This window comes from Petromyzon marinus, chromosome 23, assembly GCF_048934315.1.
Source record: "Petromyzon marinus isolate PM22_M1 ecotype Great Lakes invasive population chromosome 23, UKy_Petmar_22M1.pri1.0, whole genome shotgun sequence".
NCBI classification, from domain to species: Eukaryota; Metazoa; Chordata; class Hyperoartia; order Petromyzontiformes; family Petromyzontidae; genus Petromyzon; species Petromyzon marinus.
Genome location: NC_133689.1, coordinates 3175834 through 3315233, shown reverse-complemented (window position 1 = coordinate 3315233; position 139400 = coordinate 3175834). Strand labels below are relative to the sequence as shown.

At 50.4% G+C, this 139400-nt stretch overlaps 1 protein-coding gene across 5 annotated transcripts; it reads left to right on the top strand.

Annotated features, from left to right (window-relative positions):
• The first annotated feature begins 17826 nt into the window (after window positions 1–17826).
• DUSP23 (dual specificity phosphatase 23) lies at window positions 17827–105575 on the top strand. 5 transcript variants are annotated; one of them, XM_032959442.2, is made up of 5 exons: window positions 89361–89449; window positions 93139–93222; window positions 99686–99815; window positions 101690–102002; window positions 103210–105575. In XM_032959442.2, exons 4-5 carry the CDS (start codon window positions 101727–101729, stop codon window positions 103393–103395), a joined length of 462 nt encoding a protein of 153 aa, XP_032815333.2. In that variant the 5' UTR covers window positions 89361–89449; window positions 93139–93222; window positions 99686–99815; window positions 101690–101726; the 3' UTR covers window positions 103396–105575. The 5 variants fall into 5 exon arrangements, with proteins under 5 accessions (XP_075925075.1, XP_032815333.2, XP_032815331.2 ...); XM_076068960.1 differs by lacking the exons at window positions 89361–89449; window positions 99686–99815 and adding an exon at window positions 17827–17851; XM_032959440.2 differs by lacking the exon at window positions 99686–99815.
• Window positions 105576–139400: the final 33825 nt, after the last annotated feature.

The following is a 139400-nucleotide window of genomic DNA, read 5'->3' as shown; positions in this document are numbered from 1 at the left end:
CGAAGAGGGGGGGGGGGGGTCAAAAATCGTCCCAAATCGCGTGACGTCATTTATGGACGGCCCCTAACAGACGCTGTTGTCTTCCTGCCCGAATGGACGGACAAATACAATGAATGGGGCTGAACAATACGAGATACGGTAACGTCGGTAAACTACCCAGGAAGGCATCTTTGAGACCCAAGACTTCTTGTACAGCTAGGCCCTGTCTAATGCTCTGCTAAAGTTGGAGGTCTGGTTTTGTAGCTCGCATCACTGCTGGTGCAAAAGGCCTCCATGCTGGCCAGCCGTCTCGGAAATGAGTGCCAGACTATTCAGAGCAAAGACAAAGATCCCGCCGTCATAGCCTAAACAGGCTGTTGGAGCAAGTGCTGTTAGTGAGTACATATGAAGGCCGGAACGGCACACGAGGGGGTGGGTGGCCAGCACCACGTCCGGCCGCCTTTGTCTCCCGAGTAGCGATGTTTACGCACTGCGCCAGGTAATAATTTGTGGCTGAGTCGACCCAGGTGAGGCTCAGGACCGGTTCTAATAATCATCACTCGTGTTGGCCCTGAGTGGGAATCGAACTCGGGCGGCCGGTTTCGGAGATCAGCACGCTAACTGCTGCGTCACTGCTCCCCGCCAGTGCTCAGAGTGAAGACACACACGCACGCACATAAGGGGATACAGTGGGGGAAAAAAGTATTTCATCCCCTGCTGATTTTGTACGTTTGCCCACTGACAAAGAAATGATCAGTCTATAATTTTAATGGTAGGTTTATTTGAACAGTGAGAGACAGAATAACAACACAAAAATCCAGAAAAACGCATGTTAAAAATGTTATAAATTGATTTGCATTTTAATGAGGGATATAAGTATTTGACCATACTCTTTGGTTGTATTCGGTAAAGTCACGTAGGTAAAAAAATAAAACAACAAAAATCACGACGTTTCGGCCACAACACAAGTAGCCTTCATCAGGTGAAGAAACAGGACCGTCCAGAAGACAGCGGTCCTGTTTCTTCACCTGATGAAGGCTACTTGTGTTGTGGCCGAAACGTCGTGATTTTTGTTGTTTTATTTTTTACCTACGTGACTTTACCGAATAGAACCAAAGAGTATGGATCCTTGCAGTCACGAAAGCCTCAAATCTAGAATTAAGTATTTGACCCCCTCTCAATCAGAAAGATTTCTGACTCCCAGGTGTCTTTTATACAGGTAACGAGCTGAGATTAGGAGCACACTCTTAAAGGGAGTGCTCCGAATCTCAGCTTGTTACCTGTATAAAAGACACCTGTCCACAGAAGCAATCAATAAATCAGATTCCAAACTCTCCACCATGGCCAAGACCAAAGAGCTCTCCAAGGATGTCAGGGACAAGATTGTAGACCTACACAAGGCTGGAATGGGCTACAAGACCATTGCCAAGCAGCTTGGTGAGAAGGTGACAACAGTTGGTGCGATTATTCGCAAATGAAAGAAACACAAAAGAACTGTCAATCTCCTTCGGCCTGGGGCTCCATGCAAGATCTCACCTGGTGGAGTTGCAATAATCATGAGAACGGTGGGGAATCAGCCCAGAACTACACGGGAGGATCTTGTCAATGATCTCAAGGCAGCTGGGACCATAGTCACCAAGAAAATAATTGGTAACACACTACGCCGTGACGGACTGAAATCCTGCAGCGTCCGCAAGGTCCCATTGCTCAAGAAAGCACATATACATGCCCGTCTGAAGTTTGCCAATGAACATCTGAATGATTCAGAGGACTACTGGGTGAAATTGTTGTGGTCAGATGAGACCAAAATTTAGTTATTTGGCATCAACTCAACTCGCCGTGTTTGGAGGAGGAGGAATGCTGCCTATATAACCCAAAGGACACCATCCCCATCGTCAAGCATGGAGGTGGAAACATTATGCTTTGGGGGTGTTTTTTCTGCTAAGGGGACAGGACAACTTCACCGCATCAAAGGGACTATGGACGGGGCCATGTTCCGTCAAATCTTGGGTGAGAACCTCCTTCCCTCAGCCAGGGCATTGAAAATGAGTCGTGGATGAGTATTCCAGCATGACAATGACCCAAAACACACGGCCAAGGCAACAAAGGAGGGGCTCAAGAAGAAGCACATTAAGGTCCTGGAGTGGCCTAGCCAGTCTCCAGACCTTAATCCCATAGAAAAGCTGTGGAGGGAGCTGAAGGTTCGAGTTGCCAAACGTCAGCCTCGAAACCTTATTGACTTGGAGAAGATCTGCAAAGAGGAGTGGGACAAAATCCCTCCTGAGATGTGTGCACACCTGGTGGCCAACTACAAGAAACGTTTGACCTCTGTGATTGCCAACAAGGGTTTTGCAACCAAGTACTAAGTCATGTTTTGCAGAGGGGTCAAATACGTATTTCCCTTATTAAAATGCAAATCAACTTATAACATTTTTTACATGCGTTTTTCTGGATTTTGTTGTTGTTATTCTGTCTCTCACTGTTCAAATAAACCTACCGTTAAAATTATAGACTGATCATTTCTTTGTCAGTGGGCAAACGTACAAAATCAGCAGGGGATCAAATACTTTTTTCCCTCACTGTATAACACACTCAAAAGTTCCACACAGATGTGTTCATAGATCCGCTTGATGTGCTGCCAACTTGTGGCCACCTAGAAAGCGAGGCAGGTTTGGTTGGTTCACAAAACCGCGCGCTCCACCAACCCTTGCATCTGAAGCACCTCCGATGATTAGCATGGTTGGCTACGTACGGTGCGAAGGAAGTTCAACATACGTGCAACATACGTGGCTCGCAACATTGCCCAGACTCTGCTTGTAGGGCATTGAATCGATGCCGCTGACGAGGCCGTGCCGACGATGGGTTGTGTGAGAAATGAGCGTGGCGTGCAAGTCGTGACGCCCGCCTATTCTTTCGTTTGAGAGCAAATTGGCGACTACCCATGCCTGTGGTGGTGGTGGTGATGATGGTGGTGGTGACGAGCACGTGTGATCCAGCGGCATTGGAAGCGAAGGTTGGTGAATCACGAGGGGGATTTGTGAATCTCTCCAATTCTGCTGGGCTGCGAGGCGCTGGGAGTCGCATGCTTGTGGCAGGACACCCCAGTTTGGCTGTGCGGAACTGTGGTCAGTTGATGAATACGCGTTTATAATCTTAAGCGCGCGTGTTTGCTGTTTCTTGTGGTGTGCAGCTACACAAGATAAGAGACAATGCTCTGTCTATTATTTAGGTATTTCGGTAAAGTCACGTATAGATAGGTTAAAAGAAAAATAACAAACATAAAATTACGACGTTTCGATCGCAACGCAAGCGGTCATCCCCCCCCAACCCCCCCCCCTTTTCCTGATGACGTCACCCCCCAACCCCCCCCCCCCTTTTCCTGATGACGACCGCTTGTGTTACGATCGAAACGTCGTTGGTTTTTTTTGTTATTTTTCTTTCAACCGTATCTACGTGACTTTAACGAAAAAAAACAAAAAAAAATTACCGATTTTTACCGAGAGACCCAAAGAATATGAATTAATGCAGTGACGAAAGCCTTAAGTGCAACTGTAATGCTCTGTATGTGAGTGGCGGCATGTGCCACGCGGTGGCCAGGCGATTGATTGCCAGCGTCATCGTCGTCGCACGTCCCACACGCGGGGGGCCCCTTCACCGCACGCCGTGTCTGTCTCTCTCTCTCTCCTCGGTGGGGGGGGGGGCGGCTGGAGAGCCGCGATGCACAGGGACAATTGCAGCTCTATCCATGCCGAGCAAGCGTCGCCGGCAATGCGTCTCCCTGGGACGAAGGCTGTGATTTTCGGTTAAAAATAGACGAACCGGCAAAATGTGCGTTGGGAATTACATATTCACGGAATACTGTGGGGGCGGTCCTACCGTCCTCCCCAGCCCACCCCCCTCCTCACAACGTACATCGTTGTTGTTGTTGTCCTTCCTCGCACCTCCGATGAGCACCGTTAGCCACGTACAGTGCGAAAGAAGTTCAACATACATGCAGGGCTAAGGGCCGAACGCCCCGACGCCCACCGCGTAAAGCATGCTCGGGTTAATGGCATTGGCCAAATGTTCCAAATGCAGAACTCTCTGTTGAATATGAATCTCGAGGCCCGGTGAGGCTCTTGTGGTCACAATGGCACTACTTTGCTTCAATTATTATGATTATTATTGGAATATATAAGTACATTGCCACTCGAGCGCATGTGGGTGCAGTGCTCATTCGATGATTACAGCGCTGAGCCTGTGCGTGGAAACTCCGCATTTTGTGTGGAGTTTGTTTCCCCCCCCCCCACCTTCCATTAGTGCGGTTGCTACGTACGGTGCGAAAGAAGTTCAACATACGTACATTCCTATGGCATGGGCAACTCTATGTATCTATCAGCAAACAGCTGTTGAAATCCCACGAGCCACGGTTGTGAGATGTTAACTACCTCGCCCAGGTATACAGGAGGTCGTGGGTTACATCCCTACCCTGAAGCCTGCCGTATATTCGGAATTTGCAGCGTCTCTCTCCCCGTGGTCATGTGGATTTTTTTTCCGGGTCCTCCGGTTGTTACCCCCACATTTAGAAACACGCGTTCAAGATTATTTGGCTGCTATACATTTCCACACGATGATCAGCCACGTCGCTGAGCTTTCATTTGTGGCCAGGTCGCGTCTGATTAAGAGCTACATAGCTCATTGTGCCTTACTTGGTAAAATAAAATTTTAAAAAACATAGTTTATAGTTTTAAGTGATACTAAATTCATGGAATCCAAAGGAGAATGATGGGAATGTTTTAACTCACAACCTTGTGATTGCGAGTTTGACATTGTAGCAATCACGCAGTCGTGCAACATGACAGATAAAAAACATATATGTTTGCTTAATTAAAAAAAAGTATTTTTGTAATTTCGTGCCGTAAGAAGGTCGTTAACTTTTGGCTGCTGTATTGGCCCCTTGTCATTACGGGTTTCAATAAATCACCTCGTGCATTTGGTGATTGTAGCTCGGTGATTCATGTAAATTCTAAGGATCTTCCTTAAAAGGCCGCAAAGGATGACATTTAACGCACAGTAAAATTAATTCTTATCAATGTTAAAAAGGAAATCCACGACATTTTATTTTGTTTAAATTTAGGGCTCCTCAGCAATTTGATGCCCAGAGATTCATCGGTTTCAGTCATCGGGCAAGTTCAGAATGCGTTACAAATTTCTTTAAATCACGTACTAAACATTAACACGCGTGCGATTCTCATCATCACAATCATCTGTGGACCGAGTAACTTGCCTCCCACAGAGTGTGACGCTCAAGCCGAAAGAAAATAGAGAAGGTTTGGTGCCACAGAGACACGCAGTGGTGGTTGGCACGGGCCCTGGTGCAAGGAATACAATTACAGAGATATGTTTTTAGTTTATTTTATACGAATTCGCTTTATATATAATTAAAACAACTATTTAATAATAGAAACGAGAATATATAAATTTGAAAGGAGCGTTGTAATATTTTGCTATGCGATCCAAAAGTCTTACTTGTAAATTAATAATTACGCATATGAATAACAATATATTTCATATTCTTGGTTCATTCGGTAAAGTCACGTAGAAGGGAAACAATAAAATAATTTTAAAAAATATGAAACAATAACATTCTCACGACGTTTCGACTGCAACACAGAAAATTAGAAATTTTCTTGCTGTAGTTTTCACACCTGATGATGATTGCTTATGTTGCAGTCGAAACGTCGTGATAATTTTATTGTGTAATATTTTTATTATTTTATTGTTTCCCTTCTACGTGACTTTACCGATAGAACCAAGAATATGAATCCCTGCAGACAAGAAAGCTTTAAATCAAAACATATTTCATATTAACACATTTAAATCTCGGAAGTAAGAACGCTGCGATATGAAACCTGATGTAACAATACTTTTCAAATGTGCAATTATATGTAATAGTAATGCAGTATCATTGCTTGCTTGGTAATTAATATTAATTGTTACACCTGCAGTTTCAGTTGTGTAATGGTGATGGGGTTTTTTTTCTACACGCCCATGACGAAGTGATTGCAGACTTTGTCGGGGACACTGATGACCGGCTCTTAAATCTTTCAGCCGAAGTAATCGGGACACGGCTCTACCACGCGTCACGATTATTATGATGATTACGATCATCACGATGCATCTCAGAGCAGTTTACATCACACATCTCATATCAGCGCACTTGGAAGGGTTGTGTAGAAGGCTCAACTCTCGCCTCCGAGGGATATTCATGGCAAAGTCACAAGGCTTGTTAATCCACTTCAGGCCAGAGGGAACTGCTTGCTTGCGTTGTGACGTCTCGAGGCAGGGTTTCATATTAAATTAACAACGTCCAGCCTAACCTTTGACAACCAATATCTTCCACGTGTCACATACATCAATGTCGGGTCTCGTTTTTATCTGCTGAGCATTTGTTCTTATTATTAGTGTTGTATATGTTGATATAGCATTGCTTAGAATGAGCCACCATTCAGTAAAGATGCAAAAAGATTCCATACAAATTCATAAATGCAACGAAGGCAGGCGGTGAGATGCATAAATAAGACATCTCAGCATTGGTGTGGAGCGACACAGATGGGTCTGTGAGCACAGGCATTGAAACCGGCAACACGCGTCTTGCTCCACGCGTCTAAGCTTGCTCCACGTGTGCTGTGTGTGTCTCTTCTCTCTCTCTATGAGCTAGGGTTGCCACGTGTTCTGGGTTTTCCCCGGGATCAGCCTCTTTTTGAGGCAGCGTATGCTGTGCCGTGTAAAAAAAAACCCCCACAATTTTTGCCATGGGACTGTAAACAGTCCCAGATTTTTGTTTCTTTGTACCAGTTGCGTAATAATACGCCAATTGATGAAGTTACTTTACACGCTATTCGCCCAGCTGTCTGTACTTGTGAGATCTTCTCCTCCTCCTCCTCCTAATGTCCTGGTTTGTTTGGACCTCAGAGCTGGACATTGACTACAGGAGAGCCGGCACGGCGTGCAGCTGAGCTGTCACCCCCACGTCCCTGTCAGTGTTTAGTTTTCTGTCCTTCCCCGGCACCGCCGATTAGCGCGGTTGGCTACGTACGGTGCGAAAGAAGTTCGACGTACATTCATACATGCATACGTGCCGATGGCGCCTTTGTTTCCAGAGCAGGCTTAGGCCTCGTCACAACAACTCTAGTCTAGGCAGACCCCAACAACAAGGGGAGGACAAGGCTAGTAAGCAGAGGCTGCGTAAATTGATTCTCACGCGTATAATGCGACGTGTCGTATCGCGAGCCCAACAATCTATTCTAGATGGATTTAGGGATCTTGTGTCCTTGTATCACAGCTGCCGAGCCGGGAGATCGATTCTAACCGGCCACCTCTAGATTTGCAAGTCCAGTACACTCGCCATGACACGCCACGCAGCAGCAGCGTGTAGGAAACAATGCACAGACACAGTGGAAATATACCTCCAGTTATATATAGTGTACATATTACAAGAATATTACACGATTATAGCTCGGTTTGCATTGAGTATGCGATACGATTCAACTCAGCCGCATCAGCATCGGCCGACATTCCCACGACCGAGTTGAGCGAATTCACAATTTTCCCGAAACGCGAGGGGTGTTCTTTTGTTTTCCCACGAGCAGCCAACTTGGCATCGTGCGCCGCTGCTGTTTATTCGCTGTTGTTGACAGCAGCGTCCAGAGCGGGGGTGTCTGTGACTGAGCAGCGTGGGGGGCAGCCAGGCAGGCAGAGAGGTGCCTTGCCCTCCCCGCCCCTCCTCTCCTGGTGGTCAAAGCTCCGAGTCGAGCCTCCCCCACCCCCCCCCCCCTTGACAACTGCCATGGCATATTTTCAACAACAGTGTAAAATAACAACGCTTATTTAAAACGCGGTTTAAATTGTTTTATGGAAATGCTTTCATTTACGTCCCACGTTTGATTTTCTATTTCAATTCGAGCGGTAAAGTCTGGCTTCCGAAAACTGCGCACAACCTCACCTCGCCGATTGCCGGACCCCCCTCGACTGATGATGTAGTTATTACGGCACTGCTGTGATGGGATGGAATTCGCCATGTGATTATTATTACTATTGTTTGTTTACCCATGAAAACCTCACCCAGTCTCTCTTTTTTCACGACGTTCCTGCCAAGGCTAGAGCTGATTTAGATAGACACCTACAGATAAATAAAAACAATACTTCAAATCCATGTTTATTATTTTACCAGATAAGGCCCATTTCAGAAGCGACATCTCTACAAATGATAGCACAACAAAGTGGCTTATCATCATCACGTGGACATTTATAGCAGCCAAATACTCTAAACGTTTATTCTAAATGTGGAGGGGACAAAAGCGGAGGACCTGGAGAGAAGTACACGTGGCCATGGGGAGAAAGAGACATGCAAACTCCAAATATACAGCAGCAGGCGTCAGGGTTGGGATCGAACCCACGACCTCCTGCAGACCAGGCGAGGGAGTTAACATCTCCTAGCCACCCGTGGTGCCCAACAGATGAACGGGGAAGGCCACACAGAAGTAACGCGATTTAAGAGGAGGCTTGAGCTGATCTAGATAGATCGACGTTACAAGGTCGTGGTGCTATTCAAAGCCAGAACGGTTTATTTTCTCTCCGGAGAAAAGTTGTAATTCGTTGTGAGTTGGAATTGGCCCGCGGAGCGAAAACAAGAATAAGATTTTCGAAAACAGATTTTTTTTGTTGTATCACTGCATTGTCCAATTTCCCACGCGCCTTGTTATTAGTCGGAACGAAGCCTTAACCGTGATCTGGCCCGGCAAAAACAAAAATACTGGCGCTCGAGTTGAAGTGCACGGCTGCCACATCAGATGCCCATCGATTTAATCTTTACAACGGTTTTACCCCAAATTACCTCTGGAAAGTTTGGACGGCTGGCTCGCTTTGTTGTCTTTGTGCTCACTTTGTTGTCTTTGTGCTCACTTTGTTGTCTTTGTGCTCACTTTGTTGTCTTTGTGCTCACTTTGTTGTCTTTGTGCTCACTTTGTTGTCTTTGTGCTCACTTTGTTGTCTTTGTGCTCACTTTGTTGTCTTTGTGCTCACTTTGCTGTCTTTGTGCTCACTTTGTTGTCTTTGTGCTCACTTTGTTGTCTTTGTGCTCACTTTGTTGTCTTTGTGCTCACTTTGTTGTCTTTGTGCTCACTTTGTTGTCTTTGTGTTCACTTTGTTGTCTTTGTGCTCACTTTGTTGTCTTTGTGCTCGCTTTGTTGTCTTTGTGCTCGCTTTGTTGTCTTTGTGCTCACTTTGCTGTCTTTGTGCTCGCTGGCGTTGTTGTCTTTGTGCTCACTTTGTTGTCTTTGTGCTCACTTTGTTGTCTTTGTGCTCACTTTGTTGTCTTTGTGCTCACTTTGTTGTCTTTGTGCTCACTTTGTTGTCTTTGTGCTCACTTTGTTGTCTTTGTGTTCACTTTGTTGTCTTTGTGCTCACTTTGTTGTCTTTGTGCTCACTTTGTTGTCTTTGTGCACACTTTGTTGTCTTTGTGCTCGCTTTGTTGTCTTTGTGCTCACTTTGTTGTCTTTGTGCTCACTTTGTTGTCTTTGTGCTCACTTTGTTGTCTTTGTGCTCACTTTGTTGTCTTTGTGCTCACTTTGTTGTCTTTGTGCTCACTTTGTTGTCTTTGTACTCACTTTGTTGTCTTTGTGCTCACTTTGTTGTCTTTGTGCTCACTTTGTTGTCTTTGTGCTCACTTTGTTGTCTTTGTGCTCACTTTGTTGTCTTTGTGCTCACTTTGTTGTCTTTGTGCTCACTTTGTTGTCTTTGTGCTCACTTTGTTGTCTTTGTGTTCACTTTGTTGTCTTTGTGCTCACTTTGTTGTCTTTGTGCTCGCTTTGTTGTCTTTGTGCTCACTTTGTTGTCTTTGTGTTCACTTTGTTGTCTTTGTGCTCACTTTGTTGTCTTTGTGTTCACTTTGTTGTCTTTGTGCTCACTTTGTTGTCTTTGTGCTCACTTTGTTGTCTTTGTGCTCACTTTGTTGTCTTTGTGCTCACTTTGTTGTCTTTGTGCTCACTTTGTTGTCTTTGTGTTCACTTTGTTGTCTTTGTGCTCACTTTGTTGTCTTTGTGCTCACTTTGTTGTCTTTGTGTTCACTTTGTTGTCTTTGTGCTCGCTGGCTTTGTTGTATTTGTGCTCACTTTGTTGTCTTTGTGCTCACTTTGTTGTCTTTGTGCTCACTTTGTTGTCTTTGTGCTCGCTGGCTTTGTTGTCTTTGTGCTCACTTTGTTGTCTTTGTGCTCACTTTGTTGTCTTTGTGCTCACTTTGTTGTCTTTGTGCTCACTTTGCTGTCTTTGTGCTCACTTTGTTGTCTTTGTGTTCACTTTGTTGTCTTTGTGTTCACTTTGTTGTCTTTGTGCTCACTTTGTTGTCTTTGTGCTCACTTTGTTGTCTTTGTGCTCGCTGGCTTTGTTGTCTTTCTGCTCACTTTGTTGTCTTTGTGTTCACTTTGTTGTCTTTGTGCTCACTTTGTTGTCTTTGTGCTCACTTTGTTGTCTTTGTGCTCACTTTGTTGTCTTTGTGCTCACTTTGTTGTCTTTGTGCTCACTTTGTTGTCTTTGTGCTCACTTTGTTGTCTTTGTACTCACTTTGTTGTCTTTGTACTCACTTTGTTGTCTTTGTGCTCACTCTCAGCAACTTGCCAACTAAATGTCTTTTTTTTACCTGGGGGGGGGGGGGGATGATTTTAATCTTTGGTGTGTAAGTTTCAGTGGTCCACGCACTTGGATTATTCACCCAGCCACTTGAGCTCCATTGCCAGCCACGGGATACTATCGGCGGAAAATGGTTTCAGAACTTGTCGTGGCCATCCCCTAGGTCGACTCAGCCTTAAACTGCCGAAACAAATGTAGCTGGGCATTGTGCTGGTCGCAGCAGCCTCTTGTGCACGGATCAGCCCTTGGCGCTCGCATACAGCAGTCTCTATGGCTACACGTGGCAAGTGCAGATCATTGTGTGTGTGTGTGTTTTGACGTCATTTCAAACTCAATTTGAACCATTCTGTGTAATACAGTCGTAGTGCATTAACAGTCGTACCTGGCCAATGCTAACATCTTAAGCATTCAAAGAACCCCTTGGTTTCAGAATGCTGCATCGATACATGAATTGGGAAAACCTGAATACATTTGTAATCGATGCTGTCATTATCTGCTCATTGGCGCATTTGCCGCACAGAGTGCTCCGTTGTAAGCGACTAAACACAGGACGGTGGGGGTGGTGGGGGAGTTGAGAGCGCCGTTTTTTGGAAAGGAAATGTCAAGAAGACGTTTTAGGACACGGTCCGTTTGGACAAAATATTTATCTCGGGGGTTCGATTGGGGTGCCGCGTTGGCGAGATGTTAACTAGCTCGCGTAGTATACAGGATGTCCTGGGTTTAATCCCGACCCTGACGCCTGCTGTATATGTTGAGTTTGCGGTGTCTCTCTACCCGTGGTCACGTGGATTTTTCTCCAGGTGCTCCGATTTCCCCCCCCCCCCAACATTGAGATTTGGCTGTTATAAATGTCCACGTGATAAGCCACTTCGTTGAGCGATCATTTGTGGCCAGGTCGCTTCTGAAAAAGAGCTACATAGCTCAGTGGGCTTTACATGGTGAGATATACATTTTTAAATTTTTTAAAACGTTGTTTAAACATTTAAATTAACGTGATTATATTTCCATATCTATAGCATCCACCTACCATGCCGTAGCCATACAGAACAACACAACTGTTCAGCTTGAGAAGACGATTTGGCCACAAACAAGCCCGTGCTGGCGGTGAATTTTAGCACCAATCATAAGGGACCGTGATTTTTTTTGCGAAACTGACCTCTTAATCGGCCACGTGACGCAGCGGCCGAGCGAGCGGCTTCGCAAACGGAAGGGCGCGAGTTAAAATCCCGGTCGGCGGTTGAATTAGCCCATCATCACTTTGGGGCGGCGGCGGGGGGGGGGCAGGTCGATAAAACGAGTACCAATTTGCGGGGAAGACAACAGCAGTTGTTGTCCTATGGATGGACTCATCAAACCCACACCCGCCCCGCTCCCCGCCATAAGAATGTGGAATTTCCATCCACCGCTGTCTCCCACGGGGCTGGCTGTAAAGAGGAGACGAGCAACCGCTCAAAATGCTCAAACGAGCGGAAAATCACCATGACTTTGTTTTAACTCGTCGAGGGTAAACGTAGGGCGGCGGGCTTGCACCGTGGCGCTCGCCTGCTGCGCTCCTACAAGGCGCCACTGCTGTTGTTGCGTGGTAGCAGCCTTCGTGCTGTCGACGACGATGAGCGATGACGCTCCGGTGAAATATTCGATCCTTGTCCACTTCACCTCCAGGCAATTGGTTGCCGCTCGCCGCGTGACCAACGGATGTGCCGATTTAATCCATCGTAATAAATTGCAGCGCCACGTTCCTCAAAACCAAACCAAAAAAAAAAACGTGCGAAAGTTTTAAATCAATTTTTTTTCTTAATTAAAATCGTAATTATCTCCTCGGTAATTGCGTGGTTTTACGTGCGGCGACATTCACCGCAAAATCTCCCCGGAGCCCGTGACCGACGAGCGAAAATGTGCGCTGGAAATTACCTTCGTTAAACTCCTACTACCTTTCCATGAAATCTGCAAGATTCAAAAATATTCCACCCCCCCCCACCCCACTCTCGCTCTCGCCACCCCCCTCTCAGACGAGGAATTGCTAACTCCTTCGTTTTTAAAGTCAGGTGCACAGGATGTGGCCCACGCTTGTGATCTCACGTTGTCGGCAAGGAAACACGAAGATGATTGATGGATGATGATGATGCTTATTACCATTTTTGTTCCTCCACTTGATTACCTAGAAGAGGCTCACCGAGTATCAAGACCTTTTTTTCTCACGAGGGCCCTGCCAAGTGTCTGCAGTCGGGGCCCAATGTTGAGATGTGTAATGCTAAAGGCGGACAGACGCTGGCCCATGACACTTGGCATCAGCACGATTCACCTCTGGCTTAGACGACACTTTGAATGCATGCTGAAGGGACGAACAAATGCAACAAAATAAATATTTTTTTGCATTTACATTCCAGTTGCTTCTGAAGACGAATCCATGCGAATGGCCAAATAGCCAAGACCTTCCCAAACTGACCCGCACATCACACCTATATGTGTTTGCTTCCCGGTGTGTGCGTGTGTGTGCGTGTGTCAAATGTGTGTCTGTGTATGTGTCTGTGTGTCTGTGTGTGTGTCTGTGTGTGTACGTGTGTGTATCTGCATATTTACAGAGATGAGTTATACTATACTGAGCAATGTGTTAAAGTGGCGTAAAACACCAATGGTCGACATGAACAGTCTATGCAATCGTGGCTTGGGGAGCGGTAGCGAGCTGCGCTATGAACCTGGTGACCCGGGTTCGATTCCCGCTCACGGCCAACACCAGTGACGATTATCTGAACCGGTCCCCGGCCTCCCCTAGGTCGATCCAGCCTCAAATGAGTACCTGGTGTGATGTGTAAACATCGCCACTAGGGAGACAAAGGCGGCCGGGCGTGGTGTTGGCCACCCACCCGCTCGTGTGCCGTGCCGGCCTTCATAGGTGCTCGCTAACAGCACTTGCCTCTAGAGTCTGTTAAGGCTACACGGGGGGAACTTTGTCTTTGTGTGTGCGTGTAGTGTAGAGGCTAGCGTGCTGCGCTACGAACCCGGCCACCCGAGTTAGATTTCCGCTCACGCCAACACCAGTTTACGATTGTTTGAACCGGTCCTGGGCCTCCCCTAGAGAGGTGGGTGGCGGATCTTTGCCTCGTGTTGCTGTGAAACTCCCGCTGGACGTTGCAGTAATTTTTTTGCTGGAGAAACTGAAACGGCAGCATCGGGTCCTACTTTTCATTTAATATCTCGCGTCGTGCCTCTCGCTTGGTCAGATATTAATCGGCAGCCAGCACAGCTCAATATTACATCTCACTCGATGCACCAATCTGATAGGCTCCTTTTGCAATCTCACAAGGTTGCTATTGAGCGAATCGTAAAACTTAATTGTCTTTTTTTTTGGGCGGGCGGGCGGGATACTGATTCAGGATTCGAATTTGAGGGTGGCCGGGTGGCTCAGAGATGAGAGAGCTGTGGTGACACAGGGGAGATATCCTGGGTTCGAATCCAGGCTACAGCCGCCCGTGATTAAACCGAGGTACTCGATTCTAGTGAGTCGATGGTCTTTAGCCAGGCCAAAAGTGACTGTGCGCAACGCAAAAAACACCAACTCATCGCATTCATTCGGCGGTTTCAATTAATTTGGCGAAATTCCGGGTCTGAGAATTCAAAGTGTAAGTTTGAACGTCACGTCACGAACGTTACTCTTCGTTGCAGGTGAGGTTGGTGAACGTCAAGTGATGAACGTTAACTATCCGTATAAGTTTGAACGTCAAGTGACGAACATTATTCTTCGTTGCAGGTCAGGCTGGTGAACGTCAAGTGAAGAACGTTAACTCTCCCAACCATGTGAACCAAAGGTCACTCGGAGGGATCTCAGAAGTAGTTCTGTGACATATGCGTCCACCGGCCGGTCTCTAACACGATTGGATTATTCATCTCAACGTTACCGATAGAAACAAAAGTAATAACATAGACCATTGGGATACGTGTTATATTACATCTTTACATTTGACTTTGACAACACAAGTGCTTGAGATAAAATCACCTCGAATTGGCCCGATCTCATCGGATCTCGCAAGCCGAGCGGATCTCAGCCCGGTCGGCACTTGCACGGGGTGACCGCGAGGCAGCGCCAGCCAGGTGTGGTCAGCGTGGGGTTACGAGGTAGCGAGATGGTGGCGGTGCTGCCTGCAATCACCCAAGTGGCCGTGGTGGAGTATTCTCCGGGCCTCTCCGATTTTCCTGCCCACGTTCATCCAAACGCTCATCAGAGGACATGGCCACAGTGATAACGCAGCCCCCACCCGAGACGTCCTCCAAAGCTGGCACTTCGAATGTGCTCTTTCGAAATAAGTTGAGGCTGAGCGGGTCGAGTGGGCACGTCAGCCCTGGCTGTGTAGGGGTGATGCACGCGGCCCCCTCTGTGACGAGTGCGTCACTTTGCCGCGTGCTGCTGCCGGCATCGTCCTGAGACGCCGCGGCTGCGTTTGGTGACAAGCGCAGGGCACGCGCAAAGCGGACATCGTTCACGATGTCGCCCCCTTCATCCCTCTCCCCTCGCTCCCTGCCACCAGCCCTCCGTCCCCTTCATCTGTCCATCTCTCACCCCTCCCTCCGCCCATCCCCAACTCCTCACTTCCTCCCTGCCACCAGCCATCCCTCCCTGTACCCCTCTATGCCCCCCCCCAACCCACCCTTCCCTCACCCCCTCCCTCCCCCGTCTGCCTGCATCTCTTGACATTTGCACAGCACGCGCTTGGCGGCTGCTGGAACCAGCCGCCTTGCTCACTCTCGACGGGACGGTCACGAGCGCTGCCCGGACCGCCCCCCCCGCCCCCCGCAGGGAGCACGCAACGAGCCCCGCCCCGAGGGAACGTTCCCCCCGGCACATCCGATTCGCCTCGGTTGGCTACGTACGGCGCGAAAGAAGTTCAACGTACGGTTTGGTGCCCGCTCGCCAATGACTACGCAAAAAATCCGTCACGACGATAATGATAATAACGAAAATCATTTACATTTGCAAGTCGCACTTCGTCCTGCGGCCCTACAGCTTATTCGACTCAGTTTGCACATATGAACATGCGGAATGCTACACGCGTCACGTGACGAGCGCTACTGCCAGCGGCAAGGGGAGTGTTGTCAACTACTGTGGGGGGGGGGGGGCACCGTGGCGAGATGTTAACTACCTCGGCTGGTATACAGGAGGTCGTGGATTTGATCACAACCCTAACGCCTGCTGTATATTTGGAGTTGGCGTGTCTCTCTCCCCGTGGTCACGTGGCTATTCCTCCGGGTCCTCCGCTTTTTCCCTCCATTTAGAATCAACGTGTGCATGCGATTATTTTTCTGTTTTAAATTCCCATACGCGATAAGCCACTTCGTTGAGCTATCGTGTGTGGCCAGGCCGCTTCTGAAAAAGAGCTACATAGCTCCTACCTGATCTTACCTGGTTAAATAAAAAAAATAGTTGATAGTTTTTATAGTTTATTTATAGTCATCCGTGGAATGGGATCAAACTCAATCGTGCTAGCCGCAACCGCCACCAATCCTCGCCGCATCGCAGTTTTTAGTTTATGAAGACCGAAAGTCATTTCAGATGTAGCTCTGTGACATCCGCTTACTGTGGGTCGTTCTATGCACGCAAAAGGGGTCCTTTGCTTGGTCGGAGGTAGCTCAGTCAACTCTGCTTACTCCGCGGTTTGGAATTCTTATTCCCCCCCACCCCAGCCATCTCTGCTCTAGATTCCCTGCCTCTGCCCAAGGCCAGGTTCGAGACGTATTTGCTACATCCAACTTCATGGCTCTCTCTTGGCCACGTAAAGTAAATACAAACACGTCCTCTTTCGCCAGGGTGCCCATACTGTACCGTCGTTTATGGCGCTCTCAGATGTGGTTTGCAATTCTCCGCGGTATTAAATCCTCTGCGTTACGCAACCAGATGAGAACCCAACTGGGTCAGGAATAAGTGCAGCACACACACACACACACACGAATGTTTTTTTTCTCTCTAAAAGTACAAAGCACGAAACAAAGTGAAGCGGCGAAGAAGTGAGGCACAGCTTCAACATTGGTAGCCCAAATTCGCAGAAGAGTCGTTAAATATGAACACCGGTAGGTATATTTATAGCAGCGCAGAAATATCTGGGCGTTCGAAATGTTCTTAACGTTGATCTAGACTAGCTCCCGAGTGTCAGCCGCGTAGAAAATTATTATCGTTCGCAGAAGGGGTGAGCAGTGGTGGCGCAGCTGGTTGCACAATGCGAAGCCGGCGACCGAGTTCAATTCCCGGCCACGCCTGACATCAGTGGCGAGTTAGACCTCTCAACCTCGCACCGCCCAGCCTGGTGAAGTATGGTCAAACAATCATCCACGCTTGAACGGCGTGTGAAGGCCCGCGTCCAACAGCGGATTGACAAAGGATTGTAAATTGCTCGAAGTTTCTTGACGCCAAACGCACTCCTGCATGACTATTCACCGTTAGCCATCATCTCTACGATGGACTTGTCCTACGCAAGTCCACTTAACTTCTCTGCATAGTTTGAGCAATGTCTTTAATCAATGTCTTTAATCGATGTCTTTAAGCGTCAGGACAAGATCTTTGCCTCCCGTAAGATCGACAGTTTGCCAGCAGTGGTCCTAGCTAAGCCCGCCTGCTGCTGCTGATGATGAGACATTGTGTCGGAAACCGGTCCAGAGTTTGCTTATGTCTTGAAGCAATCCTGCTGAAAGTGCGGTGTGAATGTACGCTGAACTTCTTTCGCGCCGTACGTGGCTCGAGTATGCACGCCCCGAAAGGCGGTGTGGCTGATGGGTGGTGTAAGCGGCGTTGCTTAAATTGTATACGTGGTAAGACATATACAGTACGTGAGTGAAACGCTATCGTCTGCTTGTTTATGTTATCATGTACCCTGCCCGCCTTCTCTAACGCACGTGCTCATTGCGTTTTTCTCTCTCCGAGCGTGCAACATTGCCGCCTTTTTTCTGTACCCTTTGCGTCACTCTTCAATGTCCCACCCATTGTCGTCATCCGTTACCTCCGTTTGTGAACCGCAGCGGACGGGCTAACGCACCGAGTAAAAACGCGCACGAAACCTCGGCTGAATAGTCGCGGGGGCGTGAGCGATCAGGCACCTCCACAATCGGCACGGTCGGCTACGTGCGGTGGCAGGACGAAGTTCAGCGCGGGCACGTGCGCGCGGGCACGTGGAATCCCACTGAGCTCGCGTGCCACCACCGCTGCCGCCAATTTCCAGAGAGGGTAAGAATGTTCTATTTATTTATTTCCCCGTCGATCGAGACAATCTCAGAGCTCGTAATATCGTAGTCGCGGCGTGATGTCTCATTTCCGCGCCCGTCGTATTTGCTTTTGCTGATTATAAAAAAATACAAAAAAAATATTTTAAAATATATAAACGCTCCGAGCGCGCGACACTGCGAATTGAAATCTATCCCTTCCACTCACTTTATCTGTGCTGTCATTAAAATTATATTCCTCGTCTCTCTCTCTTTCATAATCACGCGAGCTTGTGTCAAACAGCCACATATCTATTCTATAGAATGAGAGCTATCTGGCTCGTCGTAAATACTGCATCACTTAGGCGCGCTGGTCATGCAGCAACGCGTGCGACGTACGTACATGCGTGTGTATGTTGAACTTCTTTCGCACCGCACGTAGCCAACCGTGCGTAATCGGAGGTGCCGGCTCCCCCTTTTTTCCGATCCACTGCTGGCTGAGGGCCTCCAAAACGGCGCGCGATGTTATATAACCGTAGTTCACCGCGTGGGTCACTACGTGTCGGTGAAAGCGGTGGGTCTGGGTGGGGTGGTGGTTGCGGGGCATCGCACACGGACACGGGAGTGCCGAAGTCCAGTCCTTGTACGACTGTCGCTCAAGCTGCGCCATCCTCTGATATCCACCACGTGGCAGCCCCGCAGACGACGACGCCGCTTGTGCGTTGAGTTCGCCCGTCCAGGAACTCTGCCGGCTCAAAACTCGTGCACGGCGTCCAAGGATCGCATACGTTGGGGGTTCAATTCCGGGTGATTAGGTCACTTTGAGGACGACTAATAACAGGTTTCGCGATTGAACCAATCTGGAAGGCGGTTCGAGCAGTGGCCAGCTGGCATACTGCGCTGGCGATCACGTCGCCTGAGTTAGATTCCGGGCCACGGTCTATATATCTCGCGAGCGACATCTGAACTTGGCCCCGGCTTCGGCAAACCCACCCTGACCGGCACGGTCAAGTGTGGTGGACACGACACCCCCCCCCCCCCCCATATGCGGGGTAGCTATTCATCAAGCGGCGTTTTGACAAAGGGCTGTACATTTGAATTCACCGTTATGAATTATTCGTGTTACATTATAACCCAATCGTCATTAATCTGCGACGACAACAAAAGTTCCGTGCCCTTAAAACGTCACTCTTGTCAGCTTGGCTTTTGAAGGTGGGGGCGTGCGGCTTTGGGATCTGCAGGGATTTCTGGGTTGCCCTAAACCATTGTTGATTCCCCCGGGGGGGGGGGGGTGCGGCCTGCGTCTATATTTAGATAAGTTGAGACTCTCTCTCTCTGTGTGTGCCCTGGCGCTTACGAGCCGAGGGAATGTCTTGGCTCGCCTTCATTGCAGGCGATAATTAACCGAGACCAGTGCGGAACATTTGCGCTTTTATTCGTCGACATAAGGGAAGGAAGAGGAGGGGGGGGGACACAAAAAAACTCCCCGCTCCAACAGCCCCCACGCTGTTTCTGTGCAACCCGCAGCGGTGCTGAAGTCTTCCCGGCTCGGGCCACGCTCGCGATGGGCCCCACTGGGCCCTCCTCGCGGAGGAGGGCCCAGCGGCTGATTTCGCGTTGGCATCTTTCAATCCCGACTGAAAATATTTTTACTTTAAAAAAAATGTTTGTGTCGAATTAAGTGTTGCTCCGTTTTTGGCTCGGTTTTTTCTTTGACATTTTTCTTCGTTTGCCCGACGTTGGGTCAACAAGGTCAAGGTCAAGCGGTCCCAACCACGCGCCAAACGATCCCGGGGGGGGGGGGACTAACCGCGCCAACGCCGGCGCGCTCGCCGGGAAAATCTGGGATGCTGCGTGGACCCCAGTTCCTCAGTCCGCCTCCCCGCTCGCGGATGCCACGATTCTCTCAACTGCGCAAATCGAGGCGTGTCGAGGTCGACGTGGGAAATTGTCGCTTCCTCGCCCGCCCGCCCGCTCGCTCGCTCCCTCGCCCACAGCCGACGAGGCTGACTCGGCTCTCGCTGCGCCCTCCATACGGCACGGCCTCTGGCCGCGTCCTGCTCCGGCATCTGTTGCGCTCACCGAGTGAGGGAGCCCGCGGCTGCTGTTGACGACCTTAGAGGCGGAGTGCCCGCGAGAGTTCTGGATTTACGGAGGACTTTAAAAGGGGAATTAAAAGCGCCGTTATAGGAAAACAGCAATTCATCGTGTCCATTCTCGTCTGCGTATGTGCGGTTGAAGTAGGTTCAATCTGAATCTTAACAGATTATTAACCTCATCTTCACGATTAAATCAACGTACACGGTATATATTAAAACAGTGCCGCTATACGCACGGCTTAGTTTCTCTCTAAATAGTTCCCGTAGCGCTGCTAGGCTGTCTTGAATTATGCATCATCGGCATAAGGCACTACGACTATAGTTCAAGTCCTATAATTATGCATCGGTGCTCACAATGGAAATGTAGGAATCCCATCCATAATACAGGATTTTTGGGTTAGATCGCCTAAATATAAATGTGTCGTTAACCCACCACCACCCGACACAGACAATGAGTAAGGTTTGTCACGTAAACAAAGTACCAAAATCGTTACTAGCAAATCCACAAATCTGTCTGCTGCCGCCTGATGATGCCGGATGTAATTACTGGCGAGATGCTGAACTCGTAGCGAATTGGCATGTTCTGTTTCCGTGACAAACCTTACCAATTGACTTTAATAGGTGCTACTCGCAAAGAACACTTGCCCCCAACAGTTTGTTAAAGCTATGCTGGGGGGGGGGGGGGAGAGGGGGGGTGTATCTTTGTCTTTTTGTTTGTGTATACATGCCGTATTTGTACGGTATCCCTCTAGTCTCCACGTGCCTCGTTTGCTCGGCCACCACTCTCCACCTGCATCGGTTGTTTAACCAGGCCCCCTCGTGATCACTCCTCACGCGTTGTTTGCTGCCGCCGCTAAAAGTGGATCGCGCGCTGCAGGCTTTAAAACGAGCGACTCCGCACTCGACCCGCCAAGCGCCCTGCACCTCGCCCCGCCTGGCTCTGTCGGTCGCGCATTTGGCGGGGGGTGCGGGGGGGTGGGCTTTGGAGACGTCTTTAGAACAAAGATAAAGATCCCCCGTATAGCCTTAACAGACTGTTGTGGCAAGTGCTGTTAGCGAGCAGCATCTATGAAGGGCAGAACGGCACATAAGGGGGGGGGGGGGTTGGGTGGCCAGCACCGCGCCCGGCCGCCTTTGTCTTCCCAGTAGCGATGTTTTTACGCACAGCACCAGGTACTCATTTGAGCCTGAGTCGACCTAGGGGAGACCCAGGTTCGGTTTAAAATAATCGCCACTGGTGTTGTCCTTGAGCGGGAATCGAACTCGGTTCGCCAGGTTCGTAGCGCAGCGCTAACCGCTACACTACCGCTGTACCCTCTTTAGAACACTCACACACAGAGACGGGAGACGGAGTGGAAGCGAGTCACCCTTGACCCACGAGGAGACTGCCATAGAAGGAGATTTCAAGAGGGCACATTTATGGCGGGGGTACGGAGGGGGGATGTTGTCAGTCGAGGAGAGTGGCAGAACAATCTATTGTTGCGTTGTACAGGGAGTCCTCTACTTACGAATGTTCGACTTACGAACTTTCAGAGATACGAACAAACCTGGCCCGTATGTACAGTTGCCTGGTCGGACCGAGAGTCTTAAGTTCAACCGACACGCGCAATAGATGGCGGTGGTTCTTCGGTTTCATTACCCAGCATGCCCTTTCATTACCCAGCATGCCCTTTCATTACCCAGCATGCCCTTTCATTACCCAGCGTTCCGAGCACGTCTGCCTAGGCCACCGATATTGTGTGTTGTTGTTGTGTTGTCGCTGTGCAGTTCACTGCCACGTTCTCTCTCTGCTTTTCACTAACATCGTCAACCCCCATCATGTCTCATATCCCACAGAAGCATAAGAGTGCTGAAAGTGTTGAGGGTGGTAGCAATAAGAACCAGTGGAATCCACATCCACATGAGATTATGCAACTTTTAAAGCCATTCCCCGTGTTTAGTGTGCATGCCGTACAACTTGTTTTTAATCGACAGGGGTAAAGTTGGGACTTACGAACAAATCGACTTACGAACAGACCTCTGGAACCTAACTCGTTCGTAAGTACAGGAGTCCCCGTAAGTACAGGAGTCCCCGTAAGTACAGGAGTCCCCGTAAGTACAGGAGTCCCCGTAAGTACAGGAGTCCCCGTAAGTACAGGAGTCCCCGTAAGTACAGGAGTCCCCGTAAGTACAGGAGTCCCTGTACTTCCATGCTGCAGCATCTACCGATGCTCCCTACCTTCACCAACCCGGGGTTGGTGTTTGTTTGTGCTGCAGGGTCATTAAAATAATAGTCGGGACCGGGTTCATTTACTCACACCGTGGATGTGAAGCTACGACAACGGATTGACTTTAGCTGTGCATGTTGAACTTCTTTCGCACCGTACGTAGCCATCCGTGATAATCGGAGGTGCGGGGGCAAGGTCAACAAACGAAACACAAAAAAGCGGTTCTCAAGAATTGAGTATTTCAATCTAACAATTTTTTAGTTTTTTTAGAGTCATCCATGAAATGGAACATGACTATAAAGAATATATGAAACTAAACTTTTTTTTTATTTACCAGGTAAGGCCCACTGAGCGATACAGCTCTTTTTTCAGAGAGCTCAACGAAGTAGCTTATCACGTGTGCGAATTTATGGCAGTCAAATAATGATCGAATGCGCATGTTGATTATTAATGGAGGGAAAATCTGGAGGACCCGGAGAAAAATCCACGAGACCACAAGGAGAGACATGCAACCTCTATAGATACAGGCGTCAGGGTCGGGATCGAACACACGACCTCCTGTATACCGGGCGAGGTAGTTAACATCTCCGAGCCACCGTGATGATGAGGGAGAGACGCGCAAACTCCGAATATACAGCAGACGTCATCAGGGTCGGGATCGAACCCACGACCTCCAGTATACCAGGCGAGGTACTTAACATCTCCTAGCCACCGTGGTGGGTGATGATGATGGTGGAATCCACGACCTCCTGTACACAAGGCGAGGTAGTTAATATCTCCTAGCCACCGTGGTGATGATAATGGTGAAACCAGCGACCTCCTGTACACCAGGCGAGGTTGTTAACATCTCTTAGCCACCGTGGTGATGATGATAATGGTGAAACCAGCGACCTCCTGTACACCACGCGAGGTAGTTAACATCTTCTAGCCACCGTGGTTATGATAATGGTGAAACCAGCGACCTCCTGTACACCAGGCGAGGTTGTTAACATCTCCTAGCCACCGTGGTGATGATAATGGTGAAACCAGCGACCTCCTGTACACCACGCGAGGTAGTTAACATCTTCTAGCCACCGTGGTGATGATAATGGTGAAACCAGCGACCTCCTGTAGACCTGGGGAGGTTGTTAACATCTCCTAGCCACCGTGGTGATGATGATGATGGTGGTGGAACCCGCGACCTACTGTATACAAGGCGAAGTAGTTAACATCTCCTAGCCACCGTGGTGATGATGATAGTGGAACCCGCGACCTCCTGTATACAAGGCGAGGTTGTTAACATCTCCTAGCCACCGTGGTGATGATGATGGTGGTGGAACCCGCGACCTACTGTATACAAGACGCGCATTAACTAACCCGCGCCGCGAAAGTGCGATCGTGGGTGTCACAGTTTGGGCAGCCTTCTGCGCCCACGTGGTGAAGTATGGTCGAGCAACTCTCCCACGAATGGGGCATATTTGTTACAGCTCAGCGAGACGCGTTAATGTGAATGGCCTCTAGTCCGTTAAAAAGAAATATGCCTCAGCGCGACGTTGTTAATCTCGACCACAGCAGCCACGTGTTGTGTCGCCTGCTTTTAACTTTTGCAAACCAAGCGCCTCTGCAACTGTCCGCGTTGTTGGCTTTTAGAGGTTAACTTTTCTTTAAAAAATTGCGAGATAATGAAAATGACATTCAGTTTCGCGACTGCTTATCGCCACGGCCAGATGGGTTCCCTCTCCACCCACGAGATGAATGTCCACAGCAGCTGCTGCTGCTGCTCACGCTAATGCTGCTACTACGGCAATTGCTGATGAGGTTTCTGCTAATGCTGCTGCTGCTACTGCTGATGGTACTGATGCTGCTACTGTGGGTAATACTGCTGCTACTGTGGGTAATACTGCTGCTACTGATGGTAATGCTGCTGCTACTGATGGTAATGCTGCTACTGATGGTAATGCTACTACTACTGATGGTGATGCTGCTATACTGCTGCTACTGATACTGCTGCGACTGCTGCTGCTACTTGTGCTCAAGCTGCTGATGATGACAATGCTGCTGCTATACTCCTGATGCTGCGGCTGCTACTTCCGCTGCTACTGATGCTCCTGCTGCTATCTCTGCCGATGCTAATGCCACCACTCACGCGTGTCCTCTGACACGGCCATCCCCCTACAGCGCTCGCCGTGCCCACACACAGGGTCAGCGGAGTCTGACACGCGTGGGAAGTGGCCATGAGCTGGCAGTCTCCACTGCCACCCCCCATGGCACGGGGGGGGGGGGGGGTGCCGGGTTGCCACCTGTCCGGGTGTGACCCGTGCCCACCCATTCACCCATCCATCTCCCTCCCGTTCCACCACCACCAACGCGCCCCCTGATAACGAAATGCTGAGTCCCCCCTGCTGGGAATGCAGAGACAGTGTGTTACCTTGTGTGTGTTGTGGGTGTGTATGATGCACGTGTGTATGATGCACGTGAGTATTCCCTTGTGTGTGTTCTGGGTGTGTATGATGCACGTGTGTATGATGCACGTGAGTATTCCCTTGTTGTGTGTTGTGGGTGTGTATGATGCACGTGTGTATGATGCACGTGTGTGTTCCCTTGTGTGTGTTGTGGGTGAGTATGATGCACGTGAGTATGATGCACGTGTGTATTACCTTGTGTGTGTTCTGGGTGTGTATGATGCACGTGTGTATGATGCACGTGAGTATTCCCTTGTGTGTGTTCTGGGTGTGTATGATGCACGTGTGTATGATGCACGTGAGTATTCCCTTGTTGTGTGTTGTGGGTGTGTTTGATGCACTTGTGTATGATGCACGTGTGTGTTCCCTTGTGTGTGTTGTGGGTGAGTATGATGCACGTGAGTATGATGCACGTGTGTATTACCTTGTGTGTGTTCTGGGTGTGTATGCTGCACGTGAGTATGATGTGCGTGTGTATTACCTTGTGTGTGTTGTGGGTGTGTATGATGCACGTGAGTATGATGCACGTGAGTATTACCTTGTGTGTGTTCTGGGTGTGTATGATACACGTGAGTATGATGTGCGTGTGTATTACCTTGTGTGTGTTCTGGGTGTGTATGATGCACGTGTGTATGATGCGCGTGTGTATGATGCACGTGTGTATGGTGCACGAAAGTATGATGCACGTGTGTATGATGCACGTGTGTATGATGCACTTGTGTATGATGCACGTGTGTATGATGCGCGTGTGTATGATGCACGGGTGTATGATGCGCGTGTGTATGATGCACGTGAGTATGATGCGCGTGTGTATGATGCACGTGTGTATGATGCGCGTGTGTATGATGCACGTGTGTATGATGCACGTGTGTATGATGCACGTGAGTATGATGCGCGTGTGTATGATGCCCGTGTGTATGATGCGCGTGTGTATGATGCACGTGTGTATGATGCACGTGTGTATGGTGCACGTGAGTATGATGCACGTGTGTATGATGTACGTGAGTATGATGCACGTGTGTATGATGCACGTGAGTATGATGCACGTGTGTATGATGCACGTGAGTATGATGCACGTGTGTATGGTGCACGTGAGTATGATGCACGTGTGTATGATGCACGTGTGTATGATGTACGTGAGTATGATGCACGTGTGTATGGTGCACGTGAGTATGATGCACATGAGTATGATGCACGTGTGTATGATGCACGTGTGTATGATGTACGTGAGTATGATGCACGTGTGTATGGTGCACGTGAGTATGATGCACGTGTGTATGATGCACGTGTGTATGGTGCACGTGAGTATGATGCACGTGAGTATGATGCACGTGTGTATGATGCACGTGTGTATGATGTACGTGAGTATGATGCACGTGTGTATGGTGCACGTGAGTATGATGCACATGAGTATGATGCACGTGTGTATGATGCACGTGTGTATGATGCACGTGTGTATGATGCACGTGTGTATGGTGCACGTGAGTATGATTCACGTGTGTATGATGCACGTGTGTATGGTGCACGTGAGTATGATGCACGTGAGTATGATGCACGTGTGTATGATGCGCGTGTGTATGATACACGTGTGTATGGTGCACGAAAGTATGATGCACGAAAGTATGATGCACGTGTGTATGATGCACTTGTGTATGATGCACGTGTGTATGATGCGCGTGTGTATGATGCGCGGGTGTATGATGCGCGTGTGTATGATGCACGTGAGTATGATGCGCGTGTGTATGATGCACGTGTGTATGATGCGCGTGTGTATGATGCACGTGTGTATGATGCACGTGTGTATGATGCACGTGAGTATGATGCGCGTGTGTATGATACCCGTGTGTATGATGCGCGTGTGTATGATGCACGTGTGTATGATGCACGTGTGTATGGTGCACGTGAGTATGATGCACGTGTGTATGATGCACGTGAGTATGATGCACGTGTGTATGATGCACGTGAGTATGATGCACGTGTGTATGATGCACGTGAGTATGATGCACGTGTGTATGGTGCACGTGAGTATGATGCACGTGTGTATGATGCACGTGAGTATGATGCGCGTGTGTATGATGCACGTGTGTATGATGCACGTGTGTATGGTGCACGTGAGTATGATGCACGTGTGTATGATGCGCGTGTGTATGCGTGTGCGTCGCGTGTCGCACAATGTGTGAAGCGGAATTGTAGCGGTGAGTACGCTGCGCTAAGGCCACGGTCACCCGGGTTCGATTCCGGCTCACGGCCACCACCAGTGACGATTTATCAGAGTTGGTATTGAGCCTCCCCTAGGTCGACTCAACCCCAAATGAATACCTGGTCCGGTGTGTAAACATCGCTAGGAGGGAGACAACGGCGACCGCGCGTGGTGCTGGCCACCCACCCCCTCGTGTGCCACAGTGTCGGCCTTCATAGGTGCTCACTAATCGCTAACAGCACTTGCCCCCAACAATTCGTTAAGGCTACCTTCGTCTTCGTTCGCGCAAATGCACTACGACACCGGGCAACCATGGATCCATTCCTTGCCACGGCTACATGATCAGCGGCGAGTGATGATCATGAACCGGTCATGGGTCTCCCCTAGGTCGGCTCGGCGTCAATTGAGTGCCGGGTTCAGCTCTGCCAAGTATCCTTCATTGGCGGGGAGGGAGAGAAGGGGGACGGGTTTTCTCCTCGCAGTCTGTGCGTTCCAAATAAACAAAAAAAATTCGCAAAATAATTATCATATTCCTTTTTGATCGGTGCTTCACTTCACCACCAGTACGGGCTTGTCTGTGGCCAAATCGTCTTCTCAAGCTTAATAGTGGTTGTGTTCTGTATGGCTACGGTATGGGGGAGGTGGGGGTATTTATATATGGAAATATAATTACGTGAATTTAATTATTTAAACTATTTTGAACTATGTATATTTTTTTTATTTTTACCAGGTAAGGCCCACTAAGCTAAATAGTAGATATTGTTACAGAAGCGACCTGGCCTCAACGAAGTAGCTCATCATCATCATCACGTGGACATTTCTAGCGGCCAAATACTCCAAACGCGTGATGTTGATTCTAAATATGTAGGGGGGAAAAACCGGAGAACCCGGAGAAAAATCCACGCGACCACGGGGAGACAGAGCGACACGTAAACTCCAAATATACAGGCGTCAGGGTCGGGATTGAACCCACGACCTCCTGCATACCAGGCAAGGGAGTTAACATCTCCTAGCCACCGCGGCTCACCTCCGCCCTGGCCGTGTCGCTCACCGGTGGAGCACTTCGCTAAACAACTTTGCCCTCCAAAGTCTGTGAGCCCAGACCAGATGGATCACATTGGAGGTGCTGCGCATACCAACCTGGGCTGGTCCCAACGTATGTATGCGGCCAATAACGGTGAGTTGTGTGATGCCCAATTGAATTGTGCGAGGCTATGAAGTGTATTCGCTCGTTTTTCGCCCTATAAATAAGTGTGTACGACTGAGAGTTTATTTTATCTTTTTGCTACCCTTAGGTGGTACCGATGTCTGCTCTTGCACCATGGACTACATGTGTTAGATGAGACGTGACAGCGGCTGAAAGCTCATCCCACTCACACTCTCCACCAACCGAGCGAGTCTAATTTAATGTACCCACAAGGTCACTCACTCACTCACCGCTTGTTTTCGCTAAAGCGGACATGCTACAACACATGGATCTCCTTTCCTTCCTGCCTCCCAGGGGGAGGGGAGGGGGGGGCACGAGCCCCCCACCCTCCAAACACGCCCCCATTGCCCACCCCACTTCCACCCCCATAACTTCAAAGGCCTCCGGTAACTCTGCTTGAGTCGGCCAAACTTTTGCAGGTGGCAGTGATAAATCGACCCAAAAAAATCACCCGAGGCTGGACGTGTACAGGTCAGTAGTGGGAATGGGACGAACAGCTGCGCGTAAAAAAAAAAATAAAGACCCTCCACTTGATGTAGCTCTAGAGAGCCCTTCCAAGAGGCTAGCTATTGGCCTACTCTTCCTTGCCGGCCAAACACTTAGCCCCGCCACGCGCGCGAACTACCCACCGATGGACGAACCGGCCTCTTGGGCAGACAGCGGCGGCGGTGGCCGAGTGGGCGGCGATTAAACAAACTCGAGGCATCGCTTCGACTGCCGTGCCAGGAGTTCGATGGAAACCAGCGACCCTCCTCCGCCTTCCTTTGGTGGCCCAGTAGTGGTGACCGTTAAGGCCCACGGCAGCGGGCGAGATTTTGTTGGGCAGCGAATGAAATAACTGTGACCTCGCCATGAGCGGGCGGTGAAAGAGGAATCGCCCCCCCCCGACCCCCCGGGGTTTGGGGTTATAGGGGGCAGCTATGAGCGGGTGGCTGCTGTTTAAAGCTGTTGCTGCTACTGCTGCTGCTGTAACAGGGGCTTCCGTGCGCGTGACTATTCTTAGAACAAAACACACACACACACACGCATGCTGCTTTCTTTTGTTGTTGCTGAAGATATGTGGGGGGGGGTTATTTATTCTTTTTTGCAAAGAACTGGGTCCGATGAAAGCTACGCTGAGATTGCTGCACCCTTAGTTGGTTCAACGTGCACCCTGTGCATGGGGACTTCTTGGTGCTGCTATTGCTGCCTTTGCAGCTGTAGATGCTGTCGCTGCTGAAGCTGGTTCGTGAAATCGATGGAGGAAGATGGCCGGGTAACTCAGTGGTTGAAGTGACCCAGCCGGTGCCGCGGTGGCTCGGGAGATGTTAACTCCCTCGCCTGGTATGCATGCGATCGTGGGTTCTATCCCGACCCTCTGACGCCTTTATATTTGGAGCTTACATGTCTTTCTCCCCGTGGTCGCGTGCATTTTTTTGTCCGGGTGCTCCTGGTTTTACCTCCACATTCAGAAACATGCGTTTCGAGTATTAGGCTGAAAATTGTCCCATGTTGTAGCTGCTCACCCCGCGCTATACATGCCCTGCTAGTGCATTGTCTTCGTACTGTTCGCCTTTTGGCGTTCTCCAGTCTGACACTGGTGAGACTGGGCCCTCAAGAAGGATGTCTCTGGTGTAAACCATGTTCGCCACAAGTATGTGTGGCTAATGCAGATATGATTATTTGCAAAAGGGTTCTGTTTGGTGTTTGAACATCTTAACACCTGTTTTATTGCCAGAAAGGGTAAAACCTATTGTTCTAGTATTTGGTTTGCTAGACATTTCCACATAAGCCACTTCATTGAGCTGTCGTTTGTGGTCAAGTCGCTTCTAAAAATGAGCTATATAGCTCAGTGGGCCTTACTTGGTAAAATAAAAATAAAATAAAAAATCCTGGGTACAGATCCGGGATGCAGCAGCGGCCTGCGATGAAACCGGGTTCTCGCAAAGTGTAGACCACTGGGTTATGTAGCTCTTATTCAGAAGCGACCTGGCTATCACAAATGATAGCTCAACGAAGTGGCTTATCACGTGGACATTGATAGCGGCCAAATGCTCTGAACGCGTGATGTTGATTCTAAAAGCGGAGGGGAAAACCCCAGAGGACCCGGAGAAAAATCCACGCGACCGTGGGGAGAGAGAGAGACACGCAAACTCCAAATATACAGCAGGCGTCAGGGTCGGGCTCGAATCCACAACCTGCTGCATACCAGGCGAGGTAGTCAACATCTCCTAGCCACGGTGATGATGAGAGAAAGAGAGAGAGACACGCAAACTCCAAATATACAGCAGGCGTCAGGGTTGGGATCGAATACACAACCTGCTGTATACCAGGCGAGGTAGTCAACATCTCCTAGCCACCGTGATGATGAGAGAAAGAGAGAGAGAGACACGCAAACTACAAATATACAGCAGCAGGCGTCAAGGTCGGGCTCAAACCCACGACCTGCTGCATACCAGGCGAGGGAGTTAACATCTCCTAGCCACCGCAGCCGCCAGGCACTGGGAGGGCGAGAGACGTGAAGCTGAGGAACGAACGCCACGGCGTGGCCACGTGTGGGGATCAGTGGAGGAAGCTGCGCTGTTTCCTGTTGGGCTGCCGCGAAGAAGGTTGTTGTTCTGCTCGTGTGTAAGGAATCATCTGATCGTGTGTAAGGAATCTTCTCCTCGTGTGTGAGGAATCCTCTGATCGTGTGTGAGGAATCCTCTGCTTGTGTGTGAGGAATCCTCTGCTCGTGTGTGAGGAATCCTCTGATCGTGTGTGAGGAATCCTCTGATCGTGTGTAAGGAATCTTCTCCTCGTGTGTGAGGAATCATCTGATCGTGTGTGAGGAATCCTCTGATCGTGTGTGAGGAATCCTCTGATTGTGTGTGAGGAATCCTCTGCTCGTGTGTGAGGAATCCTCTGATCGTGTGTGAGGAATCCTCTGATCGTGTGTAAGGAATCCTCTGATCGTGTGTGAGGAATCCTCTGCTCGTGTGTGAGGAATCCTCTGCTCGTGTGTGAGGAATCCTCTGATCGTGTGTGAGGAATCCTCTGATCGTGTGTGAGGAATCCTCTGCTCGTGTGTGAGGAATCCTCTGATCGTGTGTGAGGAATCCTCTCCTCGTGTGTGAGGAATCCTCTCCCCTCGTGTGTGAGGAATCCTCTGATCGTGTGTAAGGAATCCTCTGATCGTGTGTAAGGAATCCTCTGATCGTGTGTGAGGAATCCTCTGCTCGTGTGTGAGGAATCCTCTGATCGTGTGTGAGGAATCCTCTGATCGTGTGTGAGGAATCCTCTCCTCGTGTGTGAGGAATCCTCTGATCGTGTGTGAGGAATCCTCTGATCGTGTGTGAGGAATCCTCTCCTCGTGTGTGAGGAATCCTCTGATCGTGTGTGAGGAATCCTCTGATCGTGTGTGAGGAATCCTCTCCTCGTGTGTAAGGAATCCTCTCCCCTCGTGTGTGAGGAATCGTCGTCGTTCTTCGCGAGGCTGAGCTGAGGTCGGACTGAGCCTCCCCCCACTTCTGCTCAGCCCATGGCCCAACGGTGTTGTGGCAGCGGAGTCGCCGGAAATGTTTGATCTTAAAAAGAAATCGATTTGAAAATGTTCACACTTGTTCGCGTAAAAAAAATAACTCGCTAAAGCCTCGTGCGAGAAAACGCAGAGTTCTGTAGTCCTAAAGAAAAACTACGCAAAATTAGAGCTGTTTAATATTAAAATCGGTTATCACCTCAATTCCCTCAACCCCCGCAACTCCAAGTGGATCCAGAAAGTCCACAAAGACAAAGATCCCCCGTATAGCCTTGGACAGACTGTTTTTTTGTGTGTGGGGGGGGGGGGTGGGCAACTGCTGTGAGCGAACACTCAAAGCGCCGCAGCCACACTGCTCACCGCTCCCGACAACGAAAGAGGACACACTGCTCACCGCTCCCGACAACAAAAGAGGACACACTGCTCACCGCTCCCGACAACGAAAGAGGACACACTGCTCACCGCTCCCGACAACAAAAGAGGCCACACTGCTCACCGCTCCCGACAACGAAAGAGGACACACTGCTCACCGCTCCCGACAACAAAAGAGGACACACTGCTCACCCGCTCCCGACAACGAAAGAGGACACACTGCTCACCGCTCCCGACAACGAAAGAGGACACACTGCTCACCACTCCCGACAACGAAAGAGGACACACTGCTCACCACTCCCGACAACGAAAGAGGACACACTGCTCACCGCTCCCGACAACAAAAGAGGACACACTGCTCACCGCTCCCGACAACAAAAGAGGACACACTGCTCACCCGCTCCCGACAACGAAAGAGGACACACTGCTCACCGCTCCCGACAACAAAAGAGGACACACTGCTCACCGCTCCCGACAACAAAAGAGGCCACACTGCTCACCCGCTCCCGACAACGAAAGAGGACACACTGCTCACCGCTCCCGACAACGAAAGAGGACACACTGCTCACCCGCACTGCTCACCCGCTCCCGACAACGAAAGAGGACACACTGCTCACCCGCTCCCGACAACGAAAGAGGACACACTGCTCACCGCTTATCCCCCCCCACTCCCCAACAATCGTGGATGGATGTCAATCTCGCGCTCAGCCTCTTCAACGTCCCAAAGAAGGTGGTCGTCGCTTTCAGGTGCGCTTCTGCGGCCGTCTGGAACGCTCTTCCCTCCAATATTAGGAAGCGACTGGAGCTTTACGCACTTGTAAGTCCCCTAGATCAGTGGTTCTGAACCTGCGGTGCACGCAGCCCCTATGGGTGCGAGACGTGGCCAGATTTTTTGAGAAGGTAAATCATCGAAAACACAATTTATGCACGGGCACGTAAGCACAACTTACTTTGTTTCATCAAACCCCTATGTCTTTATTAATATAACAAATTTAAGGATTGAGAACCAAATGGATGCATGGCTGCAGTTAATGTTAAGATCCACCGCTCTTTATCGACAAGCTAATGTCTTTATAACTGCTTTTCGTGTTCAGTTTATAATACAGTTTTTTGGGATTAGATCCGTCTTAAGATTTGGTCGCTCGCAAGCACTCTAGAAATCCAAACGGAACTCGTTACGGTGTGAAAAGACAAACACGTGTTATAAATACAAACAAAAAATATGTTAAAACGCAAACACGTGTTATACATACAAACACATATGTTAAAACGCAAACACGTGTTGCCAACTCTTCATAGTATTCTACAACAATTGTGACTAGTCACAGACCCACGTCAAACCCCTGTTGGATCAGAGTCCGCCCTATGCTGTGTCGGTCTTGGGGGGGAGGGGGGTTGAAAGATACGGCTACACTTGTCTAAGAAGTATCCTGTATATCTTACGGACGGGGTCGTCCATGGGGGTGAGGGAGGGGTGCTGCCGTGTGCCCCCCCCCCCACCGACGCCTTAAAACTAAACCGAAATCATTACATCTGACACCACCGTAACGTCGAAGCGTACCCCCCCAAAGCGCGGGGCCTGGGGCGATCGCCCCTCGGGACGGCCCTGCGTACAGAACATGTGAGAGATATACTTCGCCCCCAGCTGGTCAGTGCGGGTGGGCATAGGGGGGAACGTTCGCCTCGGCCGGCAATTGAACTTTGATCCGTCGGGTTCTCAGCGCGGCGCGCTAACCGCGTGCACCACCGCTCCGTCTCTCTCGTGATTATTATTAGGGCGCTCAATTTGTCCTCTGGTTTGTTTGTTTCTCCATCTTCTCCGATGACTCTCTCAACGTAGCGGTTGCCTATAGCGGGGGGTTGAGCATAATCTGCGTGAACGCTCCGTGGCAACTCGGCGCTCACCGCTTCGTTTTGCACAAAGCCATTAAAAAAACGAAATAACGTCGACGGCGGAGGAGCTCCGGTAAATAGTCGGTGACCAACAACAGCCGCTGCCTGTGTGGGGAGCGGCAGTTGTGGTCGCGGTGAGCGGCTACGCTGCGCTATGAACCCGGCTACGACCCGAGTTCGATTCCCGCTCACGGTCACCAACACCGGTGACGATAATCCGAACCGGTCCAGGAGCCCTTTCCTAGGTCGACTCAGCCTAAAATGAGTACCCTGGTGCTGTGTGGAAACATCGCCGCTGGGAAGACAAAGGCGACCGGGCGTGGCGCTGGCCACCCCATCACCTCGTGTGCCCTGCCGGCCTTCGTAGGTGCTACTAGCGAACGGCACTTCCCCCAACAGTCTGTTAAGGCTATACGGGGGATCTTTGTCTCCTTCGTTTTGTGTGAGTGTGTGTATGTATGTTTATGTGTGTACTCAGCTTTATATGAGTATCTGGTGCAGTGTAATTTAAACATCAGCACTGGGGAGACAAAAGCGTCCAGGGAGTGGTGCTGGCCACGCAACCCCCTCGTGTGCCACAGCACTTGCCCCAACAGCCTGTGTGAAAGCTACACGGGGGATCTTTGTCTTTTGAGAAGGAGGAGGCTCGTGAAGGACGCTGCCGGACAGTCGTAGGCAGTCGCCCTCTGGAAGCCGAGGGGCGGAGGAGCGACGCTCACAAGCAGCGAGCAGAGCAGCAAAACCATCAACCCTCGTGCTGGATTAGAAGCCTCGTGTCGCTTGGGCGACCAGTGCGGCTGCCCTCGCAGTGATTGACATCGCAAACCTAACGGGGAGAAAAAAAAAACTAACTTCACCAATAAATGTATATTTTATACAATAGACCCACTTGGCCTGAATCTCCCATGTAGGTCTTCTCAGCTTTTAACGAGAACCCATCTTCGCCGTGTAAACATCACCGCCGGGGAGACAAAGGTGGCCGGGCACGGTTGCTGGCCGTGTCGCAGGACTTCCTCGTGCGGCATTGAGCACTCACAGCAGCGATCTTTGTCCCCACTACGCGGAGGCCACAACAGGGCGCGCCTTTGTCTTTTATCGGGTGGTGTCATTGTATTTTTATGGTAGCTGAAGCCTTTGTAGAAGTTCACTTTTATTGTTTGAAATTCAAAAGGTTTACGACGTAAAACACTCAAGAGCACGTGCGCACTTACCTGGTTATACATTAAATATAAGCAACATAGAATTGCTTATATTTAATGTATAACCAGTATTTACGTGTCTCCACGTACAACTAGATTTTCTGTATCCATCAGCCTGATCGGCTTTCCACACCAATGTTATCGTGCAGCATTTGTTTAAGCAAGCAAACTCTGGACAGCGAAAGCCTACGTGTTAAACTCTGCACAGGGGTTGACTTTCTGGCTCTCATCAGCAGTGGTGCTTCGTACAGAAAAGTTGTGGTCGAACATCATCTGCCCATTCTGTATGGGACTGAGTGTTGCCCCCTCGCATGCGGGGGTTTCTCTCCGGATGCCCCGGTTTATTCCCACGCCCATAGGCGGTCATTACAATTTGTCTGCAAAATCTTAATACAGAAAGGACCGCAGAGATTGGGCGATTATTGGTGATGCCGGCTCATCGCCTGGCTGCTGCTGCTGATGTTAAAGCGGAAGCGATAAAGCCAGAGGAGGAAAAGGTGAACGCGTGGTTGTTACGTACAGCAGGGCAATTTGTGACCAACGAGGATTGTACCGGGACTTGGGGGACGGTGGCTTATCGCGCTGCACTCCACACCCGGTGACCAGAGTTCGATTCCCGCTCACGCCCACCCACCAGTGACGAATCTGTCCTGGGGCTCCCCTAGGTAGACTCAGCCTAAAAAATAGTACCCGGTGCGGCGTGCGGTAAACATCGCCACTGGGGAGACAAAGGCGGCCGGGAGTGGTGCTGGCCACCCAACCATCCCTTTGTGTGCCATGCTGGCCTTCATAGGTGCTGCTACTCACAAAGAGCACTTGTCCCACTAGTATGTTAAGGCTTTATGGGGACGGGGGGGGATCTTTGTCTTTGTAATTGCTATACCTATTTATGTACAGGGTGCTTCAAAAGAAATGTTAATACTTATATGGTACTATCATTTTTAATGTAAAAATAACGCATACTACACTGTAAAATGATAACAAATGTATGTTAATAGCTTCAATAAGTCAATGAGTCTCCACTTGTTCGCCATCATTGCCAACGTGTGCCTGGAATCTTCACCAGGTGGTCTCCAGAGCCTGGAGGAGGCAGCAGCACATTTATTGTGCTTTTGTTGCGAATTCTCAGAAGTGTTAACATACTTTTTTGAAGCGCCCTGTGTGTGTACACATATATAGCACGGGTATTGTAAAACGCGCATACATTTCAGTTTTTCTTTCGCACCGTAAATCGCAGTGGGAGGATTTGCGAAAGCGCGCCGAATGGATGTTTCTCAGCGGCGTTGTTTTGTCGAAGGGATCTCGAGCGGGGTTCCTAGTGGCTCGCACTCAGCCTCCGCTGGGTGTAAGGAGATCACTCGGCAGGCGAAGACAAAAGCGATGGCACGGTAAACAGGACACGGCCCTAACCTTTGGTGGGGGCGGCGGGGGTTGGGGATGGTTTCAAGTTGACGAGCCCGTCAAGAAGGATGCGCACCACGTGTTGTATGTACAGACAGTGTCCCCTTTTATGCCACCCACTTCACATCGCACTTCTGACGCTCGTACGACTACTAGCTACGACGTGCTTTCTTTTTGTCTTCGCAAGGATCTGTGGGTAGTTTTTTTTGTATGCCAAACAACGCGCGCGCGCGTTGTTTGGCATGCAAAACTTTCGGTCGCGAAATTTACGCGACGCAAATTTGCCCCGCAAGCGGAGCCAGGACTTGGCACAGAAGAAATCCACAAATTACTCGCTCGCTTCTGTGACCGCAGAAGCTGCCTGTCGTCTTCTTGGCTACGAGGACGCGCGAACATCTGTCTCGGTCTATTTACGTAGCGCAAACTGTCAGAGAGGGGGGTGGGTGCAATAGGTAAAGGCGCGGACCTGAAATTGCTCCACTCACGCCTGCTGCTGGTGGAAAGGCCTCCACTCTCCCACGACGGCCAGCGGATATCTTGGAAGAGGTGGGAGCACCCACACGTTAAACTCTTTGTGTTATTTTTTTACCAGGTAAAGCCCCACTGAGCTATATAGCTCTTTTTTTCAGAAGCGACCTGGCCACAAATGATAGCTCAACGAAGTGGCTTATCATCACGTGGAAATTTATAGCGGCCAAATACTCTAAACGCGTGTGAATGCGGAGGGAAAAACAGGAGGACCCGGACAAAAAATTAACGCGACCACGGGAAGAGAGAGAGACACGCAAACTCTAAACACACAAGGGCCATCTTCTTTGGTTCTTTCGGTAAAGTCATGTAGAATGAGAATAAAATAATAAATTGATAAAATAAAATAATGCAATAATATTCTCACGACGTTTCGGCCACAACACAAGCGGCCTTCATCAGGTGAAGGGACGAGACTGTCTGGAGGACAGCGCTGGAGTGAAAAAGCCACGCTCAGATCGCGACCTTTAAGCTGTGTGAGAAGAAACAAAGCGCCTTGACAAAGGAATTAGTATAGAATTTAACATAGAAATGGCAGAGTTATTAGCTTGTAACTGGTCACAGAAATAGCTATGTTAAAGTCAGAGTATATACATTCACAGAGGCACCTAGTACAAATCAAACAGGATAATTTAGCATTGAAATAACTAGGCGAATTTAGCATAGAAATAACTGATTATATGGCCTTCCAAAGATACACAAAGAAGATACACCCCTTCGTCCCATCGTATCTACTATCAACTCTCCCACCTATAAACTGGCACTTTTCTTCCTGATATACTGCGACCTTTCACTGGAAAAAACACCTCTGCGGTACTAAATTCTACTCACCTGGTATCGACAATCAAAGGCATTTCCCTGTCCCCAGACGACCTGCTTGTCAGTTTTGATGTGGTGTCCTTGTTCACCAAAGTCCCGGTACCTGACACCATCGCTATCATTGAAGACCTGGTTCATCAAGGACTGCATACTGATGTACCCCCCCTGGTGAGACATTGCTTAACCAACACATACTTCACCTGGAATGGAACTTTCTACAAACAAACTGAGGGCACCCCAATGGGCTCCCCCCTATCTCCGGTTGTAGCCAACGTATTCATGGAAAAATTTGAAACTGACGCCATCCAGACTGCCACTCTACGCCCGACCTTATGGAAGAGGTACGTGGATGACACCTTTGTCATCTGGCCACATGGCCAGCCTGCTCTAGACCAATTCCGCGACTACATCAATTCCATACACCCAGCCATCAGATTTACCATGGAGGTCGAAAAAGATGGCAGACTACCCTTTTTGGCTGTCTTAATTAAAAGGAGACATGATGGTTCAATGAGCCACTCTGTCTACAGGAAAGCTACCCATATAGATGCTTAGTTGAAACCGGATTCCCACCACCATCCATCCCAGAAGAACTCCCTTATCAAGACTCTATACCATAGAGCCCAATGCATTTCCGACCAGGAACACATTACCAGTGAACTCAAGCACGTACACCAGGCTCTCAGGGCTAATGGTTACTCCGACTACACAATCCACAAAGCCATCACTCCAGTCATGAAGAAGGATCCTCTTGTGGAGCCACTCAAAACCATCACCTTACCCTACATTGCAGGGGTCACTAAAAAGATCTCCAAAATCCTGAATAAACACAAGATCCAGGTCCGATTCAACACAGTACATAAAATTCGTGATCTAGTTCCATCTGTAACAGATGCTGTTCCAGACATACAGTACCCGGGCGTTTACAAACTAAAGTGCCTCTGTGGTAGTAGCTACATTAGAGAAACCAAACGACATATCTTGGACCGCATCCGCGAACATAAAGCAGACTTGAAACACGATAGAACGAACTCCTCTGCCGTGGCAGATCACTGTTATAATTCAGTGGGCTCACATGACATTGACTTCTCCAAGACGGAGGTTCTTTGCAAACCAACCGGCTACCATGAGAGATTCGTTCATGAGGCCATTCACATATACAAGCACAGAGACAATTTCAACCGAGAAGATGGATTCTGGCTTAGTAACCATTGGAAAGATGTTTTAAACCATTTCCGTTCTTAATTAATTGTATTTTACGATGACCTTCAGACCGCAGCTCTTTCGCTGGCATTGACTCTTAATACCTCTCACACCACGGTTAATGGTATGGTTTACAACATGGAGTATAACAGCGCCTCGCAGCTGTCTCTCTCCCCCTCCTCTGTTCCGACCATGGATGAACTCGTCCGTCTGAACGGGGCCCGTAGCTATCCGTGTTGCTAAAGTCGAGGGTAAGAATCCACCCATTTTTTTTCGCCATATAGCATTGTGATATATAACGACTTATTGTTGGTAGCTTAGCTGATTGGAGAATATATAGAGTTTATTGATAACTTTGAGGTAATTTATATTTTAGTTTTTTTATTGGTTCACTATATAGTATTCATTATATATTGTAGTGTACACCCAGTTACTGTGAATAGCTCAGATGTGTAGGCCTTGTCTTCAACATAGCCATTTATGTGACCAGTCACAAGCTAATCACTCAGTTATTTCAATGCTAAATTCGCCTAGTTATTTCAATGCTAAATTCTCCTGTTTGATTTGTACTAGGTGCCTCTGCGGATGTGTATGCTTTAACTTTAACATAGCTATTTCTGTGACCAGTTACAAGCTAATAACTCAGCTATTTCAATGCTAAATTCTATGCTAATTCCTTTGTCAAGGGGTGCCTCTGTGGATGTGTATGCTTTAACTTAGCTATTTCAATGCTAAATTCTATACTAATTCCTTTGTCAAGGGGTGCCTCTGCGGATGTGTATGCTTTAACTTTAACATAGCCATTTCTGTGACCAGTCACAAGCTAATCACTCAGCCATTTCAATACTAAAATCTATGCTAATTCCTTTGTCAAGGCGCTTTGATTCTTCTCACACAGCTTAAAGGTCGCGATCTGAGCGTGGCTTTTTCACTCCAGCGCTATCCTCCAGACAGTCTCGTCCCTTCACCTGATGAAGGCCGCTTGTGTTGTGGCCGAAACGTCGTGAGAATGTTATTGTGTTATTTTATTTGATCAATTTATTATTTTATTCTCATTCTACGTGACTTTACCGAAAGAACCAAAGAAGATGAATCCTTGCAGTCACGAAAGCTTTAAATCGACACAAGGGCCAGTGTCGGGATCGAACCCACGACCTCCATCATACCAGGCGAGGTAGTTAACATCTCGCCACCGTGATACCCCTCCAGATCAAGAAACATACACCCCACCACCACGCACGTGACCTGCCCTTCTGCCAAATGTGGTGGACCAATCAGTGCACGCTGCATCAGCGGCGCGGAGGATTGAAGGCACTTGCGCCGTCGTTTCGACCGCCGCACCCGGAGATCGAATTGAACCCGGTGACCTCCAGCGCGCCAACCGTCACACCATGGCAGCATCCGTGTCACTTCAAGGACGCGTTGATTGTGGCCACAGTCGTGCGATTGCGGCCACGCAACTCAAACTACGGACAAGATAGTAAAGCCATAGGCCATAGAGATACACAGATACCTATAGAGACACGTTAATGATAAGCCAAAGTAGTGTGATTGTTGCCATGAAACCCAAACTATTGACAATAGGAGCCCCACTGTGGTCTCCGCTCTATCAACGGACGAGGAGGAAGAGCGAAACAGAAACGCTCTCTCTCTCTGCTGAAGCCCTCTCGTCGTGGCCAGCAGCAGCAGGACCTCGACATTGGCAGCGAGCTCCTGAACAGATTGCCACACACAATAGTTCAGTGGAAGGACTTACGGGATAATTTTTTTTGTAAAACAAAATTATAACCGTGGCAGTCACGCACTCTGTTTAATCCCTTGTATGATCGTCCGAGTTGTAAACATTCTTTATTGATTCAAAATCCGTATCTTCTCGTAGCCTCGTGGTGCAGAAAGCAATACTGTATGGTATCCTGTGAGATTTTACCCCTGGTAGTGCCCCTGGGATATGTGCGTCTGTGAAGAATATAATTTTTAAAAATGTTATTCACGTTCTCACTTTGCCGAGTTTGTAGTCGTCCTCGTGACCTCCCGCTTGCCTGTGAGGGACAGGAGGCCATTGCGCCCGTTATAACGCGGTACGCGCCCATTATAACGCGATATGCGCCTGTTATAACACAGTTATAATGCGGTACGCACTCGTTGTGACGCGGTATGCGCCCGTTATAACACGGCACGCGCCCGTTATAATGTGGATTCTGAGCTGCACTGCTGAGCAACATTGTACGCAGAATGACACAGCATGTGGCAGCGATTTCTCATCTCAGTTCTTTGTCCTGCCATGGGATGACTGCAAGCTGATTTTGTCGTACACATGTGATTCCATTGTGTATTTCCAGTAATTCCTCTCTTTACGTGTTAAAATATTAAAATGTTTCTAACGATCTAATAATCAGAAGAGTGGCTCTGTCTGTCACCAAAGAGTATATCAAAAATTCATTTTCTGTCGCCCCTATCGCCACCGTTTAACTCCCAGGACCTCCTGCTTGGAGACGGAGCGCCGGAGGACGGTTATAGTATCTGAAATAATTGACCGGGCTGGTTCGACACCAATCTCTCAATTCCTTGCTCAGAAGGATGATGTGTCTCGCTTACATGCAGGGGCACCGCGGGGGCGAGATGTTAACAATCTCGCCTGGTATACAGGAGGTCGTGGGTTCAATCTCAAACCCTGACACCTGTTGTATATTTGGAGTTTGCATGTTCCTCTCCCCGTGGTCGCGTGGATTCGTCTCCGGGTTCTCCGGGTTTCCCCCCCCCCCTACATATTTAGAATCAACATCACGCGTTTAGATTATTTGGCTGCTATAAATCTCCACGGGACAAGCCCGCTTCGTTGAGCCATCATTTGTGACGGGGTCGCTTCTGAAAAAGGACTGCACAGCTCAGTGGGCCTTACCTGGTAAATAAAATAAAGTTTAGTTTAGTGTTCGTTACCACATTCCTAAGCAACGGGTACCCATCGTGTCCTCCTCCTCCATTTCGTTGTTGGAAGGGGCCCAACTCGGCTTGGTGACTGAGCCGTGAACGCCTTTCAGAGCCACCTCGGCATGGCACTTTACATGTAATATATAAAAAAATATAATATATAAATATTTTAAACAAAAAAATCTATATAAATAAAATATATAAATATAAACGTTCGCGTAAAATTACAGTACGTAAACAATCCTAGAGAGATGCGTGCAACCGTGGCGCATTTTATTTTTAGCGCAGTCGTGTCCGTGTTTGACACGCGGGCACTTGTACGCGTATGTGTGTGTGTGCGTGTGTGTGTGCGCGTGTGTATGTGTGCGTGTGTATGTGTGCGTGTGTATGTGTGTGTGCGCGTGTGTATGTGAGTGTGGGGAGCGGTAGTGGAGCAGTTTGCGCGCTGCGCTACGAATCTGGCGACCCGAGTTCGATCCCCGCTCACGGCCAACACCAGTGACGATTATCTGAACCGGTCCTGGGCCTCCCCTAGGTCGACTCAGCCTCAAATGAGTACGTGGTGCGTTGTGTAAACATCGCCACTGGGGAGACAAAGGCGGTCGGGCGTGGTGCTGGCCACCCACCCACCCCCTCGTGTATCGTTTCGGCCTTCATAGGTGCTCGCTAACAGCACTTGCCCCTACAGTCTGTTAAGGCTATACGGGTGATCTTTAGCTTTGTGTGTGTGTGTGCGCGTGCGTCGAACGCGCCAGATTTATGGCGGGGTTTTTTTTTACTCCTTCTTTATTCCACAAGTCTCTTGCGATCGTGGTTCTCGGGCGTCCCGTGTGACGAGACGAAGACATCCCCAGGTGGGAGCGCTGAGAAAGGCAACGGTGCCACCTCTCCCGCGCTACGGAAGTTCCAGGGAATCATTTGATGCCGAGTCGACCCAGAGGGTGGGGGGGGGAGGCCTAGGACCGGTTCACACATTCACTACCGATGTTAGCCGTGAGCGGGAATCGAGCGCAGGTCACCGGGTTCGTAGCGCGGCACGCGAAGCCGCCGCATTACCGCTCCAAATAAGACAAAGATCCCCCGTGTAGCCTTCACAGATTGTTTGGGCAAGTGCCGTTAGCGAGCACCTATGAAGGCCGGAACGAGGGGGTGAGTGGCCAGCACCACCCCCGGCCGCCTTTGTCTCGCCAGTGGTGATGTTTACACACCGCAACAAACACTCATTTGAGGCTGAGTCGACCTAGGGTAGGCTCAGCATCGGTTCAAAAGAATCGTCACTGGTGTTGGCCGCGAGCGGGACGCGAACTCGGGTCGCCGGGTTCAGAGCGCAGTGCCCTAACCGCTATACTCCCCACACACACACACACGCGCGCATACTACACAGTACATATACACTCCCAACACACACATCTACTGCAGCCACTCCTTTATTTACCGTTTCAACTGTCAACACTGCCGCACACCTAGCCAAGCACTTTGCCACGTGTGCCATTGTTTGCTTTGGAGTTTAAAGTTATATATATATATATTTAAACGTTATTATTAATCCGAAGTTGCCTCGGTTATTTCGTCGTTTCGAGTCGCTGATTTTAACGACGCAAGACACAAAGCGCACGGGGTTTAAAAACAAAAAGTATTTTGTCTCTGAATTCTGTGGGTGCAACTATTCACCAGCCCACCTAATCGATACAAAAGCCGATTACAGGGTAACTTCTGTAATGCGCGTGATTGGAAGCCGTTCCGCAAATGAACTGGTGGGAAAAGTCGTGGAGAATGGTGGATAATTGGACGTGGGAATTGTGTTTTCTCCCGCAGACCCAACGACGACTTCTCTCGGAGTGGCGGGTAACAGGATAACGGATAAGATGCGCTCTGTTTATGTGGACATTGCGGTGGTTCACGTCAAAGGAACCTCAACCCGAGGTGTCAACCTGCCTGGCCACAAAAAATACCACTTTTCATTTTATTTTACTAGGTAAGGCCCCGCTGAGCTATATAGGACAGCTCTTTAAGCGAACTGATCACAATTGATAGCCGAACGAAGTGAGCTTATCTGGTGGAAACGTAGAGCAGCTAAATGCTCGAAACAGGTGATGTTGATTCTAAATGTGGAGGGAAAATCCGGAGGACCCTGGGGAAAACCCCACGAGACCACGGGGAGAAAGGGAGACACGCAAACTCCAAATATACAGCAGCAGGCGTCAGGGTCAGGATCGAACCCACGCACTCCTGCATGCCAGGCGAGGGAGTTAACATCTTGCCACCGAAATGCAGTTTACCACGTTGTCAGTTTAACACGCGGACTCACACATATACAAAGAAAACAACAAAGATACCCCGTATAGCCTTAACAGATTTTAGGGGCAAGTGCTGTTAGCTAGTGGCACCTACGAAGGCAGGCACGGTACACGAGGGGATGGGTGGCCAACACCACGCCCGGCCGCCTTTGTCTCCACAGTAGTGATGTTTACACACCGCGCCAGGTACTCATTTGAGGCTGAGTCAACCTAGGGAGAGGGGCGCCCAGGACCGATTCAGTTAAAATCGTCACTGGTGAGCGCGTATCGAACCCGGGTTCGCCAGGTTCGTAGCGCGGCGTCGCGCTAACCGCTTATTGACGAGCGCGTTCTTAAACGACACCTCTTTTCTAAAGTGTAGCCGCACCTCGTTATCTAATGCCGCGGAACGCAAAATCCGCACGGTAGCCCTCGGCACGCGGAGTGACCCCTCGGCGCGCAGAAGAGGTGCCACCCCCCCCAACACCCCCCGTGCCAGGGGTATCCCTCGCGTCCGTGGCACGGGCACCCCGCACTCTCACGCAGACGCACACTTTCTGCGCTTAATGCGATGCACGTAAAAAAAGCGCCATTTAAGAAACGACAAAAAAATCATTGCCAACAGCAATCTCGCTCTCTCTCTCTCTCCCTCCCTCCGTCTCCCTCTGTCTCCCGAGAGGCGTCTGCTCCCTTTAGCCAGGCGGCTGCGCCCCATCGACTACGCGCGAGCGGCGCTGAGTTTGGCGGCGCCGCGACGAGCGGACGGTGCAGGACGGCACGCGGGTGTCGGTGATGGGGTGATGGAGTGATGGAGGGGGGGTGTATGTGTGGGATCGGGGAAGTCCCAGATGGTGGCGTACCTCTGCGAGCCAACGAGGGCTGGAAAGCGGAGCGGGAATCGCACCAACGACGGGTGCCACACTGCGCACGGCCCGGGGTTCGATCGCTCGCTCGCTCGCTGTGACGGAGCGCGAGCGAATGCGCGTGCGGAGCAAGGCGCAGGCGGGCGAGAGGGAGGGGAGCAGAGGAGGGGAGGAGGGGAGGGAGGGCGCGCGCCCGTGTGCCCGTGCGGCGTGTGGTAGCTCGACGTCAGTGCTTTCCAGCCACAGAAGCGTCTCTGACCAGCACCCCCCCCCCCCCGGGGGAGGAGGGGGGGGTAAAATGATTCGGAGCTGGAGAGCGCAAAAGCAATCACCGCCGCTGCCACCGCCACGGTGCTTGGTGCAGTCGAGGCAACCCGGGAGCATCGGCCGAGCGGGCGGCGAGAGGAGGAGTGGAGAGGACTCGGGAGAGTGGTTGGGGGGGGAGGGCTTGACGGGTGGCAGAGAAGGAAAAGGATGAGGCAAAGACAAAAGGAAATCGTAGCGCGTGTGTTGCTCGTTTTTCTTTCCCCGGGAAAGATATAAAATCAAGATGTTGCGTGCCTGGCTGCGCGTGCCTGGCTGCGCGTGCCTGGCTGCTCGTGCCTGGCTGCGCGTGCCTGGCTGCTCGTGCCTGGCTGCGCGTGCCTGGCTGCTCGTGCCTGGCTGCGCGTGCCTGGCTGCTCGTGCCTGGCTGCTCGTGCCTGGCTGCGCGTGCCTGGCTGCTCGTGCCTGGCTGCGCGTGCCTGGCTCCGCGTGTCTGGCTGCTCGTGCCTGGCTGCGCGTGCCTGCCTGCTCGTGTCTGGCTGCTCGTGTCTGGCTGCTCGTGCCTAGCTGCTCGTGCCTGGCTCCGCGTGCCTGGCTGCGCGTGCCTGGCTGCGCGTGCCTGCCTGCTCGTGCCTGGCTGCGCGTGTCTGGCTGCGCGTGCCTGGCTGCTCGTGCGTGCGCGTGATATTGGGCAAGCCGGTTCTGTTTTTTTGTTGTTTCCCCGACCGCTTGGCTCGCTCTTGTTCAAGTCGCTCCGCGTGCCTCTTGTTGCTTTCGCGATTGATTTAAAAATAGCGCGGAGCGAGGTGGCATTTGGCGAGAAATCGCTGAGAGGTGGTGGGCGGTGGTGGTGGTGGTGCAGGTGGGCCGGGGGGGTGGGGGGGTGGTGTGCGGGCGTGGGGGGGGGGCATTGAGTTTTATTTGATCCGCCCCCCTCCCCGTGTAATGAGTCCTGCCACTGAACCGCAAGCCACAGCATTAATATTGAACGTTTTGTAGACAATTGTGTAGACAAGTGTGGATAATGCCTTACCACACCGCACTCGGTCTCGATTGCACCGAGCCGGAGACAGCGGAGACAGCGGAGACAGCGGAGACAGCGGAGACAACGGAGACAGCGGAGACAGTGGAGACAGGCCACAGTTGACGCTTCACGGCCCAAGGTGGTGGCCCAACAAACGCATCGCATCGAAATATCGCTGTCAAAAAATAAAAACGGAGGCTACTAAGGACGACAATTATAATACGTATTTTTTTTTAAACCACCACCAAACTCGTTACGCCGCGTCGTCGACTCGAGACGCTGAAACTTATTTCGTCTGCAAAAAAAAACGATCGGGCGTCGGCTGATGCCGCTGCTGCTGCCGCCGCCGTGTGTATTTTTGGGCTGGAGTGAGTCACGCCACGTGGAAGGTCCTCGCGGCGTCGCGCACAGCAGAGAAGGGCCCCTTTCCGACACGTGCGTTGGTGGTCTGGAGTTGAAAGGCCACGGTGTGTGTGTGTGTGTGGTGGGGGTGTGACTGCGGCGAGTGGGGAGATGATGCAGCAGCGGCAAAAAGGCACGTCAGGCGATCTGGCTTCTCTCCGCGTGACCTCGACCACTCAGCCTCGGGTCGTTTAAGTGACACGCGCACACAATAAAGTGCCACCGGTGACATCTCGCGTGTCCTGAAGTCGGCGACGCGCTCCAGCGCTTTACTCATCCTCAATTGCCTCTGCCTGGCGGGCCCCCCCACGATTCGCTGTCTCGATTTTATCATTCAACACGCGCTTCCCGAAATGAATGTTTTTCGCGCCGCGTTTTACCGAAAGTCGATACTAATTGTTTTTGGAGTGCGGTCACTTTTGTATAGGACGAGCCCCCCCCCAGCCCCCGCCACCGCCACCGCCCCCCCCCTTTCCCTCGCCCCCCCCCTCGCCCCTCGCAGAACGCCGCAACGAGGATCTGTAGTCATCCTGGAGGAATCCGATGAGCTATAAAGCTCTTTTTTTACGTGACAGACGTCCAGTACACGAGATCCACCACCGGGGCGATTCAGTAAATTGTCCTTATCCGGAGCTGTTGATCTTCATTTTGAGAATCCATTATTTTGTTACTCCCGATTTTGACTACCTGGCACACGCCGTTTCTCAATCGTTCTCTCCCAGGCTCTGCAGTCCCGTTTGTACCCATTAGCCCAAAAGTAATAGCTGGCGTGTACGGTATTTTGGCGTTCAAATGTGGTAGAAAACTCAACTTTCTCCAACAGGCCTCATGTACATTAATATATCTTCATGTTGACTTTATGCGTGTTTAAATTTTTTTTTATAAAAACACGCGTGGGGAGAGTTAGCTCACGGCCAACAACACCAGTGATAATTATCCTGGGCGTCCCCTATGTCAACTTTAGCCTTGAATGAGTACCTGGAGAGGTGTGTAAAACATCGCTACTCGGGATACAAAGGCGGCCGGGCGTGGTGTTGGCCACCCACCCCTTCGTGTGCCGTTCCGGCCTTCACAGGTACTACTCGCTAACAGCACTTGCCCCAACAGTCTGTTGAGGCTATACGGGGGATCTTTGTATTTTTTGTAGTAAAATGCGCGAAAGCATTGCTCTGATAACACGCAAAGACAAGTAGGGTAGCATCATGTTAAGCGTGGATATGCACGCGGTTCACAAAAGAACTGATATTACATGTCGGGTTCCGTATGGCTGGCTGGTCGTGGTGACAATTTTAATTAAAATAACCTCGTACAATTTTTCAGATGTAAACATTATTCAAGCTCTGTTAGCATTGGCAAAGCACCAGATGGTACACGTACTGTACATGTATATATATCCATGTATATATATACATGTATCACACTGCCTACCGCTGCAGGTTTGTATCATTTCCAAAGATTGTGTACACAGGAGTCATCTCTTCCCATTACCTGTAAAAAGAAGGGAGAGAATACAGCATTTCATATTTTTTACAACACTCCCCTGTTGCTGCACGTTCGCCGAAATGGATTGATGGAGGAATGGCCTGCGATCCCCATTCTCTTTGTATTATTTGCCCTGTCCATGCACGTGCACAATCTTCTCGCTGTCTGCTATTCACTTGAAATGCACCGCCTCGGTTGCCAAGCTTTTGCAATGATGGACGTGCATCGTTCAATAAGCCAATAGAAGTATGACGATGAGGATGGTTTAAATTATGTATGAATACATTGCATTTCCCAAGATGATAGTGACTATCTGTAAATGTTTTAACGGGTAAAAAAAAAAGATTCTGCTATAAATCTGTAGGGAACATCACTCGATTGCAGGCAAACTTGAGACACCGGAAAATAGAATTCATGGATTCAGAAATTGTTTCCCCTGCGATTGGTTTTTCAAGTTCCTGCCATGGGCCCACAAATGCACGATCAGTACAAACCGAGGGTGCAAATGCTACCAATGATTTCCTTGAAGCGTTCTATCTTTAAATCGCAAATTCGTTTGATAGCAAGCTCTGCGTTGTAGCAGTTTTTTTTGTGAGCCAATCAGGTGCGAGGACCAGCAGGGGGGGGGGGGGGTTAATCATTTGTAGTGAGTTCAACTGAGTCGTAGACGGACACTTGGAGGCAACACATTTATTTAACACCAACACACGAGGTAACTGCCCCTAAACAGAATAACAACCTATGGTGGTGGACCACCAGGCTAACTACACTAATTACTCCGTGACTGGTGTAGCTAACTACACTAATTACAACGTAACTAGCTGCAACGGACAGGGACCACAGCTCGGGTCCAGATCCACGTGTTGGAGACTCGGTAGAACGTAGACGCAGACAAAGGTTTCTTCAGGATGAACAACAACGCCGGTCCCTCTGGGGGACCCGGCTTAGATCCTCTGTGGCATGGCTGGCTCCGCCCTCGGCCACGCCCACCTTCCAGAATCCTCGAGCAGGATCTGGACCCCGACCACGTGACCACCCCTAGCCTCCACTTGGGGCCCCTTTGTAGGCTTAACAGGTCACGTGTCCTCTCGGGTCAACCAGAGTGCCATGACTTTTAGTAACCCCTTTCCTACGGCCGGCACTCCCACACCCTGTCCTGTAGGGGCTAGCACTGCACGCCGAGCGTGATGCCATCCAGCGCTATCAACCAGCGCTTACCGAGCCCCTCTAGGGCCGGTACTACACCCACACCGCTGTGGTATCCGCGATGTCGCTTCACCGCACGCCGTGCCTCTCCCGGGCCGGCACTGCACAGTGAAATCCCGCGATGTCACTACACATTCATTTAAATGACAATCTTCTTCTTCCACGCCTTTGTACAACTTTCTCCACGCTGCCCTGTCCTGCGCCATCTCTCTTTCCGATCCTCGGGCCACCGTGTCCAATCGCACTACATCGCCCCCCCCCCCTCTATCTCTTCTTCTTCTGCTGCCTTCCTCTTGACCTCTTGACCTCTTTCCTTCCAATTGCATCACTCGCCACCTTCTGACCCACGTAATGTTCCTGTTGTCTCTCCATGTGACCGAAACACACCCAGAGCCTTTTCCCTCTCCCATCTTCTCTGTGATTTCTACCACCTTGAGTCTTCCTCTCACTTCTTGATTTCGCACACTGTCCTTCCTTGTTAAACCAAATTCCTATACATTACAATGTATATATTATTGGCTGTCATGCTTGCAGCTCTTTGGCTTGTGTGAGATGGTCCTCTGGGATGTCACCGAGTGGCCTGGTTGCTGGCGTGAGGAGGAGGAGCTTTTTGTACCGTACACAATTTTCTCTACCTCTGTCGTGATCACTTTTGCTGTTGTTTATTATATCTTTTGTTTCTATAGCATTCGATGACCCTTTAATAATGTTATCGCTATGAATAGAATTTAGCCGTTCACGTGATTTTGCATATATAAACGATTAAAAACGAAACTATGTTGTATTTTACCCGGTAAAGCCACACTGAGTTATGAAGATCTTTTTCAGAAGTGACCTGGCCACAAATGATAGCTCAACGAAGTGGCTTATCACGTGGACATTTATAGCAGCCAAATACTCTAAACGCGTGATGTTGATTCTAAATGTGGAGCGGGAAACCAGAGGACCCGGGGGAAAATACACGCGACCACAGGGAGAGAGAGAGAGAGAGAACATGCAAACTCCAAATATACAGGCATCGTCAGGGTCGGGATCGAACCAACGACATCTTGCATACCGGGCGAGGAAGTTAACATCTCGCCACCGTGGCGCGCCATATATCATTTTTGAATATTGCACCGCGTTGTGAGAGAGGATCAGCATGAATGTCGCTCCATAAAAAAACTAAAATGATGATGAACTCAGTCGCGTCTGTGAAACAGAACCGGCTGAGCCGAGCAAAAGCAATGCCCCACAACCCCTGGACTATGGCCGGAGTCCGACTCAGCCAAGAAACACCGCTTTGCTGTCGGCGGTGCCGGCGTCGCATCGTCGGCGTCGTCCGCTGGCAGTGACTTTGCGAGCAACTTCGGAGACCGCGGTGCGCGCGACGGTCCGGGCAAAAACAACAACACCAACAACAATAAAACAGCCCTGTCGAGAGAGAGAGAGTCCCTGACTCTGTCTGAAGGCGCTGCGTTTCGTGCGCTGCTCAGGCGTCTCGGTGAGCGCGTGAGCGAATACTGTTTGGGGTGGGAAGAAAGAACAACAATAATGACAACAATGGCAACAATGATTGACATTTATAAGGCGCGATCCTTCCGGGGGGAGTGGGGGTCTCGTTGGACCGTGCGCGAAATTACGAAACATAAACACCGCACTGAAAGGGCCTGCAGCCACACCGTTCACGCTGGGGAATGTGTAGGCCAGGTGAAGCAGGTCGTACGTGTGTATGTCGAACTTCTTTCGCACCGTACGTCGCCAGCCGTGCTAATCGGAGCTGCTTGTTGCTACTTTGTTGCGGCTGCCGCGGCCGCGTCTGCTCGGGAAGACCCCAAAACGGGGGGCGCGGGTGAGGCCCCCACCTTTCCGGGCACGAGTGTGACGGGCCAGGGGCCGCGTTCCATAGAGCCCCCGGGCGCCGGAACGCGTGGAAGCGCCCAGGCGCTGGTCACTCGCCCCCCCCCCGCAAGGCGCAGTGGCGTGAATGTCAACACAGGAAGGGCATGATGGGACCATTTTTTGGCAGTTGTCAAAGTATGAAAAATAAGAATGTGTTTGTACATAATGGAGAGGGCTTGTTTTAGGGTTAGATCGCGCAAATGTAACTGTGTCGTTAAACCCGCCACCACCCGACACAGCCAACTAGTAAGGTTTGTGACGTCAACAGAACGTGGCCAATTCGTCACTAGTACAGCAACACCGGTTGTGTGTTGGAGAGCCAAGCCACAACATTTACAATCTGAGCACGACGTTTCGCCAGCACTTACATCCAGCTTCATCACTCGCCAGCCAGATGTGTGTAGAAATCCTCCTGAACGCGTTTGTTTGCATGTTCACCCCAAGTACCATGCGTGGTTAATGCACAACTTGATTCCTTGCAAAAAGGTTATCAGGTTGGTGTTTGAACATCTTAACACCTGTTTTATCTGCCAGAAAAGGGTATAAACACCTATTTCTTCCATAATAGGTGTTTTATTTGGGGTTAAATCGCGTAAATATATGAATGTGTCGTTATTTCTTACTTTTCACAAACGAGGGACAGCCCCTCCCCGATGGGAGCGCGCGCAGTTACTGTTCGACGTCTGACGCCGGGACCTCGCCGAGGAAAGCCGAAGTGAGCTGCGCGCAAACCTCGCTGTGGGTGGCGACGGCGTCGGCGTCGGCGTGCCGTGGTGAGAAAAGAAAACACCAAAATCCCCCCCCAGCCCCAACGTAACGACGACCCTTGGGCACCTAACCTGGGAGTGTCGAGACGGTTCAGATTCCCGCTCGTCATCGAGTTTGAACTTTGGTAGAAAAGTGTCATCGCTGAGCGAGTCAATTTTTTTGCTTTTTTGTTCGAGCCAACGTTAAAGCGAGCAAACCCGTGTCAGATTGCTCTGCAATGCTGTGACGATGAACGCAGTTGCCACGTGGAAAATGGGACATTTCGGTCCAATGGCAAACACGCGCGGACGTTATTGCAGACAAACGAATTAGCCAGCAATTAAATATTTACCAGACCGCTTCATGGACAGGGGCCCGATCTGAGGCTTAAAATGTTATCCGCAAAAACAATTGTACCCCTCGCTGGCACTTTTCGCATGAATTGTTTTCAAAACGATAAATATATCAAACAAAAAAAACGGGAAGGACTTCGAAAGAAGTGTTAATTGTAATCTTTCTGACTCTGATGGTCGTGTTGCGAGGCAATGATTACCCTAACACTTGGTCGTATTAAAACAGCCGACCGCGTGATGCCTCGCCAAAGACAAAGTGGGTTCCTCATTTGGAGTCGCCACATGGGATTCTTTGACCGCGCAATTCGACCGACAGTTCTGCTGAAATATAAATCACAAAAAAATATTCACACGATCTTCAGCACCATCGTTATAATAATATGTATATTTATAGAGAGATATAGAATCATACAGTCGAACGTTTTATGAACAATACAATATTTTCCGACTGTCAGCGGCTCACAGTCGGAAGTTTGAGTGTTCAACTCCTGGTTAAGAGTTGACTGGGCCCCATCCTTAAATGAGCACCAAATTGCGGTAAGAGATCGACTGGTCGTTGTCCTGTCGAGACTCGCCCCAGCCATAAGAACGTGGAATTTCCACCAGAGGATAACACGCTATCGCCTCAGCAGCCCTCGCATGAGCAGAGAAAAAATGAAATCACTGACGGATGACATCATTTAACACACAGTTTCGTATCGAGTGCCATTTGGTTTTAAGGCAGTTATCCAACCGGATTTTCAGGTGTCAGGAGCTCAGCACTGTACGTGTAATTGTTATTATTATTACTACTAGATTTCTCTGCTGAGCACTGAAGGCATGGCTGTGTTGGTGGCAGCAGTGGTGTAGCGGTTCGCGCGATGCGCTACGAACCCGGCGATTCCCGTTCACGGCCAACACCAGTGACGATTATCTGAACCGGTCCCGGGCCTCCCCTAGGTCGACTCAGCCTCAAATGAGTACCTGGTGCGGTGTGTAAACATCGCCACTGGCCGGGCGTGGTGTTGGCAACACCACCCTCTCGTGTGCCTTGCCGGCCTTCATAAGTGCTCGCTAACAGCACTTGCCCCAACACTCTATCCCAGTGTCCTTCATTGCAAGGCCCGTGGGCCACTGGCGGCCCCTGTTGGCCTTTAGTGCGGCCCCTGACAATACACAAAATAAAGTGATCACCCCCCCCCCCCCCCACCATCATCGTCGTCGTGCTGCTGTCAAACACCAATGGTTTGTATTGTAAAGCGCGTGGCGGTCCTCACACTGATGATGTCTTATCGGCGAAAGTGTCCCCCCTCTGAAAATTAGTGAAGAATGCTGCTCTATCCAAAGCGGCTCTATCCAAAGCTGCTCTATCCGCACAGATGATCATGACTTAGTAAGAAAAAGATGAAACTCTAGAAGGGCTCAAAAGATGACATTTGGCACAAATGCAATTAAATATCGCGCGCACAAGTGCGCACAGCCTCTGGCCACAGCGACGTCTTACCTCGTCGAGAGCGAGAGAATTCCGCGTGCAGCGCCACGTTACACAGTTCACATTTACACCGCTCGCAAGAAGATTTTTTTAAAAGTGTATTTTCTCCCTCTCTCCCAAATTCGAGCTGCCGAAGAATCACAGAGCAGAGGTTAATTGTTTTCACTCATGGTACTAGGGGACGAGTCCGCATGAAGTTTCACATGGCTTGAAGTCGCGCACCAAGCCCCTTGCAATTACGAAACGATGGCCATCGCCAGCGAACCGAGTGATTTACGTCCGTTGAAGTGCAAAGCAAAAGTTGACAAAGTCCTCTACCAATTACTCCGAAGGCTATCTAGGGCATCTTTGTCTTTTGGCGGCGGCAGCAGATGCGGTGGTAGAAGCCATTTTAGCTTCCGAGTAATTCTATTGCGATAACGTTTCGTTTTACAGAGCGTCGCCCTCGTTCATGCAAAAATTGCATCTCGCAAAGTCGCAGAGAACCACAGACGAGCTGGAAGGCAGCCAGACGGTGAGCTGGCACTCCCAACAATTTCCCAAGATCTGCAGTCCTCTATATATTCAGATGTTTTCAGTCAATTCACGAGTGCTGTCACAGGGCTTCTAAAAATATGGCTTAGACGCTACGTTTGTGGCTAATGTTAGAGCCTAAATTAAAAAAAACCTGTTTTTCTTCTACCAGTGACGATTATCTGAACCAGTCCTGGGCCTCCCCAAGGTCGACTCAGCCTCAAATGAGTACCTGGTGCGGTGTGTAAACATCGCCACTGGCTGGACGTGGTGTTGGCCACCCACCCCCTCGTGTGCCGTGCCGGCCTTCATAGGTGCTCACTAACAGCACTTGCCCATACAATCTGTGCAGGCTATACGGGGGATCTTTGTAGCGGCTCGCGCGATGCGCTACGAACCTGGCGACCCGATTTTGATTCCCGCTCATGGCCAACACCAATGACTGTGATCTGAACCGGTCTTGGGCCTCGACATGGTCGACTCAGCCCCAAATGAGTACCTGGACAAAGGCGGTCCGGTGTAGTGCTGACCACCCACCCCCTCGTGTGCCATGCCGGTCTTAATAGGTGCTCGCTAACAGCACTTGAGCTATATAGTTATTTTTCAGAAGCGATCTGGGCACAAATGATAGCTGGCTTATCATGTGGAAATTTACAACAGCCAAATACTCTAAACGCATGTTTCCATATGTGGCTTATCATGTGGAAATTCATAACAGCAAAATACTCTAAACGCATGTTTCCATATGTGGCTTATCATGTGGAAATTCATAACAGCCAAATACTCTAAACGCATGTTTCCATATGTGGAGGGAAAACCCGGAGGACACGAAGAAAAATGCACGCAACCACGGGGAGAGAGAAGCAGACTCCAAATATCCAGGCGTCAGGGTCGGGATCGAGCCCACGACCTCCTGTATACCAGGCGAGGTAGTTAACATCTCCTAGCCACCGTGGCGCCCACATGCCGATCACGTCTGTTATTTTATGGTAAGATCTGCTCCACCGTTATTGGCTGAGTGTCGATACTGCCCACGTGTGATTGTTGATTGAGATTGGGGGGGGGGGCTTCTTTATTGGCTGGGTGAGCTGCAAGCCACCAGGAGGTGGCATCATCGCAATGGGTGCGGTCCCACGGATAGGTTTGGTCCACTTCGCTGATCGGAGTTTGCCGGGAGAGAATCTGTGTGGGACCTTTGGGTTGTGATGCCCTCGCACGTGTGTGGCTTTTCTCCGGGCGCTCCAGTTGTGTCCAGCATGACGCCAAAACCCCTCGTCAATGGCATTGGTCAAAACAATTCCAATGCAGGCTCCTCCTGAAATAGCCTTGGGACTCGGTGAGGCTTTTCTCGACAAATAACTGCCATTCATCATCATCATCAAACAACAACCATGGTCAATCCACTGCTGGATGAAGGCCAAGCCACCGGCACCTCTCATGATGCCACGAATTCACGACTGCTTGCACAGGGACCTATTTCATCTTTCAATCTCCTCGGTAGGCATTGCATTCCTTGCCAATGGTATCTTTATTGTTGTTGTTGTGATCATTATCTGACGACGGACACCACTCGCTTACGATTGTTTGACCAGCAGAGACTGCTTGTGTGTGATTGGTTGACAGCGGAGACAGCCTGCTTGTGAAGCCATCTGCGGGTACAGCCATAAGTTGGCCCATCGTCGATGCAAAAACGCAGAAACATCATCACCACCGCCGTCACCCGGCGCCACCGCGTTTGTAAGTGATCGCCGCTGACCCCCACTGAAGCCAATGCCTCATCAGTGCGCCTGCACGATGTTCTCGGGGCTGGCATTGCGCTCCGGGGGTGGAGTTGGAGGAGAGTGGGGGGGGAGCTCCCACGTTTCATTAGCAAGGGGTTAAGCCGCTCTACTCTCGCGGGAATTAAAGATTGCGCGCAGCTACAGTGAGGGAAAAAAGTATTTGATCCCCTGCTGATTTTGTACGTTCGCCCACTGACAAAGAAATTATCAGTCTATAATTTTAATGGTAGGTTTATTTGAACAGTGAGAGACAGAATAACAAAAAATCCAGAAAAACGCATGTCAAAAATGTTATAAATTGATTTGCATTTTAATGAGGGAAATAACTATTTGACCTCCTCTCAATCAGAAAGATTTCTGGCTGCCAGGTGTCTTTTAAACCAGGTAATGGGCTGAGATTAGGAGCACACTCTTAAAGGGAGTGCTCCTAATCTCAGCTTGTTACCTGTATAAAAGGCACCTGTCCACAGAAGCAATTAATCAATCAGATTCCAAACTCTCCACCATGGCCAAGACCAAAGAGCTCTCCAAGGATGTCAGAGACAAGATTGTAGACCTACACAAGGCTGGAAAGGGCTACAAGACCATTGCCAAGCAGCTTGGTGAGAAGGTGACAACAGTTGGTGCGATTATTCGCAAATGGAAGAAACACAAAAGAACTGTCAATCTCCCTCGGCCTGGGGCTCCATGCAAAATCTCACCTCGTGGAGTTGCAATGATCATGAGAACGGTGAGGAATCAGCCCAGAACTACACGGGAGGATCTTGTCAATGATATCAAAGCAGCTGGGACCATAGTCACCAAGAAAACAATTGGTAACACACTACGGACTGAAATCCTGCAGCGTCCGCAAGGTCCCCCTGCTCAAGAAAGCACATATACATGCCCGTCTGAAGTTTGCCAATGAACATCTGAATGATTCAGAGGACAACTGGGTGAAAGTGTTGTGGTCAAATGAGACCAAAATGGAGCTCTTTGGCATCAACTCAACTTGCCGTGTTTGGAGGAGGAGGAATGCTGGCTATGACCCCAAGAACACCATCCCCACCGTCAAACATGGAGGTGGAAACATTATGCTTTGGGGGTGTTTTTCTGCTAAGGGGACAGGACAACTTCACCGCATCAAAGGGACGATGGACGGGGCCATGTACCGTCAAATCTTGGGTGAGAACCTCCTTCCCTCAGCCAGGGCATTGAAAATGGGTCGTGGAGGGGTATTCCAGCAGGACAATGACCCAAAACACACGGCCAAGGCAACAAAGGAGTGGTTCAAGAAGAAGCACATTAAGGTCCTGGAGTGGCCTAGCCAGTCTCCAGACCCTAATCCCATAGAAAATCTGTGGAGGGAGCTGAAGGTTCGAGTTGCCAAACGTCACCCTCGAAACCTTAATGACTTGGAGAAGATCTGCAAAGAGGAGTGGGACAAAATCCCTCCTGAGATGTGTGCAAACCTGGTGGCCAACTACAAGAAATGTCTGACCTCTGTGATTGCCAACAAGGGTTTTGCCACCAAGTACTAAGTCATGTTTTGCAGAGGGGTCAAATACTTATTTCCCTCATTAAAATGCAAATCAATTCATAACATTTTTGACATGCGTTTTTCCAGATTTTTTGTTGTTATTCTGTCTCTCACTGTTCAAATGAACCTACCATTAAAATTATAGACTGATCATTTCTTTGTCAGTGGGCAAACGTACAAAAGTCAGCAGGGGATCAAATATTTTATTCCCTCACTGTATTTGGGCATCGGCGGGGGCTGTTAGCCGAGGTGTTCCCAGCTGTGCTGTGATCTCAAAGCAGCTCAATAAAGATGCACCCAAAACACGTGACCCCGGCCACCTGGCGAATCTCTCCAAGACTCATGCCCCCCCCACCACCCACGTGGAGCGCAGGGTACTTGCACGCGCGTGATGCGTGCCATCATCGTGATCATCAATCGTCGTCTTTATTATCGGCAACATCATCATTAGCAGCAGCATTAACAGCAGCAGCATCATCAGCGGCGTCAGCAGCACCAGAAGTGGCGTCATCAACTCGAGTTCAGAGACAATGAATTTGTCAACGAGTGTCACGTTCAGACTGAGACTCGGCAGGCGAGGCCCATTGAGCTAAACGGCTCATCTACCAGGGAGACCATTGCAGGCGACACACACGTATCACATTTCGGATAACAAACGGCAACAACGATGATATTACCAGAGGTATTACATTGAACAATTGCTACATTTTGGTCTTTTCTTTCTACCCACGCGAATGGGTTGATCAAATCATAAATCATCCATGAGATTATCATATCTCAGAAGCGAAGCAGGCTTTTTCGTGTGCCTGATTAGTGATTTAATGGGTGACCACTGTTAGTCAAAGTGTTCTTGTTGGGCTGTTGTGCCAATAATTTTGTATTTTTTTCCCCAGATGACCATCAAACCTGTCAACCCCTTATCAGTGCCCTACCTTATTACAGACCAATTTAGACCTTATTGGTCACCCCCGTTCTCCTTACAAATCTCAACTTTCATCCTTCAAAGTCCCATCACGAGGGAGACTAACACAAATAAATGTGTGTGCCCGTATTGAAACGGCTGTGCGCCTTATGGACCTGAAAACTAAATTTCCCTGTACAAGAATAGGGGGTAACAGCGTCTGGGCTGACACGGTACGGATGACGAAGACAGTCTGGGAATTGGCGTTTTGTGTTCGGGTGGCAGGATATTGATTTGCATCGAGACCCAGTACCATCACCACCCCATTGTGTTGAACTTTATTCCAGCAAGCTGCACGGCGTCGATAATAGACATCACGCTGACTTGAGGAGTACATCCGGATTCTGGCCTTCGGGGCAGGTGGAATCCCAAGTGCGCACTCGCCCACCCTCTCACTCACCCACTCACCCACCCACCCGTGTGTTTAGTGTTTGTTTTTTTTACTCCCCACGCGTTCGTCTTTGACGCCGGCACTCCGGCGAACGGGCGTCTCTGTTTCTCGAGTGGCAGCCACGGATCGCTTTGTCGCCACATCTCGAACCCGAGTGTTTTTTTTCTACTCAAAATAATAAATTGAATGAACGAAGGTGACGGGGAAACGGGCACGACGCCTCTGCGACAGCGTCCCTCCGGCTGATGGGCCGCGATTTAAAACGGCGGCATCGGTGTCGGTCGAGCGGAGACCCCTTGGGGGGTGGCGGCGTGCGCGTGCGATAAGCCGCGTCGCGTCCAGCGGAGCTCGCGGAAAGATTATCTCGATCTTGCTCGCCCGGTGGGGAGGGGAGGGGAGATGAAGAAGGTGGGGGGGGGGGGATATTTTCGTGCGCGTTCTAAAAGCAACAAGGGCAGCTGCGGGCAGGAGATCCGTAACCCCCCCCCCCCACAACCGACTCGGTGTTTGTTTAGAACGGGGACACAACTCTTGTGTTTAGATAATGATGAGAATGATGGTGACAGGTAAAGAGTGAACGCTAAATGTTCTTCCCGGAGTGGCTAGAAATATGAAACTCATAAATATAAAATAAAATATAAATGTAAAGTGGTAATCATTCGTAACGCTATAACATGTCAGAAAACAGTCCCCCTTTGTTGTATAAATTCATTGAACAAGTGTTAGGAGGCACTGCGGTGGCTATGAGATGTTAACTACCTCGCCCGGTGTACAGGATGTCATGGCTTCGATCCCGACCCTGACGCCTGCTGCTGTATATTTGGAGTTTGCGGTGTCTCTCCCCGTGGTCGCGTGGATTTTTCTGCGGGTCCTCCGGTTTTTCCCTCCGCATTTAGAATCAACATCTCGCGTTTAGAGCATTTGGCCGCTATACATGTGAATAAGAGCTACATAGCTCAGTGGGCCTTACCTGGTAAAATATTTTTTAAAAATAGTTTACAAGTGTACAGTACAGTATTGAACGTAACTTTTGTTTTACCAAAATTTGCACGAGGCAATGTTGATCAAGTTTTAGAATGATTTTTTCTTACCTTGTCTTTATTACTTCCCCTGGTAATAAAGTGCGCTTACCTTTTGAAACGAAGAGGGCAAAAACCCTCACTGACTTTCTACGACATTTCACAGATACAAATATCACGGTTCCAACGAGTTCGGGGTCGTGTCGGAAGATGCGTCGTAAATTAAGTTTCTGCGTCGTAAATCGATACACGGCGGTCTTACAGAATACGCGTCGTAAATGTGGGCCGTAAACTGGGGCCGTCGTAAACCGGTTCTAATGTTTCCCAAATTTTAAATTAACCTTTCTTATTTTTACAGACGCTTAATCGTACACACAATCAATGCGCTCAAATGATTATCGGCTTAAAAACAATAATTACAGACAAATAGAGTAACGGACAAACCGACAGCTGTTCCATTGTCGCAGCGTTCTTTACGAAAAGGCCCGTGGGCCACTGGTGGGTGTTGTGACACACTCGGGTGGTGGTGGGTGTTGTGACACACTCGTGTGGTGGGTGTTGGGACACACTCGGGTGGTGGTGGGTGTTGGGACACACTCGTGTGGTGGGTGTTGGGACACACTGGGGTGGTGGTGGGTGTTGGGACACACACGGGTGGTGGTGGGTGTTGGGACACACTCGTGTGGTGGGTGTTGGGACACACTCGTGTGGTGGGTGTTGGGACACACTCGTGTGGTGGGTGTTGGGACACACTCGGGTGGTGGTGGGTGTTGGGACACACTCGGGTGGTGGGTGCTGGGACACACTCGTGTGGTGGGTGTTGGGACACACACGTGTGGTGGGTGTTGTGACACACACACGTGTGGTGGGTGTTGGGACACACACACGGGTGGTGGTGGGTGTTGGGACACACTCGTGTGGTGGGTGTTGGGACACACACGTGTGGTGGGTGTTGTGACACACACACGTGTGGTGGGTGTTGGGACACACACACGGGTGGTGGTGGGTGTTGGGACACACTCGGGTGGTGGGTGCTGGGACACACTCGTGTGGTGGGTGTTGGGACACACACGTGTGGTGGGTGTTGTGACACACACACGTGTGGTGGGTGTTGGGACACACACACGGGTGGTGGTGGGTGTTGGGACACACTCGGGTGGTGGGTGTTGTGACACACACACGTGTGGTGGGTGTTGGGACACACACTCGGGTGGTGGGTGTTGGGACACACGTGTGGTGGGTGTTGGGATACACTCGGGTGGTGGGTGTTGGGACACACTCGTGTGATGGGTGTTGGGACACACGTGTGGTGGGTGTTGGGACACACACACGTGTGGTGGGTGTTGGGACACACTCGGGTGTTGGGTGTTGGGACACACTCGTGTGGTGGGTGTTGGGACACACTCGGGTGGTGGGTGTTGGGACACACTCGCCTCCTCGCAGCCGCCGACGCTGAACGTGGCCTGTGACAGACCGCGGGCCCAAAACAGCGACAACAACAATCTTCACATCCTCTCAACCCCCAGGGAATGTGCGGCCCAGCGCCGATTAGTGGTGGCCGACGACGTTAGTAAGCACCCCCCTCCCCCCCGACTGACGTGGGGTGGGGGGGGAGACGGTGTTTAAGTTCGGCCTGATCCGTGGCCTCATTGCCCGCAGTGCGGTGGGTGGGAAGATTCAGAATGTCCACAGCGTCAGCCGGTCGAAGCCTGCCCACCCACCACCCCTTACCGGCTGCCCTACCCCTACCCGCCCACATGGCTTAAAGACAAAACCCTCTCCATCGAGGTAATCTCGCTCTCTAATAGTGCACCCAGCTCGCTGCCCTCCATCCGTCCCCGGCCGCCCGTCTAAGCCCCCCACTCGCTGCTATTTCCCAGCGGCAAATATCACCGCGACGGCAGCGACAACGACTTATTGCACCCCCCCCCCTCCTCCTCCCCCCTACCCCAGGGAGTCGTCATTATATATTTTATATTTTTTATATTTTCAACATCATCGCCAGAAGGGTGGAAATCAGTCGCGCGCATAATTATCTGCGTGCTATAAGAGGCGTCATCGTCCAGAAACATCATCGCTTATCTCGGTGTTATAACAATTTCTAAACATGTGCATTCCCTCCGAACGTCCGCAACACGGCAACACCCAGATGTTCACCCCCATCCCTCCTCTTACGTCGCTTCGCCAACACGTCGTCGTCGCTTTATTCTCATCCACGCCGCGACCCGACTCGCGTCGCATCAAGCCCACACTGACGGTCGCTGACAGCATCGTCGGCGTCGTCAGATCTTTATCGCTATCCATTGCCTCTCAGCCTTCGCTTCCACTCATCCACCTACCTATCCACCCACCTACTCACTCACCTACCCACTCACCTACTCCACACCCCCACCTACCTATCCACCCACCTACTCACCCACCTACCCACTCACCTACCCCCCCACCTACCTATCCACCCACCTACTCACCCACCTACCAAACTCACCTACCCCCACCTACCTATCCACCCACCTACTCACCCACCTACCCACTCACATACCCCCCCCCACCGACGTAAACCAGGGTGTTGCTGTACTTCGTTGGGGAGTTTGTTTTCATCGGTGGGGGGTGGTGTGGGGGGGCAGATTTGTGACGCAGACGTTCACTCGGCCACGTGCGCGCGCGTCTGGTGCCTACGAGACGTGATGGAGTCCTCGCGGTCTGCTTCTTCTCGCCTCCGTCCACCGGAGTCAAATGATGGGCGCCCGTGGCGGCGTGCAGCGTGGCGACACGCCGGCTCCTCTCGAGGCAGCACGACCACGTCGCTGTAGCCCGTGAGCGAGCTGCAGGCCTCTCCCATCACAAGTTGAAGGTGCTGGTGGTGCCACCACCACGACGAGTCGGAATCTTTTGATGCCACCGTCCGCCGAGAAATTATTCCGGAAATGAATCGAGGAACCGTCCGATCATTATTCCGGAAATGAATCGAGGAACCGTCCGATCATTATTCCGGAAATGAATCGAGGAACCGTCCGATCATTATTCCGGAAATGAATCGAGGAACCGTCCGATCATTATTCCGGAAATGAATCGAGGAACCGTCCGATCAGGTCTAGGGCAACGAGACGTGAAACCTGACTTTGGAACACGGAGGCAGACAATCAGTCGTCATGGGGCTGGGTGCTTATTGCTGCTACCACTACTACCACCAGCCTTACTCACCCCACCCACCCACTCCACTGCAGGTCACCACCACAGACTCACTCATCCACTCACTCACTCCACTGCAGGTCACCACCACAGACTTAATCATCCACTCACCCACTCGCCACACTGCAGGTCACAACCACAGACTCACTCATTCACTCACCCACTCGCCACACTGCAGGTTACAACCACAGACTTAATCACTCACCCACCCACTCGTCACACTGCAGGTCACAATCACAGACTTACTCACTCATCCACTCACCCACTCACCACACTACAGGTCACAACAACAGACTTACTCACCCACTCGTCACACTACAGGCCACAACCACAGACGTACTCACTCACCCACCCACTCACCACACTGCAGGTCACAACCACAGACTCACTCACTCACCCACCCACTCACCACACTACAGGCCACAACCACAGACTTACTCACCCACCCATTCGCCACACTGCAGGTCACAATCACAGACTTACTCACTCACCCACCCACTCGTCACACTGCGAATTTTATTATGGATATTTAAAAAAACGCATAATAACAACCTGTGCAAGCTTTCTGGCAGAAGAGAACATTTAAGCGTCGTGTCTGTCGCTCGTGTGCCCCACGATTAAAGCGCTTCCCAAGAAAGAAAAAAAAACCCCGGACGCACCACTCAGTGGACGTGCGACGTCAGGCCAACGTCGGTCCAACTTCGGGCTAACGTTTCGAACCACATGCCAACCGTGGGCCCGGCGTGATGCGGGAGGTCAAATCCAAGAGGAGCGGGGAGCGGGGGGGAAGAGCGGGGTGGGTGAGGAAGGGTTTGCCATCTGAGATGAATTTCCCATGTGTCGTGAATATTGATCAACATCACTTTGCGTTCCTCTCTCTCTCTCTCCCTCTCTTTTATTTTTACGATCAAAGGAAACAAGAAGATGCTCGGTGTAGTCGGCACTTTGCTTCGTTCATCATTTCGTTTTTGTTTTTTTTCAATGCTTTGCTTTATGTGCTCCCCCCCCCTTTTTTTAAACGCGATTTGACGCAATGCTCTCTTTAACCCTTCCCTCTCTCTCTACCCCCTCTCTCTACCACCCCCCTCTATCCCTACCCCCTCTCTCCCTACTCTATGTCTATCTTTCTCGGCGCGCTGGGGGGGGGGGGGGGTTGGCTGAATGGACGGCAGCGATGGTCTCGTGGCCTCCTCCCAGCGCACGCGATCGTCTGTCCTGTGCTCTACATCTGATGCAGTTTCCATTGCTTGCGGCGATTGGAGTACAACCCGGCACGCAAATCCCTCTAAGCCCGGCTTGAGCACAATGTTTCTACTCACCCACAATTTGGTTCATGGCGGCGGGGGGGGGGAATAATATTATTTCACGATAATTAAAAATGTGTTCATCAGTTTTTTTTGTACTTTATCTGTTTTGCCTTGCGCCTGCACCCAGCTGTCGTTTGGTTTCCAGCCGAGCAGACACGGGGCGAGTTCAACGCAAGCCAAGGCTCGGCTCGGCGTCCCTGCGTGTCAGCAGCAGGGGGGGGGGGGGGGGGCTGGTCGCGAGGAAGGGCATCGGTTTGCGAGCGATGCGTTTTGTACTTTTTTTTAGGGGGGGGGGGAGGAGGGTTCCTCCACTTCTTGCGGTGGCGGGCATCCACTTTCGCCTCCGACGTCAGGTCTGAAAGACACCGGCACAGCGGCACGCTGCCTCGCTGGGACGTCATCCGCGAACCTTAACTCCCCTTATCCGCCGGGCGATCGATCCAGACGGCGGGCTCGATTGATCGCTCGCGTGAACTCTACGCCCGTGTGGACACACGTGGTCTCATCTCAGTTCAACGCGTAGTGGGCTTTCGCGAGCAATGTCCGTAATTTAGAGGTGTTTTTTTGGGGGTTAGATCGCGTAAATATACAAATGCGTCGTATAACCCGCCACCACCCGACACAGCCCATTAGTGAGGTCTGTCACGTGAACAGAACGTGCCAATTCCTGACTGTTACAGCAACACCGCTGTGTTGGAGAGTAAATCCACAACATCTGACTGTCGCCTGTTGACGCTGGTTGTAATTACTGGCGAAACGTCGTGCTCAGATTGTAAACATTTACACATCGAGAATTGTGACGTTTCGCTGGCGATTACAGCAACGAGCCTCAACAGGCGATTATCCACAATAGTGAAGAAGTCTTCCTGTGTCAGTATTATTATACTCGGGGTTGTTCGGGGACACCTGCGGCACCCCTCACAACCATTTACGACCTTCGGCCGGGAAAGTCACAACGACGCATTCACGCAAGCACCCGATGCTCCGTTTTGAAGTTTTAAAATGAAACATCTTTGAATTGTATTATATTTTGAATTAGATCAATTGATTTCTTCATTAAACGCTTATATAATTTTACATCTGGAAGACTTCATTGAAAAGGACATTTCGTGTGAATTTTCTCTCGTCGTTAAGTAGAATTTTCTCTCGTCGTTCAGTAGATGGCCTTGCTGGGGGTTCGGTTCGACGCGGACTTTCACCTGTTTGGGATTGCGGGATCAAGATAAGGCGACATAGAGCTGCTGGCCGTGCGAGAAGACCGCCGTCTGCAGATCGATACCAACGTGATCGAACGTCTGTCCCTGCGACTCCGTCGTTCGCATGCAGGGGGCGCGTAGGTTTGCAGCGCCCCCTGCATGAAAACGACGGAAAGTTCAGCGTTCATCACAGACAGATAAAGTTGTGCGCTTATATAAGAGTACTAGCTGTGCTTCACTCTCCAACACACAACCGGTGTGCTGTACTAGTAACGAAATGGCACGTTCTGTTTACGTGGCAAACCTTACTAATTGGCTGTGTCGGGTGGTGACGGGTTTAACAACACATTTATATTTAACCCAAAAAAACTATATTATGGAGGTGTTATCTGATCAACATTTAATTTTTTTCATAATTTGAATGGAAAATGTTTACCTTTTTCGATCGATGGCGTTCAAGTAACTGTTTTTTTTAATTAATATTTTTCTCGCGGCGTTGAGTTGGTGTGCTCACGGTCTTTTAAATAAAATGAAATGTAATTTAAATATATATAATAGCAGCCTGGCTTGCCACTGGAGCAAACCGCATCCCGGATAGTTTGAGGACAATTAATGAGATTTTTAAAAATATATATTGCATATGCTGCTCGTCTTTTGATTGCGATTCTTCAATGTCTTATTGAGCGCTGTAATGTTTGGCGAGTCTCACTTCGTCTGTGCTCTCCGGCTGCCTGGGTGAAACATTGTGGGCGAGGTTTTGCCCCAAAATCCTGGTCAGCTGACTCAAAAAAAAAAACGCCCTCAATGTATGAATGAATGAGTTGTTATAATTGTTTACGATCATCGTATGTACTCGTTGATTAGGCGTCGTAATATCGACGCCTTTGTCTTTCTTGATGTTGTTGTTGTGGCAGCCCAACTCCGTAGGTTGTCGCGTGTAAGATAGCGGGGAAAGTTGCTCAGCGGGATCATGATACATGTGTAGTGGAGTAGAAGATACACATGGGAAAATTGGCCATATACAGTACATACAAACAGTGTGGGTCATGTAAGGTCGGGCAGGTGATGAAGTCACGGGTGGCGTAAGCAAGCCAAAGTAATTAAGGGAGTCAAGGGACGAGGGCTGTGATTGGTCGAGAGGCTGTTAGCGTTAAGTGGCGGCGTCACGGAGTCTGGGCCGTTGGACAGGTGCGGAGCTGGCGGGAAAATGCCAGCGAGGCACGTGGCAATTAATTAAGGATGGTTGGAAAGGGGATAAAAACGCTAGGTGATTTGAACGGCGGGGGAGTTGTTGGCGAGAAGTGGAGACAGCAGCGGGTAGAGAGAGATGCGAAGAGGGAAGCCGGCAAGTGTTAGTGGGAAATAGATTGAGAGCCGAACCCAGAGGACAATAAATAGCGATAGCGAGAGTTAGCGTTAGCAGAGTGGAGATTACGGTATAGGTAGGTACAGGGAGAGGTAGTGATAGATGAGTCACTGTGTGTGAAGAGATAGACAGAGTCACTGTGTGTGAAGAGATAGACAGAGTCACTGTGTGTGAAGAGATAGACAGTCACTGTGTGCGAAGAGATAGACAAGTCACTGTGTGCGAAGAGATAGACAGAGTCACTGTGTGTGAAGAGATAGACAGAGTCACTCTGTATGAAGAGATAGACAGAGTCACTGTGTGTGAAGAGATAGACAGAGTCACTGTGTGTGAAGAGATAGACAGAGTCACTGTGTGTGAAGAGATAGACAGAGTCACTGTGTGTGAAGAGATAGACAGAGTCACTGTGTGTGAAGAGATAGACAGAGTCACTCTGTATGAAGAGATAGACAGAGTCACTCTGTATGAAGAGATAGACAGAGTCACTGTGTGTGAAGAGATAGACAGAGTCACTGTGTGTGAAGAGATAGACAGAGTCACTGTGTGTGAAGAGATAGACAGAGTCACTGTGTGTGAAGAGATAGACGAGTCACTGTGTGTGAAGAGATAGACGAGTCACTGTGTGTGAAGAGATAGACGAGTCACTGTGTGCGAAGAGATAGACGAGTCACTGTGTGTGAAGAGATAGACAAGTCACTGTGTGTGAAGAGATAGACGAGTCACTGTGTGCGAAGAGATAGACGAGTCACTGTGTGTGAAGAAATAGACAAGTCACTGCGTGTGAAGAGATAGACGAGTCACTGTGTGTGAAGAGATAGACGAGTCATTGTGTGTGAAGAGGTAGACAAGTCACTGCGTGTGAAGAGATAGACGAGTCACTGTGTGTGAGGAGATAGAGATAGAACCACTGTGTGTGCGGGGAGAGAAGAAGAGACTGTGTGGAGAGACAAGGAGTATGAGCGGACGGTGCTGAGGGGAATTCGAGTGTTCGAGTTGGCGGAGCGCGGAGAGGAGAAATAATATATATAGTGTGTGTGTGTGAAATTATATAGTGTGTGTGTGAAATTATAAAGTGTGTGTGTGTGTGAAATTATAAAGTGTGTGTGCGGAACGATGGAAATAAAAGTGACGTGGAAGAAAGGCGATTGCCGTCCGAGTGAATCCAAGGCACTACACATGGAACACAAATCAAGCTCAACTAATATGCCCTGGTACATACTGGTCTCCGATATGAGAATCAGAACCTTTATTTAGACTGAAAGAGTCCGGTATAAAGAAGTAAATATAACCGCGGTGCATAAAGAGGAGCTCTGTTCATGTGTCGTGGTGGGTAACCATTCGTACGACCTAGGGGGAGGCCCAGGACCGGTTCTGATAATCGTCACCGGTGTTGGCCGTGAGCGGGAATCGATCTCGGGGCACCGGGGTTCGTAGCGCAGCGCAGCGCCAACCGCTACGCTCGCTCGCAGATGTAATCAATTAATACCGAGCGATCCGAGACGCGCGGCGATTGAACTACGACCCCCCCCCCCCTGCCATTCAACCATTACCACTTGAAGCGTTCCACTTAGCGAGCAAACAATGGGCGCTGTGAAGAAATACGAGCCTTCCAGACAAAGCGCCGCGTCTCTGCGTGCGTGCGTGCGCGTGTTGAGTCACGTGGAAGTTCATAATTGAATCGAGTAGAGCCATTGTGAGCGATTGGATGGAGCTCGCCCAAGGACGGTGGCTGCGCGATTCTCACAGACTGTCTATTAATCCAGGGTCACCGTGGGTGGCAGCGCTGCACCCACGTCTCTCTAGGGGGGAGGGGGGGACCCAGAGGAATGTTGTTTCAAGGCCACCCTCTCCACTGCTGGCAATCATGACCGTGGTGATGATGATGATGATGATTGACGAAGCGGGTCGAAGACCCTTGGGAGAATAATGATTAAATGCATCATTAAAATTATATTCAGGTGGCCGTAATTAGAGTTATTTAAACGGCGAGTGAATAACTCTTTAAATTCAATATCCCCCCCCCCCCACTGGTGGTGACATGGCAAGTCTGATTTGACATAAAATCGAGGTCGCGAGTCAGAATTAAACAAAAGATCCCCCCCCCGCCCCCGCAATTATACCGTTGGTCTCCCATTATGAGATGAGAAATCAATTCGGACATCTCACATAGAGGTGCATCCCCATATGTTAGAGATTTTGCTGTGAAAGGTATTTTTCGCAGGACTCCGTTTAGAAAAAAAATATTCGCACACACGCTGCTATATGAGAGTGAAACCAAACATTTTAATTCGAGGAGCTGGAGTTTAGCGAAATCGAGTTCACGAATATAATATAATTGGGGGGGGGAGAGCGGTGGTTAGTGACTGACCTGAGACCATCAACCCATGAACGTTGAGCACCTCATTTAATCTTGGACAACTAAGCCTGGGATATGAACCCAGTGTCACAGCACTGTGACCCCTGACCTGCCCAGCCACACGGCGTTATTTTTAGTTCCTGCGCCACCAAATTGATAAACGCATCCAACGCGCGCGTGTGGTCAACGAGGGTTGAGGATACGCCTCGTGAGCAGCTCTCGATTGGCATAGCATGAATATAATACCCATTTTTCCATTGGCACATCCGAGCCGAGCCAGCAAGGAAATCTCACGGCACTGGTGCCACCACCGAAACCGTGACTGACACGCTGAAAACATCTGAACGTGATTCGTGGCCAAGCAGGGCCAGGGGCCTCGGCTAATCGCGTGTCCATTGCGTGTGACGTCAGTCAGTACGCCGCGAGGACAGCGGTGTCGTGACGTGTCGACCACGAACACGCGAGGAGCGTGCTGCTTTACACGTCCGACGCTGTGGGCGCGCGCGGGTTGAGCTGAAGATCGCCACCGACGTCACACGCAATAGACACGTGATTAGCCGAGGCCCCTGGCCCTGCTTGGCCACGAACCACGTTCAGATGTCTTCAGCGTGTCTGTCACAGTTTCGATTTGCTCGTCGATAGCCGTGGCGCTACGGGTGGTTTCCGTCTCCGTTAGCGGTCACTTGGCACTCGGCGGCACCACTGCCAACGCAGCAGCAGGGTCGTCCTATCGGCTGCTTTCAATTCAGAATCGGAATCGTTCTTTAGAACCTGAGGAATCCGATGAGCTGTGAAGCTCTTAACAGACGTCACACTCGTGCTCGCTGCATGAGATGCCGCAGCCGAGGGTGGTCCGGAACGCACCCTGATGCGGACGGGATCCCCGAGTGTGTTAGCACACTCCAGGAGGGTGTTAACACGCCGAGTGTGAACACTCCGAGTGTGTTGACATTCCGAGTGTTAACAAAGAACAGAGCATGTCTATTGGGGTATCTAAACTAACAAAAGTTTTTTGCGTGTGATTTGTTTACCTTTCGTGTACTTTGCACTCCTCTCGGTGATTTGTGTTGTTTGTTGTAGTAACCTTCGGGCCATGGACATCCTGCAGTCAAAATAAAGATTCTGATTCTGACTCTGGTCGCTGTTGTGAGCAGTGCACCACCACCACTGCGCAGGAGATGTCGTGATGATCATGGCCACGTGAGACGGCGTGGACGAAGTGAAACTATTTGTGATGTCGCTTCTGTCACACCGCATTTATAATCCACTCCGGGGCGGTGATGATGCTGCTGTTGTTGTTGGTGCACAAGCACAGCCAACAACAACTACAACAATAACAACAACTATAAAAAAACATAACAACAATAAAAAACCATAACAACAATAACAACAACAAACTCAGCACGTTCGTCAATAACAACACTGTGGCCTCAAAGGGAAAACAACATAGAATAGTCGAAGTTTCGGGCAATGGCCCTTCTTGGGAATGTGGAGTTCCCACTACGGTCTGTTTTTTTAAGTGATTTTCTTACCTCTCCTAGACTTTGCACTCCTCCTATCGTGTAATTTTTATTTTGTATTTGCTGCAACGTTCTGACCCCGTTCCCCCAACTGGGCATCTGTGAGAAAAAAAGAGCTTCATGGCTCATCGGATTTCTCCTGCAGTCTAAATAATGATTCCGATTCGGCTCGGCCACCATTGCTGTTGTTGTTTTAAGAAATAGCTGTACCACCCCCATCCCTCCATCACCGCCACCGCTCGTTGCCCATGGCGTTGCCCTCCGCCTCACTCACATCCGTAATTTCCATCATCAGCCGTGCTCGATCCACTGCTGGATGAAGACCTCACCACAGAGCCGCGGAAGTCGCCTCTCACGATCCCGCGATGTTGGTAACGACTCACCCAGTGATGTGGTAATGACTCACCCAGTGATGTGGTAATGACTCACCCAGTGACGTGGTAATGACTCACACAGTGATGTGGTAATGACTCACCCAGTGACGTGGTAATGACTCACACAGTGATGTGGTAATGACTCACCCAGTGATGTGGTAATGACTCACCCAGTGACGTGGTAATGACTCACACAGTGATGTGGTAATGACTCACCCAGTGACGTGGTAATGACTCACCCAGTGATGTGGTAATGACTCACACAGTGATGTGGTAATGACTCACCCAGTGATGTGGTAATGACTCACCCAGTGATGTGATAATGACTCACCCAGTGACGTGGTAATGACTCACCCAGTGATGTGGTAATGACTCCCACAGTGATGTGGTAATGACTCACCCAGTGATGTAGTAATGACTCACCCAGTGATGTGGTAATGACTCACACAGTGATGTGGTAATGACTTACCCAGTGATGTGGTAATGACTCACCCAGTGATGTGGTAATGACTCACACAGCGATGTGGTAATGACTCACCCAGTGATGTGGTAATGACTCACCCAGTGATGTGGTAATGACTCACCCAGTGATGTTGGTAATGACTCACACAGCGATGTGGTAATGACTCACACAGTGATGTGGTAATGACTCACCCAGTGTTGTGGTAATGACTCACACAGTGATGTGGTAATGACTCACCCAGTGATGCGGTAATGACTCACCCAGTGATGTGGTAATGACTCACCCAGTGATGTGGTAATGACTCACCCAGTGACGTGGTAATGACTCACACAGTGATGTGGTAATGACTCACCCAGTGACGTGGTAATGACTCACCCAGTGACGTGGTAATGACTCACCCAGTGATGTGGTAATGACTCACCCAGTGACGTGGTAATGACTCACCCAGTGATGTGGTAATGACTCACCCAGTCACGTGGTAATGACTCACCCAGTGACGTGGTAATGACTCACACAGTGATGTGGTAATGACTCACCCAGTGATGTGGTAATGACTCACCCAGTGATGTGGTAATGACTCACCCAGTGATGTGGTAATGACTCACCCAGTGATGTGGTAATGACTCACACAGCGATGTGGTAATGACTCACTCAGTGATGTGGTAATGACCCACCCAGTGATGTGGTAATGACTCACTCAGTGATGTGGTAATAACTCACCCAGTGATGTGGTAACGACTCACCCAGTGATGTGGTAACGACTCACCCAGTGATGTGGTAATGACCCACCCAGTGGTGTGGTAATGACTCACCCAGTGATGTGGTAATGACTCACCCAGTGACGTGGTAATGACTCACACAGTGATGTGGTAATGACTCACCCAGTTACGTGGTAATGACTCACCCAGTGATGTGGTAATGACTCACTCAGTGATGTGGTAATGACTCACCCAGTGATGTGGTAATGACTCACACAGTGATGTGGTAATGACTCACCCAGTGCTGTGGTAATGACTCACACAGTGATGTGGTAATGACTCACCCAGTGATGTGGTAATGACTCACCCAGTGATGTGGTAATGACTCACCCAGTGATGTGGTAATGACTCACCCAGTGACGTGGTAATGACTCACCCAGTGATGTGGTAATGACTCACCCAGTGATGTGGTAATGACTCACCCAGTGATGTGGTAATGACTCACTCAGTGATGTGGTAATGACTCACCCAGTGACGTGGTAATGACTCACCCAGTGATGTGGTAATGACTCACCCAGTGATGTGGTATTGACTCACCCAGTGATGTGGTAATGACTCACCCAGTGACGTGGTAATGACTCACACAGTGATGTGGTAATGACTCACCCAGTGATGTGGTAATGACTCACACAGTGACGTGGTAATGACTCACCCAGTGATGTGGTAATGACTTACCCAGTGACGTGGTAATGACTCACCCAGTGATGTGGTAATGACTCACCCAGTGATGTGGTAATGACTCACACAGTGATGTGGTAATGACTCACCCAGTGATGTGGTAATGACTTACCCAGTGACGTGGTAATGACTCACCCAGTGATGTGGTAATGACTCACCCAGTGATGTGGTAATAACTCACCCAGTGATGTGGTAATGACTCCCCCCCCAGCGCCTGCTGCCAACCGACTCATTTTGATGGCTCCATCTCCTCGGTCGGCCGTCCTCTCCGATGCGTTCAATTTCTTGGGCTTTCCAACTCATTCGTTCAACAAGTAATTATTTTTTCAAATAAATTGAAACCCTGCCGATTAATGTAAAGAAAATGTTATGTTTCAAATAAATATATAATCTTTATTTTATTTGTGTTTTTATTTGTATTATTATTGCTGTTGTTACACTTGTTTACACGGGAAAGCCTCGCTGGGTCTCAAGACTCGATTTCAAGAGGGTCCTGCGAACTGTTTGCAGGAGACAGTGACGCTGTTTCTTTGCCGTGTGCAACGCCAATTGAGTTACCTGCGCTGTGATTTGTTGTTCTTTTTAGAGTTGCGATTTTTGGGCCCGATATGGGTTGGCGCATTGTGTTTTTTTACGTTGAAGCTCGTGAAGAAACTTACGCAGAGCACGGGGGGAGAGATAGAGAACGTAGACTCCGCACAGAGAGGCGCCCGGCTCAGGAATCGAACCCATATTTGCGTTGCTCAGAGGCGCAACGACCACCACCCTGCCGCCCCTGTTGAAAAATGTGGTTCTGAAAAAATACTTCTGTACTAATGAACTCGTGCGGTTATTTTGTTTTGCATTATAAATGCATAAGCGTAGAGTACAGTGTTTTCTTCAGATGATGCCGAAAGGTTGCGGATTAAAAGCAAAAAGCTGAGGATTTAAAAAAAAATCCATTTACAATTCAATTTACTTAAATCCCGAGTAATGATTTCTAAAACCTTCACTTTGAGATGCTTACCGTGTACAGTGGATTTCCCACTTACCTGAGACCTAATGTGGGACGCTATTCGATGCCCCTAATGTCTCGACACCCCTTGTTTCGTGTTGGTCAGAGGACGTGGCAGGCATTTAAGATCTCCATCAGGGCCAACCACCTGCAATGTGCCAGCAAACATTTTTTTACATATATATAAAACATGACTCGTCGTATCAATTCGTTTTTATTTCGTAATACTTTTCTTTTCGATTCCTGAAGAGTTTTTTTTCGTTATCTCACACTTGTTAGTTACGAATAGCCTAGCTATTATCCACATGCCAATTTAAAAACTGGTTATTAGATAACATTTTGTTTTATTCGCTCATCAGGCCTCTCGGTGTGGGGATAAAGTGGTCTTCTCACAGCTCACCTGTAGAGTCTCATTACTTATATACTATTTGTACAGGGTGTCCCAAAAATCAGGACGTAAATAATTTATTTCAACACTAGCATTGAACATTGTATCTGTTATCAGCAGTGAATAGATAACATCGGATGACGTTGATGATTGCCATTATTCTTCAAGACTTTTTTTAAACGTAGGAATAATAGTAATATTTAAACGTTTGTTTAGCTTATTCGTGTTCATTTGTGTGGAGATGGCATGAAATCACGGACTATAATTTTATACGTTTGTACGTGCTCCGAATCACACTGTGCCGTAATGCCATTACTGAACGCAATCCAATCGGAGACATCGCGTTGACATCATCGTCACGAGACACAGAAAGGGACACAGTAAACAAACAACGTTGGGTGAATGTTGGCACGTGGTCAGAAACGTCGGACCAACGTACGTTGACCCAACGTTCCATGTTTGAACAACAACAAAATCCAACTATACCAAAATGCTTGTTTGTGTCTTGAAGAGGGCATAAAGAATTCATCGTCGCGAGCCATGGGAAGGAAGACTGTGCTTTCGTGGCGACGATGATGCCAGAATCAACTTCAGTCCTGCACAGGAATCCATGTCTATGGCTCCATCGTTGGCTTTTGCCATTCCATCGCAGCAAAATAGTCACGGCTGGTTACAGCCAATTAATAACATCACCCTGCGAAGCGTTTCAAATTTTCAAATGCAGCAACAAAAAAAACATTATCAGAATATATTAACCGGAGGAAGCACGTGACGGTGTTTTAATATTATTATTGCAATCGCTGGCAAATGGTGAGGCTACACGCGCTCACACGATCACCGCTAATTCGAATACGAGCAGAGCTATCATCAATCTGCTCGCTCGCTCGTGTATCCATTGCAGGCGGCGGTCCGACTCAGGGCCGTCCCTAGGGTTACAGGCGAATCTGGGCGACCGGCCAGGGCCCCACGCTTTGGGTGAGGGGGGGGTGCCCGCACTTGCACGTCACGGTGGCGGATGTAATACTTCTGGTTTAGTTTGAAGGTGTTGGGGGGCCCGAGCAGTGGGATTTTCCCCGGACCCCTAACCCCAACCCCCTCGATGGACGGCCCTGGATTCCAGAATATTCGTGCAGTATGCACGTATGTATGTGCATCTTTGGACTTATTTCGCACCGTACTTAACCGGCCGTGCGGATCGAAGGTGCGGTGTTGGCTTAGGGTGCAACGCTGTGCGCGGATCGTCGGTGTAACGTCGGGGCCGAATGAATAATGCAACAGGTGATCAGAATACAATTAAAATTGCACGAGTGTTTGGCAGTCACCCTTGGCACCGTTTCGATACCACGAGACACGCGTCCCGGAAAAGGAGGAAGCAGAATGATGGCCCTGTTGTACGTGGAGGCCAGTCCTCTGACTACGATTAGAATTTTGTTTGAATATGTATTCAATTTTCTTTATTTAGATTGCAGGAGGAATCCGATGAGCTATGAAGCTCTTTTTCACAGATGCCCAGTCGGAGGGGGCGGGGGCGGATCAGCAGTAAGTTACAACAAACAATGCTCTTGTGCCGATAGCAGATTGATGGACATAACGACTCTCAACTACAGCAGTTATAGTTTGTTAACGACTACAACGATGATGGATAACATCTATTTCAGTACATCGATCGGATTATAATAATAATTAAACAAAAGAGAGCAATTCAATAACCTATTTACAGTTCTCTCTTGGGTGAGCACATTACAAATTGAGCAATCACTTCATTACACATTTTTTGTCAAATCTCCGGGCCAGGTGATGCCCTCTCCAACTCACAAACTCGCATTTTGGTAAGGCGATTTATTTTTCTTCTTCTTCTGTTTGCTGATTTTTTGGAGGATTTGTCATTGCCCATCAAGCATAAAGACGGTTCTGACCACGTTCCAACGTTGACCCAAGTGTTGGCACGTTTACTGCTTCCCTTGCGTTGGTCGTCGCGTGCGGGTTATTAGGGAAACGACAAACATCTTCTAACAAGCGGATAGCGGAGCAATGATCGCTCGCTCATTCTCATCAATACAAATGCGCACAAACAACAAACAAACATCACAGATTCCCCCTCCCACCCCCCCCCCCCGATGAGCCTTAACAGACTGTTGGGGCAAGTGCTGTTAGCGAGTAGCACCTACGTATGAAGGCCGGCACGGCACACGAGGGGGTGGGTGACCAACACCATGCCCGGCCACCTTTGTCTCCCGAGTTGCGACGTTTACGCACGGCACCCGGGTACTCATTTGAGGCTGAGTCGACCTAGGGGAAGCCCAGGGCCGGTTTTGATAATCGTCACCGGTGTTGGCCGTGAGCGGAACGCGAACTCGGATTGTCGGGTTCGTAGCGCAGCGCGCTAACTGCTACACTACCGCTCCCCACAAGACACACACACACGTGCACACACACACACACCACACAGACACACACACACCACACACACACCACACACACACACCACACAGACACACACCACACAGACACACCACACAAACACACACACCACACACACCACACACACACCACACAGACACACACCACACACACACACCACACACACACACACCACACACACACCACACAGACACACAGACACACACCACACAGACACACCACACAGACACACAGACACACACACCACACAGACACACACGACACAGACACACACCACACACACACCACACAGACACATAACAACAACAACAACAACCGCCATTCGCCACTAAGTGGCGGTGACGTCATCACGACGCTTGTGCCAGGCTATGTGCACCCTGAGGCCACGTGAAGTGTCGAACGCCCGCTGGCAGGAGGTCACGGGGCAGACCCAGGTGCCACGGGTCGACTGACTGAGATGACTGGCTGATGCACCACCTGTGCCCCCTACTGTGCCAACCTGCTGTGCTTTAGCCACCCAGCGCTCCGCTCGCTGTTGTGAGCGTCGCTCCTCCGCCCTCCGTTGTTGTTGGAGGGCGACTGCCTCCAACTGCCCAGTAGCATCCTTCACGAGCCTCCTCCACAGAGGCCGATCTTGACACCGCTGGTACCAGTCATCGGCAAGTCCACTCAGCTCCACGTCCTCCCGTACCACATCACTCCATCTCTTCTCTAGCCCGTGCCGTGCGCGCTTAGCCCCCTCAATCCGGCCAAACAAAAGCTGTTTCGGCATGCGGTGGCTGGGCATGCGGGCTACATGACCCAGCCATCGCAGCCTTGCCTGCCGGAGGAGCTCACCGATGGGACCCTGCCCAGATCTTTCAAGGATTTGTGAGCTCCTCACACAATCCAGTCTGGTTAAACCCAGGATGGATCGTAGGCAGGTCAGCCTAAATGTTTCTAACCGGCGAAGATGTTCCATTAGGGGGGTCCACGTTTCGCAAGCGTAGAGAAGGGAGGGAATGACCGTGGCCGAGAAGACCTGAAGCTTAGTGCGGAGCGACAGACCAGGTAGCTTCCACACAGCGTTACGCAACCGATGAAAAGATATTGCCGCTCGACTGATTCGGAGTGAGACCTCTGCTGTTAAACTGGAGCCAGTCATAAGCACACTGCCCAGGTATGGGAAACTCTCCACTCTCTCCACAACTGCCCCATCACCGATTGGGAGTTGTGGGGGTGGAGTGTCCGATGGTACAAAATACCCAGGCAGGTGCTTAGTTTTGGTGGGGCTGATGGTAAGGCCCCACCTCTTAGTGGCACGCTCCAGTCTCAGCAGCAGCGTCTGCAACTCCTCCTCTGACTGAGCAGCTATTACCAAGTCATCAGCATACATAACGTGGTTGAGCAATAGGGAGCCATCCCTTGACCGCACCCGGGCATCGATTAGCCTCCCATTATATCTGTACCATATGGAGATTCCCCCGGTACAGCTATTGAAGGCTTCACGAACTACGTGGTCAAAATAGATGTTAAATAATGTGGGAGCCAGAGGACATCCCTGTCGCACCCCAAGGTGTACAGGGAATGGCTCTGACTCCCGGCCACGTAGTTTTACCCGGGCCCGCTCACCATCATGAAGGTCCTTAATGATCGTGAGCAGAGGGTCAGGTACTCCAAAAGCACGAAGAACGACCCAGAGCCCAGGCCTACTGATGGTATCATAGGCCTTGACCAGGTCAATAAAGCAGAGATGTAGGTCTTGTTGGAATTCCCTACACCTCTGCTGTAGCAGACGGACAGAAAATATGGCATCTGTGCAGGACCGCCCTTTCCTGAAACCGCATTGGGGCTCCGCAAGCCTCTCCTCAGCGTGCCTGGCAAGGCGATGCTGAATAATCCTTGCCAGGACCTTTCCCGGCACACTGAGGAGTGAGATGCCCCTGTAGTTGTTACAGTCTGTGCGGTCCCCCTTCTTAAAAAGGGGGACCACCAGGGCATCCTTCCAATCCTGCGGAACCCGTCCAGTGGTCCAGACTGTTGTTATGATGTCATATAGGGCAGTCTGTGCACAAACGCCACCCTCCCTCAGCATTTCGCTTGGGAGATCATCTCTGCCCGCTGCCTTTCCTGGTCTCAGACTCCGGATCGCCTTCAATACTTCCTCAGCAGATGGCACCTCAGCCAGCCACTCACAGGGGGTGACTTCATCCAATATTTGAGGCACCGCAGCCTCAGCAGGGTCATCCTCACTTTGTGCCACGATGTTTTCCTGGCTGTGGGATTTTCCCTCCCCCAGGACCTCACAGAAATGCTCAGCAAATCTGCGAACCTGTTCCTGGGGGTCGGAAATTGGATCACCGTTTTTTCCCCTAATGATGGTAATAGGTGTGGCGCTGCAGGTTACTTTTTTGATGGAGTTAAATAGCGATTTGTGATCACGGGCCACTGAGGCAGACTCCATCTCCTCAGCAACCCGCGACCACCACCCATCCTTGCAGCGCCTCACGGCTCTCCGAACCTCCGAGCGAAGGCTGCGGTAAGCCTCCTCATTCTCTGACGTGGGATTCTGTAGCCGATGACAGTGGGCCTGTCGCTTTTTCTCAACCATCCTGAACAACTCCTCTGTCATCCAGGGTGTCTGGGGAGGTCTGGACCGCGTACCCAAAGCAGCCATTGCAGCTGCATGAGTCACAGTCCTAAACCTCGCCCATTTACCCTCGACATCAGGAGGAGTCGGGGACGATGCCAATCCCAGCCGCAAGCGATGATGAAATTCTCGCTTGCAACTTTCATCAGATAACTGAGACCAGGCCACTTTAGGTTGGAATGGGGTCCTGGGTGTACACCCACCACCGGAGTGGAAGAATGGCAGGCGCATCTTACAGATGACTAGTCGATGGTCAGAGGGCAGATCAGCTCCACGGTAGGTCCTGGTGTCAAGGACATGGGCTCGCATTCGCTGGTCCGTCACTATGTAGTCCAGCAGATGTTCTTGCTTGGACCCGGCATGCATCCATGATGTTGTGTGGATGCGCCGATGCCGGAACAGCGTGTTGGTAATTACAAGCCCATGGGCTGCACAAAAATCTAGCAGCCTCCTACCATTGTTATTGAGCTGATCTGGCCCATGCCCTCCAATCACTCCAGACCAGGTGCCAGTATCATGACCAACTCGGGCATTGAAGTCACCCAACATGATGACTCTATCCCGAGGGGCCACTTTAGCCAGCACCTGTGACAGGAGGTCATAGAAGGCATCTGACTCATCGGCTTTGCCTGCATCCCTCCACGGATGTTCATCTTCGGTGGGGGCATAAGTAACCACGACCACCATTCCTCGCCTCCGGTTGATGGGAAGGCGAGCCCAAAGTAGCCTGGGGCTTACAGCTTCCCACACCTCACCGCCACGCTCCCACGCCCCCTTCATTCTTTTGTTCAAAAGAAGACCCACACCCTGTTGTTTGGCAGTCTGCTGCCCCGAGTAGAGGACTGTCCACCCCTCATGGTGGCAGGAGCCAGAGCCGGTCCACCGGACCTCCTGAATGCCGCATAGATCCAGGCGGTACCGGTCCAGCTCCCGACAGAGGAGTGGCAGCCTCTCCTCTGCAGTGAGCGTTCGAACATTCCACGTGGCCACCCGTAGTGGCTTTTCGTTGTTTCTGGAGTAGCCCCGAGGGTAGGTATTCAATCTCCTGGCTCCGCCAATTGGGGTTTGGCCAGGAGACGTCATAGACGCCTGGCCCCCCGGGGCCTCCGGCACAAGCTTAGTTGTTACATATTTCACTTTAATTCGTGGTTTTGTGGTAATTAATTGAAGGTGGAGGGGTTACCAGCCCCTCGCACCCGTCCAGAGCCCCCGTTTAGCCCCTGTGGTGGACACATATGCCATGAGGGGAGGAGCCAATCAAAATTGGAACTCCCCCCACAGCACTGTCCACGACAGAGTTGCCCGTCCGGCACCGCGAGGAGGTAGGGGGTTGTTTTGCCGGACAGACACATACCACACAGACACACAGACACACACCACACAGACACACACCACACACACACCACAGAGACACACAGACACACACCACACAGACACACACACCACACACACACCACACAGACACACACACTCCGCTTCGTCAGTTCCGTTATGACACGAGTCTCACGATTCGGCTCAACTCACCCCTGTCGTGTTTTTTGTTTTTGTAACATTATTTACCCGTTCCCGACTGGGCATCCGTGAAAAAAGGAAACTTCATAGCTCATCGGATTCCTCCAGTATAAATAAATATTCTGATTCTGAGACAAAGACACAAACGCACACACGCACGCACGCGCGCGCGTGTGCGTTTGTGATCGCAACAGCTACAGGCTGAAAACGCGCGCGTCGTCAAAATCAAGGCTATTCACAACCCCGCGGCCAAGAAAACGAATCAAACGAAAACAAACCCGGAATGTATGTAAATATAGGAAACAAGATTAAATTAAAATTCATAAATTGGGACGGAGAGGTTCATTAGCATTGCCAGACTTGCCGCTGTAATTGAGCTCGTGACAGCAAGGTGTGTGTGGCGCAGGGAGAGAGCGAGAGAGGGGAGAGACAAAAGAGAGACACTTAGTGGCTGACCAGCAAAGACAAAAAAAACCACAAAGACAAAGAGCCCCCGTACAGCCTTAAAAGACTGTCGGGGGCAAGCGCTTTTAGCGAGCACCAGCGCAAAGATACAGACGCGGGCACAATCAGAACACCGCCTTTGTCTCTCTCCAAGCAGATGCAAACACTGAAGGTTCACTGGGGGGGGGGGGGCGGTAGGGATAATACCATTAATTTTATTAATAATCGTACGGCTTAAAATAACCACAATGATATCGGGGGGGGGGATGGAATCTGCACGTCAGTCACAATAACGGTGCTCATTAGGAGCTCACTCTCCCCAGGGGATACACCAGGCAGGAGAGAGAGAGATGGTGACCGCTAATCTGAACGGGCGACGCTTGCTTAATCCGCATATCTCTTTGTTGCGCGCGCGTGTGTGTGTGTGTTGCCGAGGATGAATGCTGCTGGGACACACACACACATCACATTAGCGTCAGCGGCTCGCTTCGCCAGTGTCCTCCCGTTTGATTCGCGAGTCGACCGTCGGTGACGGCGCCTCCGCTGTGTCGCCGATTCGGGTGGCGTTTGTTTGTTGTGGAGAATTGGAGAATCCCATCGTGTAAACGGTATTAATGTGTGTGGGGGGGGGGGGGGTTAATAATATTATCGTAGCATATGTGCAAAGACACTCCTGAGTGTGTGTGTATACATGATAAACATTAGTAAGTGTTGTTTTTCGGTGGCAAATACAATGATGATATTGCCATTGCGGCAGCTGCTGACAATGTTGGAGTAACGGCACTCACACCAACAGGATCTGTGCACAGTGGGCGTCTTTGTTCCAGCGCCGCTGCTCCGCACAGGCCCGAAGGCCTCGCGACGTCAGGCGGTCAGCGACAACTCGCGCGGTGTTGGTGCAGGGTGCAGAGCTCAGCGGCACTTTTCTCCGCGAAACCCTTTTCGACTCCTGCTGTCCCGGGTCTTCGGGTCCCCTCCAGCTAACATCAGCGGGCGAGCGCAATCGCCCTTCGCCAGGCCATCCAGCGCCACGGTGGCGTGTCCATGTAGCAGTGGATCGAGCACGCGGCTCGCTCTGCAACAAGAATATGCACACCGTGTGCGTTCCACGAAGCGGGTCGAGACATCATCATTACAGCGCAGCGGTGGAAGCACCGGCGCGAGTCATTAAAGCCACTCCCAATTTGGCCCCGAATGCAATCTCGGGTTAATGAGAATCCATCAATTGGATTTGTTCACTTCGTGGGCACCTGCCGCTGGGCTGCGATGACTTCCGCGCCGGGGGGATTGGTGCCCCGCACGAATAGCGGCTCCGCTATTCGTGCGGGGCACCTCTGGGGAGCACAGTTGGCTACGCTCGTGCCGCAAAAAAAAAAAAACGCAATGATGATCTCGTCGAGGAGCGTAAACCATCAACCACACGAACTTCGGTCATCCTGCCAGCAGCGGCTTTTGGCGAGGCCATCGAACAAAGACGGCGGTCACCGCATCATCGCGCGGCGCTTTCAGATGCGCTTCTGCGCCGTCTGGAACGCTCTTCCTTCCGAAATTAGGAAGCCACTGGAGTTTGTACACTTTTAAATCATCTAGGTTGAAACGTAATTTCTGGAGAACTGCTTTTTTGTGCCAAGTTTGTTGTCTTTCCCCCGCACCTCCGATGAGCGCAGTTGGCTACGTACGGTGCGAAAGAAGTGCGGCGTATGTATGCGGAGCTGGGACGGCAGGACCGGTTTGAATGCAATGGTTGGGGGGGAAGGGGGAGATTCTGCCACCGTGATGGCTCACGTCGGTAACGAGTATCACCTGAACCCATCCTCGCCCCCTCCCTCCCCCCGTCCACCAGCGTGCGCTGAAGAAGGGCCATTACCCGAAACGTCACCTATTGTTGAAAAAAAATGCTCTTAAAAGCTACAGTGTTGTTGGACGCGTGCGTTGACTTTTGTTGATTGTGCGCCCCTGCCACCAATGCAGAAGCACCAAATCACGCATTTATTTACCATCGCGGAAAAGTGTGGTGAAGCCACCCCCCATGGTGGTTCCGCTGGCGGTGGTGCTGGTGCTGGTGGTGGTGCTGGTGGTGGTGCTGGTGGTGGTGCTGGTGGTGGTGCTGCTGCTGGTGGTGCTGCTGGTGGTGGTGGCGCTGGCGGGGCTGCGAATGGTGTTATCCTATCGCGAGCCAGTCGAGAGCAGACTTCTGTTTTGCACTCGCAGCCTTGCAGGGTATAAATAAACACGCGGCTGCTGCACAGGCATTGCGAAGCCGCCGTGCTGAAATTGGTCAGCATCAGAATGAGTTGATTTCCCGAGCGAAGCCCATTGAGCCAAAACGCTCTTAGTTAAGGGTGACGCGGCTGGCAGTCAACAACCAAGACATTCCACAATTACAGGGTATGTTGTGGGTTTTTTTTTTTCAAAACATATATATGAAAAAAAGAAAAATACATCGTACAATTGCCATTCACACTGGGTAATGCAATTTTGCCGGTTCCATTCCCTTTCTGCCGGCGCGGCAGATGGAACAACGAATAGCCCACGCCTTTATTCCACCCAGCAGCAGCGCGAATCGATACGCCGCGGGTTAGCCGCCAATCGGCAGGTCGCGTGCGGTGCGTATGAAATGTGGGTACTCCTACATCCTCCAAAGACTCCTGGCCGACGTGGAAAAGAGCGGGCCAAACAACGCTCGCCATGGAGCCCTCCAGAGCTCCTTTATCTCGGAGATGATCTTCTGCCAGCGGTGGGGTGTGAAAAGCAGTTGCAGGGCTGCGCCTTTTGCCGAATACGTTTAAATGTAGGGAGTGGGGAGGGGGAATTCTGCCGGTTGCAAACGAAAATAAAAATGACGAAAACTCGCATTTAAAAATAATTGCAGCATTCGAACATTTAAACGGTTAACACATGCGTGTTGTTATTGCACTATGTATGAACAAACCTGTAATCAAAATGTCATATTTAGATTTTTTTAAAACGTTACGCTCTTGTCAAGCAAAATCACAAATGAACAATAATTCAATTTGGTTGTTCGGGAAAGCCTCACCGAGTACCTCGTGTACCTTGCCGCCATTCGTAGGTGCTGCTCACACACATAACTTGGCCCTACAGTCTGTTGAGGCTATACCGGGGGATGGGATCTTTGTCCTTTGTTGCAGGTGCAAGTAAAAGAGACCATCGGCACTTCATCACACGCAGCGCGGCTTAATTAGAGACACTTTAGAAGTTTACTTTTGCAAGGGCGGAATAATGTTTGTGGTTCGAAGGCTGATCAGTCAAGTCTGATTGGACAGCTCGCGTTCATTAATTGCCCGCGATCTCAGAAGATCAGAGTTTTAATTGCATCGTTTGATTGCGCTGATTAATAACAATCATTACCAACGAGCGGTGTACATCGATCGTCTTCGAACGAGGTTGGCGGATTCCATTCACGTCCAACACATTTATTGAATAACCTGGTGCATGTAGCGGCCACTAGTGGTTGCAGGGGTCACGTGACGCCATTGACATAATGTGGACGAAAGAAAAAATGATCACAGAGCCTATTTTATTGACTTTTTGTGATGTTAAGAATCTTTCAAACAAACCTGCTGTTCAATAATCTCAACTTATAACGTTGTGTCAATCCTCTCTTGGATGAAGACTTTCCTATGCCGTATCAGCCATAGGTTGACTATACTTACCCATGCTGGTCAGCCTGGGTTTGCTAAAGTTGTGGGGAGCGGTAGTGTAGCGGATAGCGCGCGGCGCTACGAACCAGCCACCCGAGTTCGATTCCCGTTCACTGCCAACACAAGTCACGAAAATCTAAGCCGGTCTTGGGCCTCCCCTAGGTCGACTCAGCCTCGAACAAGTACCTGGTGCGGTAAACATCGGCAGTGAGGAGACAAAGGCGACCAGGCAGGCGTGGTATTGGCCACCCACCCCTTCGTGCGCCTTGCCGGCCTTCATCGGCGCTACTCGCCAACAGCACTTGCCCGATCGGTCTGTTAAGGCTATGCGGGATATCTTTGTCTTTTTGTACCGAGCCACCGCCGAACACATTTGCAAGCCAAGGCTGCCGAACGCAATTGTCTCTGGATCGCGTCCCAATGAAACATCATTGTCGTTTTATTTAACTGAACAAAAGCTCACGATACATTGAGGGAGTGCGGGGGTGGGGGCGGGGGGAGGGGAACGAGGGGGGGGGAAGGAGGTCAGCCTCAACATGGATCTCCTCATCAGTACCCAGCCCCCCCCCCCCCCAAATCAGGATATGTATTTATCCTTTGAGGAATCCGATGAGCTCTAAAGCTCTTTTTTTCTCTCTCACAGATGACAACAACCAAGGCTGTAGCCATGGAGTCAACATGGGGGGGGACCAAATCTTCCAGGGGGTTTGGGGGTCCTCCCCTGCCTAAAATATAAAAAAAAATCACTAACACATGGGATTGACTTTTTATTGATTTTGAACAATAATGTCTAAGAGTGTATTGTATTACATTGCTCTGTTTTTCTTTTTTTACCTTTTCTTGTTTCATTGTATGCAATGGCAGAGATTAGGGCTTTATAAAGTACAACCATAACCATATCAACAGAAATATATTTTATAACAATATATTGGGGGGACATTTTGAGCATATTTGAATATTGGGGGGTTGGGGGGTGTCCCTAATAGATATTATAATTACGGCCTTAACAACAACCATCGATGACCGAATTGCACGGGAGCTTTCCAACGTTTGCTTTGCTCCAAAATAGGGGGTCTTGAAGGCGCACGGCTAAATAAATAAGTACAATTTACTTCGCTGCTGCGCTTAAAGGAGGTTTAATGCATTTTCTGCAATTCGTTCGCCACTCTTGGAAGCCAGAAATAGCTTCGCAGGCAAGCATGAGCCAAGCATTATGCAGTGTCGCACAATGCCCGCTCGCAACAATGATGCAGATGACAGTTTTGTGTTTGTGTGTGGGGGGGGGAATTGCCCTATCGCATCTAAAACATTTGGGGGGGGGGTTGTTAAATTGGAATTGTGCGAGCGTTTGGTCGTCTGTGCCGAGGCGCGTGTATGTTGCTGAACGCATTAACGCCAGATATTCGTTATCATTTGACTGAAATGATGGAAAGCTGCATAATTTATTGAATTGTCAATTTACAGTCAATAAAGCGTGCACAATGTAATCAGTAATCCTGCAAACACAAAGGGTCTATTTAATACAATCGTTTTAATATTTAACGCACAATCCTGAATTGCAAATTTTGTACATTTAAAAAAAATCATAGGAAGGCTCTGCACGTGAGTGTGTATCGCTTGGTGATTGTGGGGAGCGGTGGCGCACCAGTTATCGCACTATACTACGAACCCGGCGAGCCGATTTCAACGCCACGTGATGCATTTTTTTGGCAGGAAAACAGCGATAGTGATGTCATTAGTTGTGGTCGCTGCCCTTTTCAGAATATTCCAAAATCACGACATTTTGGATTTGTTCAAAATTTTGTATTTCGGCCTGATTTCTTGTTATTCATCTGACAATTTGGAAAGCATCCCTACAATAAGTGAATTTCTTATACAGTGAGGGAAAAAAGTGTTTGATCCCCTGCTGATTTTGTACGTTTGCCCACTGGGAGCCAGAAATCTTTCTTATTGAGAGGGGGTCAAATACTTATTTCCCACATTAAAATGCAAATTAATTTATAACATTTTTGACATGCGTTTTTCCGAATTTTGTTGTTGTTATTCTGTCTCTCACTGTTCAAATAACCCTACCATTAAAATTTGAGACTGATCATTTCTTTGTCATTGGGCAAACGTACAAAATCAGCAGGGGATCAAATACTTTTTTTCCCTCACTGTAATCACACACAATTTTTGTTGTACGGAATTACAATGTGTGTACTTACGGTATATCATAGTGAAACGTAGTTCATTTATTCAAGACTCTTTTCAGGAGGTTGCTGTTACATTGGTAGATTTGGCCTACAGCTATGCCACAAGTGTGTGTGGCTCCGTGTGGGAGGAAATCGCAGTTTTTAAGAATTTACTTGGCTGTACCGCCATCGACTGGCCACCTCGCAGCCCAGCGGATTTGGGAGATTCACAACCCCCCCCCCCCCCACACTGCGTGATCCACCAACCTTCGCCTCCAAGCCGCTGGATCACACGTGCTCGTCACCATCACAGCCACGAGGAGTCGTCAATTTGTTCTCAAACGAATGAATAGGCGGGCGTCACGACTTGCATGCCACGCTCGTTTCTCACGCAACCCATCGTCGGCACGGCCTCGTCAGCGCCATCGATTCAATGCCCTACAAGCAGAGTCTGGGCAATGTTGCGAGCCACGTATGTTGCACGTATGTTGAACTTCCTTCGCACCGTACGTAGCCAACCGCGCTCATCATCGCGGTTGGTCGCAACATTCAGTGAATTGTGGGCAGAGGGAAGGGCTTGCTTGGAAAAGACGCACGCACTTCTAGAAGGAGAACCGTCCGGATGCTAGGATGCGTAAAAAACGATTGTATTCTTGAGTTTTTCATGTGCAGGGACACACATGGGAACGGAGGCGTTTGTGCCTGTTTATTTATTTATTTACTCGCGATCTCCACAACGACGCCATGTGATTCGTCTCGTGCTATTCTTAACCTGGGTCATTTTGCAAACAACAACAGCCACGATTGTGTGATTTCTCTACATTCGCCCCAGAAAGAAAAACAATTCTGCCAATAACCACAAAAGTGCACAGAGATAGCCTGCGAATGGGACATTAAAGGAGCCCACGTGGTGTGATTTTTGCTAAATTCTGGCAAATTTCCACCGCCAAAACCCAATTTCCAATGTCCACATGAGCCATATGTGGATTACAACCACAACAACAGCTGTGGCCACCGATGGCTTCCTCGCGAGGGCCAAATGCATCTCGATGTGCTCCCGGTGCATTTTGCGGCGGTTGCGTGCAAAGTGTATTGGAGGAGTGTCCACGCGACTCGCGAGTCTTGTGCCAGCAGCTGTGTAAAATGATGAAGAACAAGAAGAAGAAGAATAAGAAGAAGAAAGAAGGGGCTTTTATGATGAATAGGGATGGAAAATGATGGACATTAATTATTGCAATTATGTTAATTGCGTGACCGCTTTGGCTGGGCGATGCTTTTGTGCCCGTGCCTATTGTGTCTCGTTTTTCATTATCCCCTGACCCTCGTGAATGCACAAGCTCCCCTCCTCCATCCACCCGTAAAACCCACCACCATCCAAGCCTGAGCGTGAACCCATACACCCCCCACCCACCCCACTCCCAGACATCGACACAAAAAAACGCCTACATAGATACATACAACAACAATTTAGCCTCTATCCGCATTAACCCATCCCACGCCACTTATCATACAAACGCAACGACGGAGAAACGCTTTCTTGACAGTCAAACAACATTCATGGAATTTTCTGTTCAAGTTAGTACCGAGGCGATGGTCGTATCCATGTTCCAGGCCCCCCATATCCAGTGTTAGAAATTCCACTGTTGATGTCACAACAACGCGGTACCAATTTTAGTGACCCCGGAGAGATGATGGGCCGAGCCAAGCACCCTCGATCCACGATTTGAACTCGACAGTCAACCGCAGCGTAAGACCGTGGGAATTGAATAATTAAATCGGTCTTTGCGTAAATATTTGTTCGTGTTAAAATGTGAAATGCAAACTTACTGTGCAAGAGTTAGGGCGCGGTGGGAATTGATATCGCGATAATCGTGGAATATTTCAGTTTTTCTTTGTATCGTAATGTGTCGCGTTACGAGAGGCGCGGTTCGCAACTCGGCAACACCCCCCCTCCCCACCAGCCCGCACTTGGTTCGCTCCGGTGACGTCGCCCCGCCCGCTATGCTTGGACTGCGCCACTTTGGCAGACGGGGGACGTGCGAGGGGGTACGAGGCGTGCGCTTCTGCGTGTCTGTTGCCCGGTTCGACGAACGCGTGGGACTTGCAACACTTTCATTGCTGATATGACGCCCGCCTGTCTGCGTGCGTGCGTGCGTTGTGTCCTCTTGTTCTGTCTGCTTTGTGGGGTTCGTGCGCCGAGTTCGATTCCCGCCCACGGCTATAAACCATCAGTGCCCGGGCTGGTGATTGAGCGAGCCGGTACTAGGCCCCGTTCAGCACCAGCTCAATTCGCAGCTGCCAGCGCGGTGAAGTATGGTCAAATAAGGTCAAATAATCTACACGGTCGACGAGACGTGGGGGGGGGGGGGGGTGAGGCCTTAATTCATCCAGCAATGGATTGGCGAATGACTACATTGACACTGTACTGCCGTGGTTGCAGTGCACGCGGAGCGGTGGCGCAATGGTTAGCGCACTGCAAACACGAACGGGGCGAATTCAATTGATCTGAGCCGGTCCTGGCCTTGATAAGTGTACCCCGCGTGATCATTCTGCCCCCCCCCCCCCAAACATCAACTCGCACTGACCAGCGTGGTGAAGTATGGTCAATCTCTAAGCAATGTGTGGGGGGGGGGGGGGCGCTGTGATTGAGCTATTTTAAGGGCGCGTAACCACGTTTGAGGGGATTCTCAGATTAATTTGATTTGTTTTAATTTAACCAGATACCAGGTGTTACCCCCTATTCCTGTACAGGCAAATTGAGTTTTCAGGTCCATATGGCGCACAGCCGTTTCAATACGGGCACAAAAATGTATTTGTGTTTCTCTCCCTTGTGATGGGACTTTGTGGGATGAACGTTGAGATTTACAAGGGGCACACGGGGGTGACCAATAAGGTCTGAATTGGTCTGTAATAAGGTAGGGGCAATGATAAGGGGTTGACTGGTATCCAGATACCATTTGTTCAAATTGGGATTCGTGTATGCATGAAAGGCTCTCGTTTTGTCAAATCAACTGCTGGATTGAGGTCCCTCCACACCACCCTTGCGAGTGTTATGTTGGAACATACTTCACCACACTCACCCGTCGTGGCTCTGTGAAGCCGGCTAGCGTGCAGGTGGAAACATAGGTCAGTGCAGTACAATGGATTGCTCTGCGCTCTCCTCGGCAGCCTATAACAACAACAACCCGACCTTTAATAACAACAACAACCCGCCCTTTGCACGGCAGTAACGAAATCTCGAAGCGCTGACCAGACTCTATACATACACACTTGCTTAGCTTCCGAGATGGAGTACATAGCGGGGTCTTTGGATCCTAAGGCATAAAAGATGTGTGATGATGCCGGCGGTGCTAAACATGTACACAAGACGCTTCATTACGTCTGAGCAGTTGCCGGCACGTGTATATATATATTTTTTTTATCACTCAACAATAAGCCGGCAGCATTACCTCCTGTCCCCAACGCGACGTCCCGTGTCACTGGCCCCATCTATCCTGGCACCTTAACTCTGCTGAGATATTAACACAACAGATATGCAACAGTGGCCTCGATATTCACGCGTCGTTAGCGAATGGTTCAGTGTGGGGCTTGTTGCTGTCAGATTTTTAGCATTAAAAAAATTGACGACCGGTACTGGTATTAATCGCAGATGATGGCTGCAAGTCCGTGTGCATCGCTTTGTCAATGCTGCGAATCTGGCCCAGTGAGTAACATTGCAGTACAGTTTGGGTTTGTGTAGTGTACAAACCCCGACTGCATCTCCATAAGAGGGTTTCTTGGGTGAGACCGTGTCAATATAAATGTGTAGTTAAACCCACCACCACCCGACACAGCCAACTAGTAAGGTTTGTCACATGAACAAAACATGCTAATTTGTTACTAGTTCAGCACACTGAGAGTGAACCCACAACATTTACAATTCATTTACAGTTCACTCTCCAACACACCGGTGTGCTGAACAAGTCACGAATTGGCATGCTTTGTTTACGTGACAAACCTTAATAATTGGGTGTGTCGGGTGGTGGCGGGCTTAACGACACTTGTATTTTACGCGATCTATCCCAAAAAAACCTCTTATTGATCATATTGGACGCGAAAGCCTACATGTTAAGCTGACAACCGCATCTCCAAACACTGCGCAGAATAGTGGGCAACGTGTGTATGACTGGGGTAGCACGGGTGAGTGTATATTTGTATATGGAGGATGTGGCTCCAGATTAATATTTTTTTGGGATTAATCTAGATGTGATAATTTGGACGATCCTAAGAAAAATGTTTCGGATTGATCCGAATCAGGAAGTGGCGTCACTAACGTCACATTAACTCAGCTGTATTCCATCTCAAGTTTGGTGGCACGTGCCGTTGAGTGATGTTGGCGCGGGAGGCTGTCGGTGGCGATTTGATTCGTCTACAATTTGGAGGAGAGGAATGTGTTAAAGCCGCAAAGGAGAGAGTTGCGAGTCGCAATGGGATGGGGGGGGGGTATAAGATGATGATTGTGCTTGCGACGCAAGTCAACTACAATTCCAGCTCTTGAATTGCTTCTTTGTGTACATAATTATTATGTTTTGTGACGCCTTGTAAAAGTAAAAAACTAAAAATTTGAACTCCTCGCGGCCTTGAGGGGGGGTGGGGGGTACGTATAGTTGCAGCCCCTCGTGCGTAGCATTCCGCCGACGGAAATCCGCACGTCGGAGCCTCGGAAGGCAGAAAGACGCCGCGAAATCTGTGTGATCTCAGGCCGGGTATCGCTTGATGCCCACAAGCGAAATCATCGTCGCCAAGAATGAATAGTGCTTTTGGAGTGACATGGAATGGGTCACTATGGCGTGTAGCACTGGCTGCTGGCAAGAAGGGACTCGGCTGCCATAGCAACCCTGTCGGCCAGCGGGTGATGGGGTAGGCAGGAGGAAGGGATGTGGGGAGAGGTGACGGAGGGGCAGGGGAGAAAGCCGGGAACCTTCGAGGGGGTTCTGGAAGGGGGGCGTAGCCAAGGCGGGGCGGGGCTGCGCTGGGGGGATAAAAGGGGGACCGTGGAGAGGACTCGGGGCAGTTGTTGGAGTTGACCCCTGGAGCTCGTGAAGTCTTCGCCATCATCTGGAAGACCGTCTCTACCCTCGTCTTCAGCGTTGTGCGTCAGGCAGCCTGTTGCTGTCCTGACCCGATTGTAGTATTCCCTGTGCCTGCGAAGGCTATAATAAACAGAGTGCCTCCTTCTATAGTGTCTCTAAAGTGCATCACTACACGAGCAGACAGCTCAACCTGGGACGGGGGGGAGTGGTGGTCACGCAAAAAAAATGTGTTGCGCATTTAAGAATCCAATATTCATGAAAGCCGCAACGTGATAACGCGAAAGGGATCCGGGTGCGACCAGGTGCGTGGAGGTGAATGCCGAAAGTAAATGAAAGCATGAATAATCCATTCCCTCCATGGGTAGAGCACTTGACATTGCAGTATGTGCTATCAGCTGACTGGCATGCAACTTTAATCGCCTGCTTTTATATTTATCACGCTCTATGTTACATCAGTTGAACAATAATAATAATTTGTAGGTGTGACAGACATTCTCGTCTTTACGTATTGCGCTTTGTGAATGCACAATCGTAGGAGTACAAAAGAATATACATTTAAACCCCTTTGGCCTGATGTTCATAGTGATCTGCACCCTCAAATTTAACGAAAGACCTTGCTTTTCTAATAATCATAATCATTTCACCTTGTAATGTGCCGCACAGTATTCGCTCGTTCTCGGAGGGGGAGATCGACCCAGGAGGCGTGAAGAGGAGCCACAGACGAGCGGGGAATACAGCAGCCACGCGGTGAGCCGGTGCGAGGGGACAACACTCGATCTCGAACAGACGGAGTCCACATTATTGCTTTTCCGCCTTCTCCTGGCGAGCCAGAGCATGTAAACCTAATGGACTCCCATGTTGAAGGCAGTTTTGTACGTACTTACGTATGCCTGTTGAACTTCTTAAACACCATACGTAGCCAACCGTGCTAATCGGAGGTGCACAACATTTGTGTGTGATTCCCCTCAGCTCTCGCTTCCTGCAAAGTGCCCGATTGCAGGCCACGTGCAGCACAGCCACGAGCACCCAAACAATCTGCGCGTCCATTCGCATTATCCACACATTTCCCGCGAGAGTTTGCGCCGATCCAATTTGAGCCCGATGCGGGCCTCTGGAACTGCAATAATTCCTCTTAATATCCACGCCGGTGCACGGATAGAGAGGGTATACCTAATGGCGGTGGCGAAACATTCGTCGTCATTTTTGGGGGTCCGATATTTGACGAGATGGAGTGCATTTCTTGGCCCGGGGGTGCGTCACGGCGAGCAGGGAAGTTTGGGCAAGAATAATAACGTAGCGGCTAGATTGAGCGATGGAATGGGTTGGTGTGCGGAATGTCACACGGGCGCTCTCAACATCGGTGGGATTGTGAGATGTGGCGGCGGCGACGGCTTGGGACGGAGGAGGCCTGCATCCAGCAGTGGAGTGACCATGGCTGAGGATGAGCACAGCTCGGGTCAATCAATCGTTGATATTTTTGGTGACTTGGTCGTGGTATTTGGCTTCACGTTGGTTCCAGACATTCATATATACGTCATACCGAAGTTCTTGTTATTTTTACTATATTCTTTTATTCACCAGGTAAAGCCCACTGAGCTATATATTAGCTCTTTTTTCAGAATCTCAACGAAGCGGCTTATCACGTGGAAATATATAGCAGCAAAATAATCTGTGGAGGGCAAAAACCGGAAGACCCGGAGCAAAAATCCACACGACCACAGGGAGAGCACACAAACTCCAAATATACAGGCGTCAGGGTCGGGATCGAATCTACGACCTCCTGCATACCAGGCGAGGGCGATAACATCTCCCCCCCCCCCCCATGATGCGTGCTGTCTCGATGTGAGTAGCCCTGACTTGACACGTTTAAGAGGACCACTGATACTTCCTGTGACTTTGAGAATGAATCCAGTAAAACATTTAAATCGATGAAGGCTCTTCTATCTTTAGAGCACCGTTCACAATATGGATCCGCAAGTTTTAACAGTGGCCATTAGGATATGCGGGGCCGAATATATTTCGCACTAGCCTTAACGTTCATGGACAAAAGTTTATTTTCCTCCGTGTACAAGTACGGGAGCGATCACTAGGCTTTTATTTAGCCCAGGTACACGTTCACATCGATTGTTTGGGAATATCTGTTGCTATACTCACCACCCTCACCTTACTGTCTCAACTCGCTGATAGCAATTGTGTTCAATTTTATTTCTACCCAGTTCAACAAGTTTGGATTTGGTCCACAGAGTCCGTGCGTTGTGAGTAGCGACGGTCAATTCTGTTCTTACTCAAGAGATTCTTGCTCGGTAAATGATTGCCCGTCTAAGTTTTTGTTGAACTTCTTCATTTGCTCTTATAGTGTGTTTAGTCATAACTAGCAGTGTTTTTTTTATAATTGTAATTTCAACTGGTAACGCTCCGCAGTTGCCGCACACAATGTTCACTCATCGCTCTCGTAGAGAGAGAGAGAGGGCGACTCAGAGGTGCCATTAGGAAGAACCACGGACGGGCGGAGAGGCAGCAGCCAGGCGTTTTGACCCGGCTGCAAATTCCCCTCCAAGCTCTGCGGTCCTCCATATGTGAAGGTGTTGTCACCCAATTAACCTTTTCCCGTTCCGAGATGTCCGCAAGTTGCAGGGTGGGTGTCCCGTTCACCCCTCAATCTTTTAACGCGCAAGCGGTTCAGCATACATTCTATTTAGAGAGGTGTAGCGCCATTATTTTTTAATGACATTGTACTCGCCGCAGAGAACCGTAGCGACATGACCGCACTCTGTGATAGCTGGTGCCAAATTGTGCCACGCCCTCCCGCAAGGCCTTGTGGGAGCCCGCAAGGCCTTGTGGGAGCCCGCAAGGCCTTGTGGGAGCCCGCAAGGCCTTGTGGGAGCCCGCAAGGCCTTGTGGGAGCCCGCAAGGCGTACCGATAAAGATTTTAGGGTTAATGAGCACTGTGTTTACATGTGGGAGGAAGCGGGAGCACCCGGAAAAAAAAAACCCATACGTGTGAAACTGTAACGCTAGCTCACGCAGATGGAACGGATGGAGGCCACTTATTACCTGTACCGCCTTCTTGGCAAGCCAGGGCACGGCACCTTCCCGATGCCCACCCGCGGGGAAGGGAGTTTCACGGCGTTAGTGCGGTGATCCACCACTCCTCGCTGCCTTCACAGTGCCGGATTACAGGCAACCACGTGCAGGATAGCCACCACTTGTTAAGGAGTCCAATCGCATATAGCTCGTGTGGCGTATGTCAGAATTCCGCCGTGGCTGGCTGCTCCTGCCCTTCCTGGGCTTTCGCAAAAACTCCCCGAGCTGCAGAAGAATGATGTGCTTGCATGGCGCACAAGCAACAGTAGCAGCAGCAGCAGCAGCCCATTAAACCGAAGAGGCGATTAACTCAATTAAAACCCAATTAACGGTAAGCGTAGCCACTCTTAAGCGTGACATGTAATTAATGTCAAGTAATGGCTGGATTATGCCATCCATTGGGAGGGGTCCTGTATTCCTTTCCCTGCTTGCATCACACCGTACCAGACGCTGCTCGCTGCTACTCACTGCGAGCAATGCTTTTGCTGTAACAGTGCACTGATGCATTTATTCGACGATGCTCCTGTTCACCTGTTCACCGATGCAACTGTTCACCGATGCATTTGCTCGTCGATGCACCTGCTCACCGATGCATCTGTTCACCGATGCACCTGTTCACCGATGCACCTGTTCACCGATGCACCTGTTCACCGATGCACCTGTTCACCGATGAATTGAAACGCTTGGACTCGTGGCCCGCGTGTTCATAAGAATCGATTTGTGTAAGGAAAATTATGAATTGGTTCGTGTCACCCCAGCAAGCCGTTCCAGATGCTTCCATTCAGAATTGCTGGATGAAGGCCTCCCTCGTGCCAAGTCAGCCACTGGTTTTATTTGACCATACTTCACCATTCTGCTCAAAAACGAAAAAAAAGCAATTGGTCTCAGGAGGGTTGATACCCAGTCGTAATGATCATCTGTCTCTCTATACACTCATGGTAAAATACATTTTTATTTAATCCCAGGTCTCTCTGCCTTAAAAATAGACGTCCACATACACATGCGGTGCTCAGCTGCTATTTTTAAAATCACAATGCCGTAATTTACTCGGTGGGTGGGTGCGTGGGTGGACAGCCGACACCACCCCAGCCTTTTTGGTACTCGCTAATTGCGCTACCCCTCACAGTCCACAATGGTAAATGATGCTTTGTATTGGATGTGTGTGTGTGTGTGGACCTTAATAGGGGAGCGGTAGTGTAACGGTTAGCGCGCTACGCTATGAACCTGGCGACCCGAGTTCGATTCCTGCTCACAGCCAACACCTGTGACGATTATCTGAACCGGTCCCAAACCTCCCCTAGATCGACCCCTGGGGAGACAAAGGCGTCCGGGCGTGGTGTTGGCCACCAACCCCCTCGTGTGCTGTGCCGGCCTTCATGGGTGCTCGTTAACAGCACTTGCCCCGACGTGCATCTCACTCGGCTGTTTGTCTGGCCGTCTTACTGTGTGTGCGTGCATCGTGTCTTGCAAGCCCCACCTATTACATTATTTGTTATGGGGAAATTGTTTTTGCTTCACGCTTTTTCACTCAATGCATCTACTGCGTGAAACAAGGAATCTCTGTTTTCTTGCATACTTTCTAAGCACCTATGCAGGACAGAGCCAATTAGCCACATACAGAACGACATTTTCCCTTAACATTTTTTTTTATTTATTGAGTTTTTTTCCCACTCCCCTCTCTCTGCCCGTGCTGGGAAAGTAGGTCGCCAACAAAGATTGCAGATCACTCCGGGCTACCCGCGACGCCGGGATGCCGTGACCTGATCATAAACAATGGCGCTGCTCGATAATTTACCCACCGCAAAGCGCGCGCCAAAGTCGCACACACTCATTGCGTGTACGTGTGTATGTTGAATTTCTTTCGCACCGTACGTAGCGGACCGTGTTAATCGGAGGTGCAGGGAAGGCCAGCAAACTGAACACAAAAATAAATTCTAAAGAAATGTATTTTTTATCTAGGTGATGGTTTAAAAGTGCTTAGCTCCAGTGGCTTCCTAATATCTGAAAGGAGAGCGTTCCAGACGGCCGCGGAAGTGCATGTAAAAGCGCGCGATGCGGTGACCGTCTTTGTTCGATGGCCTAGCCAAAAGCCATTGCTGCGAGGATGACCGGAGTTCGCGTGATGATGATTTATACTCATTTATGGAGATGGCCAAACGTCCAAATGTAGGATTGCAGAGCTTGGGCAATTGTTGGCGGCACCGAGTTCTGGCTGCCTTACTCCACTTTGTCTGCGCTTTCCTCCGCGCCTCCGTGCAAAAAAAAAACAACTACCGCTCCCGTTTCAAATTTCACGGCATTTCGAGGTGTACGTTGCATTAATTAAAATATTATCTATAAAAAATATATATTGTTATTAGTGCTGAATTCTGGATGTAGTACGTGAAGGACACAACAGTTGCACTTGAGAAATAAACCAAACCACCCCTGCACACGGAACGGGGTGACGGGGTGGGAGCTGGGAGGCCCCTTGCGTTCACCGGCAGAGTTGCAGCCTGGGAAGAACGCCGCAGGGTCACAAGAAGGGTCACAGGGAGAGGGGAGCTCTCCAAAGCAGATGCGGAGCAGGTTGTTGTTGAGACTGACAGCACCGGGTAGAAATTACAGCTGCGATGGCGGACTGTCGAACCGATTATTATTTCGCCGCGGTGGTGAGATGTTAAATCCCTCGTCTGATATGCAGAAGGTCGTGGGTTCGATCCCGACCCTGACAATGCCTGCTGTACATTTGGAGTTTGCGTGTCTCTCTCTCTCTCTCTCCCCGTGGTCGCGTGGATCTTTTCTCCGGGCCCTCCCGTGTTTCCCTCCACATGTAGAAACATTCATATAGAGTATTTGGCTGCTTAAATGTCCACATGATAAGCCACTTCGTTGAGCTATAATCTGTGGCCAGGTCGCTTCTGAAAAAGAGCTACATAGCTCAGTGGGCCTCACCTGGTAAAATAAAAAAATAGATAGAATCGATTGCCCGACCGATCGGATCACTCAAAAAATAATTGCGGGTGGAAAAAAAAGTCTCACGTCTGTTCCCGCTTGTGTCTCTGGACGGGAGGTGGTGGGCGTGGGGCTGTGGGAACCGTCATCGGCATCATCGGCCATCATCAGCTATCGTCGTCCACCATCACCCACTGGGTATAGTTTGAAGGGGGGTTTCCTGCCTTCGGAAAAGGGGATGTGGGATTCGGCCACCACACCTAAAGGGGAAGGGGGGTGGGGGGCATGAGTGATCGACCAGTAATAAAGTCGTCGATTAATCGTCCCCGCCTCCAGTTGGGATACAAGGCAGGGATTCGAAAGTTTACATAATGCATTGAGAGTTGTTGCGTGCTTATGGACGGCCGTACAAATTCGCGCGATCATTATTACGCGACAGGGCGTTGAGAACTGAGATAAGACGGCAGGGAGATGGGGCGCCGGTGTGTGCGCGTGCATGTGCCATGCTCTTTTTGTACAAACACAAACAGAGCATTTCCCATCGGTAAACACTGATTAGGGGTTCGCGCGACCTGAGATTTTTACACGAGCAGAACAGGCGGACAGATTGGCAATCGCGGAGCTTTTGGGGCGTCAGTCGGCTTTTGGGGAAGAAGAAAAATTAATCAATCCCAAGGCAGCGCGGAGCGAGGTCGAGGGACGCTCACGTAAACGCGCGACCTCCCCCGGTGACGAGAGAGCGAAGTGAACTGCGCTGAGCTGAAAAAACAATCGGGGTGGGGGGGGGGCGGCGGCGAGGCAATCTCGGCCGCGTGCCCCCCCCCCCCCGGTGTTTACAAGAGCCAGATTTGTGCCACCGAGTGAAGCTGCCTTGGGCAACCCCTCCGCCGGCGCTGGTCCGGGAGGGGGGGGTGGGTGAGAGATTTTGGATCGCCCCGCCTGGACGTGGAGGGTGGATTCGGCCGCCGATTGCCTCCGCGCGAAGTTGGCGAGGAGACGCCCGATATTACTGTATTGTTTTTTTACTTATTCCTGTCGGGCAGTGAAGTTCGCAGCAGCTGTCGCGTTGTCCCGTCTTTGCACATCGGCGGTGCGTAATCGTCGTCGCCGTCGCGATTCTACGTGAATGTAGGACGTTGTGGAAATGTGTACGATTAAGATAATGTCGTTGATTTTTTTTCTCTTTTTAAAGCGGGTGTATAACTTGTAACGGGGTGTCTCGTGGCTGCCGAAGGCGTCTGCTGGCTGAGTCGCCGAGCAAAGCCCGTGGAGCTGCCTGGCTCAACGGGCTCCTCTTTCTGAGTCTCATCATCGACATCATTGTAATTTATTATTGCCATTGCACACTTAGAATAATCAATATTTTCATCACAAATTGTCATCATCATTACATCCTCTGCATTGTCATCATTGTCGTCATCGTCGTTGTCATCGTCGTCATCGTCGTCATCATATTTATCAGCCACCACTGTCTCTCCGAGTCTGAAGACTGTTCCGCAAAGTGCCTGACGAGTTCGTTAATGCTGTAGGTTTATCGTACAAATTCATCGTGACCTTTTAACTAATTGTAATATTTCGCACGGATTATTCCCGTGAGATGGTTCATCTCGTTTCGCAAGGACGTGCAGGGAGCCGAGTGGAACGCACACTTGGCAAACCCCCGTAATGGCATGCATACAAACATTTTAAATTCTCTACAACGTATTCTGCGCACGTTTATACGGTGTGATCATACATTTACACAGAGTCTATGGACAGTGTTGAGTCTATGGGACAGTGTTGAGTCTGTGGGCAGTGTTGAGTCTGTGGGCAGTGTTGAGTCTATGGACAGTGTTGAGTCTATGGGACAGTGTTGAGTCTATGGGACAGTGTTGAGTCTGGGCAGTGTTGAGTCTATGGGCAGTGTTGAGTCTGTGGGCAGTGTTGAGTCTGCGGGCAGTGTTGAGTCTGTGGGCAGTGTTGAGTCTATGGGCAGTGTTGAGTCTATGGGCAGTGTTGAGTCTGTGGGCAGTGTTGAGTCTGTGGGCAGTGTTGAGTCTGTGGGCAGTGTTGAGTCTATGGGACAGTGTTGAGTCTATGGGCAGTGTTGAGTCTATGGTGCAGTGTTGAGTCTATGGGACAGTGTTGAGTCTGTGGGCAGTGTTGAGTCTGGGCAGTGTTGAGTCTATGGGCAGTGTTGAGTCTATGGGACAGTGTTGAGTCTGTGGGCAGTGTTGAGTCTGTGGGCAGTGTTGAGTCTATGGGACAGTGTTGAGTCTGTGGGCAGTGTTGAGTCTGTGGGCAGTGTTGAGTCTGTGGGCAGTGCTGAGTCTATGGGCAGTGTTGAGTCTGTGGGCAGTGTTGAGTCTGTGGGCAGTGTTGAGTCTATGGGACAGTGTTGAGTCTGTGGGCAGTGTTGAGTCTGTGGGCAGTGTTGAGTCTATGGGACAGTGTTGAGTCTATGGGACAGTGTTGAGTCTGGGCAGTGTTGAGTCTGTGGGCAGTGTTGAGTCTATGGGACAGTGTTGAGTCTGGGCAGTGTTGAGTCTATGGGCAGTGTTGAGTCTATGGGACAGTGTTGAGTCTGTGGGCAGTGTTGAGTCTATGGGCAGTGTTGAGTCTATGGGCAGTGTTGAGTCTATGGGACAGTGTTGAGTCTATGGGCAGTGTTGAGTCTATGGGACAGTGCTGAGTCTATGGGCAGTGTTGAGTCTATGGGCAGTGTTGAGTCTGTGGGCAGTGTTGAGTCTATGGGCAGTGTAAAGCCTGCGGGCAGTGTTGAGTCTATGGGCAGTGTTGAGTCTATGGGCAGTGTTGAGTCTGGGCAGTGTTGAGTCTATGGGACAGTGTTGAGTCTGCGGGCAGTGTTGAGTCTGTGGGCAGTGTTGAGTCTGTGGGCAGTGTTGAGTCTGTGGGCAGTGTTGAGTCTATGGGCAGTGTTGAGTCTGTGGGCAGTGTTGAGTCTATGGGACAGTGTTGAGTCTGTGGGCAGTGTTGAGTCTATGGACAGTGTTGAGTCTATGGGCAGTGTTGAGTCTGTGGGCAGTGTTGAGTCTATGGGCAGTGTTGAGTCTATGGGCTGTGTTGAGTCTATGGGCAGTGTTGAGTCTGTGGGCAGTGTTGAGTCTATGGGTGTGCATATGTGGAACTTCTTTCGCACCGTACGTAGCCAACCGTGCTAATCGAAGTTTTCAATCTGTCCATGTGCCGCGCGCAGAGGGAAGCCTCCGAGCTTTTAGCGGTCGTCGGCAGCCATGGCGAGCGGAGGCTCCGCTCCGCCGAACTTCTCGTGGGTGGAACCGGGCCGGCTGGCAGGCCTGGCCATGCCGCACGACGCCTCGCACTACCGCTACCTGTACGAGTGCGGCGTGCGTCACCTGGTGTCGCTCACGCACGGCGCGCCACGCCACGCCGACACGTGCCCGGGCATCCGCCTACACGCCATCAAGATCGAGGACTTCCAGCCGCCATTGCCGGAGCAAATTGAACGTTTCCTCGACATCGTGAGCGACGCCGGCGCCAAGGGAGAGGTAGTCCAGCGTGGGGGGGGGCTGGGGGGGAGGAACGGGTTTTTCGTATTGGAACGTTTTTCACTATTTTCTGTTCTTCCCTTGTTAATCTATTTAGCGAATGCTTTTGCACGTGACTTTTACGCAGTTAGAGCACCGTTCATAATACAGGTGAAGTGCTCAAAAGTGATGCCATCACATCTACCCCTCTATTTAAGTAACGAAAATGGGAGGATTTTTCCACAAATCTGGCTGTCGCCTTATGAAGCTGATTGTAATTACCGGCGAAAAGTCGTACTCAGATTGTAAATGTTGTGGCTTTGCTCTTCAACACCCCGGTGTGCTATATTAGTAACGAATTGCCACATTCTGTATACGTGACAAACCTTATTAATTGGCTGTGTCAGGTGGTGGCGGGTTTAACGACACATTTATATTTACGCGATCTTACTCCAAAACATTTCTTTTTACCGTTTTCGATCGATGGTGTTCAAGGAACTGCTTCTCAATTGCAAATATTTTCCACGCGGCATTGCATTGGTGTTGCTCAACGTGTTTTAAATTAAATTAAATGTAATTAAAAAAAATTATAATAACAGCAGCCTGGCTGGCCACGAATTGGAATGTTCTGTTTACGTGACAAACCTTACTAATTGGCTGTGTCGGGTGATTGCAGGTTTAACAGCACATTTATATATTTATATATCATTGTTAATTTCACGCATCTTCATATTCATCACGCGCTGTCATCCTTCTCATCAACTCATCTCATTGTCGCACTGGTTTGCTGTACCATTGCCTTGGTTAAATGAAGATAAGATAAAAATTTGTAACGATTTTTTTTAGTTCACAGACGATTTCGGGTTATTTCTTTAGCGTTTACATCACACGCTTTGGGTGGCAGATTTGTGCCAGAAATGCACCGCGTCTTGAAGCTAAAATCAAATTGACGACCGAGCTTGACTATATTTATTTACGCTGTCTTCAGGCTTAGCAAAAGCGACGTCACACAAATGAGTACCCTTTATGCGGTGGTGCAAACTTCACCACCTGTGAAACAAAGGCGGCTGGGCATGTCGCCGGACACACCATCCACTCGTGCGCCATGCCTGCCGGCGTAGGTGCTCGCCGAGGGCCCTTGCCCCAGCGGCCTGCCGAAGGATACGTTGGGGGATCTTTGTCTTTGTATCATATCTGCGCATGTGTGTGCATGTGTGTGCGCATGCAGGCGGTGGCCGTGCACTGCATGCACGGGCACGGCCGCACGGGCACCATGCTCGCGTGCTTCCTGGTGCGCCACCGGGCACTGTCGGGGGTGGATGCCGTGGCCGAGATCCGCCGGCTCCGGCCGGGGTCCATCGAGACGCGCGAGCAGGAGATCGCCGTCACGCGCTTCTACCAGCGCCACAAGTGACGTGCGGGGTGTGACGTGCGGTGTGTGACGTGCGGGGTGTGACGTGCGGGGTGTGACGTGCGGTGTGTGACGTGCGATGCGTGACGTGCGGTGTGTGACGTGCGGGGTGTTACGTGCGGGGTGTGACGTGCGGGGTGTGACGTGCGGTGTGTGACGTGCGGTGTGTGACGTGCGGTGTGTGACGTGCGGTGCGTGGCATGCGGTGTGTGGCATGCGGTGTGTGACGTGCGGTGTATAGCATGCGGTGCGTGACGTGCGGTGTATGACGTACGGTGTGTGACGTGCGGTGTATGATGTACGGTGTGTGACGTGCGGTGTATGATGTACGGTGTGTGACGTGCGGTGTATGACGTACGGTGTGTGACGTGCGGTGTATGACGTACGGTGTGTGACGTGCGGTGTGTGACGTGCGGTGTATGATGTACGGTGCGTGACGTGCGGTGTATGACGTACGGTGTGTGACGTGCGGTGTGTGACGTGCGGTGTATGACGTACGGTGTGTGACGTGCGGTGTTTGTGCGTTGCACCGCGGGGCATTGTTAAACACGCCGCTCGTATCATGAGCATACGAATCGACGTGCGGTCGGGACACGTCGCTGCGCCCTCACCACACTCGCCACACTCGCTGTACTAGCTGCACTCACCACACTCACCGCTCGCACCGCATTCACCGCTCATGTCGTCACTGCCGCGGCTGCTGCTGCTGCTGCTCGCGTTTTGAATGACGGTCTCGGCATTTCAACAATACCACAACAACCCGCCCCTTACTTTATGGACTTCGGAGACAAAGAGCTTCATAGCTCATTGGATTCCACCCAATTACTCTGCGTCCGCTAAAAGGGAAAACGCTGCTCGCATGTCGACGAGAAAACCGTTTCGCTTGTCGACTTTGTTCAAACTTCCTGGGTGTTTCAGTGGTGTCATTGCGTGACGCCCAAATGCGGCTCCGGCCGGTCGGCCCCTCCGCGTGTGCTAACCGTCGCGAACGTGGCAACGGTAATATCTCAACACCCACCCGGGCTGCCTCGGCATGGTTTGTACGTCCAATTAAAAACCTATTTGCTCCTGTCAAAGACTTTTTATTTTTCCGAAAAGTGGTCCGACCTGTGCATTAAAAAAATACTTAACTCCCTCCACTACTGGGACGATGGGGTATTTAAATTGTTTTCCTCTGTCTGTGGGTGACGTCACTACCCCCACCGCCCCCCTGGGCCCCCCCCTTCCCCCACCACTTCCAGAGGGGGGAGGGTGCAGGCTTTGGCATGGATACCGTGCAGGATAAATGTTAAAAGTGTGTGTGTGGGGAGAGAATGTAGCTCCCACTTGGTGACAAAGCTCGCAGATGCACAACGCGAAACAAATGCGTTGTTATTGTGGCACCGCTATTATTGTTACAATAATAATATTGTATCACCGCTACAATATAACAATGATACACAATGCGCCTTTACCGACACAAAGCGATCGAGTACACAGCATAAAACACATGGCTACCGACCGCTGCGTTGAGTGGAGGTGTGGACGTGTGTGTTTCCTGAGTAACCTGGGTGGTATGTTTTTGGGGCTGCAGTGGAGGTGGGATTAGGGTTAACCACCCCAGAAATTCAATGCTGTTTTGTCGTTTAAATGACAGGCAGATTTTTATAAAGTTGTAAAAAAATAACGGCCCATTTATTGTTCAAAACGTGTTTTTTGTTGCTGATGCGTTTCACTTCGTAAGTTATCTCACCAAAAACCGGAGGAATGTTGAAATGCGAGCGTGCAGTTTTTCCCGGTTTCGTACGACGTTTCGCTGGAGATTGCAGCCAGCATCATCAGGTCGTCGACAGCAGCTGAGCTCTCGCGTGGACCCGATGGTGCTGGCTGTAACAATGCACTGCTATGTTTGTAATCTGCAGCGAAACGTCGGACAAACGTTGTGAGAAAAAAATTATGCTTACTTTTCAATAATGCTGCCGGTTTGCCGATAAACCAAATAAATTGGACATCTGTGAAAAAAACGTGTTTAGCTCATCGGATTCCTTTGGGATAAATAAATATTGTTAGTCTGATATTTGCCCATGATGTGACAACTTGATGTGATTGTCTGTCGGATGGTCGAGGGTTTACAGTAGAAAAAAGAAATGGCATTATACACTACACGACGATCTAATACGAAATAAACTAATTGAGAATCATAATGATGGTCTTGAAAGTTTACTTATACAAATGTGTTTATAGCATTGTGTTTGTTGGCAGTCACCTGAGTCTGGTTATCGCCCCACTGAGAGACCACATTCCGCAAAGTTCTGATCGTTAAAATCAAACCATTAGTTTATTCGCCCACAAAACCAAACGGAGCCACTAAATAGTATTTATTTCTTCTTCTTTGGTTCTTTCGGTAAAGTCACGTAGAATGAGAATAAAATAATAAAATAAAACAATAAAATTCTCACGACGTTTCGGCCACAACACAAGTAGCCGTCCTCAGGTGGTGAAACAGGACTGTCCAAAAGACAGCGCTTGAGTGAACCCTGTCAAGCTTGACAGCGTCTTTTAAGCTGTGTGGGAGGAACAGAGAGCCTTGACAAAGGAACATGTAACTGGGAGATTAGCATTGCGGAGAGCGAACGAGCTGGGACTGGAGGAGGGGGGAGGGGAGTTTACATATAAATTAGCATGTAACTGGGGGATCAGCATGATGTTGGTGTGAGGGATTAGCACCACGGCGAACGACGAGCTCGGACCGGGGGACGGGGGGAGAGGAGTTTACATATAAATTAGCATGTAACTGGGAGATTAGCGTTGGTGTGAGGGAGAGAAGAGCATCAAGGAGAGACAAAATGGCGGTTTTTCCCATCTCCTCAACAACCAGCACCAAGGACAGCGACATTCAGGCGGACGGGTCAATCCATACTCGGAAGGGAGGAGGGGGGAGGGAGAAACAGTCACAATGCCAGCGAAAGAGCTGCGGTCTGACGGTCACCGCAAAATACAATTAATTAAGAACCGAAATGGTTAAAAACATCTTTACAATGGTTAAGAAGGATCCTCTTGAGGAGCCACTCAAAACAATCACCTTACCCTACATTGCAGGGGTTACTAAAAAGATCTCCAAAATTCTGAATAAACACAAGATCCAGGTCCGATTCAACACAGTACATAAAATCCGTGATCTGGTTCCATCTGTAAAAGATGCTGTTCCAGACATACAGTACCCGGGCGTTTACAAACTAAAGTGCCTCTGTGGTAGCAACTACATTGGGGAAACCAAACGACATATCTCGGACCACATCCGCGAACATGAAGCAGACTTGAAACACGGCAGGACGAACTCCTCTGCCGTGGCAGATCACTGTTATAATTCAGTGGGTTCACATGACATTGACTTCTCCAAGACGGAGGTTCTTTGCAAGCCAACCGGCTACCATGAGAGATTCGTTCATGAAGCCATCCACATATACAAACACAGAGACAATTTCAACCGAGAGGATGGATTCTGGCTTAGTAACCATTGGAAAGATGTTTTAAACCATTTCGGTTCTTAATTAATTGTATTTTGCGATGACCGTCAGACCGCAGCTCTTTCGCTGGCATTGTGACTGTTTGTGACTGTTTCTCCCTTCCCCCTCCTCCCTTCCGAGTATGGATTGACCCGTCCGCCTGAATGTCGCTGTCCTTGGTGCTGGTTGTTGAGGAGATGGGAAAAACCGCCATTTTTTCTCTCCTTGGTGCTCTTCTCTCCCTCACACCAACGCTAATCCCCCAGTTACATGCTAATTTATATGTAAACTCCTCTCCCCCCGTCCCCCGGTCCGAGCTCGTCGTTCGCCATGGTGCTAATCCCTCACACCAACATCATGCTGATCCCCCAGTTACATGCTAATTTATATGTAAACTCCCCTCCCCCCCTCCTCCAGTCCCAGCTCGTTCGCTCTCCGTAATGCTAATCTCCCAGTTACATGCTCCTTTGTCCAGGCTCTCTGTTCCTCCCACACAGCTTAAAAGACGCTGTCAAGCTTGACAGGGTTCACTCAAGCGCTGTCTTCTGGACAGTCCTGTTTCTCCACCTGAGGACGGTTACTTGTGTTGTGGCCGAAACGTCGTGATAATTTTATTGTTTTATTTTATTATTTTATTCTCATTCTACGTGACTTTACCGAAAGAACCAAAGAAGATGAATCCTTGCAGTCACGAAAGCTTTAAATCGAAATTTAGTATTTATTTGTCCAGAATGCTCACCGCGTTGCTATGTTGGGCCAGTACCTACAATGACAATACTCTTATATAAGCGCACAACTTTATCTGTGATGAACGCTGAACTTTCCGTCGTTTTCACGCAGGGGGCGCTGCAAACCTACGCGTCCCCTGCATGAACGACGGAGGCGCAGGGACAGACGTTCGATTACGTTGGAATCGATCTGCACGGCCAGCAGCTCTACGTCGCCTTATCTCGATCCCGCAATCCCAAACAGGTGAAAGTCCGCGTCGAACCGAACCCCCAGCAAGGCCATCATCTACTGAACGACGAGAGAAAATTCACACGAAATGTCCTTTTCAATGAAGTTTTTCAGATGTAAAATTATATAAGCTTTTTAATTCAAAACATAATACAATTCAAAGATGTTTCATTTTAAAACTTCAAAACGGAGCATCGGGTGCTTGCGTGAATGCGTCGTTCGTGCGCAATTTTTTTCGTGACTTTTTTCTGGCCGAAGGCCGTAAATGGTTGTGAGGGAGCGCCATAGGCCATAGGCGCCCCCTCGCAACCCCTAGTTATAAATAATGCATTTTACACTGCGGCATCTTCGCAGGTGCGACCACAGATCACAGCACGTGCAAAGAGGCAGTCGCGCTATCTGCCTGCACCTTAACGACGCCATTCATAACGTTTCTTTATCAGCCCGCGGGCAGCCCGTTCGGTGACAGCGACGCGCCCCCGTGTCTATATCGCAGACGTCACCACGCGAACGGACCCGTGCACGGTCCCAGCCAAAATAGATCCCAGTGTGATTGCATTACCGATTTAGATGCAAATGCTCATTTATATCTCTCATCTTGCGTGTAGGCGGCGGCTGCTTTTTTTTTTGTTCGTTGATGATTGATGCTCGAGAGCCGCCCGTTGCTTTGCGAGGTAAAGGCGCAGCGCCGTTGCGACCGCGCACGCTCACGCCGACTGATGGGCGTAAGGCGCCTTCCGCTACAGAGTGGGCCTCTGGAAACTCCACCTCTCTCTCGATCTCTCTCTCTAAACCAGGGGGTCGGCAAAACCTGCGGCTCTCTATTTTTTTTAAGGGCTGCGGTGCGGCTCTTGAAATTTGGGCGGTGCGTGGAAATGCTGGCATCGGCCGAGTGGGTCCGCAGGCCGGAAAAAGTTTGAGGACCGCTTCTCTGCAGCCTCGCGGACGTTCTACTTCTTTATTTTCCAGGAGAGCCACACTGAGCCGTGTCCAGAGCCTCAAGGACATCGCGAACGCCGAGTTGCACGCGACTCGGCGTGTGCGAAGGGTTCTTGCTGCTGCCACATTGGGATGTTTTATTTGAAAGAGAGATCTTTTACAGCTGCTGGATGGAGGCCTATCTATCCCACGCCGCATCGGTTGGCACGGTCACGATGGTTATCTGTCCATACTTCACCGCGCTCGTCACTGCGGGTTGCTGAATGTTCAAGCTTTACTTAAAACTGCTTTTTGTGTTTCGTTTGTTGTCCTTCCCCAGCACCTCCAACTTGCGCGGTTGGCTACGTACGGTGTCGAAATAAGTTATACATACAAGCATCATCATCGGTTTAATTTTCATCTAACCTGCGAGCGCCTGTTATTCCCCGTATCGAAGTTTAACATCCATACGTGCATTTTGTTTAACCGAGTGAAAGTTCTAAGGAGAGCAGGATGAGTAAACATGCTAATTTACAAGGGTCACCCAGCTCAACGAAGTGACCAAAGCAGCAACAAGAAATCGGAAACAACAAAACAAACTGTCTCATTAGCAATAGAACATAGCGCGAACAGACATCACATCACATTTTAAGTCCCGAGTTAAATATTAAACTCCAGGATGTGCAAATCGGCTCTGGCGGATTTATCTTCAGCTTGATCACAGCAATAATTACCAATCTAAACCACGGAAAAGTTCAACTTTAAGCAGATAGAGGCTGACTATATTACTAATATGTATATAAGTAAAGCTATATGTCCTGGGATGACCCAGGGCCAGGCGAGCCAATGTATGCGAGGTTGATTTAACATCGGAAATAACAGCTGTCGATGTACGTTTTGTGTCTTTCACTTGTTCTTAAAAATTGCCTTCGTGCGGAATCAGCAAGTTGCACGAGTCCCGTCATCGATTCCACGCACGCGGCGGGACTTTCCTTCCGTCAGTCACGCTCAGTCCACTACTGGACGAAGGCCCAAATAAGCTGCTCGCTCACCTCTCACGATCCTGCGACGTTAATAAAATCCACCTGGCCCACCACCTGCACGTGAACCGATTGCATCGCTCCGCCTCCACAAGCGTGAGACCTCTCGAACGCATTCCATTCATTGGCTGCCACTCACGCTCTTAGTTTTTTTCTTATTATCCTCGACAAACGGCCATCGTCACAGCCATGAATTATCCCTGCCATGGCCTCACTTTTTTTTTCTCAACATCTTGAACAATGATCTCATTCCTTAACTCGCGTGTGTTTCCCCTCTCCGCCTCTCAATGCCATTCCAAGCGCGCATCGCTACGAAGCTATGTTGCTGTATTTCATTACAATGGATTTTTTGGGGGGGTTTCTCTGCATGGCATTCGAGGCAAGCTGTAATTTGCAATGTTCCCGTGAGATGCACGTGGCCACGCACGTGCCCGTTTGACACTTTTAAAGCTGTGGAGACCCTCCGAGGGAAAGTTATATCCGAGTTCACCGTGGGGGGGATTGGAGGGGTGGTTTGTGGTTCCTATCGCGGTTGCTAAGCGGTGCAGGCCCCAAAGACCCCAGAACGCCAATCGGGCAGCATACAAACAGCACGATTAAAGTTGTGATAAATAAGGAGAAAGGGGCCTTCCATAAATGACGTCACGCGATTTTTGATGATTTTTTACTCCCCCCCCCCCTCCTCCTCGTCACACGGCGTCACAAAAAGTCAGACCCCCCTCAAATATGACGTCACAAAGCTCTGCCCCCCCCCCCCCAAATAATACATGCTTCAAATCGCTTTAAACTATTGTCATTGTAGTGCGTATTTAATGTGCCGCTGCACTCTGATGTTGTAGGAGAAACATTTATTAAAAAGTCTATTTAATTAAGTAGAACGTATTCTTGGTTCTTTTGGTAAAGTCACGTAGAAGGGAAACAATAAAATAATAAAAATATAAAACAATAAAATTCTCACGACGTTTCGACTGCTACACAAGCAATCATCATCAGGTGTGAAAACCACAGCAAGAAAATTTGAAAAAAGTGGCGGTTATTTTTAACGTTAGCACCACGGAGAGCGATTTGACAGTTTATTCAGATGGACGAGTCCATCTATAATCTTAGTTCTTTCGATAAAGTCACGTGACTTTACCGAAAGAACTAAGATTATGAATTACTGCAGTCACGAAAGCTTTAAATCAAAATTTAGAGTCCATCTATGTTCGGAAAAGAGGAGGGGGGAGACGAAAATAATGGATGCGATCTGAAAGCCACCTTAACCGTGAACAATCAATTAAGACCCGAAATGGTTTATCAAATCCTTCCAATGATTGCTAAGCCAGAATCCATCTTCTCAGTTGAAATTGTTTCTGTGTTTGTATATGTGGATAGCCTCATGAACGAATCTCTCATGGTAGCCAGATGGCTTGCAAAGAACCTCTGTATTGGAGAAGTCAATGTCATGTGAGCATACTGAATTATATCAGTGATCTGTCAAGGCCGAGGTGTTGGTCCTACCGTGTTTTAGGTCTGCTTTGTGTTCACGAATGCGGTCCGAGACATGTCGTTTGGATTCTCTAATGTAACTACTACCACAGAGGCAACTTAGTTTGTAGACGTCAGGGTACTGTATGTCCGGAATCACATATTTTACAGACGGAACCAGATCACGGATTTTATGTAATGTGTTGAATCAGACCTGGATCTTGTGTTTATTCAAGATTTTGGAGATCTTCAACCGAGAAGATGGATTCTGGCTTAGCAATCATTGGAAGGATTTAATAAACCATTTCGGGACTTAATTGATTGATCACGGTTAAGGTGGCTTTCAGACCGCATCCATAGTTTTTCGTCTCCCCCCTCCTCTTTTTCGAGCATAGATGGACTCGTCCATCTGAACAAACTGTCAAATCGCTATCCGTGGTGCTAACGTTAAAAAACCGCCACTTTTTTCAAATTTTCATGTTGTGGTTTTCACACCTGATGATGATTGCTTGTATTGCAATCGAAACGTCATGAAAATTGTATTGTTTTATATTTTTATTATTTTATTGTTTCCCTTCTACGTGAGTTTACCGAAAGCACCAAGAATATGAATCCCTGCAGTCACGAAAGCTTTAAATCAAAATGTAAGTAGAACGTGTTGTCTATATTTATTTAAAGTTGCGCATTTTGATGTGACGTCACATTTCTCAACCCCCTCGTCACAAATGTCTGACCCCCCCCCCCCCCCAGGTGCGTGACGTCATTTACGGACGGCCCCAAAGAGACGCATTGCGGCCTGTGGTGCGGTCAGTGAGTGGCTGAGTGAGTGGCTCGGTGGGTGGGTGAGTGAGTAAGTGCATTGTGGGGAGCGGTGGTGCAGTGGTTAGCGCTACGCTGCGGCTACAATCCCGGCGACCCGAGTTCGAGTCCCGCTCACGGCCACCAACACCGGTGACGATTATTATCTGAACCGGTACTGGAGCTCCCCTAGGTCGACTCAGCCTCAAATGAGTACCTGGTGCGGTGTGTAGTAAACATCGCCACTGGGGAGACAAAGGCGTCCGGGCGTGGTGTTGGTCACCCACCCCCTCGTGTGCCGTGCCGGCCTTCATAGGTGCTACTCGCTAACAGCACTTGCCCCAACAGTCTATTAAGGCTATACGGTGGGGGGGGGGGGGGGGGGTCTTTGTATTGTGGCCTGCAGTGTGGTGGTTGAATGCTTTGTGGATGAGACGAAGCAGTGTGGGGAGACCGAGACCTCATCATGGAGGAGGAATCGAGGAATGACGCCCATTGGAACTGTAACGAGGGCAGCGGTCGTAGCGATAGAAGAGTGACGGCAGGAAGGGACCGACGGACCGGTGAGCGAGTGACCGGGGTGATTCAGGGCACCGTGTGGCTGGGAGATGTTAACTACATCGCCTGGTACGCATGAGGTCGTGGGTTCTATTGCGACCCTGACGCCTGCTGCTGTATATTTGGAGTTTGCGTGTCATTCTCCCCGTGGTGAGATGTTAACTGCATCGCCTGGTACGCATGAGGTCGTGGGTTCTATTCCGACCCTGACGCTAGTTGCTGTATATTTGGAGTTTGCAGTGTATCTCTCCCCATAGTGAGATGTTAACTGCATCGCCTGGTCTACAGGAGGTCGTGGGTTCTATTCCGACCCTGACGCCTGCTGCTGTATATTTGGAGTTTGCAGTGTCTCTCTCTCCGTGGTGAGATGTTAACTGCATCGCCCGGTATACAGGAGGTCGTGGGTTCTATTCCTACCCTGACGCCTGCTGCTGTATATTTGGAGTTTGCAGTGTCTCTCTCCCCGTGGTGAGATGTTAACTGCATCGCCTGGTCTACAGGAGGTCGTGGGTTCTATTCCGACCCTGACGCCTGCTGCTGTATATTTGGAGTTTGCAGTGTCTCTCTCCCCGTGGTGAGATGTTAACTGCATCGCCTGGTATACAGGAGGTCGTGGGTTCTATTCCGACCCTGACGCCTGCTGCTCTATATTTGGAGTTTGCGTGTCTTTCTCTCTCTCCGTGGTCGCGTGACATTTTTCTCCGGGTTTTCCCCTCCACCCTTAGAATCGACATCGTCACGTGTTCAGAGTATTCGGCTACTGCTGTAAATGTCCAAGCGATGAGCCACTGTGTTGAGATCGCTTTTGTCATTGCCAGGTCGCTTCTGAAACAGAGCTACATCGCTCAGCGGGCCTTACGTGATAAAATACATTTTTAAATGATTTTAGTTTAGTTGGTGAGCGCAGCGTCATCAATCACTCTAACTGCTGTGCTCTGAATTATTTCAAATGCAGGGAGGTAGGAACTCGGTTCTCCATCCCAGACATGAGAACGGCAGGAGTCCACCTTGGGTACATGCAGTACGTACATACAGCATATTCCACCTTGGGTACATGCAGTACGTACACACAGCATAGTCCACCTTGAGTGCATGCAGTACGTACACACAACATAGTCCACCTTGGGTACATGCAGCACGTACACACAGCATAGTCCACCTTGGGTACATGCAGTACGTACACACAGCATAGTCCACCTTGGGTACATGCAGTACGTACACACAGCATAGTCCACCTTGAGTTCATGCAGTACGTACACACAGCATAGTCCACCTTGGGTACATGCAGTACGTACACACAGCATAGTCCACCTTGGGTACATGCAGTACGTACACACAGCATAGTCCACCTTGAGTTCATGCAGTATGTACACACAGCATAGTCCACCTTGGGTACATACAGTATGTACACACAGCATAGTCCACCTTGAGTTCATGCAGTACGTACACACAGCATAGTCCACCTTGGGTACATGCAGTACGTACACACAGCATAGTCCACCTTGGGTACATGCAGTACGTACACACAGCATAGTCCACCTTGGGTACATGCAGTACGTACACACAGCATAGTCCACCTTGAGTTCATGCAGTACGTACACAGCATAGTCCACCTTGGGTACTTGCAGTACGTACACATAGCATAGTCCACCTTGGGTGCATGCAGTACGTACACACAGCATAGTCCACCTTGGGTACTTGCCTTCATAGGTGCTCGCTAACAGCACGTGCCTCAACAGTCTGCTCAAGCTATACGGGGGATCTGTCAGATTTGTATAACGTTATTGGCATCGGGCACAGGTATTTTTTGAGCACATCTTAATTGACGGGAGCGTCTTTGTAATCTTATTCTTGGGTTGCCAGGGGACAGGGCAAGTCGTGATGAAGGTGATAGCTGTAGCCATGTGCGTCGAATCTTCTCCAGGTGGTCTCCAGAGGATGTAGGAGGCACATTTCTGGTGGTGTTGTTGCAAAATCTCAGAAGTGTTAAACAACTTTGAAGCACCGTGTATTTAACCCGGAGGATTCGGTCATCATGTTTAATCACCATCCAATCGTAGAGGAAAGAGGCGACACGAGGAGGCATGGGGCTAGGAAGAGAGAGGCATGTGAGGTCGCGGTTTTATCTTCCGCGATGTCTGCCACATCCACCAGGTGGCGGTCTACACCCACATTTGTATACAGCGTGGCCCAAAAATCAGGACACATCGGGGTATGATACAGGGTGGCCCAAAAGTCAGGACACATAGCATTATTTCTAGATTTGAAGCTTTCGTGACTGCAAGGATCCATACTCTTTGGTTCTATTCGGTAAAGTCAGGTTGGTTTTTTTTACCTACGTGACTTTACCGAATAGAACCAAAGTGTACATAGCATTATTATACAGGGTGGACCAAAAAGTCAGGATACATAGGGTTGTTGTTATGTAGGGTAGACCAAGAGTCAGGACACATAGGGTTATTTTTAGGGTGAAAACCCGGAGGACCCGGATAAAAAAATCCACGTGACCACAGGGAGAGAGAACATGCGAACTCCAAATTTACAGACGTCAAGAGTCGGGATCGAACCCACGACCAGGCGAGGTAGTTAACATCTACGCCACCACGTGGCACCCTCCTATATATCTAACTCACGCTTGCTACATTGGACCACCTAACCGTCCACTCTGGACAGTTATTATTGAAGCATCTCCCCAGGGATGACCGTGACAGTTAAACCACGCGTCTATCCCAATCAACGCGCCTACTCAACAGAAGGCGATTCTCTCGGACAAGCCGATGTTGTGGGTTCTCAGTTTATTTTCTTCCAGTAAAACCATGAGTTCCTCGCCGAGCGCTGATGTTTCTTGAACGTCTCCGATCCGTCCGCACCTCCGATGAGCATGGTTGGCTATGTACGGTGCGAAAAAAGTTAATCATCATGCATACATAACGTATGTACATTTTAACACGTAGGCTTTCGCGACCAATATCATCCATAATATAGGTTTTTTTTGTTAGATCACGTAACTGGGGATATGTCGTTAAACCCGCCAACACCCGACACAGCCAATTAGTAATGTTTGTAACAAAATCTGGCTGTCGCCTGATGAAGCTAGTTCTAATTGCTGGCTAAACGCCGTACTCAAGATTATGAATTTTGTGGATTTGCTCTCCAGCTCACCGGTGTGTTGTACTAGTGACGAATTGGCATACATATGTACATGCATGCCTCGTCTCGCCGCTCTGCTGTACGCGTGCCACCTCTCCACACTTGAGTGCACACTTTGTGTCGGCATTAGCTCGATTGGAGATCACACGGAGCAGTAATCGCTCCCGACTGGCCAACTGATGGCCCTTTTGCGGGACAAGGTGCCGAGTTACCACGTGTGCCGCGCAGGGACAGCTGCCACTCGGTGTCGCATTGTCCCAGGAGCACAAACAGCCAAGGGCCCCGCGCTAAATGTTCAAGCTATCACTTCCAGTTCAGTGATTCTGCACTTGCTCTATTACTATAGTACTGTACCGCCTTCAACTTTTACGAACGACCGGGTGTTTAGGGCTGGCGATTTGTCGTATTATCTGGCTGTATAGCAAATTAAAAAATACAATTACTTTACTGTGCAAGTTAAAAATGTGTGTTTTAATATTTACGTGTTTTAATTTATTTATGTAGGGCCCCTTTATACCATATGCTACAGGCCCCACACTAGCTTAACCCGGCACTGCTGCCACTGGGGGGGGGGGGCGTTTGGGGGGGGTGCCCATTCAATTGTGTTGAGATGAGGTGTGATGCGAAGTCCTCTGCGACGCCACGGCGTATCGGGAGATGTATTTTAAGAATACATTTTTAAAAAAACGTCTGACATAATTTTACGTTCCCGTCTGTGACCTGGCGTTTGGGGGGTGGGGGGCTTGGGGTTGGTGGATCACGCGAAGAATTGTGAAAGTCTCGAACTTCGCCGCAGGGCCCGCGAGGCGGTCAGGAGATGGCTGCGCCGTGAGAATATTCCGGAAATCCGCCTGAGCTAGGGACGGATGATTATAAACCAACAAGAGGTTACAAACTTCGCTCTGGCAGTCATTTTCCTAACACCGCCGCATCGTGAGCCTCATTACGGGTCTACGGGCAGACCTTGGCATGAGCACATCGACACGAATCGTAAACGACCGAAACATTTTACACGGACGATTCGAGGAGGTGGAAGAAGAAGGTCCCACGGTATCACGCGCAGGGATAGCTACACGCGTGGCGGCTTCAATTAATCCAGAGCGGAGCTGTCCGGGGCTGAGCTCCAGAAAAAACGCACAACCCCATCCCACTCTGCTGTTCCGGCAGGCGCGGAGTTCATAGCCGGGGAGAGGGGGTGGGACTGTCGATCCTCCTAAAATATTCGATGAGAAATTCATCCCTGGGTGCATTATTACGCAACGGATATAAACCGAGGCTTTTCGTGTCCCGGCCAACGACTCTGCTCCATCACAGAGAGAGAGAGAGAGCGGAGACTGCAAAAAAAAACAGAACCAGGACAGAAGAAGAAGAACCAAATCGATTATTCATCCGAAACCTGGAGACGTTTTACACGCAGCGCGTTGCGCAGAATCGTCATCAATGCTCGCGGTTGTGGGCGGCTTCGACAGCGAGGGAGTGTTGGGGTTTACTGTGCGGGGGGAGGGGGAGGTGAGTATGGGGGGGGGGCAGAGTGTGTCCAGGGTTAATGACCGGGGGCCCCATTAGAATTCTCCACTTAATGGACTCCTAAAGCCGAGGCGGCCGCGGTAAGCGCGCTCGCTTTGTGTGGCGGCCGCGGCGGAGGCGGCGAGAGGGAGCGGAGTCGCGCATTCCGGCCCCTCCTTACCCCCCCCCCCCACCCATCCTCCCTCCCCACCTCCTGCTCCCTCCTTCCCCCCACCCCCATCATCCCCCCCCCCCATTCCTCTTTCCCCCCCCCCCACCAATCCCCCCCTCCCCTCTCACAACACTCTCGCGTACCCAGCCCCGTGGGGGTCTTCTCCCATTTTGGCATTCCTCTTGGAGGTCGCCAACTGTGAGAACGTCGTCGTCGACAGGCCGAGGCGCGCATCGACCTTTCGTAAACAACAACAACAACAAAAACGTGGGAAATAAAAGACACAAAGTCAGCCGCGACCGTGCGATTGTGGCCACGCGTTCTCAAACTTTGGGACCACGAGTAAAGCGATAAAGACCCCTAGAGAGACTCATAGAGACCCATAGAGAGGCATAGAGACCCATAGAGAGACATAGATACTTATATAGACCCCTAGAGAGACTCATAGAGACCCATAGAGAGGCATAGAGACCCATAGAGAGACATAGAGACCCATAGAGACCCATAGAGACCCCTAGAGAGACATAGAGACCCATAGAGAGACATAGAGACCCAAAGAGCCGCATTAAAGACAGGACATGGCGCGAATCTGACCATAAAACCCGAACTTTCTTGCATACAGTTAAACCCATAGAAACACACAGAGATATATGAGAGACTCGTAGAGGTACAAAGGTGATCAAAGAAAGACATTCGAGACAAACCACAGAGACCGCTGTGGCCATGTAATCCAAACTACAGACCACAGCGTGGGCCACTGTGGGTCTACGCTCTTTATACGGGGCAGGAGGAACAGCGACACGACACGAACTCTATCTCTGCTGAAGACCACAGCGTGGGCCACTGTGGGTCTACGCTCCTTAAACGGAGCAGAAGGAACAGCGACACGACACGAACTCTATCTCTGCTGAAGACCACAGCGTGGGCCACTGTGGGTCTAAGCTCTTTACACGGAGCAGGAGGAACAGCGACACGACACGAACTCTATCTCTGCTGAAGACCACAGCGTGGGCCACTGTGGGTCTAAGCTCTTTAAACGGAGCAGGAGGAACAGCGACACGACACGAACTCTATCTCTGCTGAAGACCACAGCGTGGGCCATTGTGGGTCTACGCTCTTTACACGGGGCAGGAGGAACAGCGACACGACACGAACTCTATCTCTGCTGAAGACCACAGCGTGGGCCACTGTGGGTCTACGCTCTTTACACGGGGCAGGAGGAACAGCGACACGACACGAACTCTATCTCTGCTGAAGACCACAGCGTGGGCCACTGTGGGTCTAAGCTCTTTAAACGGAGCAGGAGGAACAGCGACACGACACGAACTCTATCTCTGCTGAAGACCACAGCGTGGGCCATTGTGGGTCTACGCTCTTTACACGGGGCAGGAGGAACAGCGACACGACACGAACTCTATCTCTGCTGAAGACCACAGCGTGGGCCACTGTGGGTCTACGCTCTTTACACGGGGCAGGAGGAACAGCGACACGACACGAACTCTATCTCTGCTGAAGACCACAGCGTGGGCCACTGTGGGTCTACGCTCTTTACACGGGGCAGGAGGAACAGCGACACGACACGAACTCTATCTCTGCTGAAGACCACAGCGTGGGCCGCTGTGGGTCTAAGCTCTTTAAACGGAGCAGGAGGAACAGCGACACGACACGAACTCTATCTCTGCTGAAGACCACAGCGTGGGCCATTGTGGGTCTACGCTCTTTACACGGGGCAGGAGGAACAGCGACACGACACGAACTCTATCTCTGCTGAAGACCACAGCGTGGGCCACTGTGGGTCTACGCTCTTTACACGGGGCAGGAGGAACAGCGACACGACACGAACTCTATCTCTGCTGAAGACCACAGCGTGGGCCACTGTGGGTCTAAGCTCTTTAAACGGAGCAGGAGGAACAGCGACACGACACGAACTCTATCTCTGCTGAAGACCACAGCGTGGGCCACTGTGGGTCTAAGCTCTTTACACGGAGCAGGAGGAACAGCGACACGGCACGAACTCTATCTCTGCTGAAGACCACAGCGTGGGCCACTGTGGGTCTAAGCTCTTTACACGGGGCAGGAGGAACAGCGACACGGCACGAACTCTATCTCTGCTGAAGACCACAGCGTGGGCCACTGTGGGTCTACGCTCTTTAAACGGAGCAGGAGGAACAGCGACACGACACGAACTCTATCTCTGCTGAAGACCACAGCGTGGGCCACTGTGGGTCTACGCTCTTTACACGGGGCAGGAGGAACAGCGACACGACACGAACTCTATCTCTGCTGAAGACCACAGCGTGGGCCACTGTGGGTCTAAGCTCTTTACACGGGGCAGGAGGAACAGCGACACGACACGAACTCTATCTCTGCTGAAGACCACAGCGTGGGCCACTGTGGGTCTACGCTCTTTACACGGGGCAGGAGGAACAGCGACACGACACGAACTCTCTCTCTGCTGAAGCCCTCGCGTCGTGGCCAGCAGCAGACCTCGACATTGGCATCGATCTCCTGAACAACGAATGTGCGTACGTTGATCTTATTTTGCACCATACGTAGCTAACCGTGCTAATCGGAGGTGCGGGGAATATATTGCTGCTGCTGCTGCTGTAGCTGCTGCTGCTGTAGCTGCTGCTGCTGTAGCTGCTGCTGCTGTAGCTGCTGCTGCTGTAGCTGCTGCTGCTGTAGCTGCTGCTGCTGCTGTAGCTGCTGCTGCTACTGCTGTAGCTGCTGCTGCTACTGTAGCTGCTGTTGCTGTAGCTGCTGCTACTGTTGCTGCTGCTGCTGCTGCTCCTGCTCTAGCTGCTGCAGCTGCTACTGCTGTAGCTGCTGCTGTTGCTGCTGCTACTGCTGTAGCTGCTGCTGCTGTAGCTGCTGCTGCTACTGCTGTAGCTGCTGCTGCTACTGCTGTAGCTGCTGCTGCAGCTGCTGCTGCTGTAGCTGCTGTCGCTGCTCCTGTAGCTGCTGCTGCTGTAGCTGCTACTGCTGCTGCTGTAGCTGCTGCTGTAGCTGCTGTAGCTGCTGCTGCTGTAGCTGCTGCTGCTACTGCTGTAGCTGCTGCTGCTACTGCTGTAGCTGCTGCTGTCGCTGCTGCTGCTACTGCTGCTGCTGTAGCTGCTGCTGCTGTAGCTGCTGCTGCTGTAGCTGCTGCTGTAGCTGCTGCTGTAGCTGCTGCTGCTGCTGCCAACATGCGCAGGAACAGCCAATGATCTCATTGGCATCTCTCCTCCCATCCGACATCATCTCATACTCCCGTGACCTACCATCGCCCGACCCTTATCCTATCACCTCCTTCTCCTCCCACCTCCTCCTCCCTCCCATCCAACACCATCTCCCTTTCTCTTCCCCCACCATCTCCCATCACCATCCTCTTCTCTCATCCTCTCCCATCTCTCCTTCCCACCCACACGCCCATCATCCATCTCCCCCTCTCAACTTCCTTCCCTCCACTTTTACGCCTCCCCCCCCTCTCCTCCCTCCCATCCTCTCTTCCCTCCCACCCATCCCATCCTCTCCTCTCTCCCATCCAATCCCAACCAATCCTTTCCGCCCTCCCATGCCATCCTCTCCTCCCTCCCATCCTCTCTTCTCCCATCCATCCTCCTGCTCCTCCTCCCCGTGTCCCCTCTGTGTGCTGGCGAGGTCACGAGGGTCGAGTGTCTCAGGTCGCTCGCCACGACTCTCACCGTCTCCATTGACTGCGACGACTCAGGAATGCGGCGACACGAACTGCGTGCCTATAAAAGGGGAGGCGGCGGTGTGGGTGCGTGTGTGTTGTTGTCTGTACGTGCGTGTGTGTGTCTACGTGCGTGTGTATGTGTGTGTGTACCTGGTGCGGTGCGTAAAAACATCGCCACTGCGGACACAAAGGCGGCCGGGCGTGGTGCTTGCCACCTCCCCCCCCCCCTCGTGTGCTGTTACGCCCTTCATAGTTGCTCGCTAACAGTATTTGCCCCAACAGTCTATTAAGGCTATATGGGGGATCTTTGTATTTGTTTGTGTGTGTTTGGTGTTGGGGGTGGAGCGGTGACGCCGCGGTTAGCAGACTCCGACACCAACCCGGCCATCAGAGTTCGATTCCCACTCACGGCTACCAACACCAGTGACGATTATCTGAACTGATCCTGGGCCTCCCCTAGGTCGGCTCAGCCTCAAATGAGTACCTGGTGCGATGTGTTAAAAAAACAACATCGCCACTGGGGAGACAAAGGCGGCCGGGCGTGGTGCTGGCCACCCACCCCTTCGTGTGCCGTGCCGGCCTTCATAGGTGCTCCTCGCTAACAGCACTTGCCCCTGCAGTCTGTAAACGCTATGCGGGGGATCTTTGTCTCTGCGGTCAGCGTGTTAATGCTCAAGGGTCTTCTCAGTGCCCGGCCGCTCTTTCAAGTTCAAACAGCACCTGTAGCACGCATCGCACGTAACGCCTCACAACGCGCACACACGGGATTTACAGGCGCCCGCAGGTCAGATCATAATAATAATAACGACGACGACGATGATGATGATGATGCTTGTAATGTATGTAGAGTTTAGATTTTTTTCGCGCCGTACGTAGCCACCCGTGTTAATCGGAAGTGCGGGGGAAGGACAACAAACTTTAACACAAAAGGAAGCTCTGAAGAAATTCGTTTTTCAATCGAGATTATTTAAAAGTGCATTGCTCCAGTGGCTTCCTGATGAACAACAATCGCTTCCATTTCCACGGTGTTCACCCTCTCGGATTCGACCCCACCTTCGGCCGGCATTCCGTCACCGCTCTCATCCACGGGCCCTCTTCACTTCCCCTGGCCTATACGCCCTGACGTGCCCTGCCCAAGCACCCACTCCAATTCCTCAACGGTCCACTAAAATAAAGAAAGAAAGAGTGATTGTTGACCACAGACATCGTCCAACTCGCCTCTCCTTTCACCACTCTGCACCCAGCCCTTTCCAGTGGTCACTGTCTCCCGGTGACCACTGGAATTTGGAGCCAAGCCGTTCAGCTTAATGAGATTTTTTAATTTCTTGGGTTTTTTCTTTGTTACCACCACCACTCACAACACCCCCCCACCACCCCCTATTGTAATCCTGTCTTTTTGTACAACTATATTATTGTCTCCGTGACCCGTTGGGAAAATGAGGGCCACGGTAGGGACTCGGAGAGAAAACCCCTCCTGGCCCACGGGCACGTGTGAAATTTTTTGTCGTTTATTAAATACGACAGAGACAAAGATCCCCCCTTGTGTAGCCTGAACAGACTGTTGGGGCAAGTGCTGGTAGCGAGTAGCACATATGAAAGCCTGAACGGCACACGAGGGGGATGGGTGGCCAGCACCACACCCGGCCGCCTTTGTCTCCGCAGTGGCGATGTTACTCATTTTGTGGCTAAGTTTGACCTAGGGGAAGCCCAGGACCGGTTCAGATAATCGCCACCGATGTTGGGCGTGAGCGGGAATCGAACTCGGGGCGCCGGGTTCGTAGCGCAGCGCTCTAACCACTACACTACCGCTCCCCACTGTATTGAATTCCCACTAAAACACGGGCATCAATTACCCCTGTCCTGACAAGCAATATAATTATACAAGAGGCGACGACTTGGGCGATCACCCTTCGTCGTAGCGGGAGGGCTATTGCCGAATGTGTTAAGTTGTATTGTACTGCTTGTCATACAAACACCATAGTCAAACATTGATTTCCTGCATTCAATACATGGGTTATACAGTAATTCTCCCAGTTACTGTCTCATGGCAGTTCGGTGATGTGCTTCTACAAGGTTCAGTTTGGTGATGTGGATCTATGTGGTTCAGTTTGTTGATGTGGTTCTACATGGTTCAGTTTGGTGATGTGGTTCTACGTGGCAATTCACTCAGGAACCAAACAATGGAATCCCTACTCTGGTGAACTCTGCACTCAAACGCGTCGTTCGTAACCCATCCATCCCACGCGTTTACCCCCAGGTCCCCGCCCCCCCACCATGCAACAGGCTCGTCTCAGCAGGCTCCCGTCTGACCCGAAATAAAGGAAATTAATTACAATTGAGAATGAATGAAAGGAGCGGAGTGGGAAAAATGTGACTGTGAAAATTGATTCCCATTGTTGGCGTGGGCCAGACACGGGGCCGTGATGAAGCGGAGACGCGCGGTCGTTACACTTGATGGGCGAGAGCTGGGTCACGTGTACACGCGCAAAACAATGACAAAGGTGCCCCGGATAGCCTTAGACTGTTGGGGCTACCCGGGGCACCTTTGTCGGGGCAAGTGCACGCGCACGCACGCGGGTACTTGTGTGTGAGTATTACGTGTGGAGCGGTGGTGTAGAGGTTACAGCGTTGCGCTACGAACCCGGCATCCCGGGTTCGAGAACCGCTCACGACCAACACCAGTGACGATTATCTGAACCGGTCCTGGGCCTTCCCTAGGTCGACCCAGACTCAAATAAGTACCTGGTGCGGTGTGTAAACATCGCCCCTGGGGATACAAAGGTGGTCTGGCGTGGTGCTGGCCACCCACCCCCTCGTGTCGTGTGGCGGAACTTAGTCGGTGCTACTCGCTAACAGCACTTGCCCCAACAGTCTTTTCAGGCTATACGGGGAGTCTTTGTATTAAGTACTTTTTTACGAACAGTACTTTATTAAAATTGCAGTTGTTATGTTCGCATATATAGCCCGATCGTCTCTAGATATGTGCCATGAAGAAGGTCCATTGCCCGAACCGTGCCGTGCCGGCCTTCATAGGTGCTACTCGCTAACAGCACTTGCCCGAACAGCCTGTTAAAAGCTTGGCGGGGCATTTTTGTCTTTGTTATTACTACTACTACTACGTGTGTACACACGCGGCGCGGCCACTTTGACCAGGGCCACGTCTGGGTGCTCCCTATAAGACCCCTGACCGGCCGTGACTGTGAGTTGAAGGCCCCCAAACCCCGTCCCCCCCACGTGTGTGTGGAATGCTTGCACGTGGAGATGCGTTGTCTTCCGTGCGCGCGTGTCTGTGTCTGCGTGTCCCCTGCCTCCGCTGTGTCAACGTCGACCGCCGTTCGGCTCCAGACTGAACGTGACGCTTCAATGCGGCGGTCGTGTTTGCGGCCGTCTTGACCCTGCGTGCTGACGCGTGCGTGTGTGTATGTGTGTCGCGCCCTCTTGCTCAAGGGGGCATCTAAATGGGCATCCTCGCAGCAGCAGCACCAGCAGCGGCGGCGGCTCTTGGCTCAGATATCGCACAAAGACAATGGTAAATGCGTCGCACGGCGCTTTCAGATGACCGCCTTGTAACGCTCTTCCTTGCGATATTAGGAAGCCAAGGTCCACCCGGAGAAAAATAACTCACCCATACAGAAAGGACAGCTGATGTTAGTCCCCATCTCTGCTGTACCGCATTCCACAAGGGTTTACGGCTCCTCCACGCCGACCTCGGCGAAGGGAAGTTTCGCCACATCCGTGCGGTGATCCATCAACCCTCGCTTTCAGAAGCGCTTCTGCGGCCGTCTGGAACGCTCTTCCATCCGATCTAAGGAAGACACTGGAACTGTGCACTTTTAAATCATCATTGAGTTTGACAAACTCATTTCTTTAGAACTGTTTTTTTGCGTTTAGTTTGTCCTTCCCCCGTACATCCGATTAGCGCGATCAGCTACGTACGGTGGGAAAGAAGTTCAACATGCATACATGAAAAGGGCATGTGCGGTAAATAGTTAATATGTGAGAGCATCATGATGATGTGCAGGCTTACTTGAAGGCTCATGAATATGAGATGTCTGGTAAGATAATTGAATTGGGCACAGCTGTAAAACGTGTTGTACCCCTTAATTCGGATAACTCCACTCCAGAGTACACAACGTCTTGTGTTCGTATTTATATTGTCACGTGACGACAGGGCCTGCGCAAAGGTGATATCACCTGGTGGGGGACAAGGGGCAATGACACGGATCTCAAAGTAGTTCTGCGATTTGAAGCTTTCGTGACTGCAGTAATTCATATTCTTAGCTCTGTCGGTAAAGTCACGTTGAAGGGAAACAATAAAATAATATATATAAAACAATAACAATTCTCACGACGTTTCGACCGTTTGTGTTATGGTCGAAACGTCGTGAGAATTTTTATTGTTTTATGTATATTTTATTATTTTATTGTTTTCCTTCGACGTGACTTTACCGAAAGAGCTAAGAATATGTATCGTTCTGCGATGTCAACTTCCAGAAGCCATTCACTTACAAGCACCGCACGACTCAACACGTTCGTCAAAAACACCACGCGGCCTTAATGGGGAGGGAAATATATACAGTCATGGGCGACGTTTCGGGAATGACCCTTCTTCATAGCACATAAATAGATAGGCCAGAGAGAGACAGAGATGGAGCGGATAATAATAGTTAGAGACGACATTACACCATGGATAACCTGATAAAAAAATTCACTAATGTGTTGATATTGTTGTTGTCGTTGTTTTGTGTAAATGTTGTTGTTCTTGTTGTTATATCTTGATTTGAAGCTTTCGTGACTGCAGGAATCCATACTATTTGGTTCCTTCGGTAAAGTCACGTAGGTAGAACAAAATACAGTTCTTATTGTTATTACTTTTATCGTTGTTATTGTTGTTCGTTTTGTTGTTATTGTAGTTATTATTAGTGTAATTGTTGTTGGCTGTGCTTGTGCACCACCGCCAACAACAGCAGCATCACCGCCCAGGAGTGGATTATAAATGCGGTGTGACTGAAGCGACTTCACAAATAGTTTAACTTTTCCCACGCCGTCTCACGTGGCCATGATCATCACGACATCTCCTGCGCAGTGGTGGTGGTGGTGCACTGCTCACAACAGCGAGGGGAGTCAGAATAAGAATCTTTATTTTGACTGCAGGAGGAAGTCGAAGAGCCATAAAGCTCTTGTATCACAGATACCCAGTAGGGGCGGGTCACGACGTTGCAACAAACATTACAATAACGCGATAGGAGTGTAAAGCATAAGAACGGTAAGTAAATCACTTATACAAAAATACAAATAAAACTAAACTATAATTTGTTTTTAATCTCACCAGATAAGGCCCACTGAGCTATTAGCTTCTTTTTCAGAAGTTACTTGCCCACAAATGATAACTCAACGAAGTGCGCTAATGGTGTGGACATTTCAAAACGCAACATCAGTCTAAAGTATAGGAAATTGTAAGCGCAACAGTGAAAAAATAAAATACGAATAAAACGAAACTATTTTTCTTTTACAAGCTAAAGCCCACGGAGCTATTATCTTCCTTTTTTTTCAGAAGCGACCTGGCCACAAACGATAGCTCAACGAAGTGGCTTATCGTGGCCACATCTCTCTCACTGTGGTGGTGCTACTCGCCTCGCCACATCAACGAGTCGCAGCGGCATCGCGTGGGGTGGGGGTGACAGCAAGCGCGCAGCTCTGCCGGAAGAGATCCCGACGGAGATTTCGTCGTCTACTTTGACATAACGCCGACCCTCGGCATTGTGATCTCGACAAAACAATATTATTACAGGCAACCTTTTTTTTTTTACGCCTAACTCTTTCGGAACAAAGCGCGTAACGAATGACGGGACGAGAGTCGCGCACGCGTTGTTCTGTGCGCCGCTTGAGAATCCGTTTGAACCGCGGGTGGGCCCGAAACCCCGGTACTCTAACTCACATCATCGGCAAGCGCCGGTCGGTCACCGCGTGTGTACTTACGTTGAACTTATTTCGCGCCGTACTTCGACAAAAACCGTGCCAATGGGAGGCGCGATCGTCTCTTGACCGTGTCCATTTATGAACACGACCGCGCCTGGGCCACCAAGTCACCTCCACCGGCGCTGTAACTCTCTCACTTCAGGCGAGACCACTTTGATGTTGCGGCGCAGGTCTCTGTTGTGCGCGTGTGGGGAGCGGTAGCGTAGCGGTTAGCGCTACGAACCCGGCGAGCCGAGTTAGATTCCCGCTCACGGCCAACACCGGTGACGATTATCTGAACCGGTCCTGGTCCTCCCCTAGGTCAACTCAGCCTCAAATGAGTACCTGGTGCGGTGCGTAAAAACATCGCCACTGGGGAGCCAAAGGCGGCCGGGCGTGGTGCTGGCCACCCTCCCCCTCGTGTGCCGTTCTGGCCTTCATAGATACTCGCTAACAGCACTTGCCCAAACAGTCTGTTAAGGCTATACGGGGGATCTTTGTGTTTGTAGCGGAGCGCGCACAACAATAGCACTGTGCCACGCACATCGCTCCTCTATAGGCGCAGCCCATTGAAGACACCGCCGCTGAAGTCACACGGACACACAGGCGTGCCTTCAGATTGCCCCGTCCCAATACCCGCTTCTTACCTTTCCTTTAATATCATTCCTCGGGATCTGTCGACGGCTCACATTCGCCGCGCGCACGCGCGCTCGCATTGAAGCCCTGTTGGACGTTTTTTTTGTTGTTGTTGTGTGCGCGCGCGCGCGTGTTGTGTTCATCGGCACGTGAACCCCTTTCTGCTTTCTCGTTGTCGTCCGCCGCCTTTGACGGCGTCCGGCTCTTATCTTGCAGCGGAGACGGGCCCCGATCTCTCGGGACGGATCGAGATGCAAACAAAAGTGTGAACCGCCCGACGCTCCCGGGTGACAAAGAGGGAGCGCGTTTCGCGGGGAGATAATTATTTTAGATCTCTCTCCCCGCCGCTATCGCCGCCGTCAAAGAGTTCAAAGGGCTCGGCGATGTGTCGCGTCGTCTCACACATATATTCTTCGCACGAGCGTGACGACGTTTTAAAAATATTATATTTTCTAAACAAACAAAAAAAACTATTAAACTATTTTTATTTCGCCAGGTAAGGCCCTCTAGGCTATACACAGCTCTGTTTGCAGAAGCGACCTGATCGCAAATGATAGCTCAACGAAGTGACTTATCACGTGGAAATTTACGGAGGTTAAAATACTCTAAACGCGCTTTTTTTTCTAAATGTGGAGGGGGAAAAAAACCTCTAAATGTATAGCAGCAGGCGTCAGGGTCGGGATCGAACCTATAACCTCCTAACTCTGGTTCGTGACCCATTCGGAAAACAACGTCGCTCCTTCTCTGCGTTGGGATGTTTGGCAAAGACCATTAACCATTGTTCGGCTTCATGCGGGAGGAATACATGTTGAAACTCCGCACAGATGCATTCAATATTCCATTACTCTACTGCCACCACTTGTGCGCCACGCAGCCCACGCCTACAGAAACCGTGGATAACTCAGGCAATCTCCCATACAAGTATCTATACTGGTGGAATCCGATGAGCTATGAAGCTCTTTTTTACAGATGTCCAGTAGAAATTTAAAGCACCAAAAACCAAATCACACTAACAAATACCAATAAAACTAAACTATTTTTAAACAGTTAAAGCCCATTCAGTAATTAGCTTCTTTTTTCAGAAGCGACCTGGCCACAAATGATAGCTCAACAAAGTCGCTCATCGTGGCCACATCTCTTGCACTTGGCGGTGCACTGCTCACGACATCGAGGGCCGTGCTGAGACCACCACCAACTCGCTGTGCGCGAGAGTCCGATGTAATCGCGGACGGCTGAAAGCCACGTTTATGGATTTGACCAGGCGAGAACCCGAGAGGCTCGGAAATATTTCCCATTTTTCAAGCGTCACCCTGGGTCACCGATTCGACAAATCCGAAGCCCAAAAGTCTCAGCAGCGATGGCCATCGACCGCACGATGCTGCAGCAGCAGCAGCAAGGTGTGGTGGCATCAACACGTGTTGGTCGGGTGATGGCCTCTATAATTACAAAGCAGGAGCAAGGGGGGATGATGTGAGAGTGTATGTGTGCGCGCGCGCGTGTGTATATACAAAGACAAAGATCCCCCGTATAGCCTTACTAGGCTGTTGGGGCGAGTGCTGTTAGCGAGCACCTATGAAGGCTAGAACGGCGCACGAGTGGGTGGGTGGCCAGCACCACCTCCAGCCGCCCTTGTCGCCCGAATGGCGATGTTTTTACGCACCGTACCAGGTATTCATTTGAGGCTGAGTCGACCTAGGGGAGGCCCAGGACCGGTTCGTCACAGATATTGGCCGTGAGCGGAAATCGAACTCGGGTGGCCAGGTTCGTAGTGCAGCGCGCTAACCGCTACACCACCGCTCCCCCCCCCCCAGGTGTGTGTGTACAAACACACAGACACAGACACACACACAGACACACTCACACACGGACACACACACAGACACACTCACACAGACACACTCACACACGGACACAGACACACTCACACAGACACACTCACACACGGACACACACACACACGGACACACACACACAGACACACTCACACACACACACACAGACACACACACACGGACACACACACACAGACACACACACTCACACACACAGACACACACGCACACAGACACACACGCTCACGTTCAAACGCATTCTCGCCGGCGGTCAGGTTTGCGGGTTGGGCCATGTGGGCCATGCTGCTCGGTGAGAAAGTTTGGCTTGACGGGGGGGGGGGGGGTTGGGGGGGGGCTCCCTCCCCCCTCCACCACCCCCACACGCTCACCCCCAGTCAATCTGCAGCGCGAGTCTTTGAAGGGCACCGCGAGTGTACAGGTGTGAGCTCCAAATGAGGGGCTCTGCACAAGAAGCGTGTGGGGGTGGCGCACGACTCTGTGTGTGTGTGGTGTGTGTGTCTGTGTGGTGTGTGTGTATGTGTGGTGTGTGTGTGTGTTGTGTGTGTGTGTGTGCGGAATTGCAGATGTGTGGTGTGTGTGTGTGTCCGTGCATGAGCTTGTATTATGTGTGTGTGTGTTGTGTGTAAGAGCTTGTACTGTGTGTGTCCGTGCATGAGCTTGTATTGTGTGTGTGTGTTGTGTGTAAGAGCTTGTATTGTGTGTGTGTTGTGTGTAAGAGCTTGTATTATGTGTGTGTGTGTTGTGTGTAAGAGCTTGTATTATGTGTGTGTTGTGTGTAAGAGCTTGTATTGTGTGTGTGTTGTGTGTAAGAGTTTTTATTGAGTGTAAGAGTTTGTATTGTGTGTGTGTCCGTGCATGAGCTTGTATTATGTATGTGTGTTGTGTGTAAGAGCTTGTATTGTGTGTGTGTTGTGTGTAAGTTTGTGTTGTGTGTGTGTTGTGTGTAAGAGTTTGTGTTGTGTGTGTGTTGTGTGTAAGAGCTTGTGTTGTGTGTGTTGTGTGTAAGAGTTTGTGCTGTGTGTGTGTTGTGTGTATGATTTTGTATTGTGTGTAAGAGTTTGTGTTGTGTGTGTTGTGTGTAAGAGCTTGTGTTGTGTGTGTTGTGTGTAAGAGTTTGTATTGTGTGTGTGTTGTGTGTAAGAGTTTGTATTGTGTGTGTGTTGTGTGTGTGTTGTGTGTAAGAGTTTGTGTTGTGTGTTTAGGTCGACTCAGCGGGGAGCCGATAATTTAGCGGTTAGTACGCTGCGCTACGAACCTGGCGACCCGAGTTCGATTCCCGCTCACGACCAACACCAGTGACGATTATTTGAAACCGTCTAGGTTATCCCCTAGGTAGACTGAGCCTAAAATGAGTACCTGGCAGCGGTGTGTAAATATCGCCACTCGGGAGACAAAGGCGGCCGGGCGTGATGCTGACCACCCACCCCTCGTGTGCAGTGCCGGCCTTCATAGGCGCTACTCGCTAACAGCACTTGCCCCAACAGTCTGTTAAGGCTACACGGGGGATCTTTGTCTTTTGGTGCTGCTTGTGGTGGTTGGTGGTTGTTGCTGGTGGTGGTGGTGGTTGTTGCTCGTGGTGGTGGTGGTTGTTGTTGCTGGTGGTGGTGGTGGTTGTTGTTGCTGGTGGTGGGTGGTGGTTGTTGCTCGTGGTGGTGGTGGTTGTTGTTGCTGGTGGTGGGTGGTGGTTGTTGCTCGTGGTGGTGGTTGTTGTTGTTGCTGGTGGTGGTGGCACAAAGGATAATGAAACTATAGCTGCTTTCTGCGCGAAGCAAATGCGGGCAGATGTTCAAAAACGCCGTGGAGTGGGGAGTGGGGAGGGGTGTGGGCTGGGGGGGTCACGTTGCTGAGACCGGGCCCAGCGGCGACAGGTAACTACAACACCGCACCAGGTACTCATTTGAGGTCGAGTCGACCTAGGGGGAGGCCCAGGACCGGATCAGATAATTGTCACCGGTGTTGGCCGTGAGCGCTAACTGCTACTACACTGCCGCTCCCCACAACACACAGATAGACACACAGACACAAAGACACACGCGTACGTACCTAAAGCAACGCAGTCACGCGTGAGACGGGACTCGATAACAGCGATTTGGTTTGTGTGTGTGTATTTGTGTGTGTGTTATATGTATGCCGATGATTTGGTAATAGCTGCTCATTCAGAGGAGGAGGAGTTGGAGACGCTGCTGCTGAGACTGGAGCCTGCTACTAAGAGATGGGGCCTTACCATCAGCCCCACCAAAACTAAGCACCTGCCTGGGTATTTTGTACCATCGGACACTCCACCCCCACAACTCCCAATCGGTGATGGGGCAGTTGTGGAGAGAGTGGAGAGTTTCCCATACCTGGGCAGTGTGCTTATGACCGGCTCCAGTTTAACAGCAGAGGTCTCACTCCGAATCAGTCGAGCGGCAATATCTTTTCATCGGTTGCGTAACGCTGTGTGGAAGCTACCTGGTCTGTCGCTCCGCACTAAGCTTCAGGTCTTCTCGGCCACGGTCATTCCCTCCCTTCTCTACGCTTGCGAAACGTGGATCCCCCTAATGGAACATCTTCGCCGGTTAGAAACATTTAGGCTGGCCTGCCTACGATCCATCCTGGGTTTAACCAGGCTGGATTGTGTGAGGAGCTCACAAATCCTTGAAAGATCTGGGCACGGTCCCATCGGTGAGCTCCTCCGGCAGGCAAGGCTGCGTTGGCTGGGTCATGTAGCCCGCATGCCCAGCCACCGCATGCCGAAACAGCTTTTGTTTGGCCGGATCGAGGGGGCTAAACGGGCGCGGCACGGGATAGAGAAGAGATGGAGTGATGTGGTACAGGAGGACGTGGAGCTGAGTGGACTTGCCGATGACTGGTACCAGCGGTGTCAAAATCGGCCTCTGTGGAGGAGGCTCGTGAAGGACGCTACTTGGCAGTTGGAAGCAGTCGCCCTCCAACAACAACGGAGGGCGGAGGAGCGACGCTCACAACAACGAGCAGAGCGCCGGGTGGCTAAAGCACAGCAGGTTGGCACAGTAGGGGGCACAGGTGGTGCATGAGCCAGTCATCTCAGTCAGTCAACCCGTGGCACCTGCAGGGTCTGCCCCGTGACCTCCTGCCAGCGGGCGTTCGACACTTCACGTGGCCTCAAGGTGCACATGGCCTGGCACAAACGTCGTGGTGACGTCACCGCCACTTAGTGGCGAATGGCGGTTGTTGTTATAATGGTGTGTGTGTTATTTGTGTGTGTGTGTTATGTGTGTGTGTTTTGTGTGTGTGTTATGTGTGTGTGTGTTATGTGTGTGTGTTATGTATGTGTGTGTTATGTATGTGTGTTATGTGTGTGTGTTATGTGTGTGTTATGTGTGTGTTATGTGTGTGTGTGTTATATGTGTGTGTTATCTGTGTGTGTTATGTGTGTGTTATGTGTGTTATGTGTGTGTGTGTGTGTGTTATGTATGTGTGTGTTATGTGTGTGTGTTATGTATGTGTGTGTTATGTATGTGTGTATGTATATGTATGTATGTGTGTTATGTGTGTGTGTTATGTGTGTGTGTGTTATGTATATGTGTGTGTTATGTGTATATGTATGTGTGTGTGTGTGTTATGTGTGTGTATGTGTGTGTATGTGTGTTATGTATGTGTGTGTATGTATGTGTTATATGTATATGTGTGTATGTATGTATATGTGTGTGTGTTATGTGTGTGTATATGTGTGTATATGTGTATGTGTGTTATGTATGTGTGTGTATGTATGTGTTATATGTATATATGTGTATGTATATATGTGTGTGTGTGTGATGTGTGTATGTATGTGTGTGTTGTGTGTGTTATGTATGTGTGTATGTGTTATGTGTGTGTGTTATGTATATATGTATGTGTGTGTATGTGTTTGTGTTATTTATCGGGGGAGTGGATCGCGCCACGCACTCCCGGCGCTGTTGTTTTGTTCTTGACGCTCGCACGATGGGGTGCCACTGCGTGCGGTCATTTTGGGGTGGCAGCAGTGACGTCACAATGGGGCCCGCCGTGGCCGTTGTCATAATAATGACGTCAACGACGACGACGACGAAGTCAACTTGTAACGCCGCCGCCGCCGCGAAGTATTCGCTCCCTCGCGCTCCTCGTAGAGAGTCGCTCCATCTCGCTCGCCCTCGTGGAGAGAGCGAGCGACATGGAGCGACATGGAGCGACATGGAGCGACATGGAGCGAGAGAGAGAGGCAGGGAACGACTCACAGAGACGCGAGAAGACAACCGCAGACGAGCGGCAAGGGCTGCAGCAGCAGCAGCAGCAGCTGAGCCGGCGCTATAACAACAATTAATTTCCCAAGCTCCGCGGTCCTCTACACGTGAAGTTCGTTGCCGGCACAATTAACAAACGCGCGGAGGGAACGGGTGGAGTCCCGCGCCACTGCAGCGCTGCGTTCTGGCAGCCCTTTGTCGATTCCGTCTCGCCGCACGGCAGCAGCGTTACATGACGCTGCGCGTTTTCTCAAATCCACCAACGCCACAGCCGCGTCCGCCCACCATGGGCTCACCACAAGTTAGTCGATCGGGAAGGTCACGTGCGGTGAGGTCAAATGTGGGTACTCACACCACCGCCAGAAGTTCTTGCCAGCGGGGATTGTAGGGCCAATGTCCCTTGATTGGGGGCTCTCCACAGCTCACTATCGCAGATGCCATTGCACCAGCACTTGCCCCAACATCCTGTGGAAGGCTATACGGGAGACCTTTATCTGGTTGTGTCTAATGCGAAGCGCCTATGCCACGCGCCACAGGGCACATGTAGGTGGAATGTGCGTGTACCCGTGCACCTACGTAATGGTCATCTGAGTTCGATTCCTGGCCGCAGGTCGCATCCGTGGCGAATGATAAATTGACCGGTCCTGGCGCTCCTCCACGTACACTCCGTCTCGTTGACCGGCGTGATGACGTATGACACCCACACGGCGCTTCGGGGCGGGTGGGTGGGATGGGGGGGGGGTCTTCGTCCAGCAGCGGCTGAAATAAAGGGCCGTAATTAATTAAAAAAAATTCACAACGTCCGCTGCTTGCTGGTATGATTTAGCATGCAGGATATGTAACGTATCGGGGTGGAGCGGAGGCGCAGTGCTTATAGGATCGTTGCGCTGCGAGCCCGGCAAAATCCGAGTTCGATTCCCAGCATAGGCGGAGTTTGACTTCTATGTTTTGTAGGGTTGCGGGGGGGGGGGTGGCAGAGGTTCGCTTTGAATGATTTTGTCATCTTAATCGTAAAACTACTGAAAATAGATTAACAGAGGAGTCCAGCTTGCGGTGGGGAGGGGTAAAAATTTATGACTAAAATAGTTTAGTTGATTACGTAGCTCTGGGTGCGTACATCTGGGCGCGCACCGGATGTGCTTCGATTAAAACGTCGACTCATCAGTTTCGCGGGGCACTTGGCGGCGCGTTCCGCGACTGCGTCACCACCAACAACCACAACAACAACAACAACCACCAACAACAACAACAACCACCAACAACAACAACCAACAACCACCACCACCAACAACAACAACCACCACCAACAACAACAACAACAACCAACAACAACAACCACCTACAACCACCAACAACAACAACAACCAACAACAACAACCACCACCACCAACAACAACAACAACAACAACCAACAACAACAACCAACAACAACCACCAACAACAACAACCAACAACAACAACCACCACCAACAACCACCACCACCAACAACAACAACAACCACCAACAACAACAACAACCACCAACAACAACCACCACAAACAACCACCACCAACAACAACCACCAACAACTACCAACAGCCACAACCACCAACAGACATCACCACTAACAACCACCAACAACCACCACCACCAACAACAACAACCACCAACAACCACCAACAACAACAACCACCAACAACCACCAACAACAACAACAACCACCAACAACAACCACCACAAACAACCACCACCAACAACAACCACCAACAACTACCAACAGCCACAACCACCAACAGACATCACCACTAACAACCACCAACAACCACCACCAACAACAACCACTACCAACAACAGCCACCACCACCAACAGCCATCACCACTAACGACCACCAACAACCATCACCAACAGCCACCACCAACAGCCACCACCAACAACAACCACCAATAACAGCCACCATCACCAACAACCACCACCAACAACAACCACCACCAACAACCATCAAAAACCACCACCACCTTGCAGAGGCGCGGGAACAGTCTCGCTCGGTTCGACTGCGCGGCGTGCAGAAAACCGCGGCCTTTACCAGGGGGGGCGGGGCGGGTGCCGACGGGAAGGCTTTGATTATTTATCCATTAGCGTGCACCCGTGGGATTCGTATAAGAAGAGAGGGGCACGGGGTGGGTGAGGGAGCACGAGAGAGGGTGGCGGGGTGGTTCAGATTGTTGAAGTCGCTTCTCCGCAGGTGCGTTCGGGCTGTAGATCACCGTGCTGCTGTCGGTCGCCGCGATCCGACGCCGGGCAGCAATAAAAAAGGATTTGTGAAAAATTGCTGTCGTCTGAGAAGTTGTGACCCTGCGAGTCGACATTCAAACTACCACCACCAACCCACCACCCCCACCCACCACCACCACCCCCACCCACCACCACCCCTACCCACCCACCACCCACCCACCACCCACCCCCCACCCACCACCACCTCCACCCACCACCCACCCCCCACCCATCGCCCCACCGACTCCCCGTTTCACTACCACACGCCCGTCCACAAACCCACTCACCCACTAAACAACCAAATAACCAAGCCACCCCACCACCCCCACCCACCACCACCCCCACCCACCACCCCCACCCACCCACCACCCACCCCTCACCGACTCCCCGTTTCACTACCACACGCCCGTCCACAAACCCACTCACCCATCAAACAACCAAATAACCAAGCCACCCACCCACCAACCTATCCACCAACAATCACCCAACCTACCCAGCAAACAACCAACCCACCCACCAACCCACTCACCAACTTAATAGCACGATTGGCTATGTACTGTACGAAAGAAGTTCAACATACATACAACAAACATGCCTACCTAACTTTCACCGACCAAACAACCCACCACCAACCAACCCATCGACTAAGCCCATAAAACCACAAAACAACCAATCAACCAACCCACGCACCAACCAACTAACCCACCCACCCATCAACCAACCCACCCACAAAACAACTAACCCACCCACCCATCAACCAACCCACCCACCCATCAACCAACCCACCCACAAAACAACTAACCCACCCACCAACCAACCCACCCACCAAACAACTAACCCACCCACCCATCAATCAACCCACCCACCAGACAACTAACTAACTCACCTATCAACCAACCCACCCACCAAACAACTAACCCACCCACCCATCAACCAACCCACCCACCAAACAACTAACCCACCCACCCATCAAGCAACCCACCCACCCATCAGCCAATCCACCCACCAAACAACTAACCCACCCACCCATCAACCAACCCACGACCAAATAACTAACCCACCCACCCATCAACCAACCCACCCACCAAACAACTAACCCACCCACCCATCAACCAACCCACCCACTAATCCACCAACGAGCCCATCCAACCACCAACCCACCCACCTAACAAACAACCAAGGCACCCACCAACCCACCCATTGTTTTTTGACGGAACGAAATCTGCACATTTTCACCAAAAAACGAACGTTCCTTTGGTAACAACACGGGAATCTGGTGCCTGAAATTACAAGCGTGCCGCTGGAAACTGAGTCTCGGGCTATGACTCATAATCACCAGGAATTGATTATCTCCATCCTTCGGGATGTTATATTTTTTACTCCAACATGTATCTGTGGAATTCCAACGTGAGCACGGGGTGAGTGGACGAGTTGGTGGGTGGGCGAGTTGGTGGGTGAGTGAGTTGGTGGGTGAGTGAGTTGGTACTTATCTGATTGAGTGGGCGAATTATTGGGGGGGGGGGGGAGTTGATTTGAGGATGGGTGGGGCAGTGATTGAGTGAGTGAGTTCGTGGGTAGATAAGTGTATGAATGAGTGTATGAGTCATCTGGTGAGTGGATGAGTCATCTGGTGGGTGGATGAGCGGGTTAGTTGGTGAGTGATTGAGTGGGTGAATGATTTGGTGGGAAAGTTGGTTTGAGGGTGGGTGAGTGGGACAGTTATTGAGTGCGTGAGTTGGTGGGCAGATAAGTGAGTGAATGAGTGGCTGGGTGAGTAGGTTCGAGGGCGGGTGAGTTGGGGAAATGACTGAGTGAGTTTGTGGATGGGCAAGTACGTGAATGAGTGGGTGGGTGAAGAGCGAGTGAGCGAACGAGTAGACGAGTTGGTGAGCGGCCGAGTGAGAAGTCACGTAGATCGACACCGGTACCCTCACAACCACCCCCGCAAACCCCCCCTCCCTCCCCCGCACCACCGACCCCGCTCACCACTCTCGCTCGCTCGCTCTCTCGCTCGCCCCGGGGCTCGAGTCCACCACCCACGTGCCTCGCCGCCCCTGCGCCCGTCACCACCGCCCCGGGTCGCAACCCGTCCACTCGCTCTCGGAATCTGGCTTCACGCTGGTGGGAGTGGATTGACTTTTAAAGAAGTGAGAGATGAAGGTGGTGGCGGTGGTGGTGGTGGAGGGGGGGGATGGAGAGAGGGGGTTAGGAGAAGAGGAGGTTTGGGAAAGGGGGGGGTGTGGGAAAGGGGGGGGGAGGTGGGGGGTGTAGCGAAGGGGGCATCGATCGGGGTGTTTGTGTGTTCGCACGATGTGTCGTATTCGTGGGGCTGTCATACATACACACACATACGCACACACGCACGCGCGCACGTAGAAGGCAAAGTGCTGTGGGTGAGCACCTGCGAAGGCTAAGGCTGGCACGGCACGCTAGGGGGTGAGTGATCAGTACCGCGCCCGGCCGCATTTGTGTCCCCCAGTGAAGATGTTTACAAACCGCACGAGGTACTCATTTAATGCCGAGTTGACCTAGGGGAGGCCCAGTACCGGTTCGGATATTCGCCACTGTTATTGGTCGTGAGCGGGAATTGAACTCAGGTGGGTGACCAGCACCACGCACGGCCGCCTTTGTCTCCCCAGTGGCGATGTATACACATCGCACCAGATACTCAATTGAGGCTGAGTAGACCTAGGGGAGGCCGAGGACCGGTTCAGATAATCGTCACTGGTATCGGTGGCCGTGAACGGGAATCGAACTCGGGTCGCCGGTTTTCGTAGGGCCGCGTAGCGCTCCACGCCGTACGACCGCTTCCCACGAGTTTGTAACATGCGCTGGCACACACACACAGCCATGTACATACACACGCGCCTATATGTCTCGGTGGTTTCATTGGACGGGCCGAGTGCTCGCAGGGTAAGAGGCACCCCAGACCCCGTGGTGCGATCACGCGTTAGGGGGTCGGGCCGTTTCAGATAGAGCCCTGCAGACGTGCCAATCGTGCCATCGGCACGGGCACTGTCGCGTTAGAGGAGACACGGAGAGAGCAGCGACGTAGACAGATGCAGAGAAATAGAAAGAGCCGGGGGAGATACAGAGAGAGAGAAAGACGCAGAGAGAAACAGAGCTTGACAGCGATGCATAGATATGCGGAGAAATACAGAGAGACAGAGAGCTACAGAGAGAGACTTTTGACTTTTAAACAACTTTTATTGCCGCCAGCAGCAACAGCACTGGTGGCGATTCCGATATGAAATACACAAAGTCACCAGCAACACAAACGAATAATCGCTATGAATTCACGCGTTGTTGCGCTAAATGCAGCGCGCACAACACGAAAGAAAAGTCACGTGGTGGTGGTGGTC

What these genes read in the sequence shown, in the direction of transcription:
- DUSP23 (XM_076068960.1), top strand. Translation starts at nt 101,727, where the DNA reads ATGGCGAGCGGAGGCTCCGCTCCGCCGAACTTCTCGTGGGTGGAACCG. An exon ending in ACGCCGGCGCCAAGGGAGAG is followed by an intron (nt 102,003 to 103,209) that starts GTAGTCCAGCGT and finishes GTGCGCATGCAG; the next exon opens with GCGGTGGCCGTGCACTGCAT.